The sequence below is a fragment of the Gymnoscopelus braueri genome (assembly GCF_963280865.1).
Source record: "Gymnoscopelus braueri genome assembly, chromosome: 6".
NCBI lineage: Eukaryota > Metazoa > Chordata > Actinopteri > Myctophiformes > Myctophidae > Gymnoscopelus > Gymnoscopelus braueri.
The window spans coordinates 13,852,049-13,996,227 of NC_137607.1; the positions used below are offsets into that span (position 1 = coordinate 13,852,049).

At 41.8% G+C, this 144,179-nt stretch overlaps 4 protein-coding genes across 9 annotated transcripts in view; 1 reads left to right on the forward strand and 3 right to left on the reverse strand.

The window, feature by feature from the left end:
* The first annotated feature begins 4,131 nt into the window (after window positions 1–4,131).
* On the forward strand, window positions 4,132–6,414 carry cldn33b (claudin 33b). Its single transcript, XM_080430846.1, has one exon. It carries the CDS (start codon window positions 4,672–4,674, stop codon window positions 5,338–5,340), a length of 669 nt encoding a protein of 222 aa, XP_080286972.1. The 5' UTR covers window positions 4,132–4,671; the 3' UTR covers window positions 5,341–6,414.
* A 6,645-nt stretch (window positions 6,415–13,059) lies between these two features.
* On the reverse strand, window positions 13,060–14,799 carry cldn34a (claudin 34a; the record flags this gene model as incomplete). The annotated part of the gene is made up of 2 exons (XM_080431542.1): window positions 13,060–14,070; window positions 14,536–14,799. The coding sequence occupies 2 exons, from the start codon at window positions 14,797–14,799 to the stop codon at window positions 13,576–13,578; spliced, it is 759 nt and encodes a 252-aa protein (XP_080287668.1). The 3' UTR covers window positions 13,060–13,575.
* A 5,185-nt stretch (window positions 14,800–19,984) lies between these two features.
* shroom2a (shroom family member 2a) lies at window positions 19,985–113,473 on the reverse strand. 4 transcript variants are annotated; one of them, XR_013933347.1, is made up of 13 exons: window positions 113,253–113,473; window positions 105,444–105,672; window positions 79,130–79,278; window positions 50,383–50,508; window positions 44,544–46,750; window positions 43,637–44,055; window positions 42,915–43,003; window positions 29,000–29,674; window positions 25,705–26,295; window positions 24,614–24,779; window positions 23,059–23,331; window positions 20,838–21,168; window positions 19,985–20,706 (listed from the first exon to the last, which is right to left on the reverse strand). XR_013933347.1 is itself a non-coding variant. In XM_080431500.1 (12 exons), the coding sequence occupies exons 2-12, from the start codon at window positions 105,660–105,662 to the stop codon at window positions 20,896–20,898; spliced, it is 5,184 nt and encodes a 1,727-aa protein (XP_080287626.1). In that variant the 5' UTR covers window positions 105,663–105,672; window positions 113,253–113,473; the 3' UTR covers window positions 20,822–20,895. The 4 variants fall into 4 exon arrangements, 3 of the variants coding, with proteins under 3 accessions (XP_080287626.1, XP_080287624.1, XP_080287625.1); XM_080431500.1 differs by lacking the exon at window positions 19,985–20,706 and having other exon boundaries at window positions 20,822–21,168; window positions 42,915–43,000; XM_080431498.1 differs by lacking the exon at window positions 19,985–20,706 and having other exon boundaries at window positions 20,822–21,168.
* Window positions 113,474–118,918: 5,445 nt separating this feature from the next.
* The window catches only part of LOC308086697 (AP-1 complex subunit sigma-2-like), a 48,378-nt gene continuing 23,117 nt past the window's right edge, over window positions 118,919–144,179 (reverse strand). For 2 of the 3 annotated variants that reach the window (XM_080430343.1, XM_080430344.1), the window contains exons 3-5: window positions 139,347–139,455; window positions 138,638–138,775; window positions 118,919–119,421 (exon numbers count right to left, since the gene is read on the reverse strand). In XM_080430343.1, the coding sequence (XP_080286469.1) occupies window positions 119,374–119,421; window positions 138,638–138,775; window positions 139,347–139,455 (295 nt within the window). In that variant the 3' untranslated portion in view covers window positions 118,919–119,373. Of the gene's footprint in view, window positions 119,422–124,915; window positions 125,630–138,637; window positions 138,776–139,346; window positions 139,456–144,179 lie in introns of those variants that run through there. The other variant, XM_080430345.1, reaches the window with a different exon arrangement.

Consider the following 144,179-nt stretch of genomic DNA (forward strand, 5'->3'; position numbering starts at 1 on the left):
GCCTACTTGAGCCAATTTGGTTTGAGTGGTTAACACCTTGTTAGTAACTGGCAGGCCTTCATTTCATTCTCCATCTATTTACAGTAATGCAACTTGTATGCAAATGACAAATCCGTATGAGAACTCAATAAATAGCTAGATTATAGAAAAATTATGTTATTAATCAATAGATCAGAACTGGGCTGGCCAACCCCTATAACATTGCCAGTGTCTTAGAGTGTACAAATGGTTCCACTTGCACACTCTCAGAGTTACAGGTCCATTTGGACACCCAGATTGATGGAGTCATGTTGGGGTCAAGCTTAACCAAGCATCATGAAAATCCACCCATTCATTCTCCACTTTGACCTTGTCCTGGACTGTGAGTGACCTTGACATTGGACCTTCTCAACCCCGAAAGTGAATCATCTCCTTGTGGGGTCAGCATTACAGATCATTCCCACGAAAATCTGCCCACCCGTTCTCACATTAAAACATAACCCCCATCAACTCTGTTAAATGTTTTGATTGATTCAATAATAATAAAACAAAAATAAGACGAATGTTGTTTGGACAGACGTCTAATGCTGGATCCTACACTGGGAGGAAACAGCTGTCACTGGAGTGGAAAGCATATAGTTTGAAGATTGAAGTTAAGATACTGTCCCCTAAACTGACCCCCACAACCCTACACAGTCAACTCCTCAGTGTTGATTTAACTCTGAGAGTGTACAAATGTATTGTTACTGTACATCTTGTGTACATGTACATAAGAGTACAACTTATTTTGGATTGGCTTCCTTCAGACAATGCAGCAGCATAGATAACAACAACAAAATAATTATAGAAATCGTAAAAAGATTTAAAGAAAATAAAGCAAGTGAGGGGGGGCAGGTTAGCATTTCCCTTTGCCCTGGTTCGTTCTGGTTCTTGTCAGATCGTTCATGTACCTGATTGTATACGTGGAAAGAAGCTTTTTTTTGCAGTCTATTGCTAGTAGTAGCTTTGAGACTGCGTAGCCGTTTTCCATGCGGCAACATCTCAAACAGTCTGTGGTTGGGATGGTTTAGATCTTTGATGATTCCTCGCGCTTTGCTGACACAGCGTTCGTCTTACAGGGCTTGGATGGGAGAGAGATCACATCCGCTGATGCGTTCGGTTGTCCGCACAACCATCTGCATTGCCTTGAGGTTGAGCTCGGTGCAGCTGCCATACCAGGCAGTGAAGCAGCCAGTCAGGATGCTCTCTGTGGTGCCTCTTTTGGACCCATGCCAGCCTTCTTCAGTTTTCTGAGAAAGTAGAGCCGCTGTTGTGCTTTCTTCACCACTCACTCGCTCTGTCTGCACTGCCCAGGTGAGATCGTCAGTGATGTGCACCCCCAGGAATTTGAACTCTCTGACCCTCTCCACTGCAGAGCCCCCGATCTGGATGCCCCTCGATCTCTGTGTATTAGGCCCCATAAGCTTTGGTAAAGCAACAAGTAGGACATTGGTGCAAAGCACCATCTTATGAGCTTGCGTGGTGTTGCTGGGGTTTTTGTGCTGACCATGCGTTGCTTTGCGATGCACTGATTAATATGTTCAGGTTTTGGTTCCCAGCATTGGCCAGGTTATTGTCAATCAATCAACTTCAGTGAACTTTATTTTGACAATCTGTATCATTTGCATTAAAAGAGGTCTTAAATTACATGTGGTGCATTCACTGTGCCATGTAGCTTAGAAAGTCCAACATGATCCTAAATCACAACAGTGATGGCATCAGTAGTGCAAGGCGATCAGCAGAAGAGGCAGACTTAGGTTGTGTTCAGCAGCCTGACAGTTGCTAGATGGAAACTCTGAGCCTGTGTGGGTGCAGTGGTGGATCAAGTACTCGCATTTCTTACTTAAGTAAAAGTATCAAACTGCAATGTAAAAAATACTCTGTTAAAAAATGTGAGTACTTTTTCCACAACTGAATGAAACAGATACTCTGTCCTCTGTGAATGTGTGATGAGTGTTTTGCAGAGAAGTGACGTCAACATGGCAGGCTGAGGCGGTGGTTGCGTATGTTGGACCAGGGCGGGCCGTAGACTCATCAGCGCTCAGCTGATGGTTTTGTTCTCCAGAGGAGGAGAAGGAGGAGAAGGAGGAGGAGGGCTCCGGTTCACTGGGGTCATGTATGCATGTTGTGTTTGTGTGTGTTGGTGTGCGCTGTGCGCAAAGTACGAGTGTTTATGGCTGGGAAACATTTTTCTTCCCAATCATAGCTTTTCATCTTTGGCCTCCTACTTTCAGTCCCCACAGGCCCTGTAGTGTTCACAACACTACATGCGAACACACACACACGCACGCACACACACACACACACACACACACACACACACACACACACACACACACACACACACACACACACACACACACATGCACACACACACACACACACACACACACACACACACACAATAAGCTACACTGTTATTTCTCCACCAATCTGGTCTAATCACACCCTGCAAAGCCTCAGTTTTAACTCTCAAGTCGCTGAACAGTAAACACAGAAGGTACGCCTGTTTTCTCATGTAAAATCAAATTTGATTATGCGTAAATGGTGCATTTATATAGCCCTTTTATCCAAAGCACTTTACATAGATTGTGCATTACATTCACCCATTCACACACTTTCATAAACTGATGGCGGAGGAATGGGTTGGTGGAACAGATTGGTGCAAGGCACCAACCTGCTCATCTGGGGCAATTAGGGGTTCAGCGTCTTGCTCACGGTCTTGTCACACTTCGACACTAACTCTGGGGGTGCCCGGGATCGAACTGGGAACCTCGCGGTTGACATCCGGCTGCTTTACCGGCCACTCTACCCCTGAGCCACTACTGCCCCATTATGAGTCATTATCTCCAAGAAATATCTCTATGGGGATGATCATTATTGTTAATGAACAAGAAAACTGTATTGTTTTGTGTGCACAGATTGTGTTGCCTGTAAAAAATCAACAACAAAAAAACATAATAATTTAGAATTTCTTGAACAGGATGCACATTTCATGACCTTGAGAGAGTTGTACCAGCAGGGATTCACTGATGTCCGTGTTTTGAATCGGTGAGGACATTTTTCTTGGTAGTGTTTGTACTAGTAGCAAGCACTGTGAAATGGAAGATTCAGTCCCAACTGTGGAATGTAAACATCAAGGACTCCCCAGTGAAATAATAAAATCATTAGGGTTCTCTGTTGGGGGGCAAGATTTGGGCAAACAGAGATAAGAAGGCTGAGCCTGTGGGAGGCTTATTTCAGCCTGTTGAGCCTGCATGGCATTCTGGAAATGACAGTGTAAACAACCTTTGGTTACCTGCCTTACTGTACTGTTGGCCCTTCTGAGTTTACTAAAGCAGTAACCTCGCGTCACCAGAATTTCCACCTTGGAGCAAAGCCTGGTATTCGTTCTAAAATTAGCCGTGTGATCCGGTTTAGAAAAAATGAAAAAAAAGAATCTTGGTTCCGGTGGTTGGTTCCCGTTGGCGTCACATTGTTTTTGTTCCCCACATAATGCAAATCAATTAGTTTAGTCGTGCCACGAGTTAGAATAGAAAATGGACATACCAAACGATTATTATAACAAAAGAAACAAAACGATAATACCAAACTAAACACGTTTTAAACGAGGGGAATCATTTTGGAGATGCACGGCGCCGGTGGTTCCGGTCGTTGGTTCCGGCCACCTGATGACGTAGCGTTATTTCCGCTCCGACCGGATCAGAAACCCGAAAATGGTATTGATCCCAGGCTACTAAAGCAGTGGTTGGTTCTCAAACTTTTTCATTTCCAAAGACCCCCGGTTTGGTATGCATTAGGCCACAGGACCCCCATAACTACAGTGTACAAATGGAAGCAAATGGACCTTTATGGGTTCCATTTGTACACTCTGCAGAGTTACAGACCAATAAGGGTCCATTTTTCTTAACTATCGCTGTTAAGAAAAGAAACTATCGCTGGGGACCCCTGTGGAATCTTTGAAAATCACAGGGCTAAAGACCCTGACACTATAGACGGGTGGGAAATGCAGTAAATCATGATGACAGATGAGGAGTGGGACGTCCCATAGCCGGCAGCTGTCTGCATAAAGATGATATCCTGTCTTGTGTTCAGTTGCAACCCCCAGCGACCTGAGATGAGATTCGACGGAAGGCTGAGCGTCGCTGCCTCCTGCCCCCCCGCCGCCTCCCCGTTGGCACAGCAGCGATAGCAGGAGGACCACCACAAAAGGAGGAGGGGCCCAACAATGAGCACCTCTCCTCTCCTCTGTGTGTGTGTGTGTGCTACTGTGAAGTAGGAGCTGGTTTGTGAAGCGGCTCCGAGCGAGAGAGAGAGAGAGAGAGAGAGAGAGAGAGAGAGAGAGAGCCCTGCATGCTGCTCTGATTCAGCAGGTGTTTCTTCTGAGGAGGAGGCTGAAGTCCCGGAGAAGTGGGCACTGCCAGGCTGAGGAGAGACCTCTTCTTGGGGGTCCCATCCAGGCTGAGGAGAGACCTCTTGTTGGGGGTCCCATCCAGGCTGAGGAGAGACCTCTTGTTGGGGGGGTCCCATCCAGGCTGAGGAGAGACCTCTTGTTGGGGGTCCCATCCAGGCTGAGGAGAGACCTCTTGTTGGGGGTCCCATCCAGCATATAGAGGAGTCCAGGGGGGGGGGTGTAGTGAAGGAGCAGCGGTCATGGACGTGTGTGCCGGTGCGCTGCAGCTCCTGGGCATGCTGCTGTACATGGGAGCGTGGCTGTGCGCGCTGGCCACCACTCTGATGCCGCAGTGGCTGACCATGTCCACGCAGCTGCTGGCCATCGAGAGCTACGAGCAGGGCCTGTGGGAGACGTGCGTGGTGCAGGACGGCGGCATGGAGTGCCGGGCGTACGACGGCATGCTGGGCCTGTCCCGCGACATCAAGCTGGCGCGCATCCTGATGTGCGTGTCGCTGGCGGTGGGTCTGCTGGGGGTCCTGCTGGCCATCCCGGGCCTCTACCTGGTCAACAGCTGCAAGGGACCGGGGGGCCGTCGGGCCAAGAGGATCCTGACCATCTCCGGCGGGGTGTGCGGGATGCTGTCGGGGGTCCTCTGCCTGTTCCCCGTGTCCTACGTGGCCCACATCACCGTCATGCAGTTCTTCGACGAGTCCCTGCCCGAGGTGGTCCCCCGGTGGGAGTTTGGGGACGCGCTGTTCTGCGGCTGGGTCGGGGGCTTTCTCCTGGTGGTTGCCGGACTCCTCCTGGTCACCTCGGGCCTGTGTTCGCAGATGGTAGACCCCCCACAGCCCGGGCTGCAGCCCACCTACCAGGTCAGGAGGATCAGTGATATGTCAACCACCAAGAAACGCTCAGAGTATGTGTGACAGAGAGAGACAGAGAGTATGTGTGACAGAGAGAGAGAGAGAGAGAGAGAGTTTTGTGGATGATTTAACAATGAAGAGTCCGACAGACACAAAAGCACAATCAGCCGTGGCACTCAGCCTGCACTTCAAACTGCTTTTAAAACCACAAACGTGGTTTCACGCCAAAGACTTTCATGATGCCTTAAAGGGATAGTTCACCCCCAAAAGGACTTTTTTTCTATGGATTAGTCACCCCATGGAGACCCATTGAATTCATGGATATCTTTTAGTTTTTGTCGCATTCCTAAGCCAATAATTTGCTGACAGGCAGCGGTTCCGGTAGGAGACACAAAGAGTCTCCTTTGTGTCTCCTACCGGAACTGCTGCCTACTGGTCCATGAATTCAAGTCTCCATGGGGTGAATATAGAAAAAAAGGCATTTTTTGGGTGAACTATCCCTTTAACAATGGAGATTGTACTGTATATATATTGTAGCCGTGCTAAAGGAATTATTGTTAAATTAATAAGCAAACATTTGGTGGAGTAAATCAACTTCACTTCCATAATCAAACTAGGAAAAAGAACAAACCTGCACAGTGGACCTACAGAAACAAACACTTTTGAAATTGTGTTTATATTAAAGAAAGAAAAGCTTTATTTTTTGATAATGTGACATAGCTCTATAGCATCTTTTCAGTACGAGTGAATTTATGTTCCATCAGGTAGAAGCTTTCCATGACACACCTGTTACAAAACGCTGTGACTCTTAATCACGTGAACCCTCAATGCCCCTGGCTGGGGGGAACATCCGCCAGAAATAGTTGTGACGCGTTTTGAGCTTGTAGATCTGCTATTCCTGGTGAAGAGATTTGGTGTACAAGGGAACAAGAGCCGACCAAGTGCAACGCCAACTCAGGTCCGTTTTACTAAGTACAGAGGGTTTAGGTGTTTAAGTTCTATAGTGAATGTCAAGAGGTATAGAGATCAACTCATTTATATATGCTATAATGGCACAATCACACCTGTTCAAGCATGTTCTACAACAGCAGCATATTCAAACAATTCATATAAAGAGATTTATTGCTATAAGATTGATTGGTGTCTCCTGTGTATTTATTTATTTTTACATTTATTTAAATGTATTTTATTTATTATTTTTTGTCTGTCTGTCTGTCTGTCTGTCTGTCTGTCTGTCTGTCTGTCTGTCTGCTTATCAATTTACCTATTTATATTTTAACAGGTTCATGTCCAGTACAGAATATACTTTATTTATACAGAATATACTTATTTATACACAGTAATTATCTTTAGTGTTCATTTAATTTCCAAGGGTGTGCAAGAGATATCTATTTAGAGATACATTAACAATAAACATGTTGGTCTCTTAATGGTCTCTTAAAGGGATAGTTGAAAATGACTTTTTTCCTATTGATTACTCCCCCCACGGAGACTTGAATTCATGATATTTCTTTGTTTTTGTCGCATTCCTAAGCCAATAATTTGATGACCAGCGGACCAGTAGGCAGCGGTTCCGGTAGGAGACACAAAGGAGACTCTTTGTGTCTCCTACCGGAAACGCTGCCAGTCATCAAATTATTGGCTTAGGAATGTGACAAAAACTGAAAAAATATCCACGACCACGAATGGGGTGACTAATCGATGGATAAAAAGTAATTTTGGGGGTGAACTATCCCTTTAAGTAATGGTCAGATCGGTTCAAGAATCAACTTTTATGTTGAGCTTTACAACACCTATAACCACCATCTGTGTCACTTTTTCCTTTCACATTTCAAATGACACATTGTGATGTTGTGTCTCTGCTAGGTCAGTGTGCTGAGCAGGGCCACAGAGAACAGCCCACATGGGGGTCAGGGTCGAGGGTGTTATCTGCTGCGTCGGAGGCACAGTTTGAGTCTAATTCCATCAGATTTCCTGCTAATCTGAGTTTAATGACTGCTCTAATGGGGCAGCGTGCTCTGTGAAGAATGTACAACAGGTTGGGCCCCCTGGCTTTGACCAAATTACAGTCGTTGGTGTTGACTTTTATATGCACCCCCCCAAAACAACAACAAAAAGATCTCCGATGTTTACGTGGCCACACAGGTGGACTGCATGGTGCAACAGTGAGCTTTTGACTAGCGTTTCTAGTGTCAGGCCCCTGGCCTTTATGCTTCACAAATGTTCACTTGATGATGAGGATGATGATGAGGATGTTGGTCTTTATGTAACAGAACAGACTCATATGCCATGATGTTAACGAGAGATAATGATCTGTTATCACAAAAGTACAACCTCCTTGAGATGCTCTACAGCAGGGGTTCCCCCAAAAGGTAGATCCCGATCTACCAGTAGACCACATGACATGCCCCTAAATAAATATTAAAATATAAACAAAAATATTCATAAACAAAAATCACAAAACTCCTCTTTTTGGTATCTTCCACTTGGATTAAGGTGACTTTATAGATTGACATCAAGAAGGGCCTGTCAGCTACCTTCACAGCTTCTATAGTAGGCAATGCAATGCTTTGTTTTCAAGAGTGTTATACAAAAATGTGCAAGGCAAAGAAGGAGGAAGCCCCCCCCCCCTCCATTTCGAAGGGCTATTCCAAAGCCCCCTCAGGTCATTTGTTTCAGCAATGGGATAATCATGTTTTGGGGGTAGATCTTGTTGAGCTGGTCATTTTAAAAGTAGTTCTCAAGTGAAAAAGGTGTGGGCACCCCTGCTCTATACAGTCTGGTCTGACTGACCCAGAGACCAGGTTATTACAGTATATATACTGTACAGCATCATATCCTGTTGTGTTATCCACTTAAACCCTATATTCTATGTAGGGCCTCCTAGGGGTCTGTACTTGGCCCCTTCCTTTTGTCCCTCTACACCAAAACTATTTCTCTCTGCAATCTCACAACAATGTGTTGCAGCACGCAGATCGGCTATTTTCACCAAATGATCGTCTGTTTTCCCAGAATGTTCACGTATTATGACATGCCCAGAATAAGGACGCGATAGGGTTCATAGATAAGATAAAGCTTTATTGATTGCTGTGGGTAAATTCAGGTGTTAAAGGCAGCAACACCAGTGAGAATGAAACACAGGAGAGGTGCAGGTAGGAATGGGCGTCACCAAAATAAAAAGGAATAAAGAATTCAATTCCATTAATTCAACTTCTCTAAGTTCTGAGTTCTGACGCCCTGCAGGCTGGTGGCCAAGAGGCTGGCCTGGCGTTTCCTGATGTGAGAAACAGCTATCGGCGACGAGACACTAAAAACCACAGGCTTAATCAGTGGTGGAAAAAGTACTCAAATTTTTTACTTAAAAGTATCAATACTGCAACATAGAAATACTCTGTTACTAGTAAAAGTCCGGAATTCAAAATGTACTTGAGTAAAAGTGCAAAAGTGTTGGCATCAAAATGTACTTAAAGTACAAAAGTAAAAGCACTTATTATGCAGAATGTCCCGTTTCAAGTTTTCAAATGTATAAAAATATTTTTAAAATAGCTGATCTACAAGCTCACAATGCGTCGCGATGCAACGCATTGTGAGCTTGTAGATCAGCTATTTCCAAATGGCCAAAATATATATAGGGCTGAAGTGGCTAATGCATGTTTTGTAATAATAATCAAAATCTACAAAGTAACTAGTAACTAAAGCTTTCAAATAAATGTAGTGGAATAAAAGTACAATATTTGGATCCGAGATGTAGTGGAGTAGAAGTATTGGAAGTTGGAAATACTCAACTAAAGTACAAATACTTTAGTACTTTAATTTGTAATAATAATTGTACTTAAGTAGAGTACTTAAGTAAATGTACTTAGTTACTTTCCACCACTGCTTAATGACAAGGAGATGATCCCGGCGATTAGCAGGAGCCGAGGAAATGACATGTGTTCTTCTCATTAAAACTGCATTATGTATACTGTAAACAAGCCTAACTACCCTGATGGCTCGATAAGTAAATTGTCGTGGAGGAAAGTGGTCTAAACATTATGAATATGAATGGTCCTGGTCTGGAAATCACTGTGTATAGAAGTGGTTTCTGTAATTGGACTTTTATCAGGGTTTGGAATGTTGGATTGCTTCAGGAGCTGATACGATGAGAGCCAGAGTTCAAAGCTTGGCCTTGAGTTAGTAAGAGCTTAAAGAGCAGGTACAGATACACATACTATAGTTTTATGAGATGACCCCATAAAAAAATGGACGAAGGGAGCCCTGACATCGCCCAAAACAATTAGACAACTGTACAACAATTGTAGATCTGCTATTTTCAGAGCGCAACACCCGAGCGAAACATAAGATGACTTGTCTTGTCTTTTAATTCTACTGGATCTCTTCTCCACTCGTCCCTCCCTGACATTTTAGTGTAGTTTTTATGTGTTGACGAAATATATATTCAGTTGTAGTCATCGTAGCTTAGTTTTTATTTCCTTTTTATTACGTTTTCGTCAGTGAAAGAAGGTAGTCGACGAACATTTTTCGTCATAGTTTTAGTTGACGAAATCAACACTGGCACAATGACCATGTCATCAAAAATGTTCCCATCTGAATGAATGGGGGTAATCTCTAATATCTTGTGAGTCATTATCTATCATACCAGATATCTGTGTCAATACACACACACACACACACACACACACACACACACACACACACACACACACACACACACACACACACACACACACACACACACACACACACACACACACACACACACACACACACACACACACACACAGGACCTTTGATGTTGAAATCTGACAGCAGACTCTTTCAACACTATCTTGTCCCACTCTTTGCTCTGAAACACTTTCTCACAGGTGTGTCAAGTGTTGGTGACACTAGATAGTCATCGTCTCTATCTCCTGTTTATCACTGGGATGATTTCAATCACCTCAGGGCAACCGGGAACGTAGGGGAAGAAGTACTCTCATTTATTTGTTTGCTTAAAGCTGCACTATGTAACTTTCCTCTTCTACACCGGATTTGAACCCGGTTTTCCCGCACAAGTGCTGACATTTTTTATCATTGAGCTAATAGGGCCTGCCTGCTTGCTCAGGATGAATTGAATCTTGACCATCAGGTCAAAATGTGTGTCAGATCCTGTGTCCTGTATCCTGTATCCTGTGTATTTTTGCAATTATTTGAGGGCCCACTTGCAGTACCCCTCACGGTCCACAGGTTGCGAGAATCTCCGCTTCACACCACTGATCGGTGTGATGATGATTCCAGTCATCTCAGGGCATGGTGGTGGAACATAATGATCCAATAAGAACACCGGTGGTTCCGTAGGTTCCCCCTGGGCCTGGCATCGCTCTGGACCACAGAACACCATGTTACTAGCCCCTCCATTCTGGGCTCTGTTAACGAGCAGAACGTAAACATAATCTATATGGCATCTGAATTCAATCAGCCGATGCTTTGTGGCTGCTCTGCGTTCAGAGCCTTTCCCTGTTATCCCGGGTCGCTCCGTCCTCTGCTCATAAAGTGAAACGCTACAGATAAAGAACAGTTCACAGCTGTTATCTGTTATCTGTCCAATGATGTGTAACCCTGATTAACGCAGCACTGCCTGCTGAAACCATGGTTCTATTAACTACATGAACTCTGGTGTCCCTATTCTGAGACATTCGGGTTAAAATAGCTGATCTACAAGCTTGTAGATCTGCTATTTTCAGCAAAGACATTTGATGTAGTAGTGGAAACAAGGAGCAAGACCATCTAGAGAGCCCTGAGGACTCAGGTCAACAAAGTATTAATTTGATATAGTTTTTGGTTAAAACAAAAAGCTTTTAGTTAAAAAGTTAAAGTTCTTGTATTCAGATAGCAATAATTGCTATAGAGTGTTTGTTCAGTAACAGGGGTGTCCCCGTTTCTGTTTAATAAACAGGAAAAAAAATCTTTTTCCGGTAAAATTGGTATCCTGACCTGAAAATGTATTTTCTTCAAAGAGCTGGAGAGAGGGGGAGATCAACCCCTGTTACTGAACAAACACTCTATATCAAAATGATTGCTATCCAGTGGTGTGTTCTACCGTGTTACGCTATATACGTAGTATGACGTGCAGATACAAAAAAATAATAATTATAACCCTCTCTACTAACCATTTAATCCATTGACCACGCACACGCTTAACCATGAGCATACCGAGCATATATGTCGAGCATATATGTCGAGCATATCGTATGCCCTCCAAAAAAACATAGAAGCAACCACTGTTAGTGTTGCTATCAGAATATAGAGCTACTGCTTGTTTTGACAAAAGAAATTCACTTACTGCACCGTTAAATGCATGGAATCTACAAGTGTGTGTGTGTGTGTGTGTGTGTGTGTGTGTGTGTGTGTGTGTGTGTGTGTGTGTGTGTGTGTGTGTGTGTGTGTGTGTGTGTGTGTGTGTGTGTGTGCGTGTGTGTATTTACACCTCACTACTATATGCTGTAGGTGTTCCTTCCTGTGTTGCTTTTTCAGGTGTGTTGTGTCTGTAGCACCACAGTTGTTCCTGAAGTGCAGCGCGGCAGAGCAGGTCTGTGTGTCATCTCATCCACTTGTGAGCCTTGTGTTGCTGACAAAGAGCCATGCTCCACTGAAGAGGAGGCCTTTTGTTCAGCCAGCCGCCCCCACAGAGGAGCCGCCCCGCGGGCCACTGCGCCAGCGTGTGTACTTGCACTTGTATGTGTGTGTGTGTGTGTGTGTGTGTGTGTGTGTGTGTGTGTGTGTGTGCGCGCCTCTCCCTGCATGGCAACAATCAGCGCTGTGAGGCGAGGCAGCCCTCTCTCTAAACTCACATGCCTGCTGTGGACGTCAAGCCTCCTACCCACGTCACATGACCACCACCGCCCGGCCGGGACCCCTATTAAGACCCCACCTCACGAGGTCTGAGGAAGCCCACACCTCAGCATTTCACACCCAACAGTATGACCACAGTGGTCTGATTATCATCTGAGATGGATCTGGAAGATACCATTAGATGGAACTATAGATAACATCAGATACGATGGCTGGTGTTCAACATGCTACAGGATTGTAGTCGGGGTGCAACAGTTAATCAAACTAATCGATGTAATCGATTATAAAAAAATTACAGATAATCTGTAATTTAATAAAATATTCCTTTTGTTAATAATCGATCCCCTTTTGGGAGCATACTATAATAGGGCATACTATAATAGGTTATGACTTTCTAAAAAAAAAAATTTTTAATCAAATTAAAAAATTGTGAAAGTAGCACATCTACAAGTTCACAACCTCACAATTTTGTATTTTATGTTTTTAGATTTTTTTGGGGCTTTTATGCTTTTATTGATAGGACATTAGGCTGACAGGAAATGGAGAGAGTGAGGGAGTGACATGCAGCAAAGGCCGTCGGGATCTAGAGTCAAATACGCAACACGCCTAGGCGCCCTGACGGTTACGCCAACCGTCCGGGCCACAACCTCACTATTATCACGTTTTGTTTCACGATACCATTGTGCGGCAAAGTATACTATCTCTTCTCTTATTTGATCAATCAAAATGTAATGGGTAGTTGCAGCCTTAGATTGTAGCAGATATTATCCAGAAAGTTAGCAGGTGGAGATGACACGTTAACGAGTATACTGACAGATAAGGAAGTTATTTTCACATGAATATGATATTTATTATGATGTTCCGTTACACTGTATACATCTGACCTTTTTATGTTATGGTCGGAATGCCTTTCTAATGTTCAAACTTAATACTTGATTGTGTCAAAAATCATCTACATACAATTTATACATCATGAGGCAAGTTGCAGGGTGTACCGTCCGTTATCCAAATATCAATACATAAGTTTATTTTTATGGAAAGATTTTCTAATCAATTAAGTTGATATTTGTAAAGTTAAGCAACTAAAACAGGAGACCATGATGTCTTCAATATAATATAGTCTGTTGCTCTATTGTTGGTTTGAGTTGTATTGTAATTTCAGTGTCCTCAAGTACAACTCATTTCACTTGTGAGATTCGGTGGTACTTAACTTTGAGCACCTTTGTTCTTACCAATTTTCCCATAAATGAAAGAGATATTTCTACTTGGCACCCGCCTTTCTTCCCTCACCGAACATAGCCGATCTGCAAGCTGACATCATGTAGCGATACAAGGCGTTGTCAGCTTGTAGATCTGTTATTTTTGCTAAATGTTCGCCTATTATGTCCAGAAAAGGGATACCAGGGTTCACGTGGTAAAGTATCCCACCAGCAACAAGGTGTTTTGTCCATTTCATCTATGCTCTTACTATTCCTCCTCAGCACGGAACGCAGGATTATCTTTTCCTTGGCGATCACCGTCCTCCACGTTTGGTGACAACGTCGACATTGTCCAAGGGCCGTGGAGGGGGTCCTGGGGGTCCGTGGCTGCCGCCTCCGGCCCCCCTGCGGAGGAGTTCTCCTTGGGGAACCTGTAGCACAGGAGGGTCGTCCCGCAGACGAGGAGCAGGGCCGAGGCGAAGAATCCCACCCCGATAGCCGAGCCCACCTCCTGCCACTCGGGGGCGGAGGGCAGACAGAACTCCGGGGGGAAGTGGATGGTGGCCTCGGTCAGCACGGAGCTGACGTTCCAGGCCAGCGGCAGCATGAGGCACACCGCGGTCAGCACGTGGAGAAACCCCGCGGCCGAGAACACCCGTCCGTCCCTCTTGTCCGCGTCCACGGAGAAGTAGACGCTCCGCATGGCCACGGCGCCCGTGACGTTGGCCGCCAGGCCGCACAGCACCGCCACCATCACCAGCACCTGGGAGTAGGGATGTTAACAATTAATCTATAATCGATGAATTGCCGTTAAGAATTTACTCGATAAAATGTATCGATTTTCAATTATTATTATTATTATTTATGTCTCTTTTTTTTGGGGGGGGGGGCGGGGTAGTGAGAGTTACAGGTATGGTGTGTGTGAGATATGAAATGTGAGTTTACCATAATAATCCTTAATCATATTCCATCATATTTAAGGCCTTTTGGAGAGAAATGAGACAGCCTCCATAGAGCCCTGCACAGGAGGGGTGTGTATGTCTGTGCCCAGCTGATGCTCGTTAATGTTATATAAATCAAGGCAATTATGTTTCTGCACTCATTTTTAGTTTCGGACAAGAATTTTCCTTTCGGTCCTAAAGAACGCCGCTTATCGATTAATCAATTAATCGATCGATAAGGTTATCAATTATCAATTAATTAATTAATCGATCATTTGCATCCCTACCTGGGAGGCACGGATATCCACCGGAGCGAAGGCGTCGGTGATGCCGATGGCCCGGCAGGTCTCGAAGCGGCCCATGGCGTGGCTGTAGAAACAGGCCCGCCAGATGCCCACCCAGGCCTGGCCGGAGGAGACGATGGACGTGTCTGCCACGTACCACAGCCTCCAGGTGTTGAGGCCGGACGTGGTTATGGTCAGGATCCAGCCGATGAACCCCAACGCCAGACCCATGAACTGCAGATGTGCCGTGTGCGCCACGTACTTCATCCTGTCTGTCATACTGGGGGGGGGGGGGTCCTGGTGTTTGAGGGGGGGGGACTCCTCTGCTAACTGCTCAAGGTGACAGCGTTGACTCCATCATCAACGAGTGCTGAAAACACAACCAGAATACAGGTGCAACAGTTAATCGACCTAATCGAATTCATTGAATATTAAAAAGCATACATTTCAATAAAATACAATTTCCAAAATATCTTTGCACAACACTGTTTTTCGTGTCGATTCGTTGGTATGTATACAACATGCACTTCTCGATGGAATAATCGCTAAGAAGATGATCGATAGTTCTAAACCAGAACCTCACATCAGTCTACCTGCTATCAGTGAGCAGTGTTGCCAATTGCCATGTCCGTTTATTATAAGCGACTTTGGGCTTATTTTTCTATCATGTTGCTTGTAAATATTGGTTGTTGTGGGTTGTGTTTTTTTGGGCTTGTTTTTTAAAGTGTAGTTGCTTATTTGGGCTTGTTTCCTAATGTTGTTTAAACCAGTGTTTCTCATACATTTTCAAGTCAAGGACCCCCAAATTAATATGTATTTGTCTGTGGAACCCCATCTGAAAGCCATACAAGATGCATTGTTAAAAGATTTTTTTGAAAATAGCAGATCTACAAGCTCACAACGCGTCGCATCGCGACATGTTGTGAGATTATAGATCGGCTAATTTCAAATAGCCAATGTATATGTTTAAAGGGCGAAGGGCTCGCTTCTTTTGGGCTTGTTTTCATAGACCCTGGTAGCTTATTTCTCTCACAAAATCTGGCAACACTGTCACTGAGTGCAGAACAGGGACTATACTATGATAATAGCATAGTAATAAAGGGGAGGTAGAAATACTACATGGAAATGTTAACAGTTACTGTCAGCGACACCACTGAGCAAACATATAACTTGAACCATGACAAATCCTATAATGCAGATATCTGCCCAGGATACAATATGGATTTCATTTTGTGGTAATATTCCATTTGGCAATTATCCATTATTTATTATCCAATTAGCCTATCTCTCAAGACAAACTGGCTGTGTTATTGGCTATTATCCAAATAAGTTTAAAGATATACAGTGTTTATGCTGGCTTGAGACTCTAGAAGGTCAATCATGGAAGCAGTGGTGTAAAGTAACTAACTACATTTATTCAAGTACTGTACTTAAGTACAATTTTGAAGTATTTTTTACTTTACTCGAGCATTTCCATTTATCAGTACTTTTTCTTCTACTCCACTACATCTCAGAGGCAAATATTGTACTTTTACTCCACTACAATTATTTGAAAACTTTAGATACTAGTTACTTTGCAGATTTTGATTATTACAAAACATACATTAACCACTTCAGCCCTATGTACATTTCGGCCATTTGAAAATAGTCGATCTACAAGCTCACATTGCGTAGCGATGTGACGCATTGTGAGCTTGTAGATCTGCAATTTTCAAAAGATTTTCCCACATTTTATACATTTGAAAACTTGTGAAATGGGACATTCTGCACAATGAGTATGTCGTGTATTTGAGGCAGTAAACTGCGGGCTACCAGGCTGGCAGGTTGTAACAAAGTAGAGGAAGAGACGTCAGGTTTCCAGGTTCTGAGACTTTCTACTTTTGATATTTTAAGTACATGTTGATACCAATACTTTTGTACTTTTACTCAAGTACATTTTTAATTCCAGACTTTTACTTGCAACAGAGTACTTCTACATTGCAATATTGATACTTTTACTTAAGTAAGTACATGTGAGCACATTTTGCATCACTGCATGGAAGTCCCTTTAGTCCATGCAATCCCCCTCAACTCCTAGGTCTGAATGACTAAATAATGAGAATGCCCTCGACATAACCCACAACCAACAACACTGTAGAGTAGACCACTGTTTACCTTCAGACGTTACCCAGGAATTCTGAGTGTTATCCAAGGTGAAAATTCTAAATGTTAACAATGAATAAACTGTACGACTACAGCGCAGTATCTTGAGTTGATATACATTACACACACAGTCACTGCTGTGGTTAAACATTAACCCGCCATGTTTACAATCTTCCAAACAGCAAGGGAATAAAACAAAGCAATTCACAAGTAATTAAGTCTTTTTTTTACTCACATTTGGTTCCTTTTAGTCAAATCCTCTCTAGAGAGCACAGATGTTGTTAGACATCATCTATCTCTTACGAGATGTGAGTGATATAGCTCAAGTTGTCCTGAGGGGCGTGCGTGTCTGTAGAAACTTGTTGTGGATTAAAGGCCAATCAACCCTTGACCCCAAAGACTTTAGCCTGAGTTATACTTTGTTGCTCACAGGTGTTGCGCACCGAAAACAGCCAATCTACAAGCTTTCAGCGCATTGCTCTGCGACGCGCTGAGAGCTTGTAGATTGCCTATTTTCAGTGTGCGATACCAGTGCGCAACGAAGCATAAATAAGCGTCTAGTCTTGATATCCACAGTGTCAGCAGAGAGCAGCGTGGAAAAGGCTTCTAGATTAGAGAAAGGTTAATATGTTACACTGCAGAATGAGCCCATCATTTGGTTGTAAAATCAGACAAAGACGCCAACGCTAGATTTCAGCAGACTTCTTTATTTGATCTAAAGCAGTACAGCTGATTAAAAACTGATACCGGGCCGTGAGCGCCAGTGTGTGTGAAGCGGGAGAAATTGTAACACATTTAAAAAACATCCTCGGAACAAACACCCTTGAAACTCGTTCAACTGCCAAAGTCTTGAAAAAAAAACTAAAAACATACTCATTTGATAAACCAGAGTGGGTCGATATTTATTGATTTATTTTTGCCTGCGGAAAGTAGGTGTGTAGTTTAGGTACGAACAAGCTGGAATGTTAAAGAAAAGTCTTGGAAAAGGTAACATTTAAGGAAAACGCAGCAGCTGACACAGATATAATTTGAGAAGCAGGTGCTTTTAAGTAGGCCCCTTTCACAGAGCGGAGGATTCATTGAAACCATCATGCAACATAAACACCGTCCAGTAACAATATACGGACAGCGTAGCCTTCTAGAGGTAAAACATAGTTTCATGTAATACGCAGCAGTACTCCCGCCTAGTTTATGCGCACGGCCTGTTATCACCGTCGACATAAAACATGTGAAGGGAAGTCTTTTGTTTGTCTTTGCGCGCGCCGGGCGGTCCGTCTGGCTCGCATGTGCATAACAGCGCTGAATTAAAACGCCACATGGTGTGTGTGTGTGTGTGTGTGTGTGTGTCGGTGTGCGTGCCCCCTTGGGGGGAGAGGATCATGGGATTTGAAGTGCTAGTTCTCTCAAAAATCAAAGCAGAGCAAGATTTTCTTTGATACGATCAGTTATGTGTTCCACAGTTTTATTGAAAGACGCTGCACTAGTCCCAATTTCAACCACGTAAAGATGTTGCTCATCCCCAAAAATCACCTATTTTCCTATCAATTACTCCCCCACCCCATAAAGCCTTGAATTCGTGGATATTTCTAATATTTGATGAACTGAAGTAAACAGGAGGCCAAGCTTAACAAGAGCAAAACTATATTTAACCCATTAAGACCGAGAACGCATCTGTGTCAAGATTTCTTTAGCTATTAAAAAATAGCAGATATACAAAACAAGCTTGTAGATCTGCTATTTTTGACAAATCGTGAAAATGTGTGCAAAAAACATATAAAAAGTTTTTTTTTAAAGTGATTTTAAAGTGATAATTTGTAACTTAAATCTTTGCCTCTAGGGGTCCCTGGAACAAAATATTTTGAGATATTTCTTATATTGTGATTTCTTATATGTTTTTAAAAAAACTAGAAAACATTTTTAGAATCGGCCTCAGGTCTTAATAGGTTAAAACATTCAGTTATAAGTGCAGGCCTCCTTGGATTACGCCGTATTACGGTAGTTTATAAATGATGTTTTATACAGTTTTGTCTTGGCCTCCTATTTACTTACAGTTAATCACAGATTGGAATATTGGATCAGGAATGCGACAAAAACAATTGACTTCAAAGCTTCACGGGGTGAGTAATGGGGTGAGTAATCTAAAGAAAAAAGTCACTTTGTGGGTGAACTGCCTCTTTAAGCCTTATATACTTTGGAAAATATGCAACGCATTGTGAGCTTGTAGATCAGCTATTTTCGCAATTTTTCTAAAATATGCCGAGTTGGAAGGAAGTGGTTAATGCATAATGCTCGTCAGAAAAAAAGCCCTGCAAAAAAGGGAAAACGGCTGCTATTATTAAATGTGCATAAAAAAACGTAATTCAATGAAATATTAGGCCGGTTCATTTGAATTATCGATTATGCTGGACTGAGAAGGAATATCAATTCAGAAAGAAAGAATTACATTTTGCAATATGGATATAAGTGTTGACAGATGCCCATTGTTGACTATATATACACACACACATATATCAGTTTAAAACGGATGCTAAAAATCAGTTGTGGATCAAATACTGTCCCCGCTCTGTACAGATTCAAAAAACACTATAATAAATTACTAAAAAAAGAGAAGAAAAAATGAATTATTCTTTAACATGTCATACATACAGAGGCTGTCGCCAGGGCAAACTGCACCGGGTCAAAAGGAAGTCACTCAGGGCAGTGGTTCTAAAAAAGTGGGGTCCGGGGGCCCCAGCGGTCCTTGGGGAGTTACGGTTCTGTAACTCTGAGAGTGTACAAATGGAACCAAATGGACCCGCAAGGGTCCATTTGGTTCCATTTGTACACTCTCAGAGTTAGGATTTGACAGTAGAGATAGAAAATGGTATCAAACGTTTTTTTTTATATGCATATAAAAACTGGGGGTTCTCCTTGAAATTAAAAAGTTTGACAACCACTGATTTAGGGGTTTAGGGGTCCTCTGTCCATTGATGGTGAACACAGCGGTGTCACCACAGTCAGATGAGTCTGACCAAGTCAAAAGTCACAGAATTACAATCCAACATCCTTCCAAAAAGAAAAAGTGTCTCGCTTTAGTTCTGCTGCTAGTCTCTGTCTCCCTCCGCTGGCCACAACGGTGCGGTGCGGTGCAGCTAGGCGGTCAGACTGGTGGGTTGTTATCAGAATAACGGCGGTCACTGCGGTGCTGCCTCAGTGTTCAGAAGAGTGGGCACTTGAGAAAACTGGGTACTTTTTTTTTTACTTCCACGGAACACTGGGCACTTCAGAGAATTTGTCGAGGATTTTTTTCTTTGGGGAGGGGGGGGGGGGGCTCTACTTGGGAATACTGGTCATCTGGAGCATATTGTACAGCCGATCCGTGTTGTGAGCTTGTAGATCGGCTATTTTTGGTGAAGAGATTTGGTGTAGATGGGGGAAAAAAGCAGTCAAAGCTGCTTTGCTGCGGTTTTGCTGAACAAAGTGAGTTGCGAGCCATTTCTTTTTCTTGATTGAAAAAAGCAGTCCATGTACAATTGCAACTCCGGTCCGTTTGAATAAGAATAGAAGGTTTAAGCGTTTAATCAAATAAACGTAAGTCTTACGCTTAAATGCTTTAGGGTCATTTCAGACGGGGAGCGGCGGACGGCGGGCGTTCTCGCTCGGATCAGCGGGGATCGCGCCGGGATCATTGTTGTTTTGTCCTCACGGAGGACCTTTTTTTGGGGGGAAAAGCTCACCACAATCCAGCTCTTGCCGCCCACAGGCGTGTGCACAGACGAGCACGAGCGCGACAATTTCACGGGATCGCGCCCGCTCGCCTCGGCGTCCTTCAACTTCTCCGTGCGTCCCAAATAATCGCCCGCCCTCTCATTGAAAATGAATTACATAGGCGCGTCAGCCTCTCCCCGTCTGAAACGACCCTAAGACTTCATGTACCCAGTCCTTCCCAAGTGCCAGTCTATTTTAGCACCCACTTTTCTCCTGGGTCCCACTATGTACTGGGTGCCCACTCTTCATGTACGGGTCCCTCCTCTACAGGGACAGTCTCTGCTCCTACAGACTGTCCCTATCACAGGGACAGTCTCTGCTCCACAGGGGGGGACAGACTGTCCCTGTCACAGGGACAGTCTCTGCTCCACAGGGGGGACAGACTGTCCCTGTCACAGGGACAGTCTCTGCTCCACAGGGGGGACAGACTGTCCCTGTCACAGGGACAGTCTCTGCTCCACAGGGGGGACAGACTCAGAGGGACAGTCTCTGCTCCAGGGGCAGACTGTCCATCAGACACTTGAGCTGCTCGTCTCCCAGTTTGATCTTGTCCTCCAGCTTGCGCTGCTCGATGATGAGCGCCGACTTCATCTTGACAAAGTGCTGGTAGTCGGCCAGGCCGTCCTCGTCCAGGTAGGAGGCCACGATGTCGTAGACCACGCCCTCCCGCCGGTCCAGGTTGTCCTTCAGCTCCTTGGCGTCCTCGTGCTGCCGGATCAGCAGCTTCCGCTTCTCCGTCAGCGTGCGCTGCGAGACATGAGACAACAAGCGTTAGATCTGTGGTTCTCAAACCTCTTTTCAACCACTAGCATATTTCAAACAACCAAGGACCCTATAGGCTCTATGCACAGCAGCCATATTGTGAAGAAATTCACTGGTGTTGCCAATGATACTAATGAAGGCTCTGTTCCATTCTGGTCAAACAGAGTCAGAATGCTGATGTTGTGCATGTTGGCTCACTGGAAACACTACACCAGTGGGTCTAAAATTGGGGTTCAGGGACCCTCATGGTTCCTTGAGGGGGTTCCAAATGGCCTCTTGTGGGTGTGTAACTCTGAGAGTGTACAAATGGAACCAAATGGACCCGTAAGGGTCCATTTGGTTCCATTTGTACACTCTCAGAGTTATGGTGGTCGTGAAAATGAAAAAGTCTGAGAACCACTGTGCTACTCTAAATGGAACAGAGCCTTCATTAGTATCATTGGTAACACCTGTGAAGGAAGTGATAATATGGCTGCTGTGCATAGAGCCTATTGACCCTCCAAAATGAAGTTACATTGTAATAATCGCAAAATAATCTGCTCCCGTTCTAGCCGCCATCTGTGACCCTCTTCCATCGTTGCAGCTTGGGGGTGCCGTGCGAAAAGTTTTATTTATTGAATTGTATATTGTATAAAGTTGTATTTTTATTACGTCGTATATTAAGGAAACGACATGTCTCTTATGGATGTCTGCAGTAAAAACAGGCTGATAAAATGATATTCCATGGTGAAAATCAATCTGTTTAAATCAGGTTTTTTGACACCCTGTGTGTAGAATCCTTGCTCCTGATTGGGAGTGCACACTGACATTCTGCACAGGTTGTCAAAAAAAACTGATTTAAGGCTGCATTACAGTAATGTAATTTTCTGTAACTTAATTGACTTTTCTTGCTGTTCTATTAAAGTAATTGCCTTTACACAGTTATTATTTAGGCATTACTGATGCTGATTTTTATCAAAAGTCTCATTGTGTAAATATTTATGAAAGCACCAATAGTCATCCTCACTATATCATCACAATAGAGGTGTTTGGTCAAAAATATTGTATGTGATTTTGTCGATAGTGCCTGACCCTAATTGAGACAGAGGGCTGGGGGCAACCCGACAGCCAAGTGGTAAGAGGGCATGCCAAATGGACCCTGATCAGCCAGTCCCCGGTTCGATTCCCGGCTGGCCAGACCATTATACCCGTTATATATTCCCCTACTCTCTCTCCACATTTCCTCTCTCCCTAAACTGTCACTGTCAAATAAAGGCTTAAAACATTCCCAAACTAACTGAGACAAAGAGCACAATGCTGGAAAATGCCTCTTGGTTCTTTCTACACAGAGGTGTTCAAAACCTTTCATTAACTTCCTACGCCAAGTGGTTCTCAAACATTTTCATGTCAAGGACCCTTAAATTAATATGCAATTGGCCACCAGTGTTGATTTTGACAGCAAATTTTGATTTAGTTTTAGTCTTTTGAACCAGCATACACTTGGTTGCATGCTGAAAATAGCCGATCTACAAGCTCACAACGCGTCGCAGTGAGCTTGTAGATCTGCTATTTTCAGAGCGCAACACCCGAGCGCAACCAAACATAAAATAACTTGTCTTTTAGCTCTACTGGATCTCTTCTCCACTAGTCCCTCACTAACATTTTAGTCTAGTTTTTATTTGTTGACGAAATTGTCAGTATATTTAGTCTTAGTTCTAGTCGTCGTAGCTTAGTTTCTATTCAGTTTTTATTTAGTTTTCAGTGAAAAAAGGTAGTCGACGAACATTTTTCATCATGGTTTTAGTCGACGAAATCAACACTGTTGGCCGCAGACCCCCATCGGAATGTTGTGCGCCAGGGAATAAGTTAGGATTTGTGTTAAAAAACAAGCCTCACCCTCTCCTCGGGCGTGGTGTCCTCGTCGGGGCTGTTGAGGGCGTTCTCCACGCGGGCCAGCCTCCCCGACAGCGACAGCAGCAGGCTCACCACCTTGTCCAGGTCGCCCACGAACATGCGGAACTTGTCCAGCTCGTTGGGCTTGCAGAGCGCCTGCACCGTGGCCTCCACCTCGTCGCCCAGGGCCTTGTTGTCCAGGATGTCCTCCTGGAGGCTCTCCCTGGCCTCGCGGAGGACCTGCAGCTTCCTGCTCAGGCTGTCCATCAGCTCTTGCTGCGCGTCAGACAAAAAACAACACAAAGACAACACAGTCTTAATTGCAGCATTTGAATAAGATTTCAGACGAGGGCCAAGTAAGTAAACGTCCGGAATTAAAAATGTACTGGCTTTTACCACAAAAATATTGGCATCAAAATGTACTTAAAGGGATAGTTCACCCCAAATACTGCTTTTTTCCTATCTATTAGTCACGCCATGGAGACTTGAATTCATGGATATTTTTTTGTTTTTCTCGCATTCCTAAGCCAATAATTTGATAGGCAGCGGTTCCGGTAGGAGATACAAAGGAGACTCTTTGTGTTTCCTACCGGAACTTTTTGGTAGGAGAAATTGTCTCACAGTCAGAAATGGCTCACAACGTTGAGCGTTGACCTGAAACATTAGAACATGCTTAAAGACACATGTTAAATGACATGCCTTAAAAAAAGGGACGTATAGTATTAGCAGCATGTGTGTCACATGATCAAAACAGTGGCCACGTGACAGAGAGCTCCTCCCTGCTGTCATCATGTCAGCTGGGTGGAGCAACAAGCTCCAGGACAAAACTAAACTGTGTGTAGCATGATGCAATGTCTGCAATGTGAGTGTTTCAAAAGGTGACAGCAGCAGTTGTTTGACCCATTCAATCCGGAAACACATCTTGTGTCATTTTAAGGTTTCTTTGGCTATATTTTTAAATAGACAAAGAAAAATAAAATGACAGAGATGCGTTCCCGGTCTTAACACTCTCACCGCCGGGCCCGTAGCCTACGGGCCGATAAATCCAACTGTACAGCGCCGATCCCGTAGCCTACGGGCTGTGGTGCTTTTTCCTTTTTTTCGAAAAAATTTTTTTTCTAGTACCGCACATTTCATTGTAACACCACCGGAAATGGAATTATTCCGGATCCCGTTTTGCCGATCCCATAGGACTCCATTCTAAAGCGCACACTGCAACGCCATTTTCTTCGATTGTAGTTTTTCTCCTCGCTGATCACTGTTTAACCTAAACCGTTCTAACTACAACATGGATGCCCCGTTTGACACGTGGATTGGACTGGTACACGCAGGGAGATCGCCGCGATGTTTACAAACAGTGCAGAGCAGAACGTGAAAAAAACAAAAAACAACAATAAAACGTTGGCACTGGTGAGTACATTATGAGATTAACCTCTGGCATTCAATGTGTTAATGGGTTAAAAACAGTGCTTTTGCCAATTAAGTTGGGGGCTCACTTGCAATGCCCCTAGCCCACAGGTTGAGAACCACTGTGACAGACATTCTCCTTCATGTTTACCTTCTTGTTGGCCAGGTCGACGTCCAGCTCGTCCTCAGAGTCTTCCTCCTCTTCCTCCTGCTGCATGTCCTTCATCTTGATGAGCATCTCGGCCTTCGGGGCCGACGTGCTGTAGTAGGTAGAGCTGGTCACCACGCCCATGGCCGCCGACACGCTGTCGTCCTCCCTGATCACACACACAAACAAACACACACACCAAGGTTACTAACAAAATAACTAAAACATTTTTTCGATGGGGGGGGGGGTCTGCAGCCAAATACATATCATTTTGGGTAAATCTATCTATATATATACTTGAGCACTGAGTAATATTTGACCAGGAGTATCTATACTTAAGTACTGAGTAATATTTGACCAGAGGTATCTATACTTAAGTACTGAGGTTGAGTACTTTGTCCACCACTATGAGGTTGAAATCATTTGCAGTTCATAGTTCGGCCACAAGGTGGCTGAGCTAACATACAAGTAAGCCAGCTGAATGAAAATGGGTTGTCAGTCACTGTGTCTTTGTTGCAGTTGGCTGTAGAAATCAGATTATTACGCTAATAACAATAATAATAACAAGATGAGGAAGAAAACATCAAACATCTAGAACTACTAGTACAACTTTGAAGATCAGGTGTTGTTTTAACTCAGATTAAACACAGACCCATGGGTCCATTTTTACAATGGGCACTGCACAGAATAAAGGTGCTTCAAAAGTGATATTTCTTGTTAAAAGGTTTTAAGCTCTAGAGTGTTTGTTCAGTAACAGGGGTCTCCCCGTCTCTCCAGCTCTTTAGTGAACAGAAAATGCGTTTTCAGGAGCGTCACCTATTTCATCCAATCCACATTTTATAGTGTTTACAATTTTGTCTGCACATTTATTTGTTTCATCACTTCAACTCCTGTTACTGAACGAACACTATAGCAATGATTACTATCAGAATATAGAGCTATTTAACACTTAACACAAAAAAGCCGGATTTATACTTAGATGTGCACACCGAAAACAACGCAAGGAGACATGTTGTGAGCTTGTAGATCAGCAATTTTCGGCACGCAAGTATCATTTAATTTATTTGGAGGTAGAGAATAAGGGCGTGGCTGACCTGTCCTCAGCGGGGGTCTGCTTGGGGGCCGCCTTGCGGCGCTGGTGGTGATTATGAAGTTGATGATGGTGGGCTTCCTCCAGCAGCTGCTGCCCCCCGGGGAAGATGCCCTCCATCAGGTCCATGGTGGTCATCATCTTGCTCTGGTCCAGGATGTCGACCAGGGACGGGTCCTTGCCCGTGATGTCTCTGACCAGCTCCTCCCTCTTCTGGTCCTCCTGGCACAGCGCCAGACCCAGAGACCCGTCGTTGGCGTGGTCTCCGTTGGCGTCCGGCGGCGGGAGGAGGAGGGGGTCCCCGCTCTGGGGGTGGTCCCTCTGCCGGGTGTAGGCACAGAAGACGGAGTAGTCCTGCTGCTCGGCGGAGCCGCCCAGCCTGGGGGGGGCCGTTGTCGTCGTCCCGGGGCTGGGGGGGACGCCGCCCTGCTGGCATTCCATGGCCGGGGGGGCCACCACGCCGTCGTCGCTGCTGTGTAACAGATACTGCCGGCTCTCCTTCTCGGACACGCTCTCGGAGTGGACGATCTTGATGGGCACTTTCCTCACCGCGCTGCTGTTGTTGTTGTCGTTGTTCTCCATCACACTGTCCATCCTAGAGAGGTAGACCATGGAGAGAGAGAGAGAGAGAGAGAGAGAGAGAGAGAGAGAGAGAGAGAGGGGGGACAAAGTGTCAAGACACACAAGAGAAGAGAGTAACCGATGGATCTGGTCGAGAGATCCTGGGAAGATTCCCCCTTCCTCCTTCCTCCATGCCGAGTCTCTTTCCATGAGAGCAGTTAAGAAACAGTTATTCTAAACCATACACAGACTCTGATTAAAAGTCATATGACATGCCATCCTTTCCACTGGAACATCCTCTCTCTCTCTCTCTCCACTCCGCTGTAACACTGCCCTCCCTTTACAGACCAGAACCATTATTTACAAATCAAGGAATATATGAATATAAGGAGGCTATTTTTTTTCTTCTTAACGTTACGTTATATAGAGCGGGGGAGGGGAGTGATGAAATTTGCGACGAGGGGCAGGGGGAGAAGAAGAAAAAAAGTAAAAAGGCTTACTTTCCCAGATTGCCGGCAAAGCCTTTTCAAGAAAACTCCATAAGATCCCCTCTAACCCATTAAGACCGGGAACACATCTGTGTCATTTTGCATTTCTTTTACTATTCAAAAATAGCAGATCTACAAGCTCATAGCACGGCACCGAGTGCTGTGCTATGACCTTGTAGATCTGCTATTTTTGAAAAATCTTGAAAATGTGTGCAAATCTTTGAATATATATATATATGTATATATATATATATATATATATATATATATATACATATATATATTTTTATTTTTATTTTTTTAAGCGAACATTTTTAACTCAAATCTTCGCTTCTGGGGGTCCCTGGAACAACATATTTTGAGATGGGGGTCCGCGGCCAAATACATGTATCATTTAGGGGGTCCTTGACATTTTCAGCACCACTGATATTATAGCAACATACATTTTTTTTTTAAACTGTTAGGATTTAGAAGACATTTGTAGAATCCCCCAGAAGCAAATATTGGGGTTAAAATTGCAGATCTACAAGCTCATAGCTCAAGCTATGAGCTTGTAGATATGCTATTTTTGAATAGCCAAAGAAATCTAAAATGACACAGATGCGTCCCCGGTCTTAATGGGTTAATTTAGTCTGGCTCTGATAGCACTCACATGCAGACTCACTCAATAAGATCCTTTGTATGCCGTTGCAGCATAAAAGCGTTGCAACAAGTAGCAGCAGCTACGGGCCGTTATGCCCGATTTATTCTTAGTTGCGTGCCGGCGTCTCGTAACATCCCGAAAACATCCGATCTACAAGCTCACAGAGCGTCGTGACTGCGATGCTCTGTGAGCTTGTAGATCGGCTGCTTTCCGTGCGAGAGGGACGCAGCCAAGTGTAAACTCTGGCTGAGACAGATAAAAGGAATGCTGTCTTGATGTAAAGTAGTTACTGAGGGGGAGAGAGTCAGGAGGAGGAGATGTAGAGTAGTTACTAGAGTTCTCAACGGGCCTGAAAATTAAGGCCCAGCCCTAACTGGGCCCTACTGGGCCAGCCCGAAGCTGGGCCCGGCCGGAACAATTACCACACTTTTAGGCCCGAAAACCCCCAAAAAAGGTGTCATTATGTGCTTAATGTCCTCAAAGTCACACATCCAACAAGCTTTGGACTGAGCAGATTGGACCCTCTGTTCCAGATCTAATGGCCAAAACATCTTGAAAACGGCCACTTTCAACGATTTTCGATTGAGTTTTGGCCATTGTCGTCCGTTTTTCTTTAAAGGGTCTACACCATGAAAATCACTTTTTTCTTGTTTTTTTGTATTTTTTGGGGTCCCCAGTGTCTCTTGTACCCCAAAAAATGTTTTTTTTTTTAATTCAGTCATTCCTTCTCATTTCATGGATTTCCAGAATGGGCGTGTCTGAACAGGCGATCTCAGAATGGAAATGTTTATGATGTCACAAACATTATTGATGGCAAACCCAATGTTAAATGAAAAGTGCCCGAATCGCTCCGAAACTTTTTCTACCCCCCCTAAGTGGGGGTCTACGAACAAATACTTCGGGCTCGGATTTTGGCTCCGCCCCCCGGAAGTGGGTGAAACAGGCACCTCAAACACTTGGTGGAATTGTTCAAAAATGTTCAAAGTGTTTTTTTTTCGATTTTGTATTTTTCTTAGATGCTTCTTTTTATGCAGAATTTTCCCATTTTTTCTTTCTTTTTTTTAATAATTTTTTTAAATATTTTTTTGTATTAACAGACAGAATTGCTCAGTAGCCCCCCCCTGCCCAAGAGGACGTTTTGGTATTGCAGCTGAAAGCGCTGTATAAGCCAGAGACAATTGACTTGGGATGAGTATATCTGAGTGATGATTTAGGCTCAAACCTTTTGAAAAAGGTTTGAGGGACATACACCATATGATATTAAATATCAAATATTTTTTTTAAATTCATGGTGTAGCTCCTTTAATAACAAAGGCTAGGAAGGTCGGACGGCGACAAACTAGATACCTGAGGAAAGTTCACTTTGAGCTGCATCCAACACATCCACTGCCATTTCCCTCAGCCTTACTGTTAGGCCGCTAGGGGCAGTTGATATCATCTTTATTTAATTTTTTTTCACAGAACTCAAGGCTCAGCCCGGCACGACTAATTAGCATAGATTTTGGGCCCGGTCCGAAAACGTCTCGTCGGGTTCGGACAGAATTTGATAACTCTAGTAGTTACTGGGGGAAGAGAGTCAGGAGGAGGAGAGGAGGCGCCACACTGACCTGTTGCAGCATTCATCTTGTAGGGAGAGAGGAGGCTTGTCGCTGAGCCTCTGTGGGGAGAACTGTGGCGAGGGAGAGCGATGCCCGTCCATAGCGGCCAGCGCTGGAGGAGGAGGAGGAGGAGGAGGAAGAGCGGGAGGTCCGTGGGAGGACGAGGAGCGGGGGGGAGCGGTGGGAGGAGAGGCCGGCAGGGGATTGGTCGCCCCGTGTCCCCTGTCACCACCTCCTCCGGCTGTCTCTGGAGAGTGGGCGGGGCCGGGGGAGGAGCCAAAGCCTCCGTTGACAGAGGAGCGGTGGGGGGCGATGGCGGGGGGATCGGTGGTCCGGGGGTTGGAGGGGGCGGCGGCGGCGGCGACCTCTGGACGCTTGGAGGAGTCGTCCGGCTTGGGCAGCGGGACGGGAGCCTTCTTCTTCTTCTTCCCCCCGGGGGGGCCGGGCTGCTGGGCCTGGGCCTCAGAGGAGGGGACGGAGAGGTCCGTCGGGGGGCTGTGGGAGACAGACGGGGGTCTGTGGTACACAGACGTGGCCGGGGGTCTGCTGCCGTCGGGGTTGGGGGGTCCCGTCATGGGCGGTGGGAAATGCTCTACTGGCTCCGCTGGCAGAGGGCAGAGCTGTTCTTCTTCTTCTTCTCCTCTCGGCTGCTCGCAGTCGCTGACGCCTCCTCTGTCAGAGGAGCTGAAGGAGAACAGGAGGAACAGAAGCAAAGCTGTTAACAACAAAAATAGCACCAAAACAAATTTTCTAAAACTCACTGGTACTGTATATACAATACTAGGTCAATAGAACTGGAATGCTCTGCCCAAATACATCTTATCTACAATCCATAACAAAATTACTTTAAAAAAACACATCAAGAGATATCTTGCCATGTAACTTAAGTATGTAATTTGTTTAATTTGGCTGGACAGTTGGATTTGATTTTATAACGTTAACTTTTAACTTTTTTTTTTTTTACTTTTATTTGTATTTTTTTAGTTGCACATTTGTATTGTATTTGCTTTGTTCAGGACCACAGGAAGACTACAGGCTCATTCATGTGTCTCTAATGGGGGATCCTTTAATAAACATAAACCTAAACATAATGACACTGTGGCGCTGAGTGGCGACATAGCGCAGGGCTGTCATCTAACGCTTTACTTCAAATAACACACTGAGAGGCAGAACAACAGCCACTGTGATTAGGAACATTCTGACATGACCAGACACACACACATGTTGGTATTACTATACTGGTGAGGACATCAACATGTTTTGGATGGCAGTTTTAGTGACTGAAAACACACCATCACACACACACACACACTGTCTAAATCTGGCAAAACTCCCAACCCCAACCTCTAATCCTAACCTGAAGCTTTTCCTAATTGCTTCATTTTAACCATAAAACAACCAGTTATCTTATGAGGACCAGGATGTCTATTCCTAAAATGTTATCATACTTCTGGGGACGTTTGGCCATCACACACACACACACACACACACACACACACACACACACACACACACACACACACACACACACACACACACACACACACACACACACACACACACACACACACACACACACACACACACACACACACACACACACACACAGTGGAACTGGTAACTCATGGGGCTGGCAGCAGTCATAGGAGAGGACCCATCAGGCATATATTTGCGTTCCCACATTGCCTTGTGGTGCCATGCAGGGAAATAAACGAGCGGCTGGTCCAACAGGGCGAGAGCTGAGAGAGACCGTCAGTCTGCCAGCCATCCATCACTATGACATGATTTTCTTTAACCCTTAAGGAGGATGCAGTGAAATTCTATTCCCTCAGAGAGCAGAGGAGGAACAACTGTTCACAGCATTATAGTGTACACTGTATGGAATGCCCCTAGGAACACACTGTATGGAATGCCCCTGGGAACACACGTCATGTTTTTTTTATCACTTCTTTAAAAAAAAGGAAACCTATGCTTTTTTTCACACTTGCCTTTTTGTTTTGAATCGATCGCTTCATCATCGCTAAGGAGAGGTCACAACAACGGGCCAACTAAGTACATTTACTGAAGTACTGTACTTAAGTAAAATTTTGAGGTACTTTACTAGAGCATTTCCAATTGTCAGTACTTTTACTTCTACTCCACTTGTGTAATGGGACATTTTGCATAATGAGTACTTTTACTTTTGGTACTTATAAGTACATTTTGATGCCAATACTTTAGTACTTTTACTCAAGTAAATTTTGAATTCCAGACTTTTACTTGTAACAGAGTACATTGCCGTATTGATACTTTTACTTAAGTAAATCATGTGAGTTTTTCCATCACTGCCAGTGAGCGGCACAGCCCATATAAAGCAGAGCAGATCCAGCAGGTTTAATGTCTAAGTCCCCGGGGATCCCACAGTAGTCTAGACTGTTAGCGGAGCTGTTCTTAAGTATTAAAGGTGCATCACTGGGACAACAATCAGTAATCCACGCAGCGTTGCACACAGTGCCCAGTCATTCAGCCTGGGCCACGCTCTACCAAAGACTAACCCACTTAATGCTCCAAATAAACACAATGCTGACGCCTATAAACAGCTCAATAAGGAGAGGAGCTAAGGCAGTGTTTCAATGCTGACGCCTATAAACGCCGACCCCCTTTTATGTGTTGTGAGTAAATATCCCCCTTTTTTTTTTGTTTCCTACATTTTGTTTTTAACACATTGCGTGCCAATCGCGTAGATCTACGCGAACCTAAATAATTGCGCAGCGCGCCAGTCGCGTAGATCTACGCGAAGTGGTCTTTTTTCTTTTTTTTCCCCTCGCAGGTTCACATTTCATTGTAGGCCTCCCTCGCAGTGACACATTTCATTGTAGCACACCCGGAAACGGAAATATCCTTATCCGGAGATTTTCGTTCCCACCCGCCTCCGCTCTAAATCTTCCCCTAATCCTCCATTATCTCGGTCGTTGTTTTTCTCCTCGCTGATTTAACATAAACCGCGACAACTTCAAAATGGACGATCGTCGATTTAAACGGTCTTCTCTGGGCCACTCACACAGCTACCCTGTGTGTCTACAAACAGTTTAACACGCGATCTTAAGGTATTTAGCGAGGTCTGTGGCGACGTAAAAAAAACAAAAAAACAACAATAAATCGCTGGCACTGGTGAGTACATTATGATATTAAACTCTGGCGTGGAATGTGTTAATAATGATTTCAAAAGATTTTCTAAAACAGACAGATAAAGGACGTCTTGCTGTCTTGAGGCAGAGTAGTTATATACAAATACAAACACAATCGGCACGTGTTCGGGGGAGGGAAGCCGGGGTGGGGGGGAGGTGTTTCTGCATGTATTCCTACGGGGAGGCACCTGTCAGCAGGGAGTGTTGGGCGGGAGGAGTGGGACGAAGGCTCTACTTCCTCCCAGTGGGGTCTCCTCACTGGCAGGTGAGTCAGTAGGATACAACAGTGGTGACAACATACAAATGTGTGTGGGACTGGGGAGGAATCAATTGGCAAAAATGACTAAATTGTGGAGAAAAAGCACCAAAGAAATTGCCGCTATTTATTTACACTAGATTGGGTCCTTTCACGAGCAAAAGGTTTGGGAACCACAGAGAGCTATAGTACAGTAAATAGGGAAATGCCTGCAAAGCTCTCCAGCTCTGTTAAACACAGTCCATCAGCAGTGACAACATCACAAGCAGGGCAACGCTGCTATTATTAGCGCTGGGAGTAATGACACGGGTCATGTAAACACACGTTGAATTTCAAAAACATAGCATTATTGATTGGTGTTTTTCAGTGGCTTTTAAAAAGGACAGGGCAAAAGATATTTTTAAACGCTGGAAATTCAAATAATGCGGAATAACAGCACTGGCAATTCTCGTACACAATACATTTGTCATGGAAATCGGTGCAGGAACAGCTAAATCTGTCCCTGCATTCAGAAAACATGGCTTTGTGATAAGGAGTGAGTCAGGAATGGAAACTCAGTACAAGTACAAATACAAGGATACTTATGTCATCAATATACATTTCATATCATATTAACAGTAGAGGCTTCCAAAGCATTCCAAATATAGGTTGTTTCGAATACCAAAACACAGTCGCCCCGGGGCAAATCCGGCGGTATTCACCTGGTATTCCTAAACGTAACCTCAGTAAAACGGTGCCAAAACATAACCTTGTAAGTTGTTACTAAACCTAACCTCAGTAAAACTATGTCTAACCCTAAACTTATTTCTAACCTTATCCTCAGTGAAACAAATACAAGAATACAGGAACCGCTGGTCCGCGGAAAAAAATGGGGGCGAGCGTGTTTTGGGGCGAGCCAACAGTTACCGTTGTTTTGAATGCTAGATAATTTTACAACGGTCATTCATAGAAGACAATCTATCAGTTTTTCAAGTGGGATATTTCAGATCTCCGGTCAAGCTGTGTGTGAGTTAGTTAACAGGCCCAATTAAGGAGGTTTGTTGTATTTTATGTTGTATTATAATAGTATTGATCATTGTTTGTGATTGTTTATGTCATGTAGCCGTTCACTGTTTATGTTAGTGTCCTGTAAGTCCATAATGGGCTGGGCTTCCTTGGAAGCATGTCACTTAAATAAGGAAAAATCAATCAATCGATCAGTCAATCAATCAGTCAATCGTATAGGCCAATATTATACCATATGTACAACTAGCAACTTCCTCCACTCATCATGTCATGATACTTCATACCCTCACAGCTGATTTTTCAGCAGTTATGGAGAACATTTCTCATTTTCATATCATTGTTTTTTAAAAGGCAACTGATATTGTTGGACTAGTATGTAAGTTGTTCCTTATCCGTTTCACAACATTTGAGCTCAGAAACGTTAAATGGTGGAGGAGTTGTTTGTATATACAGTATACACACATAATGTTCATATCCACCACGAGTCCTGACAGGCTTCCCTGTGTCAGATCTAGTGTTGTTTAGCTCTTCACGCTCAGCCCTCCTCACTCAACAGTGGATTAAGTGTCAATAAGGTACTTGCAAGCGCCATGAATTATGTGGTCAACATCACTGGCGTGTACGCTAGGGCGGATTAACCCATTCAATCCGGGAACGCATCTGTGTCATTTTAGATTCCTTTCAAATTCTATTTTAGATTCCTTTCAAAAATAGCAGATCTACCGAGTGCCGCGCTATGAGCTCGTAGATCTGCTATTTTTGAAAAATCGTGAAAATGTGTGCAAATCTTTGAATATATATGTATTTTTTTAAAGCGAACATTCATAACTGAAATCTTTGCTTCATCTTGAAATATGTTGTTCCAGGGACCCCCCCAGAAGTAAAGATTTGAGTTACAAATGTTCGCTTTAAAAATATACTCAAAGACTTGCACAAAGTTTGAAGATTTTTCAAAAATGGCAGATCTACAAGCACATAGTCTCGGTTCCACGCTATGCGCTTGTAGATCTGCTATTTTTGAATAGCCAAAGTATAAAATAATGGTTAAGGTGGTTAAAATCTAAAATGACAGATGCTTTTCCCGGTCTTAATGTGTTAATGTAGATGGCTTGCGATGGGGGAGGGGGAGGGGGAGGGGCTGGTATTCAGTCAACAAGCAAAACGTAATGTTTGGGCTATGTAAATAGATCTCTAGAGAATCTACAGAAATGATATACAATTAGACACAGGGGTGAGACGCCTGTTTCTGATAACCAACTAAAGCACAGTCAAAATCTCCAGTGTTCTTTTAAAGGACGTGTACGTGATATTTCTGTGTTAAATGCCTCTATATTCTGATAGAAATCATTGCTGAATGTGTGTGTGTGGGGTTCTCTCTTATACTGGATAACATTGGGCATCCTGACTGGAAAATGAGTTCTGTTTACTAGCTGGAGAGACGGAAACCCCCTGTTAACTGAACAAACACTCTATTGCAAATGATTGCTATCAAAATAGCAATCATTTAGCGTTATCTTTTTCCACAAAAATACAACATTTAGAGTAACTAAGGACATTTACTCAAGTACTGTACTTAAGTACACTTTTGAGGAATTTTTACTTTACTGGAGTATTTCCCATTTTCAATACTTTTACTTCTACTCCACTACATCTCAGAGGCAAATATTGTACTTTTACTCCACCGCTTTAGTTACTAGTTACTTTAAAGATTTAGATTATTATCACAAAACATACATTAACCACTTCAGCCCTATATATATTTTGGCCATTTGAAAATAGCCAATCTACAAGCTCACAATGCGTTGCGATGCGACGCATTGTGAGCTTGTAGATCGGCTATTTTCAAAAGATTGTAATACATGTTGAAATTGTGAAATGGGACATTCTGCACTTTTCCTTTTGGTACTTTAAGTACATTTTGATACCAATACTTTTGCCGGACTTTTACTTGTAACAGAGCATTTCTACATTGCAGTATCGATAATTTTACTTAAGTAAAAAATGTGAGTACTTTTTCCACCACTGATTACATAGCACACAGTTACATCGAACACTCTCTCTCTGATAACATTCGTATGATCTCGGTACAGAAGAAAGATTCAACAACGAAAACTAACTCACCAAAAAGTCAAGCAGAAACACATGCAGTCTCTCTGTCTCTCTCTCTCTCTCTCTCTGTGTGTGTGTAAGCAGCAGTAGCAGCAGCAGCAGTATAAATGACAGCAGAATGATGTACCTGGCTGTGTGCTACCTGTATTGTAACATCATATGGGTGGGGCCTAAACCCTCACTGATCTCACCACACTGACAATAACATCCTCCCCTCACTAGCCTGGCTGTTGTCATGCTAATGTGACTCTTCTCACGGCGTGGGTCGTACAATGGGTTAGGGGTTGCCCAAGAGAAGGAAGACACTCGACACCCTTCGATGGGTTTCAGCCCCCGGCGGGGAGTCCAGATGATGATGACGATCCCATCATCATCATGGGAGTCAGTGACTCCTGGTAGAACCGGTTGGGTTTGAATCTGATCGTGAAGTCATAGTTTTGATGTCACCTCTTGTTTAGTCTGCCGGTGACATTGAGCGATGGCATTGACCCGAGAAAACACAAGAGTGGCATTGTGGTAGAAGCATGGGCTGAATCTTGAATCACACGTGTTTTAAACGTGTTTAAAGAGAGAGAGGAGTGGCGTAAGCACTGACTGTATGTCTATGAAACACATGTGTGAAATGTATTTCAGTACAGTTTGTTTTGGTTTCACCAAAAGTTGTCTTTCAGTGCTCAGTCGCCTGATCACAATTATTTCAGCTAATCGCAATTATTTTGCATAACTATTAGAAATAGGGATGCACCGCTATATCGGCTACATATTGGTATCGGACGATATTTGCCGTTATCGGTCAACATCGGTATCGGCAACAAAAAAAAGTTACAGGAGTTTTTACTCTATGGTGTTTGTGATATGAAATGTAAGGTTACCATAATCACAGTAATTATCATCAAGTTTTTTTTTAAAAACTAACTCCAGTCACTTTCAGTTCAGCACAGCTGAGGTGTGTGTGTCACTGTCCAGCTGACGCTTGTTGACACTCGTTAATGTTACTTGCATCAGGGCAATTATGTTGTGTTTCTGCAGATTCTGAGTTATTTCTTATAATGAAGATTTATTTGTTTACCTGGCACAAAAGGGAGAAATAATAACACCAAAAACGAAATAAACAAATATCGGTATCAGTATCGGCTAAATTGTTATTTTAAGTATCAGTATCGGCCAAGAATCTTCATATCGGTGCATCCCTAGTTCGAAACCTTTCCATTCATCTGTATATAAAAAGCTGGATGAATCTAGCCGGCCAAAGAGGAACATGATTGGCTGTAGTTGTGGTGGATGACAAGAATATGGCCTGTTCTGGATAGTACATTATTTATTTTGATTATTGCTACTGCTCATTGTCAGTCATTTCTTTGTATATTTAAGCGTGTGCTATACCTGCCCTGAGCAATTTTTGTTTAAGCGGTTAAAAGCTAGTTTTCGTTTATAAGTTCCAATGTGCAATGTAAAAGAGCCAAATAAATTATGAATCACAATCATCTGTGTGACAATTAATCATCAACTTAAATATCACGATCATGACAACCCTACCACACCTACCTCTAATGCAACATAATGTTTCAGGGTCATATCACATGAATTTCAGCTGATGACTAAGGAGAATTTAGCCTGGTAACCCCCCCCCCCCACACACACACACACACACACACACGGGGTGAGACACCCGTTTCTGATAACCAACTAAAGCACAGTAAAAATCTCCAGTGTTCTTTTAAAGGACGTGTAAGTGATATTTGACAAGTCACAGGGAAACCCCTGTTACTGAACAAACACTCTGTTTGCAAAGATTGCTATCAGAATATAGGGCGACAACTAAAATACTCTGAGAGTGTACAAGTGTACTAAATGGACCGTTAAGGGTCCATTTGGTTAAACTTCTACACTCTTAAAGGAAAGCCCCTTTTACACTGCAGCTTAAGCACCACACCACACCGCATCAAAATATCTACCGTTTCCATTACACAAATGCACCCCCTCTCAAATCCACAGGTATGAGTAGCAGACTCCGGTCATTGACACTCATTTGTAATGTAAACATAGGTGGAGGTCATTGCTTCTTGTCTAACAATGTAATGGTGAGTGGCCAACCGTCCTGTATAGAGTTCCAATGTTCCATGTTCCAATGTTCAATGGAACCCCCAGCCCAAGACTACACAAGAGAATCAAGAATCAAGACTAGACTAGTCTCGTTTACCATAAGTAACACCCCTCTCCCTTTAGAAACTGGTTTGACTAAAGACCACCAAACAAATCTATCCAAAGATCAGAGCTATGAGATCTAATCTGCATCTCCAGCTGCATGCATGTGACCGAGGAAAACAAGCACGCTAAAAATAATGACACGGGTGTCACTGTCCGTGAAACGCCAAAGAGTTTGCGAATCCATTTCAGAGTCACTTTCCCCCCCCCCCCCCCCGCCAGAAAGAAATGAACAGAAAAAAATTAAGTCACCATGGTTCAGTAGCCATCGTCATCCAGGCTAGAATAGGTGTGTGTGTGTGTGTGTGTGTGTGTGTGTGTGTGTGTGTGTGTGTGTGTGTGTGTGTGTGTGTGTGTGTGTGTGTGTGTGTGTGTGTGTGTGTGTGTGTGTGTGTGTGTGTGTGTGTGTGTGTGTGTGTGTGTGTGTGTTCCATCCCACAGAACAAACATTCAGAGCTGGATATAGCTGTAATCAAACTGAAAAAAGAAAAGAAAAAGATTAACCCATTCAATCCAGGAACGCATCTGTGTCACTTTAGATGTCTTAGGGCTATTCAAAAATAGCAGATATACAAGCTCATAGTGCGGCACAGAGTGGGAGGTCCTTGACATGAAAAAAGTTTGAGAACCACTGATATTATAGCAACATACGTTTTTTTTTAAACTGTTTAAGATTTAGAAGACAGAAGCAAAGATTTGAGTTACAAACTTTCACGATTTCCCCCCCAAAAAATAGCAGACCTACAAGCTTGTAGCGCGGCACTCGGTGCTGCCCTATGAGCTTGTAGATCTGCTAATTTTGAACAGCCCAAAGTATAAAATAATGGTTATAGCTAAAAATCTAAAATGACACAGTATATGCGTTCACCGTCGTATGTAATTAAAGGCCAAGACCACTTTGGTAGAGGTTTGGGTTGTGTAATTACCTTGCCATGATGTAACATGACAAGAAATAAAAAATAATTGCTCCATTGATTAGAAATTATATGTTCTATATTGTCTGAATCAGCTTTGTTTGTGTTTGTTTACGTTCTAAAAGAGTGACTTTGAGAGCTGTTTCACCGTACAATGTAAGTTAATGAGGAGCATACTTTGAATTAGCAATTTCTAATCAATGGAGCAATTATTTTTGATGTCTTGTCCACCTTTGGAGTTACATCATGGCAAGGTAACTACACAACCCAAACCTCTACCAAAGTGGCCTTGCCCTTTAAGCATCTTAAAGGGGAAATCCACCCATTTTCAATATTTAACTATGTCATTAATATAGCATAAAGGAGTTGTGTGGAAATAAGAAAAAATTAAAAAAAAAATTAACATTGCAAAAAAAATTAACATTGCAAAAAAATTAACATTGCAAATTACACTGTGATGACTCATCATGGTGTAATTTGCAATGTTAATTTTTTTGCAATGTTACATTTTTTTGCAATGTTAATTTTTTTTTAAATTTTTTCTTATTTCCACACAACTCCTTTATGCTATATTAATGACATAGTTAAATATTGAAAATGGGTGGATTTCCCCTTTAAGTGGTTAAAAAGGAACAAACAGTCCCTGTGATAAGGTCCAAAGAGATAATGGCAACAATGAAAGTACAGCAGCCAAGTAAGAATGGTTTTAGTGTTTTATCCTCAACCAGATCAAACTGTGTCATAGTGAAACCGTGTCATGAATACTGAAGTGAAACCAAACATGTGACCTGTGTGAACCACCTCGCCTACAGGACTATTCCAGAGCAGTGTGTCTTTAACAGACCTAATACACATCAACATGTTTCTATTGTGTGAACTCTATGGTGCTATTTTGACCACTTAAACCCTGTACACTATAGGTATACTTTTTTTTGGACCCTTAAGGGTCAGTTTTTACACTCAAGAGTAAAATTAACAATCAGATTTGACTGAGTAGACTGTATATTTAGATTCTCATTTGGCCACCGGCTGACCAGTGGGACATCATCTCCTGTCTGTATACTGTGGTGGTCTTCCCATTAACCCATTAAGACCGGGAACCTGTGTCATTTTAAGATTTCTTGGGCTATTCAAAAATAGCAGATATACAAGCTCATAACACGGCACCGAGTGCCACGCTATGAGCTTGTAGATCTGCAATTTTTTTTTAAATCTTGGAAATACGTGCAAAACATTTTTGACTCAAATCTTTGCTTCTGTGAGATTCTACAAATGACTTCTAAATCCTAACAGTAGCAACACAAAAAACTTGTGTTGCTATAATATCAGTCGTTCTCAAACTGTTTCATGTCAAGGACCACCCAAAATTATATGTATTTGGCCGCGGACCCCCATCTCAAAATATGTTGTTCCAGGGACCCCCCAGAAGCAAACATTTGAGTTAAAAACGTTCGATAAAAATATTAATATATATATTCAAAGACTTGCACAAATTGTCATGATTCAGATCTACAATCTGACGATCTACAAGCTCTCGGTGCCGCGCTATGAGCTTGTATATCTGCTATTTTTTTAATAGCCAAAGAAATAAAAAAAATGACACAGATGCGTTCCCGGTCTAAATGGATTAAGAGCTATACGGACCATTTCAGCACTCCGTCAGAGTCTCATAAATAATTCCATTCAGAGCAGATCTTTTTCCACACTAAGTTTTCCCCTCTCGCTCTCTCTCTCTCAGCGCTGCATGCCGACTGAAATCAGCAAAAGGAAAAGTCTCTCATATGACCGGCAGGCCGCCCATGGCACATTTATTTAGGTCACTCTGCAGCAACAGTACAGTGGCTCCGCTGCAGAGTTTTACCAAAACCTTCTCAGCTCAAAACCCCAAAAGATAAATATTTGGTGTCTTCCCGGGACCCAAACGTACAAAAAATAACTTGTACATCGGCTATTTTCACTATTTGTTTAAATTGGGCTTAAAGGAGTAGTTTTTGTTGCATTCCTAAACCAATAATTTAACGTATCAAATTATTGGCTTAGGAATGCGAATACGAATTTCAGGCTTCATGGGGTGTGTAATTGATAGAAAATAAATAATTGTTTGGGTGAACTACTCCTTTAAATTAAGCGGTTGTTGTTGTTTTTTTGTTTGGCCGCGGACCTAAAGTGAAAAGTGAAAGTAGTGTGTCTTGTGGGTATTAAAAAAATATATAAAAAACAGAGCTTGTGACTAAATAATAACTTCCATTGGAACACAGGTTCTTTTTTCCATTTCCTGACGAGTAACAGTTTTGGACATACTGAGGTTTCCACCTGAAACAGTGATGATATCTAATTCGGGGGTCCACAGTGACCTCTGGGGGTCCCCGGTGGCATCCTGGGTATGGGGCCCGGAGGGGGAGTGGTGGGGTAACCGGGGGAGGGGTGATGAAACACTTCCTCTCTGTCCCCAGACATGGTCAGATGCTTCGCCCACGCCACTAAGCCTCCATTAATAAACACAAAAGCCACCAGCGAGCCTCCAGGAGAAAGAAAGGCCCCTGTTGTGACAGCTGGCCCCCGAGGCTAGGGGCCACACTGGTATGTATGTATGTATATATGCATGTATGTATGCCTGCTCTCATCATAATGGACCCTACTGTTGCCCCAGACAAAACCTCTACCAACTGACAGCCTTCAGGGATGCAGAGGAAAACACAGAAAGCCACGTGACACCTACAGTATGAGAGGAGTACAGTAATGATTATGGTCTGCAAGCTCTCAACGCGCTGCACTGGGAGCTTGCATATCGGATTTTTTTTGGGCGGCTGTAACCTAAGGCACCGATTTAGTCTCGACTCGGCGGCGGGAGGCGTTGGAAAGCGTCTGCTGCCGACAACTTGTTGTCGGATAGCGTTGTTCCGTTGGGTCCGGACCTCTATCGACCCCGACGATGAGAAACCGAGCATGTTCAGTCTTTGGGCCGACTGGTAGAGCCGTGGGGTAGTGAAGAGGGGGGGAGAGAGGGGGGGTAAAGTTTTGGTCCGAGCCGGCTTCGGTGTTGCCAGATTCTACCAGATTATGTGAGTGAAAGAAGCGACCAGGTCTATGAAAACAAGCCCAAAAGAAGCGACCAGTCTCACCACTTGAGCCCTATTGTATCAGCTATTTTCAAAAAGAATCTTGAAAGCAAGCCCAATGAGCAACTACACTTCAGGAACAAGCCCAAACAAAAGCAACCAGCAACTATGGATATTTACAAGCGACTTTACAGAAAAACACGCCCAAAGTCACTTATAATAAGCAGACCTGGCAACACGGGCAGGCCAGCCTGCCAGCTCTAACGCATTAGCACAACAATGTCTGTTGCAGTCTGAAGTAGTCTGTTTGGTGGAGAGTCACCTTTAGTGGGGTAGAGGCCGTCTGATAATCAGAAGGTCACTGGTTCAACTATATTGTTTTCTCCACTATGATTGTGGAAGAGGAAGCACTTGTTCTTGTTTCCTCAACAGACCTGGCGTGTCGACAGCTCTGGCTTGAGGCACGCAAAGCCGTGCCCTGAGCTGCCGACGGACGCGCACGTCAACGAGCGTGCCATCCGTGTTGGCAGCCACGGTGGCGACGGAATTGTTTTATCAAGTAACCTCTTAACCCCTCAGAGCGCCGGTCTCCGCCAGGGCGGGTTGTCTACCCAGGGCCCGCAAATGTTGGAGGGTTGCTATAAGACAATTAATGGTATGTGGGAAATCTGACTGATATATCTTGATCACATCTTGACTTCAGAGATAAATATGTACCGTGATGTGCCATCACCGTTTGTGAGAGTTTTGGACAAAAGTTGTAAGAGTTGTTGTAGCAAAGTGTGTTTTGAAGAAAACGCAAAAGGATGGAAAATCTAGTTGGCAGAAATTAGTGGAAGTTGTGTCATGATCCAAGGAATCCAGGGAAAAAATGATTTTGATTGTGCAATTGTTCAACAGTTTTTTTTCAGGCGAATAATACTTAAAAAAAAAAAAACTTATAAAGTCAATGCAAGCTTACATGGAGCGAAAAAGCGAAAAAGCGAAGCGAAAAAGTGTCTTTTAATTATTCGGAACGAGTCCGAATTTTGCGTATATTCGCATATTCGCCGGTGTGTAACCGCCTTTATAGGCCAAAAAAGGTGAAGCGAGCTGTTATATCGCCACCGTGAGGTTCTCCCTTGGCCTACTGGGAGTAGGTTTCACGCCAGGATTAGCTGTTCACAGACACACAGGGGTCAGGGGCGAAAACATAAGACAGGTTCTTACCTTGCGTCGCTTCCCGACTGTTCGACAGCCTGACACTCCTCCTGCTGTGAATATTCTGCAGACTTTCTGCCCGGTGCCGGAGCCTTCTGCTAAAAGAAGAGGACACAAAGACAAAGGCATGTCCCCTTTAAAAAAAACTAAAACAAACAACAACAAACATACAAAACATTGCAGAGAGACAAAGCTTCTAGTTCTCACAGGTGTCAAAAGGCTCCTGTCAAACTCAGAGACTTGGAGCTTGTGCTTGTTTGGTTTCTAACGAGACAAAACAAAAAGTGAGGGTGTGCCTCTACCGCCAAACCTGGATTAATATTTGACTTGGCTTTCCGTCGCGCCTTTCTCTTAGTCACTTCAGTGAGCAGAGCTTGTCTAAACAAAGGATTATACATTTCATAATATGGTGCACGTTGATAAAGTCACGGTGCGCTGATGAGGGCAAAGCTCACTGTTGTTGTAGTCTAAACAACGTGAAAATGGGAAGACATTAAGAGTGCCAGCCACAGTTAAAGGGATAGTTCACCCCCCAAATAACTGTTTTTCTATCCAAGAGTCTCCTTTGTGTCCCCTAACGGAACCGCTGCCGGTCATCAAATTATTGAAAATATCCATGAATTCAAGTCTCCATGGGGGGACTAATGGATAGAAAAAAGGTTATTTTGGGGGTGAACTATCCCTTTAAAAAGATAAACGTATAGTTGCAGAGCTAGAGGTGAAGACCTCACCTGTCTGTAGAAGTCTGCTGAGGGGGAGGAGCGTGACCTCTCGTGGTGGAAACAGCTGGGTTTGGTCACTTCCTCCCCCGGCCCCGGGTCCAGGATGTTGTCGGCAGAGTGGTAGCGCCCTCCGGAGGCCCGGGTGGTCTCGCCGGCCTTCTTTTGGACGTTCCACCTGGCCTCGTACTCGGCGAAGGTGCCCAGCCTCTGCTGCTCCAGGAGCGTTGTCGTCTGCGTCCCGTGAAGCACCGAGTGAAGCGCCGACTGGTCCTCCGTGACTCCGTACTCAACGGCTCGGCACTGGATCCCTTTCGCCGACGCCGGGCCCTCCGGTTGGCCCGTGGAGCCCAGGAGGACTGTGCTGTTGGCCTCCTTGGGGTCCTCGTAATAGTATTGCATCGGAGGAGGTTTGGGAAAGGCTGGTTTACCTGTAGGGGTGCAATAGTTAATCCAACTATTCAGTTTAATTTATTATTAAAAAATATATCTATTTATAATTGATTTTCAAAAATAGCCGATCTACAACAATAATTGCTTAAGCCACTTCCGAAACTTGGTAGGTGCACTTAGATGGCCAATAGGGACAGGCGGTAATTGATTAAGCCCCGCCCCCTCTGTGTTCCTATTGTCTGGGCTTTAAACAGCCATAAATCCAGTTCCCAGCATGCTAAACTTCCCAAACTTGCTAGGTGCTCTTTGACGGCCAATAGGGACAGGCTGTAATTACTTCAGCCCCGCCCCCTCTGTGTTCCTGTTGAGCAGCCTTGAAATGAATGGACAGGGATTTGACATTGTTCCTCTAGTTCAAATAGCTTAATGAAATGAACTCATCAAAGGCACTTCACACTGGGTGTGATATTTAGATGAATCGCTATTATTGCAAAGAAAATAACTGATAGTTGCAGCCTATAATTACCTGCAACCTCAAAGTGCTTCCGCTGGTTGTTTTCCGAGGGAGTCGCCTCTTCCGTCGTTCCCACCTCGTGGATCTTATCCGGCTCGGAGAAAGACCTCGCCTTCTTTTCCGCCGGGAAGCGCTTCCGACCTCCGATCCGCGTGACAGGAGGAGGTCCCGCCTTCCCCGCCAGAGACTCGGACACGGTCGGCAGAGAGCCGAGGTCTTTGCGCAGCGCCGCCGAGTAGGCGGGCGGCGCGGAGGACTCCGCGGAGGGGTGCTCCAGCAGGACGGGCTCCAGGTCGCGCCTCCTGAAGGAGGTGGCTTTGAGCACGCGGGCCTGGGCCTCCTTCAGGTTGTCCTTGTACGAGGTGGGGGCCGAGCCTCCTTTGGACTTCCAGACGTCGTCGTCGTCGTCGTCGTTCCCCTCGGGGTCCGCCGCCTCGGCGCCGGTGAGCGCGGCGGCGCTCACGCTCTTCTGCAGGTTGGCTCTCCTCATCTGGATCTCGTTCCTCAGCGTGGTGGCGAAGCGGTCCGCTCGCCGGACCTGCTTGCCGCCATCGAGGGACTCGACCGCGTCCCGGTCGGCGGTCTCGGCCGACAGGGAGTGCAGCATGGGCGTGGCCCTGGGGCAGATCTGGGCGGCGCCGCCCTCTTGCTTGGGACGTCTGACCTCCTGTGGTAGTTCTCGTTGTTGTTGCAGCGTAGCCGGCAGAGACCGCCTCTGTTCGGGCTGTTTGCTCGCGTACGGCGTCTCTGCGTTCTGGGAATGAATCCGCCTCTGGCCTCCTCCTCTGTCGTCTAAAGCGGGTTTAGCTAGCAAGGTCTCCGGCATGGCGGCAGGCGAGGCCGCTACGGGCGTCTGCTTATGGCACAGGCCGTCTTCCTGCTTGCCGTATCCGTTGGTGTTCTTGATGTGCTGTTGCAGCTGCTGTGAAGGCAGTTGATATTTAGCTTTGTGGACCGTCTGGGGGTCATTTGTCACCTGTGTCACCTCCATTCCCGCGGCGCCTTTCTTGTCCTCCGTCATCTTCCCCAACAGCGGGTGTCCGCCAGGCTGGCGTGCCGTGACGCAGTAGTATCTGTGTGCGGCGCTGTCAGGGTTTTGGTTGATGACGGCTGGCGTGGACGAGGCCACGGCGGTGGGATTTGAGGAGTTCCTTCCCTGGTTGTTGGGGCCGTAGAGCTGGCCCGTGGAGCAGGCTGCCGTGGGCAGCTCCTGCATGCTGCTGTAGTAGCCGCTTATGTTCTGCGTCGGCTTGGCAACCGACACGGTCTTGGTCTGGGAATACAAAGTGCTTTGGTCGCCGCTAGTGTAGTGCCACTGGCTGTACGGCTGCGAGGGCTGGCCGCCGAGCCGAACGTCACTGCTGGACAGGGAGTACTGTCTGTTTGAACCAAACTGGTTCTGATTATAGCTATCGGGCGTAAAGTAAAACTGATCCGTGTCGCTTTTGGCCGGCGGTACGTGGCTACGTCGGCTCTCAGCGGCACGTTTGGCGTTGTCGGCAGGCTCCGTTCTTTTCTCCGGCGCTTTCTCGTGGGCTTTAGGGTAGACGACGACGTGCGTTGTTTCGGGGCTCTCGGGGTAGGCTATGACCAGCCCCCTCTCGTGGACGACCTTGGTCGCGGCGAAGCTGTCGCTGCGTACCGGCGGCAGCGGAGGTGGAGGCGAGGGCGAAGAAGTGGCTTTCTTCCTCTCGGGGACGTGCCACACGGGTCCACAGCTGGCCCTGCTGGAGCTGGAATGGCGTGAGCCGGCCTGCGGGCTGTCGGCGCGCGCCGGGCTATCTCTGCCCCCAGTGCCTCCTCCTCCCGCCACGTGCAAGTACCCGGGTCTGTCGTCCTGCTGCTTGGCGCCGTCGGTCAGGCTCTGGCCGGGCTGTCGGGCTCCTCCGCCGCCGTGCTTGGCGACGCCCCCCTGCTGCCCCGCCGAGTCCCACTGGCTGACCTTGTAGAGCATGTTCTCCGTGGAGGCGGCGTTGCTCTTGGACAGCGTGTAGTCGGGCGTGCCGGAGCTGGTGGAGAAGGAGCTGTACGCCGAGTCTCGTTTGCCTCCCCCCGGGTCCAGGTGCTCCTGGCTGTTGTTGTGGGACTTGGTGGGGGGGTACGGGTGGTGGGGGGACACGTGCTCTAGGCTGTCCATGCTGCCCAGGGAGCTGAACTGGTCCGAGACGCGCCGCAGGTTGGTCTGCTCCCATCCAGAGGAGAGGTCGGTGGACGACGAACTGGTGGGGTCAGAGGAAAGAGACACGCCTACAGTTAGTGTGTATGAAAATGTAAAGACAGGGCAACAGATCATTTTAACCACATGAACCCCAGAGTCCCTATTCCGGCCACGTCATAAGAGGCGAACATTCTGCGAAATTTTGGAAATGTTTTTTGAACTGCTAAAAACACCAACATTTCCATAATACTGAGGGCTGTGATGTCAGGAGTTGTGGTAGCGTTTACCTTGCTACAGCTTTTGACCAAACCACTCCACAAATACAGGGATACTTGTATATTATCAATATACATTTAACCCATTAAGACCTGAAGCCGATTCTACAAATGTCTTCTAAATCCCGACACTTTTCTGAAAAACATATGTTACGTTTCTATATCAGTGATGCTCAAACCTTTTCATGTCAAGGACCCCCAAAATTATATGGATTTGGTCGCCGACCCTCATCTCAAAATATGTGGTTCCAGGGACCCCCAGAAGCAAATATTTGAGTTAAAAATGTTTGCTTTAAAAATACATATATTCAACGATTTGCACACATTTTCATGATTTTTCAAAAATAGCAGATCTACAAGCTCATAGTGCGGCACTCGTTAAAAAAGGTTAAAATAATGCTCAAATAAAAAAATTACACAGATGCGTTCCGGGTCTTAATGGGTTCATTTGATATTTAACAGTAGAGAGGCTAGCCTGGTAAACTCCCTCCCTACGGAAATCTCATTTGCATTTGGGAAGTAGGCTGTGAAACAAATGTGTGTCGCAAGCGTCTTCCATTTGACGGTGTCAGGTTATAGAGAGGCTGCCAGAGCATAAACTGTACAGCTTGTTTTGAACGCTAGACAATCATGTACATTTATTGGCCAACATTATACCAAGTACAGCCTATACAGTATGTACTAACTAACAACTTCCTCCACTCATAATTTCATTACTGTAATATCCGTGATGCGACCTACAATTTAGGCATTTAGCAGACGCTCTTAATCCAGAGTGATTTACAGTAAGCAAGGACAACAACAAGATAATACATCAAATGCAAACCTATCATCAGCCTGTACATTGAAACTATACACACTATAGGATGCCAGGTCAACAATGACCCTGGCATCTGTCTTACATAACATGCCATCTAAGTCACATTTGAGCCTTTGCATAAGCCTGCACCTGCACCTGTACACAGGTACAAATCATTTCCATATAATTATTTTAAAAAGCAACTGATAGTTTAGTCTAGATATGCTGAAGCATGTACATATCTGACGTTGGCCCTTTTAACGCTTTGAGAGTGTACAAATGTAGGATTTTAACCCTTTAAGACCGGGAACGCATCTGTGTCATTTTCGATTTATTTGGCTATTTTTGAAAAATCTTGAACATTTTTGCAAATCTTTGAATATATATATTTTTAAAGCGTACATTTTTTACGCCGATCTGTGCTTCTGGGGGTCCCTGGAACAACATATTTTGCGATGGGGGTCCGCGACCAAATACATATCATTTTGGGGGTCCTTGACATGGAGCACTTATAGCAACATAAGTTTTTTCAAAAAACTGTTAGGATATAGAAGACTTGTAGAATATATATTCAAAGATTTGCCCAAATTTTCACGATTTAAAATAAGCAGAATAAGCATAAATAGCAGATCTACAAGCTCATAGCGTGGCACTCGGTGCCACGCTATGAGCTTGTATATCTGCTATTTTTGAATAGTCAAAATAAATCTAAAGTGACACAGATGCGTTCCCGGTTCGAATGGGTTAATGTGTAGGAAGATTATGTTTGAGTGAAATCTCTCTCTTTGGATTTGACTTCATAGCGTTGCTATTCTGCAAAAAGCGATCCGTATCAACGGCAACGTTTCTGCACATAATATAATGAGGAATAACACGTTCATAATGGGAGCAGAAGATTCACTGTCACATCACAGACAACGGAATGTGATGATGACATCAAAAGATTGTATTTTCCACCATCTTGCAGGCTCATTGCTCAAAAAAAACCTCCAAACACAGAAAAATACGTAGGAAACTTTCACAGAACGCCTGCGTTGCCAGAACAACACAGTCTGTCAAACACTAAGAGTTGGACTTCTAGAAGGCAGAATCAGTGGTGGAAGAAGTACTCAAATTTTGGACTTAACCCGTAAAAAAACGGGAACGCATCTGTGTAATCACTTTCTAACCATCGTTTTATACTTTGGCTATTCAAAAATAGCGGATCTACAACTCATAGCGCGGCACCGAGTGCCGCGCTATGAGCTTGTAGATCCGCTATTTTTGAAAAATCGTGAATATCTGTGCAAATCTTAGTTTGAATATATATATATTTTTAAAGGGAACATATTGAACTCAAGTCTTTTCTTCTGGGGGGTCCCTGGAACAACATATTTTGAGATGGGGTCTGGGGCCAAATACATATCATTTTGGGTGGTCCTTGACATGAAAAAGTTTGACAACCAAACCACTGATATTATACCAGCATAAGTTTATTTAAGATTTGTAGAATCTCCCAAAAGCAAAGATTTGAGTTAAAAATTTTCGCTTAAAAAACCCCATATACTGTACATTCAAAGAAGGAGAAAAAAAGCTTGTAGTGCGGCACTGAGCTTGTAGATCTGCTGTTTTTGAATAGCCAAAGAAATCAAAAAATTACACAGATTCTTTCCTGGTCTAAATGGGTTGAGTAAAAGTAACAAAAAGACTTTGTTAGCATGAAAATATACTTAAAGCGGCATAAGTAAAAGCACTCATTTGCAGTCATACTATACACACAGAATGGCCATTTCAGAATCATATATCATGTCGTCGGACTATAATTATTAAACATGAACCACTTTGAGGTTTTAACCACTATTTTATACTGTGGGGATTTGAAAATAGCCTATCTACAAGCTCACGAAGTGTTGTGAGCTTACAGATCTGCTATTTTCACTACTTTTGTGTGGCACTCTTGTATGTCGAGGTAGGGCATTCATTTATGAAAAAACTAGAGAAACTTGGAGATCAGAGGTTTTCCACGCCAACAGCAACGGCTTATAGAATGCAGAGGCCAACATTTCCAGTGGTGGAAAGTAATATTTCAAGTACATTTACTCAAGTACTGTACTTAAGTAAAAAGAAATTGGGACTTTTACTTTACTGGAGTATTTCCAATTTTCTATGCTTTTACTTCCACTCCACTACATCTCAGAGGCAAATGTTGTACTTACTTTTTACTCCACTACAGTTATTTGAAAACTTGAGTCACTAGTTACTTTGTAGATTTTGATTATTATTACAAAACACACTACCCACTTCAGCCCTATATTATTTCGGCGATTTGAAAATAGCAGATCTACAAGCTCACAAGGCGTCGTTGTGAGCTTGTAGACCGGCTATTTTCAAAAGATTTTTTAAACATTTTGAACTTGTGAAATGGGACATTCTGCACAATAAGTACTTTTACTTTTGGTACTTCAAGTACATTTTGATGCCAATACTTTTGCACTTTTACTCAAGTACATTTTGAATTCCAGACTTTTTCCTTGTAACTGAGTATTTCTTTATTGCCGTATTGATACATGATTACTTAAGTAAAACAATTTAGTACTTTTTCCACCACTGAACATTTCATGGCTGCAGTAACAGCCTTACCTTGCGTCATATCTGGTGTGCCACACTTGTGCGGGTGGAGACTGGGTTTTGGCCGTGGTCTCCGGTTGGCTCTCGTTGAACTTGGTGGCGTGCCAGGAGTGAGGCCTGCTGATGGGTTCACTCCTCCTGGAAGAGGAGAAGAGAGAGAGAGAGAGAGAGAGAGAGAGAGAGGGAAGCCACAGAACACAGCTGGATGAGAGACGGAGAGGCAGCGGCCCCTTGTGGAGAAACCATGGCAATGTGCTACTGACATACCATTATACTACATGAGAGAAGAGGCTCAGCAGATATTCACAGGTGTTACCAATGATACTAATGACGGCTCTGTTCCATTCTGGTCAAACAGAGTCAGGGTGCTGATGTTGTGCACGTTGGCTCACTGGAAACACTCTGCTACACCAGTGGGTCTAAAATTGGGGTTCAGGGACCCTCATGGTTCCTTGAGGGGGTTCCAAATGGCCTCTTGCCGGTGTGTAACTCTGAGAGTGTACAAATGGTTACGGGTCCATTTGTTTCCATTTGGTCACTCTCAGAGTTATGGTGGTCGTGGAAATTCTGAGAACTACTCAAATGGAACAGAGCCTTCATTAGTATCATTGGTAACACCTGTGAAGGAAGTGATAATATGGCTGCTGTGATTAAGTCATATCTTATTTGTAAAAACTAACGCGTACTGTAAAAGGATTCAAGCTCTACTGTGATAGTAATCACCGCAATGGAGTCTCCATCTCTTTAGTAAAACAAAAAATACATTTTCAGGTAGGGATAACGGTTTTACCCAATCAGGACAGAGAAGCTATACAGGATACAGGACAAACAAGTGAAATAGGAAGTGATGTAAAGAGTTTAAAATCCCATGCCAGCTAGTAAAGCAACCCCACCATTCTAAAATAACAGTAGTTCCATTTCAAATGTTTTCAGGTTTACTCCAGAATAACCCCACTGGAACAATTTCTGTACAGTTGACAGCTTGAGACGTACCCTCTAAAACGGCTCTTTCTGAAATGCATGGCAGGAGAGAGTACAAAATATAAAATAAAACAATACACAAATAACATAATTTCTTTGTTAAATGATTAGGGATGCATCAATTGTCGAACATCATAATCGGCCGATGTTTGCCTCGATGCATCAGAAAATAAGATGACATTCACTGATGCCAGTGGCCGAACGTTTATCTGTCGTTTCATAAATCTACCGTATATGATTTAATTTGTGCTTGTTAAAACATAGCGTGATGAAGGGCCGAAAGTTTAAAAAAACACAAGCACAAAGACATTGGTATCAGCATCAGCTTTCGGCCAAATTGTTCTTTGAAACATTGGTATTGACTCGGAATTTCCCAACTGGTGCATCCCTGTAAATGACATCAAATGTACTATGAGATCTGATGTCACTGCTGACATGTCATGGACCAACAGTGAAGCCACTACTGCATGCTTGTAGAGTTAAGCACAGCTTTCATCTAATGCCATGGTTCTCAAAGTAGGGTCCATGGACCTTTAGGGTTCCTTATAGGTCTATAACTCTGAGAGTGCACAGATGGAACCAAATGGACCTGTTACACTCTCAGAGTTATGGGGGTCCTTGACATTAACAAGGCTTGAGAACCACATGTTCTAATGACAATGACACCAACCACACGGAGCTGAGGAGAGGTGATGAACCTTGGAATACAAAGGGAACGTTACTATGAGATGATATGAACAGGTCTTAGGAGAATGGTGAGAACACGGAACATGGGGTGAAACCTGGGAGGGGGGAGAGGAGAAAGGAGAACGGCTTCTAGCGGCGACTACTAACAGAAACCATACCTCATGGAACTTCGCAAAATCTTCGTGAGAAAGCTCCTGGCCACATGTACGTCACTCTCTGAGGGCATTTTCTGAGCTACAATATCCACCATGTTCATATGCCTGGGCAACAAGGGGAGGGGGAGGAATACATAATCATACTGGTTGAGAACTTCACTTGGATAATAGGAGAAGAAGGGCACAAATATTGCAACGAATGTTGTAGGCACGACATGAACGAACGTTTGTCGGTGGTACTTGGCAAGATAAAAAAACATTCTGTAGAGGGAGTGGGGGGCAGGTAAGCCTCTCAAAATCACAACGGAAACCTCAAAACTACTCTTCACACACAACTCAACTGTTGCTTGATCAATCTGTGATTTCATAAAAAGAACAGCTAATGTGCATCCTCGCAAATGCATGGAGCTCTTGCCCCCTCTTCTGGCCACACTAGTGAACCACATTCACACGCTGTTACTTTTCTTCTCATGACAGCTTTGAATTTTGACACAATGTTGAAACAGAGAACAGAACCCAGAAATCTGTGTATTTCTTTTTAACCCATTAAGACCGGGAAAGCATCTGTCATTTTAGATTTTAACCACTTTAATCATTATTTTAAACTTTGGCTATTCAAAAATAGCAGATCTACAAGCTGCTATCTTTGAAACATCTTGAAAATGTGTGCAAGTCTTTGAATATATATATATATATATATATATATATATATATATATATATATATTTAAAGCGAACATTTGTAACTGAAATCTTTGCTTCTGGGGGTCCCTGGAACAACATATTTTGAGATGGGGGTCAGCGGCCAAATACATATCATTTTGGGGGTCCTTGACATGAAAAAGTTTGAGAACCACTGATATTATTATTAGCAACATAAGTAAAAGAAAAAAAACTGTTAGGATTTAGAAGACATTTGTATAATCCCCCAGAAGCAAAGATTTGAGTTAAAAAAGAAATATATATATTCAAAGATTTGCACACATTTTCAAGATCGTTCAAAAATAGCAGATCTACAAGCTCATAGTGCGGCACTCGGTGCGGCGCTATGAGCTTGTAGATCTGCTATTTTTGAATAGCCCCAAAGACATAAAAAAATGACACAGATGCGTTCCCGGTTTGAATGAGCTAAAAGTCACTCAACAGGACGGAGCCGTCCTCATGACCACAAACAGGACATAGCTGGGGGTGAGGTGGGCTGGATGGGGGGCTCAGATGATGCCATATGGCCCTAATGGGAGGGAGGGACCACAGACCCAGCGAGGGGTGGTGGTGGTAGGGGGGCTTAAAGAGGACAGAGAATCTCTTTACAAAACCCAGGATCAGACTCCAAGCTGTCGTCTGCCCTTCAGACAGATAGAGATCACAGCCTAACATGGCTTGATCACAGTCAGAACGCTAATGGACAGCACTAGCATGAATTGTAGAAGGGGTGACGCCGAATAATGGTAACAGGGGGGTATAGCAGATCTACAAGCTTGTAGATTTGGCTATTTTTTGCCACTCGACACCATCATACAGGCAGTGGTGGTTGAAAGGGCCACTTCACCCATTTTCCAACTTCGTATAATTGGTCCTCACTAATGAATGCTCAGTGGTGGAAGAAGTACTCAGATATTTTACTTAAGTAAAAGCAGCAATACCACAATATAGAAATACTCTGTTACAAGGAAAAGGCCTGTGTTCAAAATGTTACTTGAGTAAAGTACAAAAGTATTGGCATGAGCATATACTTAAAGTACCAAAAGTAAAGGTACTAACATTTTGAAAATAGCAGATCAACAAGCTCACAAAACGTTACTTGAGTAAATGCACTTAGTTACTTTCCACCACTGCTAATGCTCATTATAATATGGTACCACTTCTGTCTATTGGGTCCGTGTGTCAGTGGAGGGCTGTGGACAGTTCAGAAACCTGCCTACCAGTGACATCATCGACTTCTATTTCAGCATACCAACTTTCCTGTAAGAGAAAGGCTGCAGTTTCTCTTAGCTTTGAATCCCCCCCCATCCATGATGTCATTGGTAGGCAGGTTTCTGAAGTAGCCATAGCCCACCAAATGAGACACAGAATGAGTCGACAGAAATGGTGGGCATTATTGAGGACCAACTATATGAAGGTACGGTTGAAAATGGGTGCTCCTTAAATCACTGTCATCGTATGGAGTTAGCAATCAACTCCTGCATAATTTTTGGGGTTTATTAGTGTTTACACACTTTAACTGGGACCTTAAAGGGATAGTTCACCCAAATAATTACTTTTTTCCTATCAATTACACAACCCATGAAGCATTGAATTCATGGAGTTTTTTTTTGTTTTTTGTCGCACTCCTGAGCCAATAATTTGATGACCGGCGGTCTCTCCGGTAGGAGACACAAAGAGTCTCCTTTGAGTCTCCTACCGGAAACATTAGCGTCTTTCTGCCGGTAATCAAATTATTGGCTTAGGAATGCGCCAAAAACACAAAAATATCCTTGAATTCAAGTCTCCATGGGGTGACTAATCGATAGGAAAACAGGTCATTTTGGGGGTGAACTATCCCTTTAACCCATTAAGACCTGGAACGCATCTGTGTCACTTTAGATTTCTTTGGCTATTCGGTGCACTCGGTGCCTCGCTATGAGCTTGTATATCTGCTATTTTTGAAAAATTGTGAAAAAAATATTTTTTACGTTAAGTTTAGAAAACATTTTTTAGAATCGGCCTCAGGTCTTAATGGGTTAAACTGGGAAATATCGATAGGTCACATCCTACAATCTGCCTTCACAGCAAACTGCCCTGCTAAAACACACCGTCCTTCCAGGTTCATTGTCATTTTGATATTCGTTATCAATCAGGCTGACAATATCACATCATTTCCCTCAACTCAACCACTTCAACTCTAGCATCCCTCTTCTGGGGAGAGCATTGCGACGTGGTGAGCTTCCAGATCGGCTATTTTTGTGTACAAATGGAACCATAATGGATCCATAAGGGTCCATTTGGTTCCATTCGTACACTCTCAGACTTATGGGGGTCCTTGAAATGTAAACGTTTGAGAACCACTGGGTTAAGATACAGCCCAAACACCAGGGCATTCAGTTTGAATTAAGCACTGAATTGTGAATGTTGGGACAAAGCCCCGGCCCTTTTTGCTTTTGGTCCTCTTTGGCCTGGCCTGGCCTGGCTTTGCCCCGTACAAAGCCACCAGGGTCACGAGGTCCTGCCCCCGCGGCTACCCCCGGCCTTAAAAGCCTCCTGAATGATCCGATGACGAGGCTTTCACAACCCTACGGCGGCTTTCCTTCAGACGGTAAGACTGATCCGTCAGCATGATGCACCGCAACCACTTGTGGCCTGAGAATCAGCCTGACAAAACAGCCAGGGCTTCACCTCACCTCAACCCAGTACCTCTTAACACCGATATGTTCCGTATCAAACGGACAGTGAAAGCCATGACTTTCAAGGCCCTCGAGGCAGAGCTGTGATAAAGCTCGGTTAAACGCGGGGGCTGATTCCACAAAATTAACAGTGGATTAAGAGTCGAGGCCTATTTTGGAGGACAAAGAGAGGCCAGCGCGAGGCAAGTCTTCCTTCGACTCCTCTCTCCCGGTTCCTCCTCTGTGTTGCTGCTAGGAGCTAGCAGCCACACATGGCGCTGTGCTGGCGCTATTGGCATGCAAATGAGGGAGCCGGGTTTTTATTAGGCGTATCGTCAGGGGCTACAGCTGGGCCGGCAGAGATATGCCAGGAAAAGTGAATCTAGGGGGGGGGTGGGAGGGATTGTTCTCTGATCTGTGGTAGGAACCAGCCGTTTCACTGAGAAACTGTGTTGTCACAAGATTGTGGAACGTTTACAAAAGCCTGGGTTTTAAAAATAAAACCGTCACACGCACACAGAAACGACCCCATCGTGGAATCTGTCAACATTGTCAACCACGTGAAAACGTACCATCTCCCATTCTTGGAACGAACTCTACAAGATTTGGTGTAGAGGGGAGGAGGAGAAAAAAATGAGGGTGGGCCCTAGTATAGACCCCTGGGGGACTCCGGTCAACAGTAGTATATAGTTTAAGTGGTTAAATAAGCACATAAAAGTTGTGCCTTTACATCTGGCATTGCCCCCAAGAATGACAATTACAGCCAGATGACGTTTGAGCTGGAAGGATTTGCCACTAGTCTACAAAAACCAGACCAGAGATTAACTTGCATTTGATGGTGAAAACGCTAAAATCTAGTTGATCGTGGCTTAACCTGAATGATGTGTCTGAATTACAGGAGGAAAACAACAACAATCATATAGATTAGGGTCACATTATGTTAACCCCCCCCCCCACACACACACACACACACACTCCATCATCTAAATGAGTGGTTCTCAAAGTGAGGTCCAGGAACCCCTCAGCGTTCCTTGACGGGGTTCCAAATGGACACTTACAGGTCCATTTGGTTCCATGTGTACACTACTAATGCAGTGGTTCTCATTTGAACTGGGGACCCCCCAGATAAATATCATGAAAATAACAGATCTACAAGCTCACAACGCCTCGCGATGCGAGGCACAAAAAATGTGCCTCTCTCTTATATTATTTGACAAGTTGGTCAATGTTTTGATGCAGTAATGGTCTTTTTTTTAAGGTATTAAAAAGGTCTTAAAAGTCTTCTGGGGACCCCCCCATAATCATGTGTGGGGTCCCGACCCACAGGTTGAGAACCACTGTACTCGTTCAAAAACTCAAACAAAAGCCCACATGACAACTAAGTCACCAAAAACCCCAGTAAGGGGGCAACGCCACGCGTTAACAAGTCAACAAAGAAACTTTTCATTATTGGTTTAAAAAAGGCAACACAACACAACACTGAACAAGTGACACCAAAGCAAGGCTGACTTCAACTCACCGAACTCACTTCCTGTAGAGAGCCATGGGTTTCAAAGCGTAAAAAGTCATAAAAAAACAACAACAAAACAAACAAAAAAAAACATCCGCCGGCCCAGACCACAGAGTATCAGTGTGGAGTGGGAGACTGACTGAGATGTCGGGCGTTAACGTAGCAGTGCTCTAGCAGCCTGGCAGAGCTTGAAGAAGAGGCCGACCGCTAACGCCGGCACCAGCAGCACCAGCTCCTCTCTCTCCTCACACACACTGCATTCCAGAGAACACTTCAAAGACACAGAGGGCCCAGAAACCCAAAACAAAGAGCGCTGCTGGGGTCTGATGGCCACCGTCGCCTGGCTCCTCCAGCCACCAGAGCTCCAAAACACGCGCCAGTCCAGGCCAGTATAAGGTCCACAACTAACGTCTTAATGTCCACGTTTTTAACAAGACTTTCCATACACACTGCACATCCACTTTTTTTCTTTGCCTGTATCTCCTTCTTGTGTACTTTAACTGCTGTAACTGTCAGTGAAGACTGATAAATAAAGGTCTATCTATCTATCCATCTATCTATCTATCTACAAACAACTCACACACAACATGGCAGAGTGGCCCTCTCAGTGAAACTGTCCTCTCTGGGTAGATTCAGCCCAGGGGAGATCTCTCTTAGGATTACTGGGGGTGGGGGGAGGGGGTTGGTGGGGGGGTTTACCCCTGTAAGAGTGTGTGGGGGGGGGGGGGGTGGGGGGTGGAAAGGGGGCTATTGTGTCATGGCCAGTCCCCCCTCGGAGTAATCCCCTACTTCGTGTCATCTCATTGGCTCTCGGGGGCCCGATATGCTAATGATGCGGCGATGAAAATGCCCAGACCCCTCTCTCCTCTTCCTCACCCCCCCTCTCCCCTCTCCCCCCCGTTGCGGGGCTGACGCGCATTTCTCCCGTCGCTATGGCAACAGGTTGATTTCTTAAGGGCAGCGGTGGAAGACGTACTCTTGATTTTATTTACTTAAGTAAAAGTAGAAATACTTACTTCAAAAATGTACTCGAGTAAAAGTAAAAGTACTACTTGCCGTTGCCTTTGATCGAGTTATTTTTCTTTTTTCTCTTTTCTGCACTGTAACTGTATCTATACATTTATAATGATTTTTCTTTCATGCATCCTAATGGCATTTTATGATTGTGTTTAATTTGCTTGATGTTTTGTGTAAAGCACTTGAATTGAATTGCCTTGTGCTATACAAATAAAACTGCCTTGCCTACTGGCAAGGCAGTAGGCAAGGCGACGGGTCCATTTGGTTCCATTTGTACACTCTCAGAGTTAAATTGATTTTACATTGATTTTACAATATAAATTGGGGTCCCAGAGATAGAAATGCCATTAAATGGGGGTCCGTAGCCTAATGCATGTCAAACTGGGGGTCCTTGAAATTAAAATGCTTGACAATCACTGCTAGAGCCGTAAAAATCTTCTCTTATGGGGTCCCTGGCATATCTTTTCAAACGGGGGTCCGCGGGCCAATAAGTGTCAATTTGGGGGTCCTTGACATGAAAAAAATTGAGAACGACTGCTTTAAGGGTTGTGAGGAGCGGGTCCTGAAAGCCCCCTGGTAACTAGGGAACGCACTGAGCATTATTATTCAGCACCGCCGCCCAGACAGCAGCCACGCACGTCAGCCACGCACGTGATCAATACAGACGACCACAGATCATTAACCACACATGCATATAAAAGAATGACGCACGAGTTGAGCACGATCTGCGTACTTTAAATCCATTAAGACCAGGGACGCATCTGTGTCATTTTTTCGATTTATTTGGGCTATTAAAAAATAGCAGATCTACAAGCTCATAGCGTGGCACCGAGCTTGTAGATCTGCTATTTTTGAAAAATCGTTAAGATTCGTGCAAATCTTTGAATATATATATATTTTTAAAGCGAACATTTTTAACTCAAATCCTTGCTTCTAGGGGGTCCCTGGAACAAAATATTTTGAGATGGGGGTCCGCGGCCAAATACATATCATTTTGGGGGTCCTTGACATGAAAAAGTTTGAGGACCACTGATTTTTTTCAAAAAGACATTTGTAGAATAACCAGAAGCAATAAGATTTGAGTTAAAAATGTTCGCTTTAAAAAATATATATTCAAAGATTTGCACATATTTTCATGATTTTTCAAAAATAGCCAAAGAAATCTTAAAATGACATGGATGCTTTCCCGGTCTTAAGTGGTTAATCGATTCTTGATATACAAAAAATTAAAAAAACGTTTTTAAAACGCACTTCAAATGGTCCCGTAAGGGTCCATTTGGTAGAGGAAACCCGGTAGAGGAAACACAGAGATTAAACTTGCTTATACTTTATACTTAGATGTGACACCCGTGTCACACGCCGAAAATAGCTGATCTACAAGCTCGTCAGCTTATAGATATTTGTGGTGCGTGACACCGGTGTGCAACTAAGTATAAGAGGGGCTTAAATGTTTACATCAGGTATTTACATCAACCATGTCCCACCTGGAAGTACACGGACTATCCTGAATGGTTTTAATGGTTAGATCCTACACACATGGTTTTAAGTTAACCAGTGATTCTTAAAGTGGGGTCCGGGGACCCCCATGGGTGTCCTTGAGGGGGTTCCAGGTGGTCCCCAGCAAAACTAGCTATAGCATCAAAATCAGTTTAACCACCTTAACCCTCTGGCATCTGGCATTTTGTTTTAAAATACAAGACTTGACATACAAACTCACAATGCGTTGCATCGAGAGCGTGTACTGTAGATCGGCCATTTAAAAAATGTTTGAATATATTTAAAACATTTTAACAACATAAATCTTGTATGGAGCTCCATGGCACAAAATACTTTAAATAATAGCTTTGAAAACTGCAGGGGTGAAATCAGTCTTATAGCTTGTGGCCTGAGTGACCCATTAGATTTCTTTTATTATTAAAACCTCCTCTGGCATCCAAACAAGTGGTCTGGTGACAGGCAAGAAGATTACTGAACAGTTGTTTGGGCCTGGAGTTGATGGGAGGCCATTAAAATATCACAATGATCTATTGTGAGCCAAGCCACCAACAGGCCACGAGTTGCTTTCAAGGTATTTCATCAACAAATGCATTTTCTTAATGACAGATAATGTGGCTTTTTTGCTTCGGTCCAGAACGTGAGAAAAATGTACAGTTTGCAACCTTTCGTTTGCAGACAACAGAACGCCACATTGAACCTGCATTTGGATTTTAGAAAGTGAAGGGAAGAATTTTATGAGCAGTCGAGGCGAAGAATGACACAAAAATGGACCAAATTAAAGTACAAAGCAGAGCATTTAAATGACATGTTAGATGGGGCTATACTGTAGCATGAGCATCCTCAGAACCTTTGTGCATCAAAGCTTCAAGTTGTGGGTCTATACAGGGATAATATCTCATAGCAAGACATTCACTCCTGGACCTGGACTCCTACTCCTGGACCTGTCTGCAGCGTTCGACACGGTGAACCATCAGATCCTCCTCTCCACCCTCGAGGGGATGGGTGTCTCAGGCTCTGCACTCTCCCTGTTTGCATCCTACCTGACGGGTCGCTCCTACCAGGTGATGCTGAGAGGGTCTGTGTCCGAACCACACAGGCTCACAACTGGGGTTCCCCAAGGCTCGGTTCTGGGTCCTCTTCTTTTCTCTCTCTACACTACATCTCTGGGTGCTGTCATCCACTCCCATGGCTTTTCCTACCACTGCTATGCCGATGACACCCAGCTAATCCTCTCATTCCCCCCCTCTGATACCCAGGTGGAGACACGCATTGCTGCTTGTCTGGCTGACATCTCGGAGTGGATGTCGACAAACCACCTGAAGCTCAACCTGGACAAGACCGAGCTGATGTTCCTCCCGGGGAAGGGCTGTCCGCACCGAGACATGGCCATCACCATTGATAATGCTGTGGTGACCTCAACTCGGACTGCGAAGAATCTGGGTGTGACCCTGGACGATCAACTGACGTTCTCGGCAAACATCACATCAGTGACGAGGTCCTGCAGATTCCTGCTCTACAACATCAGGAGGATTCGCCCCTTCCTCACGGAGAAGGCAGCCCAGGTGCTCATCCAGGCTCTCGTCATCTCCCGCCTGGACTACTGCAACTCCCTCCTTGCTGGTGCTCCGGCATCTGCCATCAAACCTCTGGAGCTTGTTCAGAAAGCTGCGGCTCGTCTGGTGTTCAACCGCCCCAAGTTCTCCCACACAACCATCCTTCTCCGCTCTCTACACTGGCTCCCCGTAGCGGCTCGCATCCAGTTCAAAACCCTGGTGCTAGCCTATAGGGCAGTGAAAGGAACAGCTCCTTCCTACCTCCGGGCTATGGTCGATGCCTACACCCCTGCCCGACCACTTCGGTCTGCCACCTCGGGGCGACTGATTGCCTCGTCACTCAAGGGTCCTTCTGGCCGATCCACACGGTCACGACTCTTTTCTGTTCTGGCCCCACAGTGGTGGAATGAACTTCCCACTGATGTTAGGACAGCAGAGTCACTGCCCATATTTCGCCGCAGGCTGAAAACTCACCTCTTCAGGAAACACTACCCTTCCTCTCTGCCTGACCTACTTGTTGTTAACTAGTTGTACGAACGCTTGTTTTCTGTTGCTGTATTGTTTATTGGATTATTGGATTGTTTATTGGATCTTGTTTAGTCGATACACTTATTTGTTTTAGCTCATGCTCATTTGATTTAGCTATTTTGTCTCATCTGTTTAAGGAAATAGGTAGCTGATATATTGCACTTTTACCTTAGCGCTAGGTATACTCTTGGTTGCTTGTTTTTGCAGAAAATGCACTAAAGACTTCTGGTGATTAGTAGTTTTCGTTCCCTACCTATGTTGAATACACTTATTGTAAGTCGCTTTGGATAAAAGCGTCTGCTAAATGACTGTAATGTAATGTAATGTAAAGACAGATTAAAATGATTCATTCTTAATTCTTTGTCAGTATTAGTTTGAAGGAAGAATTGGTTGCTGTAATGGCTAGTGCGTTGCTGTTAGCACTGAACCTGGTACCTGGTTAACAACAAACATGAACCATAAAGAGAGGGAATAGATGCACCTCAGCTCACAAACCTCACCAGTGTCACATAAATGGAACTGTGCATTCTGAACAGAAAGAAAATAGTTCCGGAGCACACGGTCAATTTAGCAATTTTTTTAATGGTGCAAAAAAAGCTAGACTAAGGTTTGGACAACAGGTGTCTTCAGCAGAGTCAATGTTAGTCCAGCTTATTTTGCACCATTAAGAAATTGCCAAATTGACCGTGTGCTCCAGGAACTAACGTATCTTTGTTCAGGCCTTGCAAAAAGGCCTGAACAGGCTTGTAACAAGACATGTTATATTCTACAAGGCTTTGACATTAACAAGACACTAAAAGAGTCTACTATAGCCCTGCTATAGCGCCCCCCCTGGACCACTTGAACCAAACATTTCTATCTTTGTAGCCCTGCACTCTCACTAATGTGGCTAAATAGCTAAAAGTCTAAAAAACATTTACATTTAGGCATGAGGGTAGGAACTGCCATGGGGGAGCCGGCATCAGCTACCATCAAACCAGAGCTGTTTCTGAGCTATGGGCTGTGCGGACACCAGACTGGAATGTCTCTGCGGGATTGTTGATGTGGAGGTGGTTCTGAAGCTGTACAGCTACAACTTTTTCCAGGACTTTTGATAGGAAAGGGAGGTTTGATATGGGCCTCAGTAGTTGGCGAGGACTTCCGGATCCATGATGGTAGTTTTCAGAGCAGGGGGGACATGGCCAGACTGGGGGGAGAGGTGTGAAGCTGACCATTGGATGTCTTTCGTCCGGCAACAACACGTAGTGCAACAACCTGCCTGATACTGTAGTGCGCTGCTGCAACTCCTCAGTACAGTGGTGGAAGACGTACTACCAATTTTAACTTAAGTAAAAGTAGTGATACCTCAATGCAGAAATACTCCAAGGCAGCTACAAGTAAAAGTGTCATATTAAATATTTTACGTGAGTAAAGGTACAATAGACCCCTTAACAGACGACATCACACTGATAAGAACCAGTATGCGCGCGCAGGCCGGCATCAAATGAAACCCATTCTGTCATGTCTCACTAGGACGCGCCTCACTAGCCAACACACAAGAGGAGGTTGAATGAACTGAAACCAGCGCACCCCGAAACAATATGTTGAGAATTGATTGCATGAAACAATCACCTGTGCGTCCAGTCTCAATGTTACAAAAATAATTGGTCTATACACTTACATCACCAAAGAAAAAGCACTCAAATTTGTCAAACCTCGTCCACAAAAAGTATTACATAGGTTAATGCATGATTTATATTAATAATCTAAATCTGCATAGTAAGGTTTTCAAACAATTGTAGTGGAGTGAAAAGTACAATATTTGCCTCTGAGGTGTAGTGGAGTAAAAGTATAAAGTATTGCAAAAAAAAAAAGATAGACTTACTCAAGTAAAGTAAAAGTACCTCAAAATTGTACTTAAAGGGATAGTTCACCCAAACAATTACTTTTTTTCCTATCGATTAGTCACCCCATGGAGACTTGAATTCATGGATATTGTTTTTGTTTTTGTCGCATTCCTAAGCCAATAATTTGATGACCGGCAGCGGTTCCGTTAGGAGACTCCTTTGTGACTAATCGATAGAAAAAAAGTCAATTTGGGGGTGAACTATCCCTTTAAGTACTGGTGGTACCCGAATACGGTAAATGTACTTATAGTGTCTTTCCACCTCTGGCTAGCCGACAGACAGGCTACTCTCTCACAAAGGGAAGTCTTGAGCCGGACCCCCACAATGTGTCCAGTCATGACAGGGGGGTGAGAGAGGTGAAGCATGACATTCCTGAGCTGAGTGGCATACCGACTGTCAAGCCCCCCTGGCTGCCTCCACCCCCCCCCCCTCCACCCCTAAACACCTGGTAGGCTTTTGTGTAGAGGTTGAACGGCTGAAACCACATCAGAATGACAGGCTCTCACCTCCAAGTAGCCTGGGAGGAGGAGATGCTGTTAGACATCGTCTGTTATAATGAGTCACGTCTTCGAACGATTTCGTTCATGGCAATGATCCGTTCAAATGATTCGCAACTGTGTGCATCTGATCCCACTGACATGACTGCACTGTCTGCACAGAAACACAGCACAATCTTCTTTGTAATATTATAATGTGTAGAGGTAATAAATAACTACAATATAACATGTAAAGTTATGTATGTTTATTAGTCGATAATTATTTCCACATATGCAATACTTTATACAAAGCAGCAGAAGTCAGTACACTCACATGACTATCAATTTCCAACCATGTGTTTAACTTCATGTAGTTCATGAATAGTAGCTGTAGCATTCTATTGATTTGCATCTTCTATTCAAACTAAAACGTGTTAATTGACCAGTACCTATCTGTCCTTTGTCTAGGACCATGCATATGTATTTCTTTTGATACTTAAATGTGGTGCTAACACTATCTGTCTTTTGTCCAGCAACAACAGTAGGCTACCTTTATTTCAATTCAATAGCAATACGCATGCATGACCTATTGTATAGTGAAAAACTCTACTGCACAGCTGTCTGTCTGTCTGATGGGCGAACTGCCTATTCCCATATTGTTGAAGCAAAGGGGCGGGGCTGGCGGGGCTGGGAGAGAGTCAGCGCACTGAAGTCAAGGCACAGACTACTGTGTTGTTGACGGACAACGGATGCACGCTTATGAGAAACAACACAAATAAAACATGACAAAACAGTTGCGTGCATTAGCGCAAGATGAGGATAAAGGAAACATTCAGTCTAAATGCATCCAGCTTGCTAATTCTCGCCTACTACTACTACTTTTGTATTAGAAACTTTAAATTTCTCTAAATATTATAAACTTTCAGGACAGCCTAAGTACAAATATCAGTGAAGTCATTATTCAGCCCGACTTCACTGTAGCCTATTATGTAGCCTTTTCATAAATGATATTTGTACTTTGGCTGTCCTGAAAGTTTATAATATTTAGAGATATTTAATGTTTCAAATACAAAAGTAGTTGTAGTAGGCGAGAATTAGCAAGGACATTTAGACTGAATGTTTCCTTTATCCTCATCTTGCGCTAATGCACACAACTGTTTTGCCAGGTTTTATTGTTGTTGTTTCTCATAAGCGTGCATCCGTTGTCCGTCAACAACACAGTAGTCTGTGCCTTGACTTCAGTGCGCTGACTCTCTCCAGTCCCAGCCCCGCCAGCCCCGCCCCCTTAATTCAACAATATGGGAATAGGCAGTTCGCGTCTGATGGTCTGTCTGTTGCGGGAGGAACGGCCCGTCCGTCCTGTGTGTGTGTGTGTGTGTGTGTGTGTGTGTGTGTGTGTGTGTGTGTGTGTTCAGGAAGTGAACGGGTTCGTTTGCGTTCACGGCAAAGAACTAGTTCTTATGAACGAATCGACCATGAACGACCCATCACAAATTGCAAGTGGGCTCCCAGATATTTGGCAAAAAGTTTTGATTTTAATGATCAAATATCATTAATACTTAAAAACAAATTAAATAAATACTTTTAAAAAAATACTTTAAAAAAAAAAAGAATCTCATGGTATTTTTGTGATAAACATGCTCTGAAGATGCATGCGGCCCACCCATCTGACCACTTAACACGGCAGCCGGGTGGGCCGCAAACACCAGATTTTCAAGTGGGCCCAGAAAAGGTAGAGAACCACTGTGTTAAAACCGCTTTCACCCTGTTTTAGGCACGTCATGTATAGGTAAAGAAATGATCATAAGTGACAATATAAATATTCACCGATTGACTGATTGGCAACTTTCATGTCATAACCCAGGATTCAAACCCGGGTCCCCTCTATGGATCATTTAACCCATTCAATCCGGGAACACATCTGTGTCATTTTAAGATTTCTTTGGCTATTCAAAACAAGTAGCAGATCTACAAGCAAATGTCTTCTAAATCCTAACAGTTTATTTTTTTTCTTATGTTGTTATATTAGTGGTTCTCAAACCTTTTCATGTCAAGGACCCCCCAAAATGATATGTAATTGGCCGCGGACCCCCATCTGAAAATATGTTGTTCCAGGGACCCCCCAGAAGCAAAGATTTGAGTTTGAGTTGAGAAAATGTTGACTTAAAAAAAAAAAAAAAGCACTCAGTGCCGCGCTATGAGCTTGTAGATCTGCTATTTCTGAATAGCCAAAGACATCTAAAATGACACAGATGAGTTCCCGGATTGAATGGGTTAACATACTCTATCTACTCTTGCTCAAAATAATGTTTTATGCTCAAAACAATGTTTCATTCAGTACAATAAGTGATGGACGGCAGCTTTTCATCGGTAAGATTAAGATTTATTTCCATCACGTTATGCTTTATTTCTGATAGTTTTTAGAGACCGGGAAAAACCAAGGGCCAAGACCAAGACGGGGGTCGGATTTGAATTCAATCAATGAAGACTTGATTCGCTCTACAAAGAGCATTATGGACCGTGTACCCCCCCACACACCCCCCTCACCCCCCACACACCCCCCACACACCCCCTTCACCCCCCACACCCCCCGCCACGGTGTATTGAAGCAGCGGAGAGAAGGAGCTGCCAAACAATCCTGAAGCAGTTTGTCATTAGTGGTTATAAATTCCAGCCACGACACGCTCCGATTAACACGCCCTGGGGGGTCCGTACTGTACTGGATGCCCCCTGGAGAGCGCTGCATGACCCCCCCCCCCCCCCCCCCGTCTGATGATGTCACATGTTAACTGAGGACAAGAGCATATCATTCGCTGTCGGGGCAGAAACATTGAATCTCCATATTTCATCTTTTTATGTTTTTTTTTCCATAAATTAAAGGGATAGTTCACCCCAAAATTTCAATCGATTAGTTACCCCATGGAGACTTGAGTTCATGGATATTTTTTGTTTTTGTCACATTCCTAAGCCAATAATTTGATGATCATCGGACCGGTAGGCAGAGGTTCCGGTAGGAGACACAAAGCAGACTCTTTGTGTCTCCTACCGGAACCGCTGCCGGTCATCAAATAATTGGCTTAGGAATGAGACAAAAACTAAACAATATCCATGAATTCAAGTCTCAATGTGGTGACTAATCGATAGAAAAAAAGTAATGGGGGTGAACTATCCCTTTAATGCCCTATTTTACACTGACTGATGACAGTGTCGCGCAAAAAGTAGTGAAAATAGCTGATCTACAAGCTCACAATTTTCTTCTCCTCAGTGGGTTGACCAATTTATCTGAACTTTGCACATGGACAATGATCCTTGTGAGGAAGACCATTCTTTACTTCTTATTCTTTCAATTTAAGCTGCTTATTAGAATTTTCACCACAGACTATGGGATCTGTAGGACACGGTAGCGGTTCCCATAGCCCGGATGGACGGTGGGAATACAGGAATTGACGAGTTCAGTGGGTCTCGTTACGTTTTCATTTCAAGGACCCCCCCGTAACTCTGAGAGTGTACAAATGGAACCAAATGGACCCTTAAACGGATCCATTTGGTTACATTTGTACACTCTCAAGGTCCTTACACACCGGGGCGATTTTTTTCATGCAAATAATACGTTTTTTTTAAAAACCTTATAAAGTCAATGCAAGCTTCCACACCAGTTTCGCGGAGCGAAAAAAGCGTCTTTTAATTATTCGGAACGAGTCCGAATGTTGCGTATATTCGCATATTCGCCGGTGTGTAACCGCCTTTAGAGTTACAGACCTGTAAGGGTCCTATTAATTGGAACACACCTCAACGAACTCTGAGGGTCCCCAGACCCCACTTTGCGAACCACTGGCCTAGTTGTACAGTAACCTGTATGTTATACAAGCATTAATCAAGGCTTTCACATCTCCGTGAAGTTCAAATTTGCACATACCTGTTGAATGTGGTCACTGAGAAGCAACACACTCACACACCACCATGATGCCACATCATCAATAATTCACTGGCATCCATGTTCTGTTGTTATATTAACCCATTAAGACTGGGAACGCATCTGTGTCATTTTAGATTTGAGCTATAACCAGATCTACAAGCTCATAGCGTGGCACCGAGTGCCGCGCTATGAGCTTGTAGATCTGCATTTCTTTTGAAAAATCGTGGAATATTTGTGCATATCTTTGAATATATATATATTTTTTAAAGCAAATTTCAAAACTCAAATCTTTGCTTCGAGGGGGGGGGGGGGGGAATGTACACAATAAAATAGAAAAACTAAAAAACAGCACCAATTTAAATGCACTCCAACCATTTCTGTCGACTCACGTTAGCAACGGAACAAACCAAAACAGCAACACAGCAGGGGGTGTAGCTTAAGTATAGGACTGGACCACTTTGAAATCAATTAAACTACACTTCACTCAGTAGAGTTCTCTGTACAGCAGGACTCCACGGCTTAGTGTGTGTGTGTCACCATATAATACATAGATATTTGTCTTAGAACGAATGAATAGATGATATATATAGATATATATACTATATTCTGCTGCCTCCCGAGGCCCATGCTATACGTTAGACCGCTAATCTTTTGCAGCTATAATTGGATTCTGTTCAGAACCTGCATGAATACAAACATACACACACATAGCAGTGGTGGAAAAAGTACTTTACTTAAGTACTGTACTTAAGTACAATTTTGAGGTATATGTACTTTACTTGACTATTTCCAATTTCCAATACTTTTACTTCTACTCCACTACATCTCAGATCCAAATATTGTACTTTTACTCCACTACATTTATTTGAAAACTTAAGTTACTAGTTACTTTGTAGATTTTGATTATTATTACAAAACATACATTAACCACTTCAGCCCTATCTCCATTTCGACCATTTGAAAATAGCCGATCTACAAGCTCACAATGGGACAATGGGATGGGATGAGAGTTTTATACATTTGAAAACTTGAAATGTGACATTCTGCATAATGAGTACTTTTACTTTTGGTACTTTAAGTACATACTGATGCCAATACTTTTGTACTTTTATTCAAGTAAATTTTGAATTCCGGACTTTTACATGTAACAGAGTATTTCTATATTGCAGTATTGATACTTTTACTTAAGTAAAACATTTGAGTACTTTTTCCACCACTGCACAGTAGTTCATTCACAATATTCACAATGTGAACGGTAGGCTCATATAAATGAAGGAAACAATAGTAATAAGATATTAGTCATGGTCTATCACAGACAGCCTAATGTTCATTCAGATAAAATAATGATCTAAGACATTACTGATTGAGGTCATTCTGTAACTAAGCCAGGAGGGGGAAACAAAAATCCAACAATCAGCAACTTTATAGTTTAAAGTCTAGTTATTAATTCTGCTATTGAATAAGATGCCACCAGTCAACGCCATAGCCTTTAACCACTTAAATAGCAAAAGAAGCAGATCTACAAGCTCTCAATGTGTCACATTGTGACGTGTCATGAGCTTGTAGATCTGCTATTTTTCAAAAATGTCTGCCAAATGGCATCATGCCCAAAATTGGCACGGCAGGTTGAACGAGGTTAAGAAATACAAGATGTAATCCGATGCGTAATAGAAGAATCTAATCTAACTGCTTAGAGTCACACACAGGCCAGTTTACATTCTGACGGTACAAAAGCACATGTATCTACGCTCTACCATTCTATTCCAATGTTTATTTGGGATATCTGACTGCCATGGTTAATCCACCGGGAAAGCATCTGTGTCATTTTAAGATTTCTTTGGCTATTCAAAAATAGCAGATCTACAAGCTCGTAGCGCGACACCGAGTTCCGCGCTATGAGCTTGTATATCTGCTTTTTTTTTTTTATCGTGGAAAATTTGTGCAAATCTTTTGAATATATGTTTTAAAGCGAACATTATTAACTCCGATCTGTGCTTCTGGGGGTCCCTGGAACAACATATTTTGAGATGGGGGTCCACGGCCAAATACATATCATTTTGGGGGTCCTTGACATAGAAAAGTCGGAGCACCACTGATATAGCAACATACTGTTAGGATTTAGAAAACATTTTTAGATATGTATTTGGCCGCGGACCCCCATCTCAAAATATTTCGTTCCAGGGACCCCCCCAGAAGCAAAGATTTGAGTTAAAAATGTTCACTTTAAAAAATATATTCAAGCAGTGGGTTCCGGTAGGAGACACAAAGAGTCTCCTTTGTGTCTCCTACTGGAAATCACTGCTCGTCGATGGGTACACTGAGTAATCGATGGGGTGAGTAATCGATATAAAATAAGTAATTTTTTGGGTGAACTATCCCTTTAACCTTTGAACAAAACCCCCCCAAAAATAGCACTTACACTACCTTTAAAGCTCTCTGGCTGCCCAGTCAGCGAGGCTGACATTTAGGCTAAACCACTACGAGCTAAAGCAGAGACAAACTAATGTCAGCACTGAGAGGTTTTATTTGGCTCAGCTTTAATGCTTTAACGTTCGTTTCATCATGATGTCATGACGGGTCTAAACTGAGAGACAGGTGAAGCCAGATAAGCGAAAATTCCAATTGTCAAAAGTATCCGCTTGGAGTTCCGCCCGGATAGTGTGTCACCACGCCGTGCGTGCGTACAGTACGTGCACACACGGTGTGCATACAGTCAAGGCTGTGTTGAGGCATGTGTGTCGACACTTTATCCGTTAATGAGGCGACCCAGGCTGTTCTGGCTGTCAAACAACTCTTTAACCCATTGAGACCTGAAGCCGATTCTACATGTCTCCTAAATCTCAACAGTATTCTGAAAAACGTATGTTTCTATATCAGTGGTGCTCAATCTTTTTCATGTCAAGGACCCCCAAAATTATATGTATTTGGCCGCGGACCCCCATCAAAATATTTTGTTCCAGGGACCCCCAGAAGCAAAGATTTGAGTTAAAAAAAAATGCTTTAAAAATATATATATTCAAAGATTTGCTCACATTTTCACGATTTTTCAAAAATAGCAGATCTACAAGCTCGTAGCGCGGCACTCGGTGCCGCGCTATGAGCTTGTATATCTGCTATTTTTGAATAGCCCAAAGTGTAAAACAATGATTTTTAGCTCAAATCAAAAAATGACACAGTTCCAGGTCTTAATGGGTTAAAAAGGCACGACGGGTGGAGAGGGACCTGGAACCGAGTATATTTACTTGAGTATCTGTACTTTACTTTGGGTTATTCGGAAGCTTCTGACTTTCACTGCACTACATTTCAAACGCAAATATTGTACGTTTGACTCCACCAAACGTACACTAATACATTATGCATTAACCACTTGTAAAAATAAATGTTTAACATTTTTGAATTTTAAAAGCAAGTACTCCAGTACTTTAACTAAAGTACACATTTGACTGAGCAACCTTCACTTTTAGTGGAGTAATATTTGACCAGGAGTATCTCTCTACTTTGACTCAAAAGTACCCGGGGGGTTGAGTACTTTGGTCCGCCTCTCGTAAGCGTAGACGAGGGCTGATGTTTTCTTCCCACGGTGCGACCACACCTTTCTGTAACGAACAGGAAGCGCTCTGATCGTGACCTCATCCGGAAGGTTTGGAAATTAATTTGCCGCATGCAAAATAAAACGACAGAAATGACACCTGATGATGACACGGTTAAAGCCCCGACACACACAGGCAGCCTGCCTCTGCCTGGCCCCTCCTTCTGTAAAGAGAACCACACCTGTAGACGGGAGCAGGTTCTACTGGCTGCTTCCTCCTGAGAGTCAAGGAAGTATATTAGGAGTCAAGGAGTATACAGAAGAGTATACAGAAGGATAGGACAGTGATGTCATCATCATGTCAAGACATCTGGTCATGGCACTGGGAGGCAAAACCGGAGCCGGAAGATTGAAGAAATGAATTGAAGTCAATGCCAGCTGACCAGTGTTAATTGTGTTCACTAAAAAAACTATGACGAAAGATTTACGTCGACTGCCTTTTTTCACTGACGTAATAATAAAAAAAATATATATAATAATAATAACTTAAGCTATGATGACTAAAACTACGACTAAATATACTGACAATTTCATCAACAAACAAAAACTAGACGTAAATGTTAGGGAGGGACTAGTAGTGTACAAGAGGTCCAGTAGAACTAAGGCATTTTATGCGTGGCTGCGTGTGGGTGTCGCGCTCCGAAAATAGTTGTTTTTGGTAACTCATCAACAAAATGATACAGGCAGTCAGACAGACATGCTTCTCTGATCTTCCGGCTGCAGCTTGCCTCCCAGTGAAGGCTATGGCAAACTGGCACAACATCTGTCCTATCCTTGTTTATATGATCCTTGGTTCAAGTTCAACCTTCTGACAGGAGGAGCCGTTGGTGTGTGAAGGAATGCGTTTTAGGTCCACACACACACACACACACACACGCACACACACACACACACACAGGTAACTATCAGAGAAACACCAACCACTCCACAACGGATACAGGAAACAGGGCAGGATGAGAGGGGGGCCTGGTTTAGACCCCTGGGGGACTCCAGTCAATGAGGTATATAGGATTTAAACCATATCACAATATTTATGGACCAAAAAGACAATATTTGATATATCTCCATGTCACATTTTCTCTCAACTTCCTTAGTGATGCAATCCTTCAGATGTCTTGCCTTACTGAAATCACACTCCCAAATAAGACGGATTAAAGCTACAATCAGTAACTAGACATTAGGTACTATGTCCTATACCTGGAATTCACAAAATCTACCGCTCAACCAAGAACTAATCCCTGCTTACTTAGCCAGGGAGAGATATTGGGGCTAAATTACCTAAATGTCTCGATGGAACAGTAGGGGAGATATTGGTTAAAATAGCATTTTATTCGTTAAAATAAGTTACGGATTGCAGCTTTTAAAGGGAAAGCAACAGAGAGAGAGAGTGAGAGAGAGAGAGAGAGAGAGAGAGAGAGAGAGAGAGAGAGAGAGAGAGAGAGAGAGAGAGAGAGAGAGAGAGAGAAACTATTTTCACCCTCAAAAGGATGACGCTGGAAACAAGAATATCTGATATCTCGGATATTGAATTTTCTCCACATGACTCAGTGACATATTATATCCTAGAGGAGATATTATGGGCTCCAGGCAGGCAGGAATGCTGCAGGTTTACACACTCCAACAACTGTTTACATGTGACGTGCAGACAGACGGTCAGATTAGAAGTGAAGGGAGAAGAGGTTGGGTTGGCACAGACCGCCGAACACTTGAGGTTCTAGCACAGAGCCACTGGCTGCAGGGCTGCCAGACCTTGTGAGAGAAACAAGCGGACGGGTCTATGGAAACGAGGACAAAAGAAGCGACTAGGCTGCATGATCACACACACACACACACACACACACACACACAAGGTGTGGGACTTAAAGGGATAGTTCACCCACCAAAATGACTTTTTTTCTATCGATTAGTCAATTCATGGATATTTTTTTTGTTTGTTTTTGTCACATTCCTAAACCAATAATTTGATGACCGACAGCGGTTCAGGTAGGAGACACAAAGAGTCTCCTTTGTATCTCCTCCCGGAACCGCTGCCTACCGGTCCACTGGTCATCAAACTATTGTCTTAGGAATGCGACAAAAACAAAAAAAATATCCATGAATTCAAGTCTCCATGGGGTGACTAATCGATAGAAACATTTTGGGGGTGAACTATCCCTTTAAAATAGCATCAAAATCAGTTGAACCACATCAGCTATTTGAAAATAAACGATCTACAAGCTCGTTATTTTCAAAAAATCTTGGAGAAAAAAAGTTGAAATATCTTTTTAAACATTTAAAAAAAAGTTTAAATGTTTGAGCAATTTACAAAAAGAAAAATCTTTCGGTCTTTCAAATCAAGCATGTTACTTGGAAGAAACACTGGTTTAGACAACATTTAGGAAGCAAGCAACTACCAATATTTACAAGCGACTTTACAGAAAAACAAGCCCCACAGCCCCACTTATAAGAAGCAGACATGGCAACGTTGACTGGCTGCCACGCTGCGTTGTAATTCAGACACTAGGCCTGTTATTGTGGCCTGGAGAAAATGAAAGGCTACAGATGCTATTTGAGATGCTCTTAGTTCACTGGCCAAAAGACCAGGTTGAGCAACACAGGTCTACAGTATGGGAGCCCAGGGGCCACATAGGAACAACATACTGTAGGAGCCCAGGGGGCCGCATTAAAGGAACAACACAACATGCCTGTGTCTCTGAGACAAATGGTAAATGGTGCATTATATAGCGCTTTTATCCAAAAGCGCTTTACATAGATTGTGCATTATATTCAACACACATTCATACAGCGATGGCGGAGGAAACCATGCAAGGCACCAACCTGTTCATCGGGAGCAATTAGGGGTTCAGCGTCTTGCTCAAGGACACTTCGACACTAAGTCTGGGGGAGCCCGGGATCGAACTGGGAACCTTGCGGTTGCCATCCGACCGCTCTACCGGCCGCTCTACCCCTGAGCCACTGCCGCCCCAGATAACCTAAACCATGTCAGGTTTAACCCATTAAGACCTGAGGCGATTCTTAGAATGTTTTCTAAATCCTAACCGATTTTTGAAAAAAATATAAAACATTCTTTTACGATTTTTCAAAAATAGCAGATCTACAAGCTCATAGCGCGGCACTCGGTGCCGTGCTATGAGCTTGTATATCTGCTATTTTTGAATAGCCAAAGAAACCTAAAGTGACACAGATGCGTTCCAGGTCTAAATGGGTTAATGTGTGTGTGTGTGTGTGTGTGTGTGTGTGTGTGTGTGTGTGTGTGTGTGTGTGTGTGTGTGTGTGTGTGAAGCAGGGCGTTGCCGAGGAAGAGCATTTCTCAGCGAACATCTCCTGGATAAATAAAGGGTAAAAAAAGAATATGTTTTCATGTCCAAACCCAGGATTCAAACCCTGTCCCTCCCAACGTGAGCGACAGTATTTCTACCACTCATCATCATCATCCGCTACCACAATTCTTCCACAATCCTCGCTTTATCCAAAAGGATAAATTGCGCTTATGACGTTCAGGCAGAGCTACTTCTCAACCACTTCTCTATGGACAATATTTGATAAATCTCGATGTCACATTTTCTCTCTCGACTTCCTTGGTTACGCAATACATCGTTCAGATTGTCTTGTCTTACTGAAGTCACACTCCCCAAATAACATGGATTAAAGCTACGATCAGTGACTTTTAGGAACCTGGAACCAAGAGGCAACCCTTGCTTAGACAGGGGAGATGTTGGGCTTATGAGCTCCAGGCAGTACTAACGTCAACCAGTAGGTGTCCTAGCAGACACCAGGACCAAAATGTCTCAATGGAAGAGCAGGTAGACCAACCTCCAACCACTTCACATGTACTAGTTATAGTGTATTATGATACTATACAGATTGGTTAACCCCATTCAATCCGGGAACACATCTGTGTCATTTTAAGATTTCTATTCAAAAAATAGCAGATCTACAAGCTCATAGCGCGGCACCGAGTGCCGCGCTATGAGCTTGTAGATCTGCTGTTATGTTTTTAAATGAGTGCAAATCGTTGAATATATATATTTTTAAAGCGAACATTTGTAACTCAAATCTTTGTTTCTGGGGGGGGGGGGGGGGGGGTCCCTGGAACAAAACATTTTGAGATGGGGGTACGCGGCCAAATACATATCTAAAAAAATGTTTTCTAAATCCTAACAGTATGTTGCTATATCAGTGGTGCTCCAACTTTTCCATGTCAAGGAACCCCCAAAATGATATGTATTTGGCCGCGGACCCCCATCTCAAAATATGTTGTTCCAGGGACCCCCCAGAAGCACAGATCGGAGATTTAAAAAAATCGTTTTAAAGCGTATATATATATATATATATATATATATATATTCAAAAATGTGCTACATGTGAGGAATTGAACACTGGGGAGGTTTGCTGTGCAGCGTTCAGAATCACATCACATGTCACAACATTTAATTAGATCACAATGTGGTCTCCAGCTGCTCTCTAAGAACACAAAAAGTCATCAACCTCCCACGACGCCCGGTGTTTCAAACAGTCTGGCCTGTGTAGTTTTAGTTGTTTTTTCCAGAGCAAATTAAAAATGGACCCGTACGAGATGTTAAATTAACACGCTGGGGGGGGGTTTGCGGCGTACCGGTGGACTTTGAGAGTGACATCAGACAAGAGTGAAACCTGTGTTATTTGCACACTGAAGAGGACGTACGACCACAATGTGAGCAAATCAATATGTTGGAGCAAATATCTGCCAGTGACAAATTCATCCTTAAAAGGAATTGCCATCACTTCTAGAATTCCCCTTTGTGCGTAAAATGATTGCTGACTATCCCAAGATCTATGGTGCTTAAAGGCTGATAAGATAAGAGTTAAATGGGAACAGAGATGGTCAAGGAGAATAATGTACACTAGTATCAGTACCCTTCAAGCCCCTTAAAAGAGAAAGTCTGTGATGATAAGGCACTAGAGGCTGAGACACACACACACACACACACACACACACACAGTCACGTCTTTGTGTGCAGATGAATGAGCGGTGATGTGCTTCCTTGTACAGCGGTATTTGTTTAAGGCTTACGTTATGCTATGATGATACAACACACGGCCAGAGAGCAGGCCAGTCAGCAGGCCTCAAACACAATGAGACCTACTGTATGTGAAACATACAATGTACAGATTGTAGAGAGACCTTCACCACTCAGTGATTCAGCAGTCGTTAACGCAGAGAAATATGCAACGTAAGACCACTCTGGTTTGTCTACGAGACCAATGGGGGGGGGAAAGTAACTAAGTACATTTACTCAAGTACTGTACTCGAGTACAATTCGGAGGTGCCTTTTACTTCTACTCCAGCTCAGAGGCAAATATTTTACTGTTTACTCGGGGTGGCTCAGGAGGAGTAGGGGTGTAACTATACAGTCAGTAACTGCATCGATTTTAATTTCAACAATCGAAGTATACAGTATTGATTATGTAAGCAGCAATATATATCGTATCATTTGACTTTGTATTGATTCATTTTGTAATGCAAATAATCGATTGTATCGAATCATCGATACTAAGTACTTGTGCGTCGTATTTAGCAATTATAAGAAGAAAAAAGATAGAGGGGTTTAATTACTTTTCCATTCCATATCGCTACACTTGGTCTATGGATAAATGTGTGTAATCTCTGTGTTCATGTCAAGGTGCGGGTTTGTCCATAATGTGTTCAAATACAATGTCCATGTATTTGCCAGAGAATCACTGTGTTTACTCATTTATATCCATGATAATAAACGTTTCCCTTAAAAAACCTGCACTATCCACTTTAATTTCTTTGCTAAATAGTTACTGTATCGATTTTAAATCATTGAATCGTATCGTATCGCCATGAATGAACCAATACCGTCCATGTATCGTACCGTCAACCATGTGTTAGGATGCGTATCGTATCGCTGTTAGAATGTTAGAATCGTTACCCCTACTCAGGAGGAAGGGCGTCTGTCTTGGAATCCGAAGGTTGCAGGCATATTTGCCTTGTTCTATTGCTGGTTTGACCCATTCTAACACTCTTTAATCTTGCCACGACGTGGCAACTAAGATGTTTAATCCATGAGAGTGCGTGTGTGACTGCGTCAGGGGAATGTCTGTGTTCGGCAGAGGGTGAAATGGAGAGTGACGTGACGTGCAGTTAAACGGTGCTCTGGGGTCTTATCGTAAAGGACAAAGAGGGACACACCAGTCGCTGCCAAATCATTGCATTTGCATTTAGTGATACTTCCTTTAGTTCCCACCTAACCTGGGAGTAGCGGTGGAAGCACTCCGATTTTTTAAAAGATATTTTAAAGTAAAAGTAGCAATACAAGTAGCAATGTTCTTAGTTACTTTACACCACTGGTTTACAGTAAGTGTGTATTTTATCAATACTGAACGAATGTGAACTATTAACAGGAGAATGTGACTGGATAATAACTACATTGGATACATTGGAGGAAAAAAAATCCATTTCCACCGACAGCAGCACTCTACAGTCACACTTCAGTCTAGACTCGTGCCGCCTCACCCTCTTCCGTTACCATGGATTGTTAGACACGTATCCATGGCGACCCGGTGAAAGGCCGCGGGGATTGGACGAGGCACGGCACGTGAGAGGAGATGCAAAGCATGTTTTTGCCTGGATGTGTGTGTGTGTGTGTGGAGTGAATGTCTGGGAGAACGTGTTGCCTTGAAGGTAGTCTTCAACAGCCTTAAAAGGGATAGTTCACGCCCAAAATGACTTTTTTTCTATCGATTAGTCACTCCATGAAGACTTGAATTCATGGATATTGTTTAGTTTTTGTCGCATTCCTAAGCCAATAATTTGATTTGAATAATTTGACGGCAGTGGTTCCGGTAGGAGACACAAAGACTCTTTGTGTCTCCTACCGGAACCGCTGCCGGTCATCATTATTGGCTTAGAAATGCAAAAAAAAAATCAATTCTCCATGGGGTGACTAATCGATCGAAAAAAAGGCATTTTGGGGGTTAACTATCCCTTTAAAGTTTCTAGTTGACAACATTTAAATTATACACAAAATAATTATTAAAAACTAGAAAAAGTGCTCCTTGGAGTACAGGTCTCCGCCCGGTCAGGTAGGTTTATTGTGGGCCAGCAATGTTCGGAATTCACCAATCAGGATGAAATATGAAAAATCGGACTGATCCGTCTCGATCACTTGACTATAGAGATAGATACCTATAAAAGACAGATGTGAAACATGCAGATCGGTGCAGTTATAGGTAAAAACACAAATTGGCCTGTTATAGCGCCACCATGAGGCTGATTCTTCCTCGGCCTAGTGGGAATGTGCGTGCAAAATTTCACGGAAATCGCACGCTGTGTTCATGATTTGAGGCGTTTTGTTCAAAACGGAGCACTCCCGCAAACTTCGGAAGCCAATCTTAGCCAATCAGGATGGAATATGAAAAATCTGAAAGACCTGTTTGGTTTAATGACTTTTGAACAAAATCTGTAGGAGTAGTACTGTTAAATAAAAGGCTGATATCAGCCTGGAAGTCTGCAAGGCAAAATAAAAGTTAATCTGCAGGGAGGAAAGGTGTGAGAGAGGGGGTTTGGGGGGTTTGGGGGGTTTGGGGGTAGGTTCCTTACCGTTTGACCACCAGGGCGAGGGTCTTGTGGGATCCTTTCACCAGGCAGATGGCTTCCTGTCTGGATCCACTCAGAGGAATCTCGTTGATGTTGACCAGCTCGTCTCCCACCTGGAGGCTCACTGCTGCCGCCCTGCTGGCCTCCTCCACCTACAGCAACAACAAAAACACCCGTTTAACCCTTCAGCTACAACAAGTACCTTTCAGATTGTTTGATAAACTGCACAGTAAAATCCTCAGTGTTAACTAGCGCCCAAAGAGAGTACAAATGGAACCAAATGGACCCTTGGGTCGCGTTTTAGGGCAAGGCAAATTGGTCTTTGGTGTGTGTCAATTGTTTTAAGTCATCAAAGGCCATCAAATAAAACAATATTTTTAAGTCCACGGAAATACATTTTTCCCCTAGGACCCCTAAAATTATGTGGATTTGGCCGCGGACCCCCATCTCAAAATGTTTCGTTCCAGGGACCCCCCAGAAGCAAATATTGGAGTTAAAAATGTTATATATTCAAAGATGTGCACAAATATGCACGATTAAAAAAAAAAACAATAGCTGCCGCGCTATGAGCTTGTATATCTGCTATTTTTGAATAGCCAAAGCAATCTAAAATGACACAGATGCTTTCCCGAACTTAATGGATATAGCATAACTATCGCCGAAATAAAGAAATACAGCTTTTTATTCCAATTCAGAATCTCAATAAGACACTGGTGTCTAAAAAACATATTGACAGGAAAGCAGCAAAGGAGAAAAGGGACAGTGTGTGTGGAAGCCAAACCACAGAGATAACAGTTCATATTGATATTTCATAATTAATGTGTATTGAGTAAAAATGGTAAAACCTAAATATTTGAAGAAGATAAATAATTGCTAAATTCATATGTTTAATTCATGTTATATGTATGTACAAGTACTGACATAAGAGGACTTTTGCTTTAAGAGAACTTCAGAGAGTACCTTTGTTAATTAAGGCCTGTGATAATTAAGGTTGAGTAAGGACAGGTGTGTATTGTGTCACTGTGACATTTTGATGATTAGACTCAGCTGCTGTCTTCAGTGGGACTGAGAGTCAATCAGTGCTAGTCAGAGTCAGACAGTTTGGAGTTTGGAAGCATACAGTTTTCTTACCGTCTTCATCTCACACAATTGTAACCTGTGGAATATTATTTTTTGTCTTTTGAGAAGTAAAACTTCAAGTACATTTTACAACCGTCTGGAGTGAATTATTTTAAGACAATCTTTTGGGAAATACAATAAGTGAGCAAACGAGTAAGCCACATGCTTCCAGTGGACAATTTAAACCTCTACATTTAGTAAGAAAACTTGCTTGACAGTGGATAAGATGCCTTTGAAGAGGTTTATGGAACAAAATGGAGCTTTTATTCGACAACTCATGTAAGTGACCTAACAACTTTCTCAAGAAGTCAACTAAAGAAGACAATTGCTGTTAATTGTTTGTGAACAGTTGAAACACAGCTAAAGAAGTGGAGTTGGAGAATTTGCAAGTGAATTACAATCTTGTCTGTGGTGTTTGTGACTGTTGGTTAACAAGTGGAAAAGACTAAGACTGTCTGAATATTGGAACAACTAACAGTTGAAGCAAATAATCATGAATGAGAGTGTAACAGAAAAGCGAGTGGTTAAGCCAACACTCAAAGCAATGGAAGATAATGTGACAAAACAAATGGCCTCAAGAAGAGCTAAATTGTGTCATCTTACAGGGAAAAATAACGAAATTCAAGCATTAATGGATGATGATTCAAATGTGAAAACTGTAAGTGAAATATTGCTGTGTACATATAGCTGTTATGGCAATTCAGTGAACTGAATGACTTTGTCAAAGAAGCATTTTGCCAAGTGGGACGTGACGATGAGATGAGCAAAGACCAAAAGGATTGGTTTGCTCCAAAAGCTACTTGTTACACAGACTTTGTACAAACTGTAGAGCAGTGGGTACATGTTGCCAATCTACGCCAGGAGGAGGCTAGTAAGGCTAACGATGCTGTCCGCCCTGAAGACAGTGTGTCAGTCACATCCAAGAAGTCCAGTAAATCTAAGTGTACCTCATTTAGTTCTGCTTCATCATCTTCAACGATACGTGCACGGTTGGAAATGGAAAAAGCTGGACTGGTAGCAAAAGCAGCTACTTTGAAGCACAAACAGGCTCTAGAGGAGCAGGAATTGAAGCTCAAGGAGCAGGAAAGGAAGCTCAAAGCAGAAAGAGAGGAATTAGAGCTACAAACCGGGCTTGCTGTTGCCAACGCACAATTGGATGTTTTGCTAAAATATGAAAGCTCAGTGGTGTCAAGCAAAACCAAACGCAACAGGTTGAATGTGCCAACGTCTACTCCAGTGAAATCCAATGGCAACCACACTGATGGTGGTGTAGCCAGTGGCGGGAGTCAGCACAGCACTAGTGGAAGAGATGCAGGTAACAATGTGGCACAGGTTCCTGTCATTTCAATTAATGATTCTGTGACAACAGATACTCTGGTTACTGTCATGCAAAGACAAAATGACATTACCGAATGCCTAATGAAACAGCAAAAACATTCAACACTGCCACCACAGACCATTCCTATCTTTAAGGGAGACCCAATGGAGTATCATTCTTTCATGAAAGCGTTTGAACATGGTGTAGAGACCAAGACTGAAAACAGCAAAGATCGGCTCTATTTTATGGAGCAACACACAAGTGGAAAGCCTAGGGATTTAGTCCGCAGCTGTTTTCACATGGACCCAGATGAGGGTTACCAGGAAGCCAAGAGACTTCTGAAAGAGCGCTTTGGTGACAAATACAAAATCTCAGTGGCATATATTGACAAGGCATTGTCTTGGCCTAGCATTAAAGCAGAGGACACCAATGCACTTGAATCATTTGCTCTCTTCTTAACAAGTTGCGGAAATGCAATGGCAGATCTGGATTATTTGGATGAAATGGAAAGTGCTGCCAGCATGCGCACGATCATCACAAAGCTGCCATACAGGTTGAGAGAGAGATTCAGAAGCGTTGCTTTGGACATTCAGAAAAAGCAAGATCGCAGGACAAGATTCAAAGATATTGTGGCGTTCATCAACAGGCAGGCTGAACTTGCTTCGCACCCTGTGTTTGGTGAACTGAAGGATAAACCCCAAGGGCAGCTGCAAGACAAAAAGGCAGAAAAGCCAAGTGGCAAGAAAAGTTTCACTACTACAGCTACAGAAGTAAACACACAGAAAAGTGTTGCTGTTGGTACAAGTGAGAAGAAGAAACCACAAGGTAAAGCGGACAAAGCATTCAGCAAACCTTGTATCTTTTGTCAAGGAGACCATACAATGGAACAGTGCAAGAAACTGCAGAAACTGCTGCATAAAGAAAAACTGGAGTTCCTGAAAAGCAAAGGACTTTGCTTCAGTTGTCTCCTATTTGGACACATGAGTAAGGCTTGTGGAGAAAAGTTGAGCTGTCAGATTTGTTCAGCAACACACCCTTCACTCCTACACATAAAGCAGAAAATTAAAGACCCTCCAAAGGAGGAGGCTCTGTCGGAGGCTCCAACGGAGAAGCAATCTGTTATCAGCGGATTTGTAGGCATGGAGGACACATGCTCCCAAACTGGGGCCGGGTGCACTGATAGTATCCTCGCTATTGTTCCTGTGCAAGTAAAAGCGAAGAAAGGCAACAAAGTGCTGACTTGCTATGCATTCTTGGATCCCGGGAGCAATGCTTCCTTCTGCACTAACAAGCTCATGAATGACCTCAATCTGCAAGGAAGAAAGGTGAACATCCTTCTCACCACTATGGGAGAACAAAAGACAATCTCCTGCAATGCTGTAACGGATCTGGAAGTGAGTAATCTAGATGGAGATGACTACATGGAGCTCACTGAAGTGTTTACACAACACGCTATCCCTGTGGGTAAGGAGAATATCCCAACCCAGGAAGAAGTGGATAAATGGCCTCATCTACGTGATGTGCAAATCCCATCAATTGAGGCAGACATAGGTCTATTGATTGGGACGGATGTTGCAAAGGCTTTGGAACCAGAGGAGGTAATCCGCATTGTTAAGGATGGACCTTATGCAGTACGCACAGCTTTGGGATGGACCATAAATGGACCACTGCGCGAGAACACCCGAAGTCGGACAAAGACTGGATATCCACAGATCCTGACCAATCGGATCTCTGTCGCTAGACTGGAAGAATTGTGGACTCAACAATTTAAGTATGATTTTCCTGAGACTGCTCAAGGAGAGCAGCTGGAAATGTCTAAGGAAGATAAGTTGTTTATGGACAGAGTCTCTCAATCAACAAAACTTGAGAATGGCCACTATTCTATTGGCTTACCATTGAAGAATACTGCCGTTAAAATGCCCAACAACAGAGCATTAGCAGAACAGCGTGTGCTTAACATAAAGAAGAAGCTTATGAGGGATCAGTCATTCCAAGAAGACTATGTCAGATTCATGGCAGATATGATCAATAAGGGCTACGCTGTGAAAGTCCCAGATGAAGAGTTAAGCCGCTGTGATGGAAAGGTGTGGTTTATCCCACATCATGGCGTATATCACCCCAAAAAACACAAAATACGGGTGGTATTCGACTGTGGTGCTTCGTATCAGGGAACCACGCTTAACGAAGAACTGCTGCAAGGGCCAGACTTGACAAGCAGTCTGATCGGGGTCCTAACAAGGTTCCGCCAAGAACAGGTGGCTATCATGGCTGATGTGGAAGCTATGTTCCACCAGGTTAAAGTCCCACCAGAAGATGCTGACCTTCTTAGGTTCTTGTGGTGGCCAGAAGGTGACGTCTCACAGGCGCTGCAGGAGTACAGGATGGCGGTGCACTTGTTTGGTGCCACTTCCTCACCAAGCTGTGCTAACTATGCCTTGAGAAGATGTGCTGTAGACAACAGACACCTTTTTGATGCAGCTGTGGTGGATACAGTCTTGCATAATTTTTACGTAGATGACTGTCTAAGATCAGTCACCTCTGAACAAGACGCAGTCAAGTTATATCATGACCTGAAGGCCACTTGTCAGAAAGGAGGCTTCAGGCTGACAAAGTGGATGAGTAACAACGTGGGAGTGTTAGCAAACATTCCACAAGAGGATCGAGCAAAAGAAGTCAAAGACCTCGACCTTGACCAGGATTCGCTTCCTGTTGAGAGAGTTCTAGGGGTACAATGGTGTATCCAGTCAGATCAGTTCAAGTTCCGAGTGAACATACAACAGAAGCCCCTCACGAGGAGAGGAATCTTGTCAATGATGAGTTCTGTATATGACCCACTAGGGATGTTGTCACCAATCATACTGCCTGCCAGATGCATTCTGCAAGAATTGTGTAGACTGAGAACCAGCTGGGATGACGCGGTGCCAGAACATCTTGCACAACAATGGTGCACGTGGGTGGAAGAGCTTCAGCAACTCAGCGACTTTGGAGTGGATCGATGCTTCAAGCCACCAGAGTATGGAGAAGTAGTGAAGGCTCAGCTGCATCATTTTTGCGATGCGAGCGAAACAGGCTATGGTACCGTCACATACCTAGTCCAACAGAACAAGAGAAATCAAATACATTGCGCATTCGTCTTGGGGAAGGCGAGGGTTACCCCACTCAAGCCTACAACTATCCCAAGGTTGGAGCTGACAGCAGCAACGCTGGCTGTTAAAGTGGATCTCATGCTGAAGAAGGAGCTGCAGCTCTCGCTGTCAGATTCTATGTTTTGGACAGACAGCACTGCTGTGCTTAAGTACATAGCCAATGAGAATACCAGATTCAAGACATTCGTGGCAAACAGGGTTTCCACAATCCTGCAAGCATCAAAAGTGCAGCAATGGAACTACATAAACACTCAACTGAATCCTGCTGATTATGCTTCTAGGGGTCAAAAGGTGAGCACCTTCATGCAGAACAAAGTCTGGATTGCAGGGCCTGATTTTCTCAGTAAACCAGGAGAAGAATGGCCAGAGAAATGTGATCATCTGGAGTGCCTTACAGCAGCTGATCCTGAGGTGAAGAAAAGTGTTTTGGTAAATGCTGTTACAGCGGAAGAAAGCACTGATGTGATGCAACAGTTGATTGGATACTTCTCTTCATGGACACGTCTAAAAAAGGCAGTGGCATGGCTCAGCCGAGTCAGAAGTACCCTGAGAATCCTGTCACAGAAGAGAAAGGAATTGGATGGAATACACCAAGATCAACAATCAGTGAACAAGGAAATGTTGAGCTACAAAAAGAGCCTCAAACCGACCTACCTTACTGTGGATGAAATGCGACAAGCTGAACTGATCATCATCAGTCACTGTCAGCAGAAGAAGTTTCAGGAGGAAATAACTGCTCTTCAGCGGCATGAGCTCATCAAAAGAAGTAGTCAGATCTTTAGACTAAATCCTATTCTACAAGATGGCATCCTTCGTGTTGGAGGGAGACTTAGTCGAGCAGCAATGCCTGCTGAAGCCAAGCACCCAGCAATCCTGCCTAAAGACCATCGTGTGGCTGTTCCGATTCTTCGAGATGTTCATGAGCGGCTGGGACACAGTGGGCGTAATCACATCTTGTCTCATTTACGCCAAAGATACTGGATTCCCAGCGCCTACTCATTGATCAGGAAAATACTGTCTCAATGTACAACCTGTCGTAGACAACATGGTGCATTGGGCACACAGATGATGGCAGATCTGCCAAAAAACAGAGTCATGCCAGACGACCCACCCTTTACCAGAACTGGAGTGGATCTGTTTGGGCCTTTTGATGTTAAACGCGGAAGATCATCTGTTAAAAGGTATGGTGTTATCTTTACCTGCCTTGCCTGTCGTGCAGTCCATATAGAGATGGCTACATCACTGGAAACAGATTCATTTATCAATGCTCTCCGTCGATTTATCGCAAGAAGAGGTCAGGTGAAGGAGATGCGATCCGACAATGGTACCAACCTGGTTGGAGCTGATCGTGAGCTCAGAAAAGCTATGCAGGAGTGGAATACTGCACAAATAGAGAATAGCTTGCTCCAACATGACATCAAATGGATGTTCAATCCACCAACAGGGTCCCACCATGGTGGAGTGTGGGAGAGGATCATCCGCTCCATCAGGAAAATCATGAATGTTACTCTGAGGGAACAAAGCCTAGCTGATGAGGAAAGCCTACAAACATTCATGAATGATCTGGAAGCTCTCACCCCGCAGCACTTGCTGTTGCTGAAGAACAATCCCTCATTGCCCCCAGGATTATTCCAAAGAGATGACCTGTATGCTCGTAAGCGATGGAGGCAAGTGCAGTACATGAGTGATCTTTTTTGGAAACGCTGGACCAAGGAGTACTTGCCTGAACTCCAGAAACGTCAGAAGTGGTTCAATCCTTCACGTAATTTTGTCCCAGGGGACATAGTCCTGATTGCAGACGACTCAGCCCCTAGGGGTTCATGGCTAATGGGAAAGATTGTCAAGACAGTAGAAGATGAGAATGGACTGGTCCGAAAGGTTCGGGTCAAGACGAAGACTAGTGAACTTGAGAGGCCTATAACTAAAGTCTGCCTACTTCAAGAAGCTGTGTGAAGCCCCCCACACACGCACAGACACACACAAGAAGCTGTGTGAGCCCCCCCCCCTACTACCACCACCCACTCTCTTTCTCTATCTCTCTCTACCTACCCTTGGAAGAAGGAAGAAGATGATCGGCTGAATTCTTTCTTTTTTTGATAATTTGTAATTGTTTCCATACTAGAAAGCAATTAGGGGCCGGGTATGTGGAAGCCAAACCACAGAGATAACAGTTCATATTGATATTTCATAATTAATGTGTATTGAGTAAAAATGGTAAAACCTAAATATTTGAAGAAGATAAATAATTGCTAAATTCATATGTTTAATTCATGTTATATGTATGTACAAGTACTGACATAAGAGGACTTTTGCTTTAAGAGAACTTCAGAGAGTACCTTTGTTAATTAAGGCCTGTGATAATTAAGGTTGAGTAAGGACAGGTGTGTATTGTGTCACTGTGACATTTTGATGATTAGACTCAGCTGCTGTCTTCAGTGGGACTGAGAGTCAATCAGTGCTAGTCAGAGTCAGACAGTTTGGAGTTTGGAAGCATACAGTTTTCTTACCGTCTTCATCTCACACAATTGTAACCTGTGGAATATTATTTTTTGTCTTTTGAGAAGTAAAACTTCAAGTACATTTTACAACCGTCTGGAGTGAATTATTTTAAGACAATCTTTTGGGAAATACAATAAGTGAGCAAACGAGTAAGCCACATGCTTCCAGTGGACAATTTAAACCTCTACAGTGTGGATGGGGCATCAAGGCCGGGGCATCACACTGGGGCAGTGTGGACGGGGCATCACTGGGGCAGTGTGGACGGGGCATCAAGGCACACTGTGGCCTCAGGGCAGAACATTTTTTGAAGGGCATGAGACCAGACTGAGGGGCTACGGCAGCCATTGCCCTTATTATTATTATCATCATTATTGTTATCATAATTGTTATTATCGTTACATTATATTGATATTTATATTAGCAATGAAACAGGTTTGGAATCACCGTATTGGAGTTACATAAAGACAACTTGTTATAGCTGTTTTTTAAGTACTTTCAGGCAGTTCAAATGCTCCGAATGCCTGGACTCAAGTGTTTGGAGAAGCTGCGTCAGTACTCTTATTTTCCATAAGCAGTAAGGCCTAAATATAAAATTCTGGATGGACTGGTAAAACATTGTAATTGTCTTATTTTGATACACATGGTTAAGCAATCCTCCCCAAAAAAAGGACGGACCACAATGGAAACCAGCCCCCTGGGCTTTTTGTGTTATCCTTTTAGCGTAACCTTTGACCTTTAACCCATTAAGACTGGGAACGCATCTGAGTGTCATTTTTAGATTTCTTTGGGCTATTCAAAAATAGCAGATCTACAAGCTCATAGCGCGGCTATGAGCTTGTAGATCTATTTTTGGAAAAATCGTGAAAATGTGTGGAAGTCTTTTAATGTATATGTTTTTTAAATCGAACACTTGTAACTCAAATCTTTGTTTCCGGGGGATTCTAGAAATCTTCTAAATCCTAACAGTTTTTTAATTTTCTATTATGTTGCTATAATATCAGTGGTTCTCAAACTTTTTTCATGTCAAGGACCACCCAAACTGTTGTTCCAGGGACCCCCCGAAGCAAAGATTTAAGTAAAAAATGTTCGCTTTAAAAAACTATATATATTCAAAGATTTGCACAAATGTTCCAGATTTTTCAAATTCTACAAGTTCTTTCAGATCTACAAGCTCCGCACTATGAGCTTGTAGATCTGCTATTTTTGAATAGCCAAAGTGTAAAATAATGGTCAAAACACAGATGCGTTCCCGGTCTTAATGGGTTAATGAACCTTTAATGGACCATAGTAGAAACAAGCCAATCGGCTAACTTCTCTACTTTTGTGCGACACACTTGTATGATGAAGTAGGCAAGTCATTTAGCCTACGAAAAACTAAACATGGAGATACAAGGTTTCTGCCCGACAGCAACGATATAAAGTAACGGTGGCTATACCGTATTATCAGTATGTACATGTGTGTGCGTATTCCATTATTTATATCTGAGGCTCGTTCCTTCACATTCGACTCAGAATGGAATGAAAACCATTTCCTCAGACGTCCAACCAATGAAGTATTCACAGGAGGGCTGTACTGTTAGCTATAGATATACTATAGCCGGATGGCAGCTGGGCCTCATCTACTGTACCACACACACACACACACACACACACACACACACACACACACACACACACACACACACACACACACACACACACACACACACACACACACACACACACACACACACACACACACACACACACACACACACACACACACACACACACACACACACACACACACACACACACACACACACACACACACACACACGAACAGGATCACTCCATGTTTACTTTAATTAACAGCAGCTAGACCCTCCATGGTGGAACAATGGTTCAAAGAGCTGTTAGTCAGGAAGACCAGTGACATAACCCTAGAATAAAAAACAAACTGCATTGTGTGTGTGTGTGCTATCTAAAGCAGTGCTTCTCTACCCCTATAGCAGAGGGATTTTCAAGTACGGCCAGTTTGATATGCATTAGGCCAAGTTTCATCTATAGGGGACACGCTCACGCCAAAATCTCCGGCCATTTGGTCAGGCGGCACCTGAGTTATGCCCGGGACAGACAGACAGACAGAAAGACAGACAGAGAGACAGAGAGACAGAGAGACAGAGAGACAGAGAGACAGACAGACAGACAGACAGACAGGCAGACAGACAGACAGACAGACAGACAGACAGACAGACAGACAGACAGAGAGAGAGAGAGAGCGTCTCTGAATTCATAGATAGATATACTGTATAATATCCGTTCCCCCCAAAAAAGTGCTTCTCAATTAGTCGATACATCGCTTTAACCTTTAGAGCGTTCGGCTTTCAGAACAACGTTGGCACAACCATAGAAAGTCATACAGGTGGAACAGTGTGCGCTCCTCATGTGAAAAGCAAAAGCGCACACACACACACACGCTTCTTGGCAACTCAGCGCAACGCAGCCCAAGTTCTGAAGCTGATTATGAGCCCTCCACTCACTTCCAACCTGCCAGGGAGGGGGGGGGGGAGAGAGAGAGAGAGAGAGAGAGAGAGAGAGAGAGAGAGAGAGAGAGAGCTGCATGACTCAACTCCAGTGGTATGTGTACATTTTACAGCCTGTTAGGTCTTATACAGGCTTTTTATTCCCCTCCCGAAAACAACCCCACTCCAGATAACAGCGATCACAGCCCCCCCTCTTCATTATTGTCTAATAAAGAGAGGATTTGAGAGGCAGGGAGATTGAGAACCATTACAGCCTAAACTGCAGTGGTGGAAAAAGTACTCAAATGTTTTACTTATGTAAAAGTATCGATACTACAATGCAAGTAAAGTAAAAGTCCGGAATTAAAAATTTACTTGAGTAAAAGTACAAAAGTATTGGTATCAAAACGTACTTAAAGTACCAAAAGTAAAAGTTCTAAAATGTTTGAAAATAGCAGATGTACAAGCTCACGTGTCGCGATGCGGAGCGTTGTGAGCTTGTAGATCGTCTATTTTCAAATAGCCTGGGTATAAAATAAGGCTTACACAAGTACAGTGCTTGAGTAAATGTACTTAGTTACTTTACACCACTGCTAAGCTGTACTTAGTCGTACGACGGTGTCGCGTGTCAGAAACAGCAGACCTACAAGCTCGCAACGCGGGGCGTCGCGCAGTGCTTTGAGCTTGTAGGTCTGCCGTTTTCAGCGCACGACACACACACCACTGTACGACGAGGTATAAATGGGGGCTTCATGGCGGCTGGCTGTGCTCCCGAGATGCTCTGGATATGGTAAGAGGCTTGTTTCCCCTCAAGTCATTTAATGGCTGGTTTTGTAGCTGCATGCAGCGAGGCCGAATACGGGTTTCAAGGTATTTAACCCATTAAGACCGGGAACGCATCTGTGTCATTTTAAGATTTCTTTGGCTATTCAAAAATAGCAGATATACAAGCTTGTAGATCTGCTATTTTTTGGAAAAATCGTGAACATTTGTGTTTTAAAGCAAATATTTGTAACTCCGATCTCCGATCTCTGTCCCTGGAACAACAACATTTTTAGATAGTAATTTGGCCGCAGACCCCCATCTCAAAATGCTAATATTTGAGTTACAAATGTTCGCTTTAAGAAATATAATATATTCAAAGATTTGCACACATTTTTAAAAAAAAATCAAAACATTGCAGATTTACAAGAGCTTGTATATCTGCTATATTTGAATAGCCGTAGACATCTTAAAATGACACAGATGCGTTCCCGGTCTTAACTCATTCCCTGCCTAGAACGACTAAAACGACTTTTGTCCTTTAAGCCCCCTCTGCCAAGAACGACTAAAACGACTTTTAATTTTTTCAAAAAAAAAAAATATCTTTTTTTTTCTTTTTTTTTTTTTCTTATTTATTTATTTATTTTTTAACCCAAAGACCAAGGAGATATGATTTGTTGAAGATCTAGACTCCCATCCACTTCCTTGTTAACTTAAAACTTAAACATTTTGTATCTCGGCTCCTGAGTACTTTTTTTTTTAAATTAAAAATCTCTGGCAGTGGGCAAACGCAAAAAAAAAAAGTTCTGGCAGTGAATGAGTTAATGTGTTAATGGAAGCCGAAAAACAAACAGAGGCAGGTTTTGGGTTGGTGTTATTAAAACACACACCGGCCGACCTGGTTCACAGAGATATGGGTCAAAGTGTTGATAGCGCGCTAGCGCGGACGCAGAAAGTACACCGATATAAACAAGGTCACATTTGGTATTTTTTAACAGTTAAAGGGGGTTGTAAGTGATAAGTTGTTAAGTGTTAAATAGCTCTATTCCCATAGCAATCATTGCTACAGAGTGTTTGTTCAGTAACAGGGGTCTCCCCGTCTGTTCAGCTCTTTTAGAAAAAAGAAAACATTGTCAGGTCACCAATTTCATCCAATACAGGATACAGGATAAATAAGTGAAATGGGTAATATCGCGTTTCATTGTGATTCAGAGGAGAGGTTTAGTTGAGGTATAGGTTCGAGAGCGAACAGGCAAAATGTGAGCTAGGGCTATAGGATAAGGCCAGAGCTTGCTCTTGGAGGGGCCTTATCTGAGCTCTGGCAAGGTCAACACCGCTAGCCTGGGTCTGAAGACTATAGTGTTTATATTACTCATTCTGTGGGGCGTAATAGTTGTTAGCACACATTACATACAAGTCTTATGGTTTTCACTTATCAGCTGGTCTCCATTACATGATATAATCACCCAGGGCTCCAGTGGACAGACAACACAGCATACACAGTATGCATGTGTCATATCTAATGCCTGAGTTATGCTCCGTTGTGAGACGTACAGCACATGCCTTTTAGCTTTCGTAAACAAAAGTTGCACAGGGCAGATATGACACATAACACATATTTAATTACTTTATACTTAAAAATAAACATTAATAGTGGAAATAGCCGATCTATCGCGGCGCGTTTTGAGCTTATAGATCTGCTATTTCCACTATTTTTGTCATTTTTTGAAAATATGTCATTTTTTAACATGGAATTGATTATGACGATTGTGACAATTATGCAAAAAGAATTGCGATTATATAAAATAATTGCGATTAGACGATTATGTAATAATTGTGACAGGCCTACACGTGCCGCAAATAGCCGATCTACAAGCTCACAACACGTCGCATCCACACCGCGTTGTAGGTCGATTTTTGCAGTGTGATACCATCACACGATGAACTATAAATCAGGCTTAAAGGGATAGTTCACCCCCAAAAAATACGTTTTTTCTATTGATTAGTCATCCCATGGAGACTTGAATTCATGGATATTTCTTTAGTGAGCAGACACAATTGGAACTGAAACACTATACAAGTGAAGCTGTCTTTGTGGGGGTTCTCTCTCCTGATTGGATCAAATTGCTAACAGAAACTGTTCACTGAAGAGCTGGAGAGACGAGGAGACAGACCCCTGTTACTGAACTAACACTCTATAGCAACGATGACCATCAGAATATAGTGACCTTTTAACAACACACCTTTTTTTGTTTCTTTTTAAACATATCGCTTACACCCTTCCCTTAAAGGGATAGTTCACCCCCTAAATGACTTTTTTTTCCTATCGATTAGTCACCCCATGGAGACTTGACATGGAGGCAGCGGTTCCGGTAGGAGATACTTTTTGTGTGTCTCCTACCGGAACCACTGCCGGTCATCAAATTATTGGCTTAGGAATGTGACAAAAAACATGGGGCGACAAATCCATTAAAAAAAACGTCATTTTGGGGGTGAACTATCCCTTTAACAAAACACTTTTTTTGTTTCTTTTTAAACAAACATATCACTGACACCCTCCCTTAGTTGACCTTGGCCTCAGAGAGTAAACCTCCAAAGCAGCCTCTCCACAGTGAAGCCTCCAGTAGGAACACAGTGACGAAGGCACACAGACAGCAAGTCCACATAAAAGGCAACAAAACTTGTCCGCGCTGCTCTTTTCCAAACCCCCCCCCCACAAACACACACACACACACACACACACACACACACACACACACACACACACACACACACACACACACACCACAGCGCTCTCAAGGACACGCTCCTTCATTATCTTGCTCCTCCGGGGCTCTTCGACCAGGAAGGCTCTATCAATCCACAACACAAGGCATCCTGGACGCTATACGGAGCCCTTCACAAATAGACAGTGGTGGAAAAAGTACTCAAACATGTACTGTAGCAATACCACAATGTATGTTACAAGTACAAGTCCTGTATTCAAAATAATATGCAAAAAGTAAAAGAAAAAAAATAAGGGTTAAGCTTATAGATCGTCTATTTAACCCATTAAAACCGGGACAGCATCCGTGTCATTTTAGAGTTGAGCTAATAAAAAAAAAGCATTATTTTATGCTTTGGCTATTCAAAAATAGCAGATCTACAAGCTCGTAGCGCGTCACTTCGTGCCGCACAACGAGCTTGTTGGGGGTAAACTATTCCTTTAATGTGGTGTATGTTTTGTAAATCTACAATATAGCTTGTAAGTAAAGGTTTCAAACAAAAGTCAAAAGTATAATATTTGCCTCTGAGATGTAGTAGAAGAATAAAAACCTCAACATTGTACTTAAGTACAGTACTTGAGTAAATGTACTCCACACCACTGAAAATAGCCCCCCTGTATGGCATCCCTGTGCGGGGGGGGGGACATATGAGGGGAAGGATGTGGTGGTGCTGATGGCTGGGTGTGGAATGTCTTTTTCTGCTGAGAAACGTCCTGTGTGTGTGTGTGTGCGTGCGTGTGTGTGCGTGTGTGTGTGTGCGTGTGTGTGTGTGTGTGTGTTGACAGGGCGCTGCTCTCCAGATCCTGCTGTAGCCTCAGGCCAGCGCACGCACAACAAGGATAATTGTTTTTCTTTTTGTGTGTTTTACGATCAAGGAGACAGAGCGCTGGAGTTTGAGTCAGACGCTTGTTTCTCTCTGACAGCTTAAAGCTGCACTCATGTAACTTTCCTCTTCTCCTACCCTGGATTTGAACCCAGGTCACCTGCAGAATTGTTTACCACTGAGCTAATAGGGCCGGGCCTGCTTGCTCAGGGGAGAAATTGGTGTCAAACCAGAAACGGGATCGTGTCAAAGGTCATGTCTCACCTAGACACAAGGACTGAATGTCTCAGAGCAGGGACACACAATACAACCACCCCAATTGTATAGGTTATACTGTATTAACATACTCTACCATACAGATTGGACAAAATAACATTTTATTCACTAAGAAATTACATAATAAGAGCCTTTATCTGCTTGAAAAATTGCATCCCTATATGAAATAACAGCAGACCTAGTACAGAGCCCTGGGAGGACTCCCTATAGTTTATTTTCTTCATCATCATCCCCTGTGGACTGACTGTTCATATTTACTACCGGGGATAGATTGTTCATGTCCACTTTGACTACATTGACATCCATACCTGTTAATAGCTCATACAACATGCAAATCCCTGGAGGGCCAAGCAAGCACCCTAAATCTACTTTTGTTTTTTGGCACCTTATTCCTAATATCTGTCCTGTGTGTTTCATAACTGCAGCACTGCCATGACAACCACATTTCCCTCATGCTGTCTGTCTGTCTGTCTGTCTGTCTGTCTGTCGGTCGTTCCCTGCATGTGAAAACTACTTTTCCTACTTTTCCCTTCATTGTTACTGTGAGGATTTTGTCTTATGCGGCTATACCTTCATGTGTGGACCTGCCATTGTGCTGCTACCTTTTGCACCTTATGTCTAACCTCATGTACATACAGTACCTGCTGCTTTTTTTTATGTGTATGTACAATATGTAGATATCTTTGAGCTTGCACAAAAACCGATTTCCCCCAGATTTCCCGGATTTAATGGGTTAAGAAGAGACTCGAAGGCCTCGATGGACGGGGCGATGGACCAATCAAAGTGTTGCGTATGCATTTTGACACGGGGGAGAGACAGAGGCGACACAAACAAACGCTGCTTTCCAAATGCATTCCAATGTGAACCTTGACCCCAACAAAGTTCTCCCACCATAGTGAGGAAGTCTGTCTACTCTAGCAGACGTTGAGTTGAGTTACTGGCTTTGTTACGGGGTGGTAATTGAACCGTGAGCGTGTAAAACCTAACACATATTACTGTTCAATGACTCCCTGATTTTCGCAGCGTCAACACGAGCACTATACTGCGTGGTCGTACGTACGTTATGACACAGCGCTACCGTTTTTGGAATTCCAGGCAAGATTATAGGCTACCACTCAGGTGTTAAGTAAACCACCTATACTCTAAACACAGTGGTTCTTCTCAGCCTTCTGGATCAGCATGTTTATTCTACTGATCAATCAATCGTGCTCATGAGCTTGTAGATCTGCTACTTTTGAAAAGAAAATCGGGGGTCCGCGGCCAAATACATATCATTTTGGGTGGTCCTTGACATGAAAAAAGTTTGAGAACCACTGATATTATAGCAACATTTTTCTTTTTTTTCTCCAACTTTTTTTTCTTTAGAAGACATTTGTAGAATCCCCCAGAAGCATTTAAAAAAACATATATATTCAAAGATTTGCACAGATTTCTCTAAAACATATAGCAGATCTACAAGCTCGTAGTAGCACTTGGTCCCGCTGCCCCCATAGCGCCCACTGCTCCTGTTACTTAGGATGGGTTCAATGCAGATATACACATACCACAAAGGCGTGTGGACTGCATTATTACTATGATACAACTATATGGATGACAGCAGGCACTGTACAACCCCCCCCCCCCCCCCACACACACACACACACTTCAAAAGCAACAAATGACTTCTTCAAAACCAACGAGTTACGCTAAACAAATAGAAAGAGAAGCCCTAATCATCATGACTCATAGATCTTTACATCCTACACTGCCTCATCAATTCCAACAGGACTTACATACGTTTAGAGCCGTCCTTCTCCACACCAGCCCGCCTTCAACACACAAAACAGTCCCACTGGCCTGGCCTGCTCGCCACGCTGGGACAAGTACTCACGTTTGTTATTTAAGTTTAAAGGGATAGTTCACCACCAAAATGACTTTTTTTCCTATCGGTTAGTCACCCCATGGAGACTCGAATTGCAGCGGTTCTGGTAGGACACACAGAGAGTCGCCTTTGTGTCTCCTACCGGAACCGCTGCGTACCGGTCGGACTGTTCAAATTATTCCATGGGGTGACTAATCGATAGAAAAAAAGGCAAACCTTTAAGTTTAAGTAGCAAAACCACAATGCAGAAATATTCTGCTATAAGTAAAAGTAGAAAAAAAGGTCGACAAGCTCACAATGTGTCACATAGCAATACATCGTGAGCTTGTAGATCTGCCTGCAGTTATTTAATAACCACAGTATAAAAATAGGGCTAATGTTTGTTTTGTAATCATAATCTAAATATGCAAAGTAACTAGCAAATAAAGTTTTCAAATAATTATAGTGCAGTAAAAAGTACAATATTTGACTCTGAGATGTACTGTAGTAGAAGTATACATTATTATATGTGTTTAACCCGGGAAAGCATCTGTGTCATTTTCATTTCTTTAATTTAATTTAATTCTTTTATTCAAAAAATAGCAGATCTAAAAGCTCATAGTGCGGCACTGAGTGGCGCGCTACGAGCTTGTAGATCTGTTTATTTATTTTTTTATCGTGATATTCTTTTTAAAGCGAACATTTGTAACACAAATTGAACCACTGATATAGAAACAATCTTTTTTTTTCAAAGACATTTGTAGAATCCACAGAAGCATAGATTTGAGTTACAAGTTACAAAATTCGCTTTAAAAAATATATATATATTCATAGATTTGCAAAAAATCTCAGGATTTAAAAAAAAATTGCAGATCTACAAGCTCATAGCGCGGCACTCGGTGCCGCGCTATGAGCTTGTAGATCTGCTATTTTTTTGAATAGCCAAAGAAATCTTAAAATGACACATGCTTAATGGGTTAAATGGAAACACTCGTAAATCAAAACGTAAGTAAAATAAAAAGGCAAAATGTATTTTTAGTTACTTTTTCCATCAGTTCAAACCCCATTCCTCTGACACGCTGCTCGGGCTCATCTGTCTGCTGGGCTGGCATTCCAACACAGAGGAGCCAGAATGCTAAACATTCAGCTTCCACATACTTCATAATCAGGAGAAATATAAATCTTCAGCTAGTCCCCCCACCCCCGCCCCCTCAACGAGGTTCAGACACCCATTAGTTCCTTATGAATCACCCTCATTCCACAGCACCCTGTGCAAAGCCTCACATATAGCACAGCGGTGTGGAAAGAAGTACTCAAGACGATTTACCTAAGTAAGAGCAGTGTTGGGGAAAAAGTACTCACATGTTTTACTTGAGTAAAATTATCAATACTGCATTGTGGAAATACTCTGTTACGAGTGAAAGTGCGGAATTACACATTTTTACTTGAGTGAAAGTACAAAAGTGTTGGTATCAAAATATACTTAAAGTACTCCTTGTGCAGAATGTCCCATTTCATTGTGCAGAATGTCCCATTTCACAAGTTCAAAATGTATAAAAATCATTTGAAAATAGCAGATCTACAAGCTCACAATGCGTCGCATCGCGGCGCATTGTGAGCTTGTAGATCTGCTATTTTCAGATGGCCGAAATATATATATAGGGCTGAATGGTTATTGTGTTTTGTAATAATAATCAAACTCTATAAAGTAATTAGTAACTAAAGTTTTCAAATAATTGCAGTGGAGTCAAAAGTATAACATTTTCCTCTGAGATGTAGTGGAGTAGAAGTAAAAGTACAGACAAGTGGAAATACTCCAGTAAAGTAAAAGTACCTCAAAATTGTACTTAAGTACAGCTCTTGAGTAAATGTACTTAGTTACTTTCCACCACTGTGAAATAGTCCAATCCCACAAACCGGTCTCTCCCACTAACAGATTTATTGATTGGCCAAACCTGTTTATCTGAACATGTATGAACATGTTTAGCTATGGCAGCCCAACTATTCATTTAGGAAAACATATTATAATATGTTCCTATGACCAGTTGTGGACAAAGTACTCAACCCCAGTAGAGTAGAGTGGTGTAAAGTACATTTACTCAAGTACTGTACTTAAGTACACTTTTGAGAAATTTTCACTTCGCTGGAGTATTTCCAGTTTTCAGTACTTTTACTCCACTACATCTCAGAGGCAAATATTGTACTTTTACTCCACTACACTTAATTGAAAACTTTAGTTACTAGTTACTTTGCAGATATAAATTATTATATTATAAAACATACATTAACCACTTTAGCCCTATTTCATACCTAGGCTATTTGAAAATAGCAGATCTACAAGCTCAAAATGCGTCGCGATGAGACGCATTGTGAGCTTGTAGATCTGATATTTTCAAAAGATTTTTATGCATTTGAAATGGGACCTTCTGCATAATGAGTACTTTTACTTTTGGTACATTTTGATGCCAATACTTTAGTACTTTTACTCAAGTACATTTTGAATTCCGGACTTTCAGCATTTTTCTTAAAAAAATGTGACTACTTTTTCCACCACTGAAAAAAAGTAATGCAAGTAAATGTAGTTTGTTACTAGTGTCCACTACTGCCTATGACCACAACATAGTCCCTGGGCATTATAGCTGACCTCATGCATGGAGGTGCGAGGCCAGCTGGGTCGTGTAAAACAGGATTATTTGAGTTTATTGACAGAGAGAACTTAAACAAAGTCCATACAGTGCTTTGGCAAAACTCGAGCTATGAGTGGAATGCTGAGAATTTTAATTAGATCCAGATTATTTCCCTTAAACAATACTCTTTACCGGTGACTGCAATCTCTCTGGGCCCCATTTCTTTATTATCTTTAATGTGCCATTTCTAGAAGAACCCATAAAGGAGAGAAAATAACAACCTCCTTGGTTTCAGCAACACTTCAGCACTGTGTGTGTACGCTCCCTATGGCCGTTATGAAACGCATTAGAAATCATTCTCCATGGCAGAAACAAGGTGCTCTCTGCTCCAGTGTTGATTTTGACAGCATTTTTTTATTTCGTTTTAGTCATATTTTAGTCATCTGAAATGTTTTAGTTTTAGTCTAGTTTTAGTCGACTAGATATCATAAGATTATAGTCGATTAAATCTACAGTTGATTTAGTCGATTAAATGTATTTTGGCGGTGCCTTGATGGCGTTGTGGCTGCCTGATTTGTGATTTTACACTTGGTTGCATGCTGAAAATAGCCAATCTACAAGCTCACAACGCGTCGCAGCTTGTAGATCGGCTATTCGATCGGCTATTCGACCCGAGCGCAACCAAGCATAAAATGACTTGTCTTTTAGTTCTACTGGATCTCTTCTCCACTCGTCCCTCACTAACATTTTAGTCTAGTTTTGATGACAAAATTGTCAATATATTTAGTCTTAGTTATCGTAGCTTAGTTTTTATTTTTTTTATTTAGTTTTCATCATTTTGCCTATAACGAGAGGCCCAAAATAGGGATGCCAGGCAGAAAGTGATTAAATGCAATGTATAATTTCAAAAAATATAAGTAAAACATCACCTGTAGCTCTATAGACAGTACTATTGAAGTAAAAGGACAATATGGACCATGAGTGTAAATAGACAGCTACTGTAAACACAGACAAATTGACCCAGAAGGGTCCATTCTTATACTTTCAGAGTCACATTAACACCCTGTGTAGATGAATGTTAAGCGGTTAATCTAAACTCACTACAATGTTTCAGGTTCATCTCCACTTTTTTTTTTATTAATCCGTTCAATCCGGGAACGCATCTACAAATGTATTCTAAATCGTAACAGGTTTCTGAAAAACCTATGTTGCTATAATATCAGTGGTGCTCAAACATGTAAATGTATTTGGCTGCGGACCCCCATCTCCAAATATTTAGTTCCAGGAACCCCCAGAAGCAAAGATTTGAGTTACAAATGTTCGCTTTAAAAAATATATATATTCAATGTTTTGGAAAAAAAAAATCACGATTTAAAAAAAAATTTCCCAAAGTATAAAAAATGGTTATAGCTAAAATGGAAGATGACACAGATGCGTCCCCAGATTTAACGGGTTAATGGCATTTAATAATAAAAGTAGTTTCTACAAGCTTTGATAGGTCAGTTCAGTGGTTCCAGAACCTTTTTAAACTCTATAGACCCAAAAGAGAAATTTGATGTCTCCCTGACTGAGACCCAAACTAGTCAAAATAGCAGATCTACAAGCTCACAACGCTATTTTTGCATTTGTGGTTAAGTGTGTCTGTTGAGCTGTGAGCTTGTACAGTACATCTGCTATTTTTGATTAGCCAAAGTATAAAACATGGTTAAAGTGGTTCAAATGATTGTGAAGCTATACTAACTAATTATACTGGAGTACTGGGACCCCCTGGGACCACCCCAAGGACCCCCGGGAGGTCCCCGGAACCACCCTTTGAGAACAACTAGCTGTATGAAACATGCAGACAGGAGACATACTGTGTGTTCAAGGCTACAGCGGGCCGGTCGGTTAGAGAGGGGAGTTCAATACTTTCATGTTGATCTACAGTGCGTTTGCTCCTATAACTCACACAGATAACTTAATAAATCAAAAGGTGTGTGATTTGTGGAACGCTGCGAGAGGCACTGATCACTAATCCTGGATAAATGCTCTCCCATCATGCCATTCCACCGGGCTGAGGCTGTCAGGGGGTAATGGAGTACGTTACGGAAATATGGAGCGAAGCTCCAACATTCCAACCGTGCTCCTGGTACTGCAAGTTACCCTGCTAGACCCAGACGGAACCTTCAAACACACAGAAAGAACCGCATGATACAAATAGAACCTTCAAACCTATATAGAACCTTCAAACCCCAAACAGAACCTTCAAACCTAAATAGAACCTTCAAACCCAAATAGAACCTTCAAACCTGGGAAAGGGGAACTATGTACATATTGTCAAAAGGAAGCATACGGACTGTCAAGTTTTTTTCATGGCAATGTTTTGTAATAGTCTTGTTTATTGTCATGTTTTTATGTTATGTGTGGACCCCAGGGATCCTATCTAGAGTTCTCAACAGGACCGACGCTGGGCCCGTCCCGAACAATTACCATACTTTTAGGCCCGAAAACCCGGAGAAAAAAAGTGTCATTATGTGCTTAATGTCCTCAAAGTCACACATCCAACTAGCTTTGAACTGAGCGGATTGGACCTTCCAGAGATAATGGCCAAAACATCTTGAAAACGGACACTTTCGCCAATTTTCGTTCGCTGATTTACGATTGAGTTTTGCCCATTGTCGCCCAGTTTTTCTTTAAAGGGATACTTCACTTTCGGGTCGGGGAAACATTTAAAAAATATATTAAAAATAAATGAAAAAAGTAATGGAAAATTCATGGCCCCCTCACGCATTAGAGTGTCCTACTAATGTGTGAGGGGGCCTTTATTTTGCCATAACTTCTTTCATTTTTTTTAAATATTTTTTTTAAATGTTTATTTTATGTGAAAGTGAAGTATCCCTTTAATAACACAGGCTAGGAAGGTCGGACGGCGACAAACTAGATACCTGAGTAAGGTTCACTTTGAGCTGCATCCAGCACATCCACTGCCATTTCCGTCTGCCTTACCGTTAGGCCACTAGGGGCAGTTGAAATGTATTTTTGGGGGTAATAGATTTTTTATTTTTATTTTTTGGAACCCGAGGCTCGGCCCGGCCCGACTAATTAGCATAGATTTCGGGGCCGGCCCGTAAGCGTCGGGTCGGGCAGAATTTAAGAACTCTAATCCTATCATCCTAATAAACTCAATAAACCCAAATAGAACCTTCAAAGTTCCGAAAAAAAGGCCAGGATGAGACACCATCATACAATGGAGTATAAATTAGGCATAATTAACACTCCAGTTTGCTATGTTCCTACACAGTAAACCATAAGCCACACAATGACTCATGCACTGAAGAGCCCATTCCACAAACAATAGCATTAAGCTTAGAACTTCACTCATTTGCTGTCTATGTTAACTAAACAGCCCCGGGTCTTTTGTTAAAACTATGAAGCCCACAAATGTGTGGTCTTTAAGCAGTGGTGGAAGAAGTACTGACATGTTTTGCTAAAGTAAAAGTATCAATACCACAATGTGGAAATACTCTGTTACAAGTAAAAGGCCTGTGTTCAAAACAAAATTTTTACTTGAGTAAACAAGAGTATTGGCATCAAAATATACTTAAAGTACCAAAAGTAAAAGTACTCAAATGTTTGAAAATAGCAGATCTACAAGCTCACGACGCGTTGAGTGGTTTAATTATGTTTTATAATATAATAATTGATATCTGCAAAGCAACTATAGTAAAGTTTTCAAATAATTGTAGTGGAGTAAAAGTACAATATTTGCCTCCGAGATGGAGTAGAAGTAAATGTACTGAAAAGTGGAACTACTCCAGTAAAGTAAAAATACCTCAAAATTGTACTTAAGTACAGTACTTGGGTAAATGTACTTAGTTACTTTACACCACTGCCTTTAAACTAATGCGACAAGAATCCACACCAGCCAAAAACATAATTAAAAGGTTATTTAAAAGATTCAAAAGACAAAGTCTCCTATAGCTACAAGTAAAATATATAGTGAGAGACCCAGGCAAAACAGTCGATTAACATCTTACCAAACCGATGCAAATGAGTCCAACTGGTTCCTGGATGGCGGGAGCAACAATGACATACTGACAATAATATAACAAGGCTGAATAAACTGCAGTGCAGTATAGGGGGATAATGGCTTACTGAGCACAATTCAGCAAACCAGGGCCTTTTTTTTTTCTCCCGTTCAATCTCACAGCTTAACGAAGACTTAAAAAACGGCAAGAATTCTACCTATTTGGATCACATGCTCTTTGCAAAATCTGCAGTATGGGGTTGAGAGAGGGTTCATACCTCGACGGGGCTCAGCGCTAAAGTGGCGGTTTTAACCTTCCCCCCACGTGCGACTGCAGTTGGACTTTGAATGTGTTTGGGTCAACACAGATATGAACACAGTAAGAAACTCAGAGAGGAGAGAGAGAGAGGGGAGAGAGACAAAACAGGGCAGCTGGCGGCGGTTTTGCCCCCGCCAAAATAACGAGCAAGGTCTTTTGAAGTCAATCATTAAACCGTCAACAGAGGACTGTGAAGTTACAGTGTGGCTTTTATAGTAGTCGCTCTAACGGCGTTATTAGCCACATTGAGCCTTATATGCTTCTGTTGTACGACAAATAAGATGTGTATGGTGAGGTCATTTAGGTGGGAGGGGGGCACCATTATAGTGTTACTATGTAACTTTCTTTTGATGAATAAAATGGAATTTTGTCCAATCTGTATGGTATATGTTAAAGGGATAGTTCACCCAAAAAAATGGTTTTTCTATCGATTACTCACTCCATGGAGACTTGAATTCATGGATATTTCTTAGTTTTTTGTCGCATTCCTAAGTCAATAATTTGATTTTAATTTTGGGGGTGAACTATCCCTTTAATACAATATAACGTATACAATTGGGGTGGTTGTATTTTGTCTGAAAATGTGCCCAAATATATTGCGCAGGTGGTTAATCACACACACACACACACACACACACACACACACACACACACACACACACACACACACACACACACACACACACACACACACACACACACACACACACACACACACACACACACACACACACACACACACACACACACACACACACACACACACAGTACACCTACAGTAGAGCATGGTGGGAAGTGATATTGTATGCGTCCACAAACAAACCTAATGATTGTAGGAAGGAACTGGACTGAATGTTTTATGTGTGACTTTTTCACCTCACAATGTGCCACATGGACACAAACACAAAACAGCCAAACGCATGAAGCCACTTCCGTACATGGCAATGGAACACGGTAACATAAACCGATAAGTCACAACAGTCTGGCAGAGCAGGTTTATAAAAGGGAACGTGGGGATATTTTTGTTATTTAGTTAAGGATAACGGGGTGGTTAAGATATGGTGAAATGTGACATTTGGGTGGTTTTTCATGGGGAATTATAGGTCAAGCTGTTATATGGATTATACTGTCTACCTCAGACAAGACAGATTACTCTTGAATTTGATTAATCAAACAAACTGCCTTCCTGCTGGACAACATTTAGGCCTCTATAGAGGGATACCGGGACGGTGAATTATTAGAGGCCAACTAGAAGTTACATCCAACCAGTGTTGTAAAGTAACTAAGTACATTTACTCAAGTACTGTACTTAAGGACAATTTTGAGGTATTTTTTGGAGTATTTGCAATTTTTACTTCTACTCCACTACATCGCAAATATTGCACTTTTACTCAACTACAATTATTTGAAAACTTTAGTTACAAGTTACTTTGATTTACAAAACATACCTTAACTACTTCAGCCCTATATACATTTCGGCCATTTGAAAATAGCCGATCTACAAGCTCACAATGCGTCGAAAATGCTTGTAGATTTGCCATTTTCAAAAGATTTTATACATTTGAAAACTTGAAATGGGACATTCTGCATAATGACTTTTACTTTTGTTACTTTAAGTATATTTTGATGCCAATACTTTTGTACTTTTACTCAAGTACATTTTGAATTCCGTACTTTAAATAGTAACAGAGTATTTCTACATTGCAGTATTGATACTTTTACGTAAATCATTTGAGTACTTTTTCCACCACTGCATCCAATCCAACATGGGTTCCACTGCAGATTTATGATGGAATTCTTTGTTAGTGTAACTCTGAAAGTGTACAAATGTAAACCCAGAAAGGTCCACTTGGTTACATTTGTACACTTTTAGAGTTACAAGTGGATAAAATGAATACTGAGGATTTGACTGTGTAGCAAACAAAGGCTTATGCTAGTGGTATTAAAATGTTTTTGTAGAACAAGATAATCTGTTCACAAATCAACAGTCTTTTCACAATTCATGAACAACAAGCAATTAATATCATTAAAAAAGGAAACATATCAGTTTCATAACTCACAGTGGGGATAGTAACGGGGATTTTCGGGGATTGTAACGGGGATTTTCACAAAAAAAAAAAAAGCAGATCTGTGCCACGCTATGAGCTTGTATATCTTTTTTGCTATTTTTGAATAGCCCAAAGAAATCTTAAAATGACACACAGATGCGTTCCCGGTCTTAATGGGTTAAATATCTTGCAGTGTGTAGCTGCCCTTACAGCACCTCTAACCTCCCCCCCTCCCCTTTGAGTCCTGTGTCCTGGATCATTGTACCTTAGTGATGAGCAGAGGTTCGCGGTGCTCTCGGCCTCCTCTCAGGGTGAAGCCCCAGGGTGCTCCCCCAGAGAGCAGCACGTCCACCAGCCTCCAGGGGGCGCTCTCCTCCTCCCTGCCTCCTCCCTGGGAGGAGCTCTCCATCACGTGATGCTGCCAGAGCCCTTCCGTCTCCTCCGGGGGGCAGCGCCGCTCATTCCTGCAGCCTCCGGCGTCCATGGTGGCACCGCTGCTGGAATAAAGAAACCATTAGCACCGCGTTCAACCTGCTCTCCCTATTGGGCATGTCTTTATAGATGAACATTGTGAAAAAAAAACATTAAAACATTGTGAAAATAGACGATCTACATTACAAGGTCACGACCATAGACAGTAAAAACTATGGACAACGTTACGCCCATAGATTCTACAGACCCTAAATGAAGCCTATTTTTCAATTATTTCAAATCCGCCATCTTTATCCTATGCACTCGCAAATGAATGCTATTGGTTGGGACCAGAGTGGGGGTTGGGGAATGAATGCTATTGGTTGTGTAGCTTGTCAATCAAATCATCACAAGGTAGCCACGCCCCTCCTACAGCAAACCCTACTTTATCATCTTTTTTTTTTTTTTTTAATGGGACCATAATTGACCAAAACGCATATCATGGTGATTGAAAGAAGACTTCAAACTAGTGACTGGAAGCATTTAGTATTTATGACAATATTTATTAAAAGGTAATAAAATCAAGTGTTAACACATTGGCTGCCAAAAACGCAGATCTGCGTTCTATTTTTAATAAATACGTGGGCTGCCAAGAACGCAGATCTGCGTTCTATTTAAAAAAATAAATAAAAAAAAAATAAGTTTATTTTTTTTTATTTTTTTATTCGTTTTTTTTTTTTAATTTGACCCAAAGACCAAGGAGATATGATTGTTCGAAGATTTAGACTCCTATCCACTTCCTTGTTAACTTAAAACTTAAAAATGCTGTATCTCAGCTCCTGAGTCCTTTTTTTTTCTCAATGAAAAATCTCTGGCAGGCTACAGCTAAAAATCTGAAATAATTCTGGCAGTCAATGTGTTAAGTTCGGCAAAAACCCATCCGCTTGAATGGAGCTTAATTACTTCTGATCCCAGCAGGGGTGAAACAGTGAGACTACAGGCCATTCATATGAACTGTCTCTTCCTACATAGACTCAATTTACAACTCGGGAGCTGGCCCCTTGGTCACGACGTGTCGCAATGGGACGTGTTGTGAGCATGTACATTTGTTACTTTAGCTATTTATTTATTTTTGAATCCTGAAAAGTCACATTTTGACATAATGAGGTTTGCACCGGACAGAGAGGATATGTTTCTAACATGCGTGTCTTTTGCTGTGGGAGGAAAACCCACGTGAACGAGGAGAGAACATGCAAACTCCACACAGAAATAAGAAGTTGGGTTCAAACCCAGGAACCTTCTTGCTGTGAAGCAACAGTGCAAACCATTGAGCCACGGTGCCCCCAAATACCTGGAAAACTGTGACAAGCCTGATGGATTAGGAAAAGCTCATGAAAGTACAGAAAAGAGGCTCCAGATGATTTCAATTTATGTGAAAAAAAAACATGGCTTGCTGAGTAGACAACCTTACCAGCCAACTGGTGGTTATTTCCCCACAAAGATAGGAAAAACCATTTGATTTGATCAATGATTTGTGATGTGTTTTGTGACAGAGCACAGTTAGTAAAAAACAAGGCTTATACCGTTGAGTTGAGGCAAAACAACATGGATGACACATTTCATTGCAATCTTCTTGTTAGTTTTTCTGTTCTTAAACAAGCCCCCAAATCTAGGTTAACCCAGGTTAACCCACTGGCAACTAAATCAATGTCAAGGACAGTAGGACACACATAGCTTTGTTGACAAACTTCAGTATTATATGCATATCTTTAAACAGATGTACAGTGTGAGGCGAAACACAACAAATGTGCCAACGGCTGACCTCCTCCAAGGCCTAAATATCTCCAAAGTTTTAAGGTTTGGCCTAATGGTGGCGCTACTAGACTAGAGGACAGTCAATAGGTTTCTTGCTCTTGGGACAATGAATGTATGTGTACTGCAATTTTCACAGCAATCCATCAGTTACTTTTATTTGGTCCCTTATTTAGCCACTGTAGCATGTGCCTTAGTTGCGATGGGAACGATGTACAAAAAAGAATTTCACCCACTTTTTTACCTTGTAAACCTGTGATGTGACAATAAAACTGATTCTGATTCTGATTCTGAGTTGTGCACTGGTGTGGCACACCAAAAACATCTACAAGCTCACAACGGGTAAAACGGGTCTCAGCTTGGCGCCTTGTGAGCATGTAGATCAGATGTTTTATTTCCTGTACGTACGTGTAATGAGGCGATCGCCGGGTGGCTCGCTGTGAAAAATAATATGCTATGATTTCTCAAAGGTTCGTAAAAAACGCTCGGAATCGCTGGCAGTGGCTTGACACTTTTCTGAAAAACTCTGGCAGTTAAAGAGTTAACAGTGGTGATGTCTGTCCAGTGCCCATCCAATCCTTTGGTCCCAAACAGCTATATCTCAAAAACTACTGGTTAGATTGCCAGCCATGGGATTTTCTGAGCACCTTCATTATCCTAGAAGGATGCACCCTGATGATGGCTCCTCTAGCGCCACCCATAGGCCAAAATGTAGGCCAATTGCACACAGTGTATTCAAGAAAAATAATGGGCAGATTGCCATGAAACTTTCCTGTCCAACAGTTTGTTTTTAGTTTTTATGTATAACTGAGACTTTATTGATGAATCAACAGAACAAAAGTAGTCTGAGAAGGTGTTTCCAAAAACCATTGTATGTTTCAAATGATTGCCACCCACCCACTATTATCCAACTGTATGTAAGATCAAAATGTTCAATTCTGCAGTTAATTTAGTTATTGTCAGCAGTCAGCAGTCTGACATCACTTCCTGTTTTCCTAGGAAATAAGAGAACATGAATGTAAAATCCCCTTTTTCCCACCACTAGCCCATTAAACCCAGGAACGCATCTGTGTAACCACTTTAACCATTATTTTATACTTTGGCTATTAAAAAATAGCAGATCTACAAGCTCATAGCACGGCACTCGGTGCCACGCTATGAGCTTGTAGTTCTGCTATTTCTGAAAAATCATGAACATTTGTGCAAATCTTATATTTTTAAAGCGACGTCTTTTTACTCAAATCTTTGCTTCTGGGGGTCCCTGGAACCAAATATTTCCAGATGGGGGTCCGCGGCCAAGTACATATCATTTTGTGGATCCTTGACATGAAAAAGTTTGAGAGCCACTGATATAGCAACATCATTTTTTTCAAAACACTCTTGTAGAATCCCCCAGAAGTAAAGATTTGAGTTAAAATGTTCGCTTTAAAAAAATATATATATTAAAATATTTGCACAAATTCTCATGATTTAAAAACAAAATAGCAGATCTACAAGCTCATAGCGCGGCTTGTCATCTAAAAATGACACAGATGCTTTCCCGGTCTTGGGCTAGACTAGAGGAAGAGCCAGGGAAAGAAATGAATGAAAAGCAACACAACTCAGGTAACAACTCAGTTCTGAAAACATCCCTGCATTAATAAATATACCAATAAACACAGGAAGAGCAATTAACTGTTCAACATATGTTACATAGTTTTTTTTTTTAATTAAATAAACTATGTAAGATATGTGGAACACAGAGGACACAATTCATGTATTCACGTGTCTATTTATTACTTACACCACACACTTTGACAGAAGATCCTGATCAAAAGGGGAAAGGAAGCTAATTAACTACAGAGTTAATCAGCTGACAGCCCGCTGATTGAATCAACATTTCTAATCAGTCACGCAGCAATGACAAATTCTCACAAGATGTGTCTATTTTAAATATGATGACCCCCTCCTATAATGACGTCTGCTGGCAAAGCTCTGACTCCACCACCCCAGCCTCCACCTTTCCAGTTCAGAGTCCTTGCATGGCTCAAATTCGCTCTTCTATACCCATGGGGGGGTTTCTGCATTCGCACTCCCTGTTTTAGCTTAGCATGCTGCTTGGCTATTCCAGAGAGCATCTCAACCCCATTCATTCCGGGAACACATCTGTGTCATTTTAGATTTGAGCTATAACCCTTATTTTATACTTTGGCTATTCAAAAATGGCAGATCTACAAGCTACAAGCTTGTAGATCTGCTATTTTTGAAAAATCATGAAATGTTGTGCAAATCTTTGAATATATATTTATTCAAGTGAACATTTTTAACTAAAATCTTTGCTTCTGGGGGGTCCCTGGAACAAAATATTTTGAGATAGGGGTCCGTGGCCAAATACATATCATTTTGGGGGTCCTTGACATGAAAAATGTTTGAGAACCACTGATATGGCAACATAAGCAAAAAAAAAGAAAAAAAAACTGTTTATCTGCTATTTTTTAATAGCCAAAGAAATCTAAAAATGACACAGATGTGTTCCCGATCTTAATGGATTAGCCACTTTCAACATGGTGTCACTATATTTTGGGCATGTCATTACATAGGCATACATTTTCAAAAGGATTTGAAAATCTACAAGTTCACAATCACAATGTTTTGTGAGCTTGTAGATCGGTTATTTTAGCAATTTTTTGGGAAAGTATAAAATTGGGCTTCATTTGTTAAGAACAGAGGCACCAGTGCCAGTTTCCAATGTCTAGGTTCCAATTAGGCTGAGGCGCTACTAAACGGTGACGTTTAAAAACGTTTGAACTTCATAGCATCTACTATCTAGCATCTGCATGCTTTGCATCGTCCCCCGGAAGCAGAGAAATCAAATCACAGCTGCCAGTACCACAAGGGGTCTTTACCTGGCTCAAAGCAGTGTTGATTTTGTCGACTAAAACTAGGATGAAAACTACGACTAGTTTTTTTCACAGACAAAAACATATATATTGACAATTTTGTCAACAAATAAAAACTAGACTAAAATGTTAGTGAGGGACTAGTGTAGTAGTGTCAGTAGAACTAAAAGACAGGTCATCTTACTGTGTGTTTGGTTGCGCTCGGGTGTTGCGCACTGAAAATAGCAGATCTACAAGTGAGCTTGTAGATCGGCTATTTTCAGCATGCAACCAAGTGTAAAATCAGCCATTACGACGCCATCAAGGCTCCGCCAAAATACATTTTAGTCGACTAAATCAACTGTAGATTTAATCGACTAAAATCTTATGATATAATATTTAGTCAACTAAAACTAGACTAAAACTAAAACATTTCAGATGACTAAAATATGACAAAAACTAAACAGAAATGTATTTAAAAAAACTATGACTAAACCTAATCAAAATTTGCTGTCAAAATCAACCCTGCTATGATCAGAAACTGAGTCTTGGCTGCAGGTGGACCTTTCACCAACACAGTGACCTCAAACACAGGTCAACACCACAGAAATGCTTCCCTGAACAGGAAAGTAGCCAAAAGCACTGGTTATCGGGTCTGAGGACCACAAGGGGTCCAAAATGGACCCTTGGGGGTCTGTAACTCAAGGAGCGTACAAATGGAACCAAATGGACCCTTGGGCGTCTGTAACTCAAGGACATTACAAATGGAACCAAATGGACCCTTGGGAGTCTGAACCAAATGGCCAAAATGTACATAGGGCTCAAAATATAGTTCATCTACAAAGTAACTAGTAACTAAAGTTTTCACATAATTGTGGTGGAGTAAAAGTAGAGGTAAAAGTACTGCAAATTGGAAATACTCCAGTAAAGTAAAAAATACCTAGAAATTGTACTTAAGTACAAAATGTACTTAGTTACTTTACACCACTGGCCACAACAAAGTCCAGACCAAGCCCCAGTAGAAAACCTGTGTTCTGAAGTGAAAAGGAGACATTCATTCATAAACACAAAGCTACAGATATCAAGGATCTTCAAAGGTGCTCTATATGATGACACAATAGGGCAAGATTGCTTGATCAGTAAAATCTGACCTGATCAAACATTAAAGGAAGACCGCATGGCTGTTCTGGTAATGTTTGATCAGGTTCTCCTTGCATGAGGACAGCAGAACAAAGTGCCAAGACCACACAGGGGGTCCATATTAAACTAATAGATTTATCATTTTACTTTGCTGTGGTCCGTTCCACTGACTTATCAATAAAAGGTCACAAATAGAAAATAAATAAAATAATACAAATAAAGTATTAGCCAAGCAGATTTCACTATTATACTTTACTCAGTCTTTTTGTGTCAATAATTTTGAAGGGACTGTATGTACCATTATGACACACACACACACACACACACACACACACACACACACACACACACACACACACAATAGTACAGTATAGTAACAAATAGTTACAAAAGTAACAGGCAGGTGAAGATTAAGCCAAATCTAAATACTTTTGCAATTAAAAACTGGAATCATCGTGGTGTGAAACTATTGACATTTTGACAAGCCATTTAAAAACAATATGAAAACATCTCTCTAAGTACTACTGTATAAACTATAGTAGTTTGTACCAAACCACTACAACTCTATACATTTCACAGATATGTTTAAACAACATTAGTCATATAGTCAACATTACCTACAGTGTGTGAAAGTCAACAACAGACTCTCCTTAAGCAAGAAGAGAGCAGTGAATTAAGGCTGGAAGCTGTGATGTGATCAAAGAGACATTGTTATGTAGTGTGATGTGATCACTGGGGACACATAGGATAGGATTGGGTGACTCTAATGTGTGAATGCTCTCTATAATGCTACATGAACCACTACTACCAGCAGTGGTGGAAAGTAACTAAGTATGTATACTCAAGTACTATACTTAATTACAATTTTGAGGTATTTTTTACTTTACTGGAGTATTTCCAATTTTCTATACTTTTACTTCCAGACCACAACTACATCAGAGGCAAATATTGTACAATAACCCCACAACAATTATTTGAAAACTTTAGTTACTAGTTACTTGCAGATATAAACTATGATATTATAAAACATACATTAACTACTTTAGCCCTAATATATAGGCTATTTGAAAATAGCAGATCTACAAGCTCACAACGCATGTTGTGAGCTTGTAGATCTGCTATTTTCAAACGTTTTTGTACTTTTACTTTAAGTATATGTTGATGCCAATACTTTTGTACTTTTACTCAAGTAACACTTTGAACACAGGCCTTTTACTTGTAACAGAGTATTTCTACATTGTGGTATTGCTACTTTTACTTAAGTAATAGATACTTTTACTTAAGTAATAGATCTGAGTACTTCTTCGACCACTGTCTATAATGCTACATGAACCACTATTACCAGACAACTAAGCTGTTCTCCTCCATATCCAGTAGAAAACTGCATTATATAATACAACTGCTGCATATAAACACCTGTTGTTGTAACCTGGTTGTAAGCCTGCAAATGATGACTGTATGTGTTAGGAATTAAAACACCATATTTGAGGAGAAGTTGAAGCAGAAACCTCCCCTACAGATCCACTATATCATAGACTCCTGTTTGTCTCTGTAACACTGAGACTAACCATTTACTTTAAAGGGAAAACCTCGGTATCGGTGTGTGGAGAAAAGTTAATATCATTAATAATGAGGAAGGGGGAAAAAAACTCGATAATATAGACATGAGATCCTACACAATAAAACCATCAGTGAGAATGTATCCATTTGTAAGTTTACAAATGTAACCAACTCCATTTGGTTACAACTCTCAGAGGTACATGTATCATTCTATTATAGTTGAAGGTCCTATAGTTGTAGTGGTATCAAATACTCACATAAACACACACATATAATAATATGAAAAATCTTACCTGGTTGTAATCAGAGTCTCTTGTTGTGTGTAGTGTCTGTGTGTAGTCCTGATCGGTATAGAAGGTACACGACGGTCACACAATGACTCATCCTACATGTTATAAAGGTTAAATAAAGTCCCTTCAGAAGCTTCTGTCGTTGCCACTTCACTGTGTGTTGTTGTTGTTGTTGTTGTTGTTGTTGTTGTTTGCAGTGTGTGTGTGGATCTCTTCAGAGTGTGTGTGTGTGTGTGTGTGTGTGTGATCAGTGTGAAGCAGCAGTTAGCAGTGAGCTAACATTAACAGTAACATTCACCTACTAGACTATTGTGTGTGTGTCCATGGATCAACAGGTAACACACTAACAGGGACTCAGTGCCATCTGCTGTTTGGAAACACACCCGGGATACTGCTGTTGCGCCCATGTTGGTGACCTATCGAATACTGTGACTCATTCAGTGGTGGAAAAAGTAAAAAAGATGTACTTATTATTTTCAAATAGAATAGGCACAAAATAGGACTAAAGTGTTTAATGTATGTTCTATAATATACTAATTTATATCCCCTTGCTAACTGGGTAGTGGAGTATAAGTAAAAGTTGGAATTACTCCAGTAAAGTAAAACACATCTCAAAATGTTGTTAAGTACAGTAAATGTACAAGTAAATGTACTTAAGTTACTTTACACCACTGGTTTACAGTCAAGTCATAGCCTAGAATAGATTATTTGTGGTGACAGTTGTTTCAATGATACATTTTGACTTTTTAAGTATTACAATCCAAAATGACCTTCTTATTTTTATATATTTATATGTTTCCTCGACTTCAGTGCAATGAAATATAACCATTATTTATGATAGTTTACTAGAGATTAATTTCAACACGACATAAATTGTGGTCGTTTTTTTTTTAAATCGAAAATACGATTCTCAGTTAAAGTTTAAACAAATGAGAAAGCATTATTTAGCGCTGAACGATACAGTCACAGTATTGTATATGTAACCGATGTTCGTGCGACAGTGCTGTGGTTGTGAACCGTTCAGAATCAGACGGAATGGTTTAACTTCCACACTGAACTACAGAACTACACGTAAACAAACTATTTAATGCGTTTCAAACTTTCAATCAACTTTTATCATTTATTATTTTGTATCGACTAAACTTTACGGCATTTCTAAGTGAGCACACGCGTCTCCATGACAACTGCAGTAATCTACGGGTGGGTGGATGGGTCAAACAGCGCCGCTTCGCGGGAGAACGTGCTTGGGTTGTACACGTGACGTCAGCAGCGAGTTCAAGTTGTTTATGTTTATTCTAGACGTTTGTAAACAACAATGTTCAGTAACTGGGGGGCGTGGCTCGGTATGGAACCTGAACACAGTGTACATAGTAGTGTTGTTGTTATTAATGAAGATATGAACTATAAACACAGTGTAAATAGTAGTCTTGTTGTTATTAATGAAGACATAAACTATAAACACAGTGTAAATAGTAATCTTGTTGTTATTAATGAAGATATAAATTATAAACACAGTGTAAATAGTAGTGTTTGTGTTATTAATGAAGATATAAACTATAAACACAGTGTAAATAGTAGTGTTGTTGATGTTATTAATGAAGATATAAATTATAAACACAGTGTAAATAGTAGTGTTTGTGTTATTAATGAAGATATAAACTATAAACACAGTGTAAATACTAGTGTTGTTGGTGTTATTAATGAAGATATTAACTATAAACACAGTATAAATTCAGTGTGTTTATAGTTTATAAACAAAATAAATGTTTCACCTCCTCATCTTCTACACAAAGCAAAGGGATTCAGTGGTAAGACATTCATCACATATTACACATGTCTAGCCTAGATAAAGACTCTCGTAGATGTATTTTATCGATTTTAAAAAATAATCTTTGTAGATCCGCTGTTTTTGAAATGCCCAAAATGCATGGCCACCAGTTTGAAGGTGGCTAACCACTTAAACCACAGCATCCTTCTTTTTTTGTACCCTTCCAGAGTTAAAACGGCAACCCATAGTTGTTTAGTGAATAAAACTAATTTAACCAACTATGTTAGTACAATATATACCCAATGATATAACACACACAACTGGGGTGATTGTATTTGGTCTACTAGATCCTGTGGTGGGGTAGGACACCTACTGGTCGACAAAAGGTATTGCATGAATTTCAAAGGGAAATGTCTCATTCTCTTTCCCAGCCAGCTCTCCTTTATAAAACTACAGACTTCGAATTGGGTTCGAATCACAGGTGGGACATGAAAATTACGCATTGCAGCCTTAAATCAACACCACAAGTTTTTCCTATGTAGTATAGGCAGAAACATCTTATATTTTACAGCACTTTATTCTAGTTTGACATTTTGCACTGTTCCCGAAATCTCGTCGATCTACAAGTTCACAATGTCTCCATGTGAGGCATTGTGAGCTTTTAGATTGACAATTTTTTGGCCATTGATATAGGTGTTTTCCGTAGGTCTACAGTGGTTTTGACTACAGTAATACTGTAAAAAAAAATTATAACACATTATCACAGTGGAACATTAATAATAATACTCAGGGTCCTGAGTTCAAATGCTTGTTTCGTGCATATAACAGTGTGCAATTCTTCATGCAAGGTGAAAGGAATTTGAAGAGGAAACATAACTCTTTGGTTTTAATCAATGTAATACTTTTGGACTTCCCTTTTATACAATAGGTGACTAATAACACTGATTTCTGGCAATTTACTTTTGGTCAGACGCCACATTCTAAACCCAGGACTAGTCAAACCAAAGTTATTAGTTGAGCATTTTCTTATTAGTTTTTGTTATTTTTCAATTTCAGTATTAGTTTTAATTTTGGGAAATATGTAGTTTAGTTTAATGAGTTAGTTTTTTATTGCAATATGGGTTCTTTATCAAAACAGATGAGAAAAGGGATTGTGGAATGAAAACACACGTAAAAATATATAATATATTCACAGTTTAAACTGGGACAGTTTAGATATTTTCATATTCACTCTAAATACTGTACTAGGCTTGTGTATGAAATAAATTTACAAAGATGAAAACTACGTCCATTTTCTATATGATTTTGGTTTGTTTTTATTTATATTTCAGTTAACCCTATTCTGGGGATAACATTCTGTGAAAATAGCTGAACTACAAGCTCTCCACATGAGGCATTGTGGTGAGCTTGTAGATCTGCAAACGTAGTAGGGGGGCCCCAGTCAACAAAGTTTGAAATTAGTTTTCACCTCTGGTTTTTGTTATTTCCTTAGTTTGAGTTTATAACTATAACCTTGGTTCAAACTAAAAACATAAATCCAGTTCAGATTGGAGTGGTATTGTGGTCATTTCAGAAGCATGCAGTTCAGTGAATACAGTGTACTACTCGTGTGTATTGGAATACAGAAGACTTAACCCTTCAATCCGGGAACGCATCTGTCATTTTAGATTTCTTTGGCTATGAGCTTGTAGATCTGCAATTTTTTGAATAGCCAAAGAAATCAAAAAATGACACAAGATGCTTTCCCGGTCTTAATGGGTTCAATTGACCTCTAGGGTGCATTTTGATCCTTAACCCGCTGATGTCGTATTGATGTTGATGTGGTGGTTAAAGTTAAAGGGGTGTACAGTAAGTGTCTTTTTAAAGCTCTATATCTGAATGGAATTGCTGTAGAATGTTTGTTCAGTTACAGGGGTCTCCCTGTCACTCCAGCTCTTTAGCCAACCTTAAATACATTATTTTCAGATCAGGATACCAGTTTGTTTTTTTCAATCAGGAGAAAGACCCCGACTCATTTCTTGGTTTCATCACAATTTCACATCCTATTTCCTGTACAAGTTCTTAATTCTGATTGGATAAAATTGGTATCCTGACCTGAGAATGTGCTTCATGTTTACCAAAGAGCTGGAGAGACAGGGAAGACCTGTCCCTGAACAAACACTTTATAGCGATGACTACTACTAGAATATAGGGCTATTTAACTCTTATTTTAAACAACAACAAAATAAATCTCAACTCCTTAAATGGAAGTTAAACAAGAACCCCTGGAGTTCTTCACTTTGTCTGATTGCACTGCACACATTCATCAAGTCCAAATACTGTCTGTATTTAATATATTTTAATAGTGCAGACTCATAGAATCATCTTCTCATTGTTCTTGTGTTCACTGTTCTTGTGTATTTGATTAATCTTGACTTGACTTGAGCAGCACCAGGGACGGTCTTGTACATTGGTATCAGCAGTTATTTCTTATCAGTTCAGTCAAACAGGGACAGTGTGTGACAGATAGTGACAGCTGGACTTCATTCACATTTACAATGAAGTCCATCGAGTCACAATGAAGCTACAGATCATTACAGCTCTTCTACATCATGACGTACAGCGATAGAGATCCAAAACTAAGGAAAACGTTGACTATGTACAGACTCAGTGAACACAGTCTTGCGATGGAGAAAGGCCGCCACAGGCAGACTTGGCTCCCAAGAGAAGACATCAGAGACACAGATTACAATCACCCAAGGAGAGTTTGAAAACATGACTATTGACCCAAAAAACTCCCATATCTGTTGGGTGAAGTACAACAATGTGCAAACACAGCAGCAAGATGTGTGAGCTGTGACAGGTGAAGGATGTCTAATGGAACACAACCACCTTAAAGACTACAAATCATTGTGTGTATCACTGTGTTGGTAGTGTTGGGCAACTTTGATGATGGAGAGGGCCACTATATTTCCACACTCACTCCAGAGGGCCACATTGCATATTGTTGCTGTCGGGCAGACACGTCTTAACTCCATATTTTAACTTTTTTTGTAAATTTATGCCGTACTTCGTCATTCTAGTATGTCACACAAAAGTAGCAAAAATAGCTGATCTACAAGCTCAAAACACGTCGCATGGCGACACGTTTTGAGCTTGCAGATCTGCTATTTTTGCTACTTTTGAATTGGAAACCTGAAAAGTAACATTTGTATTTAATTTCAAATGCATTTAGTTATACTTAAGTTAACTTTATGAACTAAAATACAAATACATTGGACATAAAAAAAAGTCGTTAAACTAATAATATAGACTGAAGTAATTAAAGCGGGTCATGTTTGCATGTGTGGAATTGTAACAGCTGAAATCAATAATATATCAGTATTCCGTTATTAACCTGCGGGTCGCATTAAGTGAAGGTGGGGGCCGCATGTGGCCCCCAGGCCGCCAGTTGCCCATGTATGGTGTAGACCAATGGTTCTCAACCATTTCTGGATCAGGGCCCATGCACTTAAATATCTTGAAAGTGTCCGCGGCCCACCTATCTGATCGAGCCGCCATGTTCAGCGGTCAGAAAGGGGAGCCGCATTTTTACACATGTTTATTTAATGATCATGAAATGTAATGTACTATCACAATGAAAAACACATAATGGTTTTAAAGGAAAAATACCATGACATATTACACTTTGCAATATCCTCACAGCCCACCAGGGGTTGAGAAGTGTTGGTGTGTAGTAGACTACATACAGGAACAGGCAGTGGTGGAAAGTAACTAAGTACATTTACTTAAGTACTGTACTTGAGTACAATTTGGAGGTATTTGTACTTTACTTGAGTATTTCCAATTTCCAATACTTTTACCTCTACTCCACTATCTCAGATCCGAATATTGTACTTTTACTCCACTACAAATTTATTTGAAAACTTTAGTTGCTAGTTACTTTGTAGATTTTGATAATTATTACAAAACATACAGTAACCACTTCAGTCCTATATACATTTCGGCCATTTGAAAATAGCGGATCTACAAGCTCACAATGGGCCGCAATGCGACGTATTGTGAGCTTGTAGATCTGCTATTTTCAAAATGTGTATAAATTTGAAAGCTTGAAATGGGACATTCATGCATAATGAGTACTTTTACTTTTGGCACTTTAAGTACATTTTGATGCCAATACTTGTTAACTTTTACTCAAGTACATTTTCAATTCCTGAATTTCACTTGTAACAGAGAGTATTTCTATATTGCAGTATTGATACTTTTACTTGAGTAAAACATGTAAAACATTTCCACCACTGGGAACAGGAAGGTATCTGGTGGAAGGGGAGTGATGATGATGATGATGATGATGATGATGAGCATCTGATCTGTTCTTTATGTCAGTCCAATCTCCTCCAGCACACTGCGGGGGGTCTCTGCGTCCTGCAGGGGGGGGGTAGAGAGCAACCAATCTCCAGTGAGGGAAAAGCAGCCACCAATCAATCATCACAGGATTTATACTTCTAGGACCAAAAGTAACGCTCTCCAAGCCAAGATACCAGATTTCCAACTAACACAACTGCCAAATATTTGTGTGATATGATTATTTTTATTTTTTACATTAACCACCTGAACCCTAGCGTCACTATTCTGAGGAGGACTTTAGCTTGTAGATCTGCTATTTTTGGCAAAGAGGTATAATGTGTGTAGAGGGAAAAAAGAGCAGACCAAGTATTAAAAAAAAGTTGAATCTGAAACACAATTTTATACAATATAGAGAGGGTCCCTGCTTCATCTCTCTCTCTCTCAGCTAGGGGGGTCCTTGGCCAGAAAAACGTTGAAGACCCCTGATTTAACTGGTTAAGATGGCAGCCTCTTGGTTTGTTCATGTCTGTCCCACAGTGTTCTCTGTCATATTGCATTAGAACGTTATATATTAACCTTCAGTCAAATCCTACTGACTGCATTCAGCTGAGTAATGACTTTCATATGACATTATAGAAGCCTATTTCTGTTTAAATATAAACAGGCCTCAAGTATAAGTGTAATTTTCGCAACTCCTTTTTTGTCAAACGTGACGAAAGGAATGTCATGAACTTGTTTTGTGAGGTCACGCAGTGACCTTGTGACCATTGACCTTTGACCTACTTCTAATCAGTGCATCTTGAGTCCCATTTTGTTTTACATTGGTGCAAAATACCCAGTGGTGTAAAGTAACTAAGTACATTTACTCAAGTACTGTACTTAAGTACAGTTTTGAGGTATTTGTACTTTACTTGAGTATTTCCGATGTTCAGTAGTTTTACTTCTCCACTACATCTCAGAGGCAAATATTATACTTTTACTCCACTACAAACTTTAGTTTCTAGTTACTTTGCAGATATAAATTATTATATTGTAAAACATACATTAACCACTTTAGCCCTATTTTATACCTAGGCTATTTGAAAATAGCCGATCTACAAGCTCACAACCCGTTGCGATGCGACACGTTGTGAGCTTGTAGATCTGCTGTTTTCAAACATTTTAGTACTTTTTACTTTTGGTACTTAAAATATATTTTGATGCAAATACTCTTGTACTTTTACTCAAGTACCATTTTGAACACAGGCCTTTTACTTGTAACAGAGTATTTCTACATTGCAGTATTGATACTTTTACTCAAGTAGACCACCACTGCAAATACCAAGCATTCACAAGATTGGGATTGTGATGAAGTTGGAATTGTGAGAATATTAGACTGGATCTAATAATAACGGCGTGGCTTCTCTGATGTCATGTGGTCAGAATCTATGACGTCAATCGTCTATGACATCACTCATCTCCATATTTGGACAAAGTTTCAGCCCATGGTCTTGACTTCCACTCGTTGCTGCCCGGCAGAAACCAGCTAACTCCAGCTTTTACATTTTTTTCCATAAATCAGGGCCATTGAACACCCTTTACCTCTGTGTGTTAGTAAAAAAAATATTGAACCAATGAAAAGCATTAAAAAGCGCTTCTGACAAAACCAGCTAACTCCATTGGATCCTCAAACTTTCTGCTAAACCAGCGAAGTCCACCGGAGTTATCTGGTTTAGCTGACTCCAGGCTTCACCCCCTTTTGACCTCCAACCTCATTGTGAGCTTGAAGGTCCATTCCAGCTGTTCAATTCAATGATAAACAAAACCTCCTAACATTTTGGAGTTAGCTGGTTTCGGCCGGACAGCAGAGATATAAAAAATAAAGTTCAAAAAAAATAAAACAAGACAGGATCTAATAACGGCATGTCTTCCATGTGGATCTGGAACGTCTTGTCCTGACACGAAAAAGACAAAGAACACACACACCTCATACCCTGCTGGGCTGGGTGCTGGATCAAAACTTCAAACAGTAGAATAATAAACAGAATACATTCCACAACATGGGAGCATAATACTCATACATGACTGACATCACAGATGGGCAGTGGTGGAAAAAGTACTAAATTGTCTAAGTAAAAGTATCAATAATGTAGAAGTACTGTTAGTAAAAGTTCGGAATTCAAAATTTACTTGAGTAAAAGTACAAAAGTATTGCTATCAAAATGGACTTAAAGTACCAAAAGTATAAAGTACTCATTATGCAGAAGGTCCCATTTCACAAGTTTTCTAATGTATAGAATCTTTTGAATAGTAGATCAACAAGCTCACAATGTGTCGCATTGCGACCCTTTGTGAGCTTGTAGATCGGCTATTTTCAAATGGCCGAAATGTATATGGGGCTGAAGTGGTTAATGTATGTTTTGTAATAATAATCAAAATCTACAAAGTAACTAGTAAGTTGTAACTTAAGTTTTGAGCTATTCACACAACTCTGACAGAGTACAAATGGAACCAAACAGACCCGTGTATACGCTCTGAGTTACAGATCTGTGAGGGTCCACTTGGAACCCCCTCAAGGAACCCTGAGGGTCCCTCGACCTCACTTTGAGAACCACTGATAGACATCACAATTCAAATCCTGATTATTTCACTTCAACCACATGAACGCTATTCTGGGACAAAGATTTGATGAAAATAGCCGATCTACAAGCTCACTGTGAGCTTATACTGTAGACCGGCTATTTTCCGCAAACAGGAGCGGGTCTAGTATAGAGCCCTGGGGGACTCCAGTCAATGCAGTATAAGGTTTAACCACATGAACCCTAGCGTTCCTTTTCTGGGCATGTCATATTAAGTGAACATTCGGTCATAATAGCAGATCTACAAGCTCACAACAGTTGTAGATCGATATAGTATATCAGTGGTTCCCAAACCTTCTAGCTCGAGACCCAAAAAGGGAATTTTGATGTCTCTCCGGGACACAAACAAGTGAAAATAACAGTTATACAAGCTCAAGCTTGTAGATCTGCTATTTTCACTATTTCTTAAGTTATTTTTCCTAATTTATGGAATTTCGTAGATCTAGATCTTTATATCTTTTGAAATGGGATATTTACTCGCAAGTCGCGACCCATAAAGAAGGGGGTCTGCGAACCACTGTTTTGGAACCACTGGTTCAATTAAGCTCTATGTGAATACATGTATAGTTTTATTGTCATGGATGGTCAAATGTTAAGTTGCAGAGCTGCCACTGCAAAGCCTCATATAGTTTGCTTGGTTTACACAGTATGTTGATTTTCTGTCAAATAAAATCATGAAAAGTAGCATTACTTACTTTGGCATCCTAAGAGAGGGTTCAGCACAAAGTAAAGAAAGGAGCCGTATCAGACCAAATGACATAAATGACCACTCATTCCCTCTACCTCTGTCATTCCTATGTGCTTTCATTTCAGTCAATAAAATAAAATAAAAACAATCTACAATATATGTAAGCTGAACCAACTCCCTGAAGCATTGTATGACAGAGTCACATGTTGAAAATAGCCAATCTACATGGCTCACAGCATGTCACGCTTTGTGAGCTTGTAGATCGGCTAATTTTAAGCACATAACTCTAGCATATATAGCAAGTGTTATTGAACCACACTGGGAATAGAACACAGTTCAGCTATTATCATTATTATTGAACTTCATTTTACACATTTTGTTCGGCTCTTTAAAGAAGAGCAAAAAAAATAACGATCCATTCAGATGAATTAATACATTTTGTCTGGACAGTACAATCTAACCTTCATTTCAAAGGGAGCAAAGTGGGGGTTATTATAGCAAACACATATATTATCTACATTACATTGAGAGAGACTGTTTGTAGTCAACTGTTGAACAATTTAAACAATTTATTATCATCTTTGTCTGTATATTAAGACAGAGGTCCAGATAACCAACATATCTTCAAATCTACCATAAAGAATACTCAATAATTGTATTAGTCTAACATAGATTTGAACAATCACACACTATATAGAAAACACATAGTAAGTGCTCCAATGTTAATCATTTATTTTACTTAAATATATTCCAAGACCTACTTCTTTCAACTTCATTGTCATACACAAAGCTGTGAGTCATAGCTCTTGGTTAATCAGTGCAAATTGTACTTCAGTTACTTCGACATTAAACGCCACTTATACCTTCAAAGTCGACTTTTCTCTAAATAGGAGATCATATCTGTGACTATAAATTATTTAAAACGTTTAAATAAAACCAGCTCAACTTTCTACTGCAAATGATATGATTAAAATAATAGAGAACAGTTTTAGCCTATATTTTGGCCAATGCTTGTTATGGGCTTTCCTGTAAATAACAGGATTAATTCCTTGATATTGATAACAAGGATTGATTACAAATCTACATAATATGATCTGGAGTGAGAGCATATAAACAAAATCCATATATAAAAACCATATGGCATAAAGTAACAGGAGTATTCACTCAAAATTGCATTACATTTATGACCTTCCGTATGGCCTTTAACAAATCCAGTAAAGACAAATCCAACACAAGAAAACTATCAAATTTAAATCGCAAGGGAATGAACACTTCATGGCCATGAAAATTGCTAATACAAAGATTATGACTATAAATGTGGATCCTAATACTTTGTTTAAGCCACATGCTGAAGTTTAGGCTTCATGCACTTTATGTGGGACTGTTGTTTGATGGGCATCAAATGACACTCAAAGCATTGACATAAAAAAATAGCAGATATACAAGCACACGAGCGTGTAGATCTGCTATCTTTGAAAAACAGGTCACATGGATTGCAGAAGTTTGCACACTGCACCACCACATGGTGACAGACAGGGGGCAGACTTTCCCTATAGATCGTGAGTGGCTGTATCCCAGATGAATTGCATTGACTGTTAATTACCTTCTGAAACACAATTTTTCTTCTACATCAGTGGTTCTCAACAACATTTTGATTACAAAGACTCACAGCTCTGAGAGTGTACAAACGTGTACACTTTCAGAGTTACAGAGCAGTAAGGGTCCATTTGGAACCGCTCCTCAAGGAACCCTGAGGGTCCCTGGACTGGACACCACTTTGAGAAACCACTGCTCTATATACAGTATTGTTGTAGTTCTAGCACAGCTTTGAGGGATATAGGAATTGTATAAAACCTTGTATTATATATGAACTCCAATGGAGGGCCTACACTTACTGCCTTGGAGTCTTCACAGAGATACATTGACACAGGTGTGATGATGGCTGTGTAACAATATGATCGCCACATCAAATATCACAACACAACAAACGTCATCATGTCTCTTGGCACTGCCAGTTGGTTGCCACAATATGACTCACTTCAATATAAATTAACCCATTCAATCCGGGAACGCATCTGTCATTTTTTGATTTCTTTGGCTATTCAAAAATAGCAGATATACAAGCTCATAGCGCTGCACTCGGTGCCGCGCTATGAGCTTGTATATCTGCTATTTTTGAAAAATCGTGAACATTTGTGCATATCTTTGGATTGTATATTCTACAAATGTCTTCTAAATCCTAACCGTTTTTTGAAAACCCTTTCATTTCAAGGACCCCCACAATTATATGTATTTGGCCACGGAGCCCCATCTCAAAATATTTTGTTCCAGGGACCCCCCAGAAGCAAAGATTTGAGTTAAAATGTTCACTTTAAAAATATATATATATTCAAAGATTTGCAAAAATGTTCACGATTCCTCAAAAATAGCAGATCTACAAGTTCCGCACTATGAACTTGTATATCTGCTGTTTTTTAATAAGTATACATTATGGTTACAAAGCGGTTACACAGATGCGTTCCCGGTTTGAATGCATTAAGAAACAAAAACTACCAAAGTGTCATTGAGGCTTTCACAAATAAGCTACAGTTTGATGTAGTAAGTAACACTACTAACACTGGTGGTTAAAGAAGAAACAAACAGACCCGTCTAAACTTTCAAAACTCATTTCTAACATCGTGACAAACGATGCTGCATTGTGAGCTCAGGACATTGGAACCATATTGTTACACTCAACCCCCCCGAGCGATGGTCGTTGACGTGATGCGGGGGCGTTTTAGAAGGGTAGAATGAAAGGTGTGTGTGTGTGTGTGTGCCAGGCACTGAGGACGATGGACCAGCATGCAGGGTGTGGGTAGCAGCAGCGGTGGCGGCAGCAGCAGCAAACAGCAGCGCTGGGCGGACAGGCAGCGACAGCGGCGATGGCAGCAAACCCATCAGTACATCAGTACACAGGCACATTAAAATACTCGTGGCGGGGCTGAGGAGGAGGAGGAGGAAGAGGAGAGAGATTCACACAAGCTTTTTTTAAGAGGACAACGACACAGAAATCACAGCAAGACTTATGATGTACATACATCACACGGGACATGCAGGAGGAACACATGTAGAGCGAGCGGGGGGGGGGGGGGGAGATGCACAGCAAAAAAAAACACACACTTTCAACCTGGCCGTCGGCCAAAATGTTTGGAATGTTTTCAAAAAAGAAACAGCAAAAATAGCAAATCTACAATTTGTAGATCTATTTTCGCTATTCATCGAACGACAAATGGTATAGGGCTTAAAGGAGTAGTTCACCCCAAAAATGACTTATTTTCGATCAATTACACACCCCTTGAAGCATTGAATTCATGGATATGTTTTCGTTTTTGTCACATTCCTGTGCCAATCATTTTATGACCGGCGGAGTCAAAGAGTCTCCATTGAGTCTCCTACTAAACAATGACCCATCATCAAATTATTGGCTTAGGAATGCGACAAAAACTAAGAGATCTCCATGAATTCAAGGCTTCATGGGGTGACTAATTGATAGAAAATAAGTCGTGTTTTGGGTGAACTACTCCTTTAAGTGGTTATGGTGTTGCTCCAGGGCCAGGCTGAGTGAGACTGATCACTATGGAGACAGTGTGACTGCAACAGTGTTGCCTGGTCTATTTCACAACAGGTTAGACTACAGTGATCCATGCAGTGATACCGTACGTTATTCATGAGCGTTATTCCTAATCGAAGGCTCATGGCTTTAACCTGGATTGAGGATTACACCTACGGTATTACAGTGTGGTAAATGTAAACAACATTTGACATGTAAAAGGGATGACTGACAGACAGACAGACAGACATTTGCAACGCATACATGGATTACCACCTGGCTTAGAAACACGTAAAACCAATAGTAAAAAGACCAGGAACGAATGGCACACTATTTACACAATATCGTGATAATAAGTAGGGTTCTCGAGAGACACTAACAGAGTCAACACATTCTCACGCCCGTTGCGTCAAACTGTTTTTTTTGGGGGGGCCCAAATCTGGACCACCACGTTTGATACGCTGGGACTCTGATGTTGACGTAACACTGTCCTGTCGCGTCGCATGTTGACGAGGACGGATGGATGATTTGTGATCCCAAGCCTATCCTTCTGTATGCAACTGCAACAGCACCGCGTTGGCAGAAGCGGACATAGCACTAGTAGGCGTGTAATGATTCACTCAACTTACAATACGATTCCACTCACGATACTAGGTTCACGACACGATTTTTTAAAAACATACATTTATTTTCCAGACAAATGACCGAAAAATCTTCTCTTTTTTTTTCTCTCTCTTACAGAAATTCATGACCTTTTTTTTTTTTTACACAATACTGTGTTTTCTCTTATCCTCTTTTCAATACAGTAGCAATTTAGCAAATAACTGAAAACTATTTTTTTTTGTCAATTCTCAATTTTTTCTCCTCTCTTTTTTATGCGCCCTCTGCTGTTTGCATCGTGAATTAAAAAAAAAACGGTTTAAATTGTCACCAGTTTGAATCGATTTGAATCGATTTACGATAAATCGTCACATGCCTACATAGCACCACTCGGCACAGCCGCTTGCTTGACTAGTACCTCCCTCGGCCGATGCCTCGCGGGGATTACGCCAACTTCTGATGGTGCACCTGCCTTTTTTTACATGCGTTTTAGCAGAGGTGGCAACCTATTACTAGCTGGGAGTGGGACTGAGAACGGCACTTCAGCATTCCAGTGGGCAGAACTACATCGGGGGAACGCTGAAAAGCGACGTGATAAACAGGGGGAGCATCAAACAGGTCAGTGGCGTACCCACTGTAGAGGCAGGGCAGGCGACCCTGCCCAACTAAGATCCCGCCTCCCCTAGAAAACCGAAAGAACCCGAAAAGGTGTCATTGTGTGCTTAATGTTCTCAAAGTCACGCATCCAGATTGGACCTTCCGTTCCAGAGATAATGGCCAAAACATCTTGAAAACGGACACTTTAGCCGGTTTTCGATCGCCGATTTCATTTAAATGTCTTTTTTGGGGGTAATAGAGGGGGGGGGGGGTGGGGGTGTGCAAAAAAAAATCTCGCCTGCCATAAATGTAATTCCTGGGGACGCCACTGAAACAGGTGACGCAAAGGCTGATTTTTTGCCCCCGACACATCACTGTAGTACAACCTGATAGTGAGAATGTGTTGACAGAGTAGACAAGGCACATTAAGGAAACAAGACTTCAGACTAAAATCTGTCTAGAGGGGGCGCTATTAGTGGGCCTGAACCCAGACTATAGAGACATATTCAGTATTCACCTCAAGTAGGGCTAATTCTGGAAAAGACCAGAGGATTCGGAGCCTGAGGCCATATTTGGGACCAGCACACCTGTGAGGCAAATGTAATTTTTTTAATGAGGACAGAAATGCGCTGCTCTTACCGCTCAACTCAAGAACTGTTAATGAACCTATACAGCTCCTACACATTTTTACAAAGGATCTAGAGATGAACTAAAGAGACCTAGAATTAATATATAGGACACCACCACAATTTAAAAGTCCTCCATACCCCCATCAATCACCCAAACTACTGCACATACTGCAGAGGCTGTGAGGAGAATCTGCTGATTGTGCCGTTATTCAAACAGGAGACGTGTTTGCTTTGCTTATCCCATTAACAACGGGAAAGCGTCTGCCATTTTCAATTGAACCATTATCTTATACTTTGGCTATTAGAAAATAGCAGATATACGAGCTCATAGCGCAGCACCGAGTGCCGCACTATGAGCTTGTAGATCTGCTGTTTTTTTTTTTTAAATCATGAAAATGTGTGCAAATCTTTGAATATATATATTTTTAAGCAAACATTTGTAACTCAAATCTTTGAAAAAAAAACAATGTTGCTATAATCAGTGGTTCTAAAACTGTTTCATGTCAAGGACCTCCCAAAATTATATGTATTTGGCCATGGACCCCCATTTCAAAATATGTTGTTCCAGGGACCCCCCAGAAGCAAAGATTTGAGTAAAAGAAATTGCATTAAAAATATATATATATTCAAAGATTTGCACAAATTTTCACGATTTTTCAAAAATAGCAGATCTACAAGCTCATAGCGCGGCACTCGGTGCCAGGCTATGAGCTTGGAGATCTGCTATTTTTGAATAGCTAAAGTATAAAATAATGGTTAAAGTGGTTACACAGATGCGTTCCTGGTCTCAATGGGTTATGCTAAAATAACACGCCAGCTCCTGAGAAATGTTTCATTAAAGGCTTATTAAAATAGTTCCATCCAAATCCCCCGTGGCATGTCTTCCTCCCATGTAATTATTGCTCCAGGCACTATTAATGCCTTAAAGCCCCCGAGCTCTAAATCGGGAGGCACCCCTTGGTTCCAACCATGGATTTATGCTTTGCGATAACATTCCTTTGTGTCCACCAGTGGTGGAAAAAGTACTCAAATGTTTTTACTTAAGGAAAAGTATCAATACTGCAATGTAGAAAGTAAAAGTCCGGAATACTAAATTTACTTGAGTATAAGTACAAGATGCATTGGTATCAAAATGTACTTAAAGTACCAAAAGTAGAAAGTACTCATTAAATGTCCCATTTCACAAGCTGTCAAATGTAAAAAAAGAAATATATATATATATTTTGAAAAAAGCAGATCTACAAGTTCGGCTTGTAGATCTGCTATTTTCAAAAGGCCGAAATGTGTATAGGGCTGAAGTGGGTAATGCATGTTTTGTAATAGTAATGCAAATCTACAAAGTAACTAGTATTGTAGTGGAGTAAAAAGTACAATATTTGCCTCTGATAAGTAGTGGAGTAGAAGTAAAAGTATTGAAAATTGGAAATACTCAAGTAAAAAATACAATTTTTTTTTTTTACAAAAGTACAGTACTTGAGTACATGTACTTCATTACTTTCCACCACTGGTGTCCGCTGACTACATACAGTACAGTTACCGTTTTAAATACATTTCACCATTATTCACAGTTAAGTGGTTAATGAATCAATTTAAAAACTATAATTTTAGTAATAAATCATTGAGGGGTTAGTGGTGTGGGGGTGTGGTACCACTGTGATGACCAGAAAAGTGCTCAGCTTGATTTATACCTAAGTTGTGCGAGGGGTGTCGAGCACCGAAAATAGCCGATCTCCAAGCTCACAGCGTGTCACGCAGCGAAGCGTCGTGAGCTTATAGATCGTCTATTTCCGGTGTGTGTGACACCCTCGTGCAACGAGGTCTAAACCAGGCTTTGAGCTAATCTGATACATGGGACACTGAATACCACTGTAGAAATGACACACTGAGTGCAACAAAAACATTTGGGTTCATTTGAAAGCATAATTAACTCTAAAAACATGTCATACCAAAAAGATGGAAAGTAATCAGCTCCAATCAAAAACAGTTAAAAGGAAAATCTTGTTGGTTAGAGAGACTTGTTAACTGGTGTTAAAACTAGCGGTTTGCATACAGTAAGTGTGCTATACAGTGTTAACTCATTCAGTGCCACATGACGTCTAAGACGTCCGTTTTTATCGCCATTGTTAAGCCCTGAGCGCCACGTGACGTCTAAGACGTTTTTTTTTTTGGAAAAGAAAATTCTGAACCCAAGATATCATGATTTGAAAATGTGCTGCTTCATTCACTTCTTGTTTAACTTCTTACTGAAAAAGGCTGTATCTCGGCTCCTGAGCACTTTTTTTTCCAGTACAGTACTCGTACATTCTTAGTTTAAAAATAACACTGAGGATTTTGCTGAGCAGTTTTTTGTGTTTTTGCTCCCGTACCGCGCTACAAAAGTCATCAACGTAACCATTTCATTCAATGCGGTTGGTGAAACAATGACACATTTCAAAGGGACAGAGCAGTGCTCACTCAGGCAGCATAAAACAGCAAAAGTATATTTTTTTACAAATGACACCAGTTTGTGTCAGTTGAAATATTATATTCACAACGTTCTAAACTCTCCTAACAGGACTTCCACCAAATTGTCAAGCGTGTGATTATGCTACGAGTGTGTGTGTGTGTGTGTGTGTGTGTGTGTGTGTGTGTGTGTGTGTGTGTGTGTGTTAGAACCCAACCGATGCCATATTTTTTTCCGATTTTCCGATTTTGGTGAGTCCTAACCAACTGATTACAGATGTTTTGATATGTTGTTGTATTAACCACTTAGGCCAGTCCTATAAGCTCACAACACGCTGCATTGTGTGCCTATAATGACATGATGCCCAAAACAGGGACGCCAGGTTGAAAGTGGTTAAGAAGAATGGGGACACATTAGCTGCATAATTGACTGATCAAATAATGGCGGATACATCGTTGGGGCTCTAGTGCATTGGTTCTCAAAGTGGGGTCCTTGGGAGGGTTCCAGGGGGTCCCCAACAAAAGTAGTTAACACAGCATCACACTTTATCCATTTATATGTTGGCTATTCAAAAATAGCATATCTACAAGCTTGTATATATGGTATTTTTTTTAAATGTCTGAAAAATATCGAAAACATTTTTTAATAATTTTGAAATTGTTTTACAATTTGTCCCTGGCACAAAACATTTTCAGATGGGGGTCCGTGGCCAAATACATATGAATTTGGGGGTCCTTGACTTGAAAAGGTTTGAGAACCACTGCTCTAATGGAGTGTTTGTTCAGACATGCAGGGATGATGTGTGTTTATGATGTGTGTTTTGTGAAGGAGACGGACAAATCGAACGTCGATGCAACCACCTGCATGCAGGTTAAAAGCACACGGCACTCAGTGAAGAAACCCATGCTGTCTGACTGCGTTAGTCTAGTATTTACCTAAGTTGCCTGGCAGGGGGTCATGATGGACTCTATACCGGCCCTCTACAAGAGCTCCTCATTGGGCAAACCTCCCCAGTCTTCACTCTGGCTCTACAAATAACACAATTGAGCCAGACAGTCAGACAGACAACTCCATTTATACTTCGTCACGCGATGCCGTCGTCGCGCGTCAAAAATCACTCGATCTACACACAGCAAAATAATGGTTCTTAAATGGTTCTTTAAAAGGCTTTATGGTTCCACAAATAACCATCAAACACTAAAGAAGTATTTGATCCAGTGAATGGTTCTTCATGTTCCTCATAGAGTTCTAGAGAACCTTTTTTGGGTCAAAGTTCTTTGAGGAACCTTTGAACTCTTAAACAATGTCTTAATAGGCAGACATTCATCAAAAATAGCAGATCTACAAGCTCACAATGGGGTTTAAGGGGTTTGGGTTCTTTATAGAACCATTCAAATAAATGGTCTGAAAGGTTCTTTCTGGAACCAAAAATGGTTCTTCTATGGGATCACTCTGAAGAACCAGTTTTGGTTCCAGGTGGCACCATTATTTTTCTGTGTGTACAAAGCTGTGAAGGCTACGATTTGCACGACAAGGTGGTGCGACGTCGTATAAATCAAGCATTAGCCAAAATCTTGATGCATTGTTGCCATTGAGTGTCACCGTCGCACGACAGCTTGGAAAATAAGGTTAAGGAAGGATAAGGACTTCTTCTCTTCAGGGGTTGCGTGGCCTTAAGTTGACATGAGTTTTATGACTTCCAAACTATAATAAAAAAACAACGGCACAAAAGAAAACTAATCACAAAAGATAGTATTTGTAGGCTACTGTAAATTTAGGTAAAAGAGTTTCAAGTTACACAGTTGTAGGTAAATAAATGTATTTTAGTACCTCAGTGAGACTAGCTAATGGACTCCTCTTAGTGTGAATGGATGCTGGATCAATAGGCTGTTTCACACACAATATCCTCCAGCACTGTGAACCTGACTGGACTGCAAACACTGCAGTGCTACAGCATTTTCTGCTTTGATCATTCCCAGAACCTTTATACAGTATATACAGATTTTGACATAGTTTGGGTTACTTTGTCCTACCGTTGGGACGTGAGGGCTTCAAAATTGGCTATTTTTGGTGGAGAGGGGGAAAAAAGTAGGGGACCGTGGCATGACTTAACCATAAAATCAAATCCAGATCCACATATAAAATTGTGCATTTATATAGCTTAATGCAAAGCGCTTTACAGTGTGCATTAAATTAACCCATTCACACACCGATGGCAGAGGAAACTATGCAAGGCACCAACCTGCTCATGAGGAGCAGTTAGGGGATCAGCTCAAGAACGCTTTACAGTAACACAGGGGGAGCCTGGGATCAAACTGGGAACCTTCCAATTCTCAACTGGCTGCACTACCTCCTGAGCCACTGCCGCCCCATATGGATCATTACGGGATTTTTTTTAGCGTGGATTTATTTTTGCAAGCATTATGTTGATCATTGTTCAGTTTACTGTCAAAATATCTGTCAGTTACTGACTTGATTAAAACCCACTACATATTGTAGTGGACCACATTAATTTCTCATTGAATCTAATGGTAAATTTAGTTTATAAAGAGCCCTCCATTAAAAGTAACTATCTATATTTAAATGACCTCTGCCAAGCTGGTCTTTTTAAGTTAAGTTTTCTGCCCGAGTGATTAAATTAAAAACGTTTGTGAATCACTGTTTACTGTGATGGTACATACAGTACCTCTATTTTTGAGGCACCGTGTTCTAAAGCAAGTCAAACAGCTTCAGCTCTGAAAGCTAATTAGTTTGAACAGAAAGAGGTTTTTGTCAGGATGATAATTAGACTGAACACGGTCGATGCTGCATGTTAAGCAGAGCAGCACTCATCCAGGCCAGAAAGACAACAATGACTCATTGTTGTGTGTGTGGAGCATCAGCACCGTCTCCCCTTACATGAACCATCTCCCCAAATAATCCCCACAAAATTCCAAGGAATGTACAAAACACCAGCGATCCAATGTGTCTGATGCAAGCACTTCACCAAACATTGTAGATTTTGCACGGGTCGCAATACATATCCGTTTTCTTTTCTTCTCAAAGACACGTTGAAACAGATTTTTTTGTTTCTATGTTTCAAAGAGTTTGAAAAGTTTGAAAACATCCGATCTACAAGGTTGTAAATTGGCTATTTTCCCTATTCTTTTTTTTAAAAAGGGCATAAGAGATGAATTCATAATGATTTTTTTTTTAATTTGGGTCCCGGGGGGACACCAGATTTCTCTTTAGGTCTTGAGCTGACTGTATAGCACAAATTCAATCGTTATTTGTGAAAGTAATGTGACTTCCTTGAAACTTTCAGTGACAATGACAGAGACACTGTTTGTGGTTTTATTATGTTCTCAATGAGAGAGTGAAATAAATAAATGTCACTTATTTATGGATGTATATACCACTGAACTGGCATAGGGCATTGTAATGTCACACTCAAATTGATGTGCTTACTCTCCTTCAAGCTTTTCAGGAAGCTGACATTTAAGCCTCAGCTGTTACCTGCTGTGTCCACAGATGCTAAGTATGTTATTATGCTAAGTTTGATCTTTAACAGTAAAATGTTTTCTCTGCACTCTTCTTATGTGACCATTTACCATGCTGCTTGTTAACAAGGGTTCATGACATTTACTCTGATCGTGCACTTGTAAGTCACTCTGGATAGAGCTTTTCATTGCTTATTAATAACTCTCTAAACCCTGTGAATTATTATTACAATGCATTCAATAATAATAAGTGTCATCAATGTATCCATGGATTCTGCACAAGATAATCTGTCCATAAATACGGTACATGAAAAGACCATAAAATAGATAATAGAAATAAAAAAGACTGTACAGTACATATGGCTGAGAACAGGCGGCGACATTTCTAATATTTATCGTGATACGGAGGTGTGGCTTCTCAGATTCTTAGCATTCATTGTCATTTGACCATCTAGACAGCGGGGGTGTTAATTATAGGCAGTTGACTAATGTTTACTAACGGGCCAATACATACAGGATATTGAAGATAAATGAGTGGATAATAATGCTCTGTAGTTACTAGTTTCACACCGCTAAACATCATTTCTGCTTGTGGCATAAAATATTCATATTAAGAAATGCTGATTGCTCAAGTTATTGGTTAGTGTTTACATTACATTACATCTATATTATGATTTATGACATTACTACTAGTAGAGACACAGATTAAGGGCTGAGGTTATCATTAGCAGGGGAAGGGGGGGTGGGGTGGCAACACACCAGTAACTACGGCAGTGGTTCTCAAAGTGACCCTCAGGGTTTCTTGAGGTGGGTTCCAAATGGACCCTTACAGGTCTGTAACTCTGAGAGTTACAATATTGTTGTTGCTGTTGAGTTGCCCCCCCCCCCCACCCAGAGTTGTAGTGGTGAGTCTACTTCTAAAGGCTATTTTATATACTTCCATCCACACTTTGTCCGTACACTGCAAAATCCTGTGTGTTTATTTAACTCTGAGAGCGTGCACATGGAACCAAATGGACCCTTATGGGTGTATTTGGCTTAGGGGCTGCAAGTATCGATTACCTTAGTGATTATTCTATTGATTACTTGATCGAGAAGCATTATTCCATTATTTATATATATATATATATCAACTAATCAATGCGAAAAGATCTAATAACTTTGTCGTCCAACAGTGTAGTGCAAAACAAAATAACTTAATGAAAATGAAAATAACTGATCAAACTCAACACAAGCTCACAACTTAAAACAACTTATTTTCAATTTTTGTAAATAATTGTATTCAAATAGTTTTTTTTCCTCCCCTTCGATTTAATCAATTATTTTGATTATCTGGTGCACCCTTAATTTAGTTCCATGTATGGACTCTCTGAGAGTGAACACTGAGGACTTTACTAGCGTACGAGGCAGTCGTTGGACGAGGTATATGAACATAATATAGCCTCTAGACTACGCTATAAGCTAGTACTATACGGTTAGAGTAACGCGGCTCTCCAACAAACTGTACCTGGGAACAGTCGCATCTGAAAGTCTATATTCTGTAAAATCACAAGAGAAATGTGAAGGTGAAGCACAGAGGAACATGTCAGCTGCAAATCAACACAAAGATCAGGTCAAGCTAAACGGACAAGGGGGGACCAGTGGCGGAAAGTAACATGTACTCAAGTACTGTACTTTTGAGGTATTTGTACTTTACTTGAGTATATCTCCAATTTTCAATACTTTTACTTCTACTCCACTACATCTCAGAGGCAAATATTATACTTTTACTCCACTACGTTACTAGTTAGTTTGTAGATTTAGATTATTATTACAAAACATACATTAACCACTTCAGCCCAAATATACATTTCAGCCATTTGAAAATAGCCGATCTATATCTGCAAGTAAAGAATGTAAGTACTTTTTCCACCACTGGGGGGGACAAGAAGGGAGGGGGAGTGGGAGGGGCTGTCTATGTCACCAAAAAAAACAAAAAAACTAAACAGGAAGTGGCATTTGATGACATTTGAAAATGCAGCAGCAGGGCGCACAACAGACACACTGGCCGTGTGTGAAAGCCGCTGCAATGCAATCAACAAGCTGCTACTGTAACTGTACATCCATGCATTTCACACAGAGAACATACTGAATATATACATGTGTGATTGATGTGGTGTGAAAGGATGATGATGATAATGATGACACACATGGAGGTTGGGATGTGTCTACATTATTCTTCTATAGCCAGGATCTTTCTGGATTCATACATTGGACACTATATGTATGTCCTTGTTCAGACTGTCAAATAAGATTTTTTTGTAATGATTTTTTTTTGCTTTAAAACTATTTTACCAACTTGGTTAAGTCATTAACTCTTTAAGACCGGGAAAGCATACTGTGTCATTTTCTGTGTAATTTTTTGGCTCTAACCATTATTTTATACTTTGGCTATTCAAAAATAGCAGATACACAAGATGTTGTAGATCTGCAACAAAAAAAAATATCGTGAAATACGTGTAAAACTATGAATATATATATTTCTTTAAAGCGAACATTTGCAACTCAAATCTTTGCTTGGATGCAAATATTTTGTTCCAGGGGATCCCTGGAACAAAATATTTTATATCAGTGGTTCTAAAACTTTTACATGTCAAGGACCTCCCAAAATGATATGCATTTGGCCGCGGACCCCCCCATCTCTAAATATTGTGTTCCAGGGACCCCCCCAGAAGCAAAGATAAAGTTAAAATGTTGTTTCAAAAAAAAAATGTATTCAAAGATTTGCACAAATGTTCAAGATTTTTCAAAATTAGCAGATCTACAAGCTTCTGCTACATCTGCTATTTTTGAATAGCCAAAGTATAAAATAATGGTAATAGCTAAAATCTAAAATGACACAGATGTGTTCCCGGATTGAATGGGTTAAAATAGATTGGAGCATGTTGAGTGTGTGGGTTCTATTTCTCTTCATGATCACATCTCATCTTAACCCATCACCCTGACAAGTGATGTGGTAGTGCTGTCTAATGATCCATTATCAGTTGTCAAATAGACAGGTAGAGCCTTTTTGAAGCAATTACTTCCAATTACTGTAATTACTCTGCTTGAGCAAATTGAGCATGGCGCTGCATCGAGGGCCATTTCTGATGCACTTCAACTCATACTTGAGTACAAGTATTTTGATCTTCTTTGTACTTTAGTAACCTATTACCTTAATTTTAGACTTACAGAGTGCCAAGTGCCACACGATCTGAAAATGTAGTCAGTCAGTTATTCTGAACTTCACTTAGCATAATAACTAATACATATAGTATTATTAACATATAGATAATATCGTATCATGATGATGATATACTTACAAGATTTTTCAAATATAGCTAAATTAGTAGATCTATAATACACAATGTGTCACATTGCGACATGTTGAGAGCTTGTAGATCGGCGCCGTAATCGGCGCTATTTTTAAAAGGTTTCTGATAACTTGGTGCTGTATATACTTTTTTTCCTTGCCCTGTAATCTGTTTTTAACTGCTGTACTGTCTTTGGTGCCTGAATTTCCCAAGCGGCATCAATAAAAGATCTTATCTTACTTAAAATAAAAAAAGAATAAAAAATAGTTTTCTGTCATTTGCTACTGTATTGATATTGTCGTTTGTCTGGAAAATAATTTTGTGTTTAAAAAAATAGTGAAAAATCGTATCGTGAACCTAGTATCGTGATTCAAATCGTATTGTGAGTTGAGTGAATCGTTACACGCCTAACAGAATGCCCAGCCCTACCTCTATGTCCGTACCAAAGTTTTGATGAAGTCAAATTTGACGTTCATCTCGTTGCGTCAGAAGAACCATCTACACAATAACGTCAGCTAATGAAAGGTTTGTTAATGAGGTGGGGGGATGGGGGGGGGTAAAGAACAAGAGAGCATACAGATGTATAGAAATGTATAAAATGACATCTGGCGTTAACCACCGCCGACTACTAAACGGCACTGTTTGATGTTCATGCCGCTGTTTGGGGGGGAAACAGCTTTCCACGTCTCTTAATCCATTAAGAACGGGAACGCATCGGTGTCATTTTTTTATTTCTTTGGCTATTTAAAAATAGCAGATATATAGCGCGACACTCGGTGCCCCACTATGAGCTTGCCGCACTATGAGTACGGTATATCTGCTGTTTTTTTAAAAAATCGTGGAAAATGTGTGCAAATCTTTGAATATATATGCATATGTTTAAAAGCGAAACATTTTTACTCCGATCTGTGCTTCTGGGGGGTCCCTGGAACAACATATTTTGAGATGGGGGTCCACGGCCAAAAATATATCATTTTGGGGGTCCTTGACATGAAAAAGTTTGAGAACCACTGATATTATAGCAACATAAGTTTTTTCAAAAAACTGTTAGGATTTAGAAGACCCCCCAGAAGCAAAGATTTTAGTTAACTTTTCGCTTTTGAAATATATATAAATATATATAAAAATTAGCGATTTTCCCAAAAAATAGCAGATCTACATCTGCTATTTTTGAATAGCAAAATAAATCTAAAAATGACACAGATGTGTTCTCGGTTTAAATGGGTTAAGCCCAATTTAAACTTTTGTTGCGCACCAGGAAATAGCCGATCTACAAGGGAGATTGTAGATCTGCTATTTTGGTTAGTGGAGAGGCTTACCTCCTGCAGCAGGTCGGCCTGCTCTATGGCCTTCAGGACGTTCTTCTTGGACGTCTCCTGGGCCTCACCGCCCAGCAGGAACTCATCCAGGATGAAGTAAGCTTTCTCAAAGTTGAATATAATGTCCAGCTCACACACCTGTTTAAACAAGAGAACCAACAGTACCTTTTAAGGAAGGAGCACGGCCTTATAAGTGTACTTTTGTTGTATATTTATATTGTATGATGAGCAGCAAGTTTTGTTGAACTTTGGCAGTGGTGTAAAAAGTACTAACATTTTGTACTTAAGTAAAAGTATCAATACTGCAATTTAGAAATACTCTGTTACAAGAAAAAGTCCGGAATTAAAAATTTAGTAAAAGTACAAAAGTAAAGGCATGTCCCATTTCAAGTTTTCAAATGTATAAAAGAAATCTTTTGGAAATAGCAGATCTACAAGCTCACAATGCGTCGCATCGCGACGCATTGTGAGCTTATAGATCTACTTGAGTGATCTACTTGAGTAAATGTACTTAGTTACTTTACACCACTGAGTGTGAGTAACTGGAATTAACTACTTTCGGTTCCTCAATCACAGAGCACGGAAGCAACAGATAAAGATGATGCTCCATATCTAGACAGGTAGCAATATGATCCAAGGTTCTACCAATGTTCAACATGGCTTGAATGAAAGCGTAAACTAAATGGAGTGTGGAGGATGTGAAACGCACGCTGCCAAAGTATTTATCTAGCAGCTCCACGTATCTGTGGATAATCTCCAAGGTAATGAGCTCATTGTCCTGGTCTTCAATGGCACAGCAGAAATACAGGCTGGCATATCTGGAAAAAACAACAACATCCACAATCAGAATCAACTTTGTTGTTACATCACAGGATCACAGGAGTAAAACAGTGGGTGAAATTCGTTTTTTGTGCAAGCAACATTGCAGTTACAGGAAGAGTTAGAAAAGGGAAGAGAAAATAGAGAACACAGACACAGCAAATGAAAAAACATGAAGGTGCGGTCGAATCAAATTACTACTACACTTACAAAGTCCAGTATAGATAAGGTGCATGGTCAAGAAAGTAGCAATGGATAGATGACACTATGGAAGGTAGAAATGCTTCTTGTGCATGGTGGAAAACATATAATTATCCTGCATTCAAAAAAAAGGCTGCAGGTATATAAAAACGGAGTAGTATCATGCATGCTCATGGTTAAAGTGATTAGTGGTTAAATAAATTAAAAACAGAGCATCAGTGTTGATTTCCTCGACTAAAACTATGACAAAAAATGTTGGTCAACTACCTTTTTTCACTGACAAAAACTAAATAAAAACTAAGCTACTGTATGATGACTAAAGCTAAGACTAAATATATTGACAATTCCGTGAACAAATAAAAACTAGACTAAAATGTTAGTGAGGTCGAGTGGAATCCAGTGGGTCGAGTGGTCCAGTAGAACTAAAAGACAAGTCATTTTATGTTTGGTTGCGCTCGGGTGTCGCGCTGTGAAAATAGCAGATCTACAAGCTCACAACAAGCTATTTTCAGCATGCAACCAATTACGACGCCATCAAGGCACTGCCAAAATACGTTTTAGTCGACTAAATAAACTGTCGATTTAGTCGACTATAATCTTATGATATTTAGTCGACTAAATCTAGACAAAAACTAAAACATTTCAGATGACAAAAATATGACTAAAACTAAATGGAATTTTATTAAAAAGACTATGACTAAAACTAAATCAAAATTTGCTGTCAGAATCAACATTTTAGACTAGAGCATCATCAGGTATAAAAACAACTAAAGTAGCAGCAGGAATAAGATCATGGTTTCATGTGTGACATCATGGTTAAACAAAAGTTGTAATATAGCACTGTGTATTGAGTCACCATCTCTTGTGCATGATACCAACTACTGTGTTCAATGAATTGATATAGTACAGTGTATGTTCAGTGTACATAACAAGCCACACTATTTCAGCTGGAGGGGTGTAGAATCCAAATCTACTCCAACTGTACCATCAATGCGACAAAGAGGATGGAGATAGATATAGCGCTGAGTCTATGCCGTTTTACCACTTAAAGGGATACTTCACTTTCACATAAAATAAACATTTAAAAAATATATTAAAAATAAATGAAAAAAGTAATGGAAAATTCATGGCCCCCTCACGCATTAGAGTGTCCTACTAATGTGTGAGGGGGCCTTTATTTTGCCATAACTTCTTTCATTTTTTTTTATATATTTTTTTAATGTTTATTTTATGTGAAAGTGAAGTATCCCTTTAAGAGTACTGGAGAGCCTCGAGCGATAGACAGGCTTGCATCTCAACTCAGTTCAAAAAGTGCTGAGAAAAGGGGATTTCTGGTCAATTGAGAGAGTAACTGTTCACCCAGCGTTACAACGTATTGTTTTAGTGGGGCTGAAACAGGATGCAGACGGCCGGTCTCCATGGGTCCAGCCTCACTCTGCCCCCTGATCCTTTATCCATAGTAATCCCTCAGGCTTTCGTTCAGCAGCATGTGACGATTGGCTAATCATGGGAGTAGGTTGACCCTTCAGAACGCACCAAGCAGCGTGTTGAGGGCAGGCTTGGTGTGGACGACACATTCAATGAGGTCAAGACTTAAAAAGCTCTGTCTATTGTACCCTTAAAGGGATAGTTCACCCCCAAATTTTTCAGTCACCCCATGGAGACTTGAATTCATGGATATTTTTTAGTTTTTGTCGCATTCCTAAGCCAATAATTTGATTACCGGCAGCGGTTCCGGTAGGAGACACAAAGAGTCTCCTTTGTGTCGGAACCGCTGCCTACCGGTCCGCTGGTCATCAAATTATTGGCTTAGGAATGCAAGAAAAACAAAATAATATCCATGAATTCAAGTCTCAATTTGGGTTAACTATCCTTTTAACTAATGCAGCGGAGAATGTCATATTTTACTTAGTGTATTTCTGTCACAGGGAAGGCTAGATTGTCAAAAGGGTAGAGATATGGCCCTAAAGACTTCAACAAACTAACTTGTTTCAAAAGATTATGGTGAAATTAAAGGGTTATATTCAATCTAGAGTTTACACGAGATGTGCATGTAAAAGAAAGCATACCTTATGTCACGGGTACTGTGTCCAGCAAGTAATGTTGGCTATTAATAGTGAGCTGTGGCCAAATGCCTGCATGTATGAAACAATAGGGAGTCAGCAGTTCTTATAAAATGACCATGGGGACAAACTACCAGGGTCTGTAATATAGGCAGCCAGCAGTTTAGGAGTGCTAATATAAATAATGTGAAATAAGGGCACAAAGCAATGAGGCCATTTGAGTTCATGTTCACTTTGAGCAACAGGTCAATCTTCATACTAAATGGTTAACAGATGGACTAGCCACAAGTTACAATACAACTATCCCAGTTCCAAGCCAGGTTTTCATGCTGAAAAGCCACCTGTAAGCAAAGCTGGTGATTTGGGTCCAGAAAATGATTTCACAGTTTCCCTCAGAAATATGAATATCAAGGAGGTTTAGATGGACTGAACAGGAACATTTGGAAGGATTTAGTCCAACAACCAGTGTCAGGCCATCTGCTTCTTAACCAATTAAGACGGGGAAATTTTAGATTTTAACCACTTATTATATTATACCATTATCTTATACTTTGGCTATTTTTGAAAAATCATGAACATTTGAATATATATATTTTTAAAGCTACATTTGTACCTCAAATCTTTGCTTCTGGGAACAAATGTCTTCTAAATCCCAACATTTTTTTGAAAAAACGTTTGTTGCTATAATCAGTGGTTCTCAAACTTTTTTCATGTCAAGGACCCCCAAAATGATATGTATTTGGCCGCGGACCCCCATCTCAAAATATGTTGTTCCAGGGACCCCCCAGAAGCAAAGATTTGAGTTAAAAATGTTCGCTTTAAAAAATATAAGATTTGCACACATTTTCAAAAATAGCAGATCTACAAGCTCATAGCGCAGCACTCGTCTCGGTGCCGCGCTATGAGCTTGTATATCTGCTATTTTTGAATAGTATAAGATAATGGTTAAAGTGGTTACACAGATGCGTTCCCGGTTTTAATGGGTTGAGTAGAAACTTCAATCAGTGAACCGTCTCTGAATGCTAATCACACAAACAAAGCTTTGCTCACATGCTTCAGTAGATTATGCCTGGTTCCTGTTTAAAACAAAAGCAGGCAAAAAGCACGGGCCTGGGTTTGATCCCAGGCCAGGTTACGGCCCGGCCGCCCGGGTAACATGTGGTGGAAGATTAACCTCAATCACACGGGAATTATTGGAACTTAAAACTTCAATCATGGAAGAACACATGAGACCACCAAGGAAGAAACCCCTGAGAATATCAGAATATTGAACTGTAATATTGAAATGTATGTTCAGTTCTGTTTACACACACATTTGCACCCAAAGGACCACAATAGAGATAAGCTACGTCTACGTCCTCCCGGTTGGGGCTCCTCACTGGCAGGTGAGCCAGTCAGTGCCGGCTTAATGGAAGGGCTTTAGGTGCTGCAGCACAGGGCACCAACCTTGGGGGGGCACCAACCTTGGGGGGGCAAAAGTGAAAGAAGACTCAACTATTACCGCAAGAGCACCGAAATGTAGAAGCAATGGCTGCTGTAGGAGCGCTAAGCGACAATTTTTCGCGCAACAACCCCCCCACTGATGGGAGGCATCAGTTGGCATAACAACTAAATTGAGGAGAAAAAGGGGGGAAAAAAACGCAAAACAGCAACAAAAACAAATAGAAACGTCCATTTGGTTCATTTCCCTGGGGACCAGCTGGAAACCCTTTGAGAGAGAACCAGTGCTGTTCAGTATATATATACTAGAGTGAGGAGGACTGAGGAGGGCAGAGTCTGGCAGGCGTTCCAACGTGTTGTTGTGTGTCTGCCATGTGTCTGGGTCACCCTGTTGTACCCATGTGTTGTTGGCACAGCAACACAGCGGCTAACGAGGCAACATGAATGGTTGGCTCTCTCTCTCTCTCTTGTGGACGTGTGAGTAATATTTTGCTGATGATGCTCGCATCGCTGGCCTGACCCCATAACTTCATTGTAGTGGTGGAAAGTAACTAAGTACATTTACTGAAGTACTGTACTTAAGTACAATTTTGAGGTATTTGTACTTTACTTGAGTATTTCCAATATCCAATACTTTTACTTCTACTCCACTACATCTCGGATCCAAATATTGTACTTTTACTCCACTACATTTATTTGAAAACTTTAGATACTAGTTACTTTGTATATTAATTTAGATTATTATTACAAAACATACATTAACCACTTCAGCCCTATATACATTTCGCCATTTGAAAATAGCCGATCTACAAGCTCACAATGCGTTGTGAGCTTGTAGATCTGCTATTTTCAAATGATTTGTATACATCTGAAAACTTTAAATGGGACATTCTGCATAATGAGTACTTTTACTTTTGGTCCTTTGAAGTACATTTTGATGCCAATACTTTTGTACTTTTACTCAAGTCATTTTTTTATTCCGGACTTTTACTTGTAACAGAGTATTTCTATATTGCAGT

Coding starts and splice junctions, on each gene's coding strand:
- cldn33b (XM_080430846.1), top strand. CDS start 4,672: ATGGACGTGTGTGCCGGTGCGCTGCAGCTCCTGGGCATGCTGCTGTAC.
- shroom2a (XM_080431498.1), bottom strand. CDS start 105,662: ATGGACGCCGGAGGCTGCAGGAATGAGCGGCGCTGCCCCCCGGAGGAG. Junction 50,509..79,129: donor CTCGCCCTGGTGGTCAAACG/GTAAGGAACCTA, acceptor CTCCTCTTCCAG/GAGGAGTGAACCCATCAGCA. Junction 46,751..50,382: donor CACACCAGATATGACGCAAG/GTAAGGCTGTTA, acceptor TGACCCCACCAG/TTCGTCGTCCACCGACCTCT.